The 144,179-nt window shown below is 34.3% G+C and overlaps 1 protein-coding gene and 1 non-coding gene across 25 annotated transcripts; both read right to left on the bottom strand.

Annotated features, from left to right (window-relative positions):
- Positions 1–30,909: 30,909 nt before the first annotated feature.
- On the bottom strand, positions 30,910–132,186 carry LOC125073727 (twitchin). Of its 24 annotated transcripts, none has more exons than XM_047684717.1 (153): positions 131,987–132,186; positions 128,148–128,391; positions 125,545–125,684; positions 123,272–123,293; positions 123,029–123,191; positions 121,895–122,036; positions 120,607–120,742; positions 120,321–120,524; positions 119,936–120,237; positions 119,162–119,788; positions 118,900–119,072; positions 118,638–118,811; positions 118,302–118,556; positions 118,066–118,179; positions 117,486–117,956; positions 117,130–117,237; positions 116,894–117,010; positions 116,609–116,773; positions 116,393–116,506; positions 116,164–116,265; positions 115,982–116,080; positions 115,808–115,903; positions 115,296–115,388; positions 115,066–115,146; positions 114,865–114,981; positions 114,647–114,742; positions 114,025–114,138; positions 113,882–113,947; positions 113,516–113,647; positions 112,944–113,051; positions 112,707–112,739; positions 112,351–112,389; positions 111,768–111,800; positions 108,568–108,627; positions 107,576–107,668; positions 106,686–106,784; positions 106,502–106,600; positions 106,322–106,429; positions 106,136–106,234; positions 105,760–105,909; positions 105,572–105,676; positions 105,378–105,503; positions 105,237–105,296; positions 105,095–105,163; positions 104,934–105,014; positions 104,761–104,853; positions 104,437–104,523; positions 103,523–103,699; positions 102,951–103,157; positions 102,324–102,368; positions 96,072–96,216; positions 95,656–95,892; positions 95,398–95,534; positions 91,927–92,052; positions 91,416–91,845; positions 91,230–91,335; positions 90,981–91,141; positions 90,420–90,558; positions 89,939–90,153; positions 89,259–89,590; positions 88,984–89,167; positions 88,779–88,903; positions 88,508–88,685; positions 88,278–88,402; positions 88,031–88,057; positions 86,954–87,113; positions 86,584–86,717; positions 86,310–86,481; positions 85,523–85,674; positions 84,692–84,842; positions 84,243–84,351; positions 82,398–82,594; positions 81,820–81,961; positions 81,292–81,440; positions 80,915–81,072; positions 80,168–80,309; positions 79,584–79,723; positions 78,567–78,801; positions 77,992–78,198; positions 77,530–77,693; positions 76,998–77,133; positions 76,359–76,483; positions 75,911–76,067; positions 75,258–75,455; positions 74,716–74,975; positions 74,300–74,450; positions 73,862–74,143; positions 73,332–73,472; positions 72,435–72,593; positions 72,025–72,163; positions 71,384–71,547; positions 70,976–71,289; positions 70,134–70,401; positions 69,664–69,824; positions 69,196–69,337; positions 68,928–69,036; positions 68,539–68,743; positions 68,047–68,314; positions 67,789–67,949; positions 67,502–67,646; positions 66,879–67,031; positions 66,443–66,571; positions 65,857–66,047; positions 65,347–65,461; positions 64,928–65,123; positions 64,374–64,592; positions 63,956–64,157; positions 63,669–63,813; positions 63,255–63,386; positions 62,772–62,985; positions 62,383–62,536; positions 61,908–62,144; positions 61,380–61,594; positions 60,934–61,153; positions 55,828–60,816; positions 55,560–55,727; positions 55,226–55,378; positions 54,858–55,007; positions 54,021–54,215; positions 53,569–53,773; positions 53,205–53,363; positions 52,769–52,973; positions 52,517–52,653; positions 52,128–52,337; positions 51,367–51,722; positions 51,126–51,246; positions 50,476–50,673; positions 50,090–50,209; positions 49,740–49,904; positions 49,247–49,417; positions 48,959–49,075; positions 48,642–48,807; positions 47,561–47,721; positions 46,597–46,755; positions 45,102–45,143; positions 44,085–44,292; positions 43,704–43,890; positions 43,246–43,400; positions 42,481–42,633; positions 42,072–42,201; positions 41,449–41,548; positions 40,604–40,769; positions 40,239–40,363; positions 36,164–36,359; positions 35,650–35,819; positions 35,056–35,174; positions 34,544–34,694; positions 34,106–34,272; positions 33,808–33,946; positions 32,908–33,013; positions 32,413–32,549; positions 31,615–31,784; positions 30,910–31,147 (listed from the first exon to the last, which is right to left on the bottom strand). In XM_047684717.1, the coding sequence occupies exons 2-153, from the start codon at positions 128,318–128,320 to the stop codon at positions 30,941–30,943; spliced, it is 28,986 nt and encodes a 9,661-aa protein (XP_047540673.1). In that variant the 5' UTR covers positions 128,321–128,391; positions 131,987–132,186; the 3' UTR covers positions 30,910–30,940. The 24 variants fall into 24 exon arrangements, with proteins under 24 accessions (XP_047540673.1, XP_047540675.1, XP_047540676.1 ...); XM_047684719.1 differs by lacking the exon at positions 102,324–102,368 and adding an exon at positions 101,599–101,640; XM_047684720.1 differs by lacking the exon at positions 102,324–102,368 and adding an exon at positions 100,672–100,704.
- On the bottom strand, positions 83,333–83,494 carry LOC125073833. Its single transcript, XR_007120070.1, has one exon. It is a non-coding gene; the product is annotated as a U1 spliceosomal RNA (small nuclear RNA).
- Positions 132,187–144,179: the final 11,993 nt, after the last annotated feature.

Here is a 144,179-nt window from a genome sequence, read left to right as displayed (position 1 = left end):
TTATTTTTCATAGAAAAATAAGTTAACTAAGAAATACATATGTGTATGAGTAAACTATATATTTGTAATAACATTTTTAATATCTATTAATTTTTTGTCTCCAGCTTCAAAGGGTTGGAATTATTTTGGAATAAAGTATTTTTTATCACAATAATAATTAAAGCTATAAAATTAGCTATTTACTAATTTTATAGCAATCATAACATAGAACTAATTTACATATTTGTCTTTTGTACAAGAAAGTTTCAAATCGTTTAACCAAATCACTTTTAAAATACATAATTAAATTATAGTCTACCTGTTTAAATTTAAAATAAAAAAAAAAATTGGATCTAATACATCGATACAAAATAAAACAGCTCAACCGTAATCATGAATGTGTGAGTTATTAAATACGTTGTTATCAACTAGTGTGTGTATCGTGTTGCATTTCTTTCTCGTATTGTAATTTATTGGTCTGTAACGAAGTTAATTATTGCGATTTTTGTATTAAACGTTGGAAATTATTTTTAGCCTCGACATATGGATGTGCTTTTTACTAAGAAATTGTTCCAATGTTTTTAATAATCGAACTCGACAATAAATTTGATTGTTCAAAACTTTATTAAAGAACGAGTCGAATTTATGAATTCAAATATGGAATGACGATTTTATGAAAATTAAATGTTTAATTAATGACAATTATTTTATTGTTGTTTATGATTTATATTAAAAAAGAGCTGCTTTAATAATGCTCTAATAAATTTATTATTATTTATTTTTGGAACGTTCGATTTTTAAAATCTTTTTGGGTCAGTAGCAAAAATAGTATATCGGTGAAAAATTTTATTTATGTATTAGTTATAGAAACGTTAATTAGTTGATTTAATTGTAAATTGTCATAGTATAGTTTAATCAAAAAAACTGTAATATGTATGTGTATGCAAATAAAAGATGTATTAATGTACGTATTGTACTGAGTTTTAAATGTTTTTGTGGTATATTAATGTTAAATAAATTTCTTGAACTGTTGGTGTTGGCAGGGTATTTGTAGTCTAGAATATATTTTGATTTAAAATAGTTAAACCGTGGATTTTAATTAAAGATCGTGAGGTCGAATTCTGCCAATACCTTTATTTTGGTTAATTTAGCCTAATTTATATCGTGGCCGATATCGTATGAGTATAGAAATACGTCGTGAGGAAACCCACTTGGTCGGATTTGTATCCAGCGACCCGCATTGGAGCAACATGGAACACTAAATTCCAAATCCTCGAGGAAGCCTTTGCCTCGTACTTTACTTTTACTTTTTTGACTTAAGTTAAGTTAAAAGTAAATATTTGCGAAAGCATACTTTATCAATTGATAAAGTATATTATCGCTCAATATTATTCGAAATATAATGTCATCATTATATACTTTTCATGTTTCATTAAATTTTTCTGTTGTTCGTCAGTATTTGTAAAAAAAAAATACCGTACATCGTTTTTAAACATTTTTAGTTTATACAATTTCATAATTTTAATACAAAAAAAAGTTAAGCCTATTTTATTAATATTTCTTTAAATTATGATTTTCAAACAACAATAAAAAAATTCGAATTTCACTATCATTCTCATTTGTGTTCTAAATTCGAAATTTGAAATGAATTTATCAAAACACGTACTCATAAAAAACAAACTCGATCAAGATAAATTAATCTCCAATAATTGAAACATTTACATAATAAATACATAATAAATGACTAATTAAGCACGATTAAAAAATAAAAATTCAGTAAATTTATTTTTTCATTAAAGACGATTCTGCAAACGTATTATTCGAATATGGAACTCTTAAATGGATATAAAAACTTGATTATCAACGTTTGAAATATTTTTCACAGTAAACAACAGAATACGTTCGAATATTAAATTTAAAGGCCTGTTTTTATCCTTGTATCACTTCAATTTTTCACATTTCATCCGCTCTATCCGTATAAAATGTTCATTGGCCTGTATTTTAATCATTTTGATACGATTTTCACCATCGTGTGGAGCGTGTCTGGAAGAAAAGGTGCTTTAATTTGAATTTAGAAGCCATAAAAAGAAAAAAAAAGTTAGCAACAATTTGACATATTATAATAAACTTTAATTTTAAATTATCGTTTTCCGTTAATGTTCTTATGTTATGAGAATTATTTTAACTATTAATCTTTTAACAATGAAACCTGATTGGCGCAAATTTATCATTTATTGTTAATACCTAATAATCAATTAAGTATTGCATTATAATTATACGATTACATAAATCGCGTCCGAGTGGAGTCGGTACACGACGCCTGTTTAAAACGCGATAAAAAGAAAACTGCAGAACTTGTTCCAGCTATTCGATATAATAGTAATTATGGCGGATTCTTGATAATCGATAATTGAATTCCGAACTTATACAATTGCAAAAAATAATCTATTTTAAACACTTTTACATCATAGAAGTTGATGCAAATTTGATCTTTACGTCGTTCAACAATAAAAGCTAGTTTGGAATAAATTGAGTATTATATAAAATAATTATCACATGCGGTATACAAGAATAATTATGTGAATAAAAATATATTACTTCAATGAATAACGTAGTACCCATAATATTTCAAGAAAAAGTGACTGTTAAGAAGTGGGATGAATTTTGTAGAACTGTGGTCCAATCTAGATCCATCTCAAATTATACGACGTTTGGTTTTCAAGATAACAATACTTAAATTAATGATATTTTTTTATACAATCTTAATATCTTTACTTAATACATTTATATTAAATATAACTATTTATAAAATCAACATTCATAATAAAGCATATATTTTTTAATAACGGCTTTCAGTTGCAAAAGGACGTATGATACATTCCGAGTCGGTAACGAGACAAGCAGGCTAACACCATCCACCACTTTTGCATTTATATTATTTACTAAGCAGTTTTTATATATTTAATATGATATAGAGGAAGGTATGTATTATATTTGAGTCTAATAACCCGTTTATTAAAAAGATCGACTGTCATTCCGACAGATGTTAGCTACAATGATTATTCTTAAATGTTATATGCTATGTGCACATATAGTAAACCACACTAGTTATCTCCTTATTTCCTAAATCACATAATCCGATTTGAAAGTGGGCTGAGTACTACTGAGAACTTCGGCTGGAAAACTCAACGTGAATCCAAACTAAGCCAATCATAAAAGTGGCGCGATTAGTAACCAGTTATTATTACGCAATATTTGTGAAATTAAATTAAGAATTAAAAAAAAAAAAAAACTATTTAAAAATATAATGTATATTATAATTATACTTTTCATTAATTGGCTCAATTTATATTTGGAATGATTAAAAAATGCATAATTAAAATTAAATCAATAATTACAACAGATAAGATAAGTAATTTCTCACGCGAATTTTTTAACTTAAATCGTTCGAAATATAAAAAAAAAAATATTACCGGATCGAATTTCAAAATACACGGGGTTAAGCTCAGTTCACAATGATCGACCTCATCAGGAAATGGGGTCACATAGTTCAGTTTTATCAGTTTTTTACGAAAAAAATAAAAAAAATGATAGCACTTTTAAACGTATTACGTTTAAAGTTCGTCGAGCGTAAGGAGATAACCCTAAAATTGGGGTGAATCGTGGGAAATGGTATCAATGGGGTGGCTGTGACCGCGGATTGAAAGGAAGATGCCAAGGTTAATCTACATTATTATTTTTTATATTTTTTAAATATCATTTTTAAAGACGTGTTCCAAATTTAAAAATTTCATTGTTTATAATTAAAACTTTTTTTTTTTATAACTTGTTCTAGAATTTATGTATGCAAATTAATTATTACAAAATTATGTGAACAGTGTCTCGGTTAAAAATTTCGTGATTATTTTAATATGATTATTAAAAAGACATATAATTCTGTTATATACCTTACATACATATATAATTATAATATATATATATAAAACATACTTTCCACAGTATGAGTTTTATGCCTTTATTTATATTAAATATATTTAGGAATTTGAGACATTTATAGAAAACTAGTTGTCGCCCGCGGCTTAGCTCACGCTTTAGGGGTTGGTCGACTGGTGTTATAAAAACAGAGCATCATTTTTATATAAAATTTCATCAAATTCGATTTAGTGGTTTGGCCGTTTGTGTTTCTATAAAATTATTAAGCAAAGTTTTAAAATGTGAAACCGATGTATTATTTCTTTCAATAAAATATAACAATATTGGCACTTAACCCTTTTCTTAACCTCCGGTCGAAGTGACCCGCGGTCGCACACATATCCTGTTACATTAAGAAATTCACATTTCTGGAATTTAACCCGTATTATTTGCGAAATCGAATTCAATTGTTGACCTCATTTTTTAATAAATACACCAAGAAATTCATTGTGCCCATACAATAGTGTTTCGTGTGACTTCTGACCCTGATGACCTTTTTTGCACCCTGACCGATCTGGTCAGGAAGGGGACGACAATAGTGCGCCGGACAATGGCTTCTGATTGAAGAAACGCAAAAAAAAACACAACAATGTCTTAAAATACGGTAAAAAAATGTAGACACGTGTTTCAAATAAGCTCGTTGTCCGGTATTTTTGAAATACGAAATAAAAAATAGTTCATTAAATATAATTAATGTTTTATTTAATCGAATCACAAATATTTTAAGACGTTCCTTTTTTGAAAAAAAAATCTATTATAAAATTACAAAATCAGGAAATGTTCTTTTTTTGAACAAATAAAATTAAATAGTCGCAAAAAAACTAATATGGCCGTTATTGATAACACAGAATCGTCTACAACGGTAAAATGTCTATAAAAATCTCGAATTACAGCAAACAGTTATAAATCAAGCGTCGAAAAGTGTTCGAAAAAAGTATCTCACGGCTCGTTCATCTGTTACTTCCTAAAAGGGGTGAATTGTGAATTCCTTTAAGAATCGCAACATCCACGAAACTCGAACGGTACCCTCGCGAATACCAACGGGATAAAAAACCGAGAATATATCATCTTTCGGGAAAAGGGCACAACTCTTTCCCATGGGTCTTAACCTTGGTGATTTTTTTTTAATAAATTTTGAGACACCTTTGCCATCTTTCCAGTTTTTTGTCAGTTTTTTGCAAACGATAGACATAAGAAGGGTCGAGCCCTTTGTCCTTGCCCTCCGCTTTGTGTCCGCGTTAAGATATCGCAGGTGGGTCATACGGGACCCCGCTGCCGTTTGAGGGATATATCGTGAATCGTGATTTTAATATTAAAATTGTTCTTAATAACATTTTATTGTTCAAGCTTTTTTAATGTTATTTAATGATTATAATATTATTCCATCATATCGAGATTATCTTTGTTATACATCGCCATCAGTAATCAAGTAAAAGATTTAGACATATGTCACGATAGTCGCCCTCAGTTCAATCGAAAAATAAAGAATTTTATTTGTGCTCGTTTCTAATTTTATGGTATATCTTATTTTTTATACTTCTTATCTCTAATTATAGCTTATATTTAATTTATATTTTTAATACATATTCTGCAATATGATAGTGCACGGTGAGACTGTAAGTAGTAGAACTTTTGCCTAGATAATTTTGAAATGTATTTTATTTTTTTTTATGTAATATTGTATCTACTGTTGGTTGTCTTAATGAAAATAAATTAATTAATTAAACGACTAATAATTATGAATAATTACTTCGATCCGTCTTCTCTTTATTGTTATATGTCTTTATGTTGTATGTCTTAGAATTATTTATATGTTGAGATAGAGTGTCGCACTACAGAAGAACTTAAACAAATGAGCCATTTTTTTTTAAATTGTGACTTTGTCTTGGTGGTAGGGCTTTGTGCAAGCCCGTCTGTGGTACCTACCCACCCAATCATCAGATATTCTACAGCAAAAGAGCAGTACTCATTATTATTGTATTCCGGTTTTAAGGGTGAGTGAGCCAGTGCAATTACAGGCACAAGGGACATAACGTCTTAGTTCCCAAGGTTGGTGGCGCATTATTTCTTACAGCGCCATTGTCTATGACCGATATTGACCACTTACCATCAGGTGGCCCATTTGCTCGTCCGCCAATCGAAATCATTATAAAAATTTGTGCCGAGATTATGTCGCCAATGTCACGTGCGATGGAGATTGATTGTACGATCGAGATTACAGGCTCAATTTAATTTTGGAGCCAACTTTATTATCATGATGCTAGTAGTAGCTGTCACGCAACGCTTGAAACTTGCCAAACGTCATATTATTTTAGTAGTGTGCGTTTGCTTAGTGGCCACTGTTGGCCACTGTTGGCCACTACTTTTTTCGATACGTTCTCTGTTTTGACAGACTCTCTAGACACATAAAAAACAATGCTAGTATTGGCCTTTGATATATATCTTTTAAATTCGTTTTTTATTTTATTTTAGTGTGCCTTTTGTTTAATTACCAGGCAACAGCACAATAAAGGCTTAGACTAAGTAGATGTAGAGTCATATCACATCAAAGAGAACTTAACTTGACTGAGTAATAATGATAACTTCACGATCGATGTTTCGTTTTATCCATGTCGAAAATGTATTTAAATATACGACTGAAATGATTACTACATCAACAATTGATATTATCGATGTGTTATGAAACTAATCGAACGAAACTACTGAGTCTAGATTGATGTAATATGGAGCAAAGTTTTCTTTTTTAAATGATAGAATTGAGAGGGTTAACTTTGTATGAAAGTCTTTGTGGTTTGAAGTTTGAAACGCGATAATTTCAATCCTTATTTTACGTATACGTTGTCGGAATAAGCAGCGAGCCATTTAATAAGCTAGCTAAAAGCCTTAAAGTAAATTAAGTATCAAATTTAATTTAATTACCAGTGATGGATTTAGAAGGCTAAGTAGAAATAAGTCGAAATGGGTATATTAAAGGGGTCAAATACAGGGTGTTTTTTATTAGAGACAAAACCGAACAAAAAAAAACTTTAAGATGGATTCCAAATGTCCAACGTATATGTCCATATAATATTTCTTTTCTTTTTTAGTTTCGAGATATAATATATACGAGAACATGAAATTGATGCTTCTCACGTAAATATTCTAAATTTAAAACCATTGAAATTACAAAACTCAGCTATTTATATGATATGACTTCGCTCGCGTTTCAATGTTTAGTTGTCAGGTACTAGGCAGACAAAGTACCTTATGTCCTTCTTTGTAGTCAAGTTTGCTTCATATCAAATTCTTCATACTTACTTGATATATCGGTATATTTTGCCCCATGTGATACTCCGATTTATAAGCTATATCATTGTAAAGTTCTATTAAAAATCGTTCAGGAGTTTTTGCGTAAAAGAGTAACAAACAAACTTTCGCCTTTGTAATATTAGAAGGACTAAATAAAATTACCTTACGAAACGCGCTTTGTCTTTTGGGATAAGATATTTTTTAGCATTAGCAGCCCGTAAATGTCCCACTGCTGGGATAAAGGCCTCCTCTCCCTTTGAGGAGAAGGTTTGGAGCATATTCCACCACGCTGCTCCAATGCGGGTTGGCGGAATACACATGTGGCAGAATTTCGTTGAAATTAGACACATGCAGGTTTCCTCACGATGTTTTCCTTCACCGCCGAGCACGAGATGAATTATAAACACAAATTAAGCACATGAAATTTCAGTGGTGCCTTCCTGGGTTTGAACCCGAAATCATCGGTTAAGATGCACGCGTTCTACCCACTGGGCCATCTCGGCTCAAATAAGATATGTGTATACTTTATTCCAACCATAAGAGGAAAAAAGCCAAATAAACAACATTTAACAGCAAATTGACGCGATATCATTGGTTGATTAGTTGAGCTTGATTAATCTATGATATTCACTGTGGATTTGCGAAACAAATATCGTTTTGAACGTCGACGTAACTGTTATCGGAATTTTGGAATTACAATTAAAGTGGATATACATACATAGTTAAGTCTAATAGTGTTGTTATTATAAATAAAGATATATTAATCATAAACTCTCAGTAGTGCACAATATAGCGAATCATATGAAATACGTAAATCTAAGGTTTGTTTATCTTGTCTCATACTTCCATTGGAATAGACTTTTTTTTTCGAACTGTTAGTTGCTGTTGGCCCTAATGGCCTCTGCAGCGTCACCGGACGGGAGGAATAGACTATATACATATAGTGGTTTAGTTTTTTTCAGTTAACATTTTCAGTTGCAATGTCAACTCTATTAAGCTGTGGGTTATGACAACTGTATGGTTACCCAGGCGGCAAAATATACATAGTCTTTTCTTGGAAGATGAGTAAAATCGCCAGTCAGTGTTAATTACATAAATATCCTAAACGATTTCGAGCTCGTCAACTTCTTAGCGCACTTTTAAAGTTTGCGTTTGTTTGACGAACGCTCTTCAAAGCATTCCAATTCGCTTCATTAATAAATAATTTTCGTAAGTGTTCGAGTGCAAGTACCGGCCATTTTCGCTTAACCGTTTAATTAAATCAATAAAAAGCCCTTAACGTCCTGAGTTTCAACTGTTTAGAGCAATCAAATCGTCAACGCGATTCACTAAAAATGAATACAATGATGCTAAGGCTCAAACCACACTAGCGATTTAATTGCGTCAAAATGTAACATTTTAATTAATTGTATGATATTCATATTATGTTTTGAATTGATTGCTTTATATTTGTTGATATACATTTTGTTTATTATTTCATTTCAAGAATAACACAAGTATTTCCATTAAAGCGTCATGCTGTCAATTCGATAAATCATTAATTCATTCTTCACAAACACTAACGAGACTTTAAATTGCTAATGTATGTTATTAGTCATGTAGATTATTAACATGCTTATTTTGCCACAGATAAGTGAAAACTACAATCCGATTTTAAGGATAACTAATTATATGTTAGAGGTTACCATTGTTGGAGCCTGATAAGCTAAGGTCAATAATTCTTACAGTGACATTTAACCGGAATTAACGTTGTTTGATCTAAAAAGTTATTTTGTCGATAGTATGTTTATGCCTTATATACGTGTAGAAAAAGTGGGCCATCGAAATAGGCATAATTACACTCAGCTTAGCGGGCGGCGCGCGAGCAGATTTTAAGAAAATTACGCAATGTAAAAACGTCGTATTTGGAAACGTCTCCTCAATGTGACGAGAAGAAAGACTACGTGCGAAATTGGTATTTTAATTCATCATATATCAAAGAGAAGATCGATAGATTTATATGTTTTTTTTTAATTTATTTTACTTTTTATACAATTTTAGGGTAATATACAAAGGTAGAAATTATACAGTCCACTAAATGATTATCAAAACTAAATAATAAAAGTTGATTTTAATTTTAATAATAAATTAATAAATATTCATCTACTCGCCAAAATTATAATTCATTGTTAATAATATTTTCATGTGTTTAACATTAATGTTTATCAAATCAGAAGACAACGCGCCGAAACCGAAGCGTTTTCAAAAATGGAACGCAAAAATGTTTGCCGCGCTTTTGCCGGCATAGTTCTCGAACGGAGAAATGTCAGTTTTGTTTAAATTTTGAAAATTAATAACGACCGGCCGCCGCCGCATTTTTGCGCGTCCTACCGTCGGTCCTTTAATTAGAAATATTTCATGATTTTGGCTTTTTCTGTCGAGCGAACGTTTTGATATTGAAGTATTTTTAATCTGCTGTCGGTGAAACATTGTGTTCGGAATAAAAAAAAATGTTTTCGGTGTATTGCTTAAATTATTTAAATATTCCTCACGATTGGAATTGTTTTTGTTTAATAACGACATCAGATAATCCAAAATTCTGTATTTCTAAAATGTTAAATGACACTTAACGGTTGTTCTAATTCTCGTATATTTCCAGACGGTTAGAGAAATTACGAAAAGTATAAAAAAATGAGGTTTTATACATTTTTTAACTTTGCAGCAGGCAGTAACATGACACTGCATTTTGTCAAAATATTACATTGTAGCGACACTTTTTTTTTAAATTACCCCTTTACGTAGTTTCCCTTACGGCAAGGGTTGGCGCGTATTATTACAAGCATCTTTTTTTTTGCGACGAGATATAAATCTAATGACACGGTTTAAAAATAAGAAACTACGATAGACTTAACTGTTGCCGTAAAAAATGTTTACGTATACTATAAGCAGCTGCAAAATTTCATTCTTAATTCAAATTCAAATAATTTTTTATTGTATTGTCTATAAAAATTTAAAAGATTTAAAACTATTAATAAGGTAATAATTTTTTTTGCAATCAATGTTTTAAGTCAAATTTCTGCTTATTTTAACGTCGATCAACAATAATAAATTGTTAACAAAAGTAGACTTAACCACAAAGCAAAGAATCCGTTATTTTCGTTAATCCATATTTCGAAGTTTTAAATGCGTCTTCCATTTTCGAACGGTTTCTTAATTCAAAAGAAACTAAATTCTCATTCCGGCTGCGTCGTGCTCTAAATATAAAAACTCTTTTTTTGTCAAATATGGAAGGGTTAAGTTAAAAACATTCTATTTTTGAATTGTTAAAAAGTCTACATTGTATGGAATACGTCAAAACTCCGTAGCTAATGTAGTCAATGTAAAAATTTCAGATGAAATCGGTTTACAAACAGTTTATCTTCAATGTAACCATTGATCTTTAAATCAGATTACGATTCTCGTAACCAAAGATCTTTTAAATTTAAGCGATTTAGATTATTTATTGTTCAAATAAATATAATATAAAAATCGATCAAATTCTTTCAATATAATTTAAGCTATTATTTATTATGACTAGTTTATAAGGTTATTAACTACTTTCTTCTCATTGAAGTAAAAAAATATATTTCATGCTACAGACACCAAATATTACCCGAATAATAAATTCATCTTTAAAATATACCTATACTATGAAAACATTATTCCTTTTTCAAATCATACGAAAGACACAGGAAGCGTGAGTTTTTTGTCACTTCCACATCTCACCCGAACTGATTTAATCAAACCATCCTGCTCACACCTTTATAAATAACATACACATGAGAGAGATAGAAAAGTTTATTCTATGTTCAGGTGTGTTGACAATAACAGATGTTCATAAGATGGCGGGCGCATATTACACAATTACAATTCTATTTAATTATTTTTCCTCGTTCGTTATTTAAGATTAGGTCGTGGGCGGTGTTACTCAGCTTCGTTGAAGACAATCGGAGTTTTTTTTATCACGTCATGTTTACTGAGTTCCGTTACTTTCCTAATTTTGTAATTAGATTGGCGTTTACTTTTTAAAACGTAGGTGTCGAAGGTATTATATTTGAATGCTTAGGCTTGTTATACACTAGTAAATTTAAATATATACAATTAATATCACCGTGTCACGGTTTTTTATGATTATTAAATTACATACATTGAATAGAAGTTTAATTTACTATTAACGTTAGTAATATAATAAAAAATATATTATTATAACTTTACTGATTTGAAAATAAATAACTCTGAAAATAATGAAGATGCTTTTTATAAGTTTTTCATTTAACTAGCGACACGCCCCGGCTTTGCTAGGTGACAATTTATTAATAAAGAAAATGATACTATATAAATATAATTTTTCCTCAATAGCACTCGGGAATTTTGTAACTTTTAACCAGTGAAACTTTTTTTAGGATTAACTCATTAGTTCTTGAGATTACCTTTTACGTACAAACGGATTAAAAAAAAAAAAAAAAATACATGAGAGCACCTAATATTAAAATGATCAACTGACAATCCTTCAGTATACAACTTTATAGCAAGTAATAAATTCGTTGAAAGTTATAGGTTAATAATAATCTCACTGCTGGGCTATCCCTCCTCTTCGTGAGGATGAGGTACTCTACACTCCTCTCTCTATGAGGAGATGCACCAATGCGGCTTGATACACATGTCACAGAATTTCATTGAAATTAGATTTTCTCACGACGTTTTCCTTCACCATCGAGTACCAGTTGAATTATAAACACAAATTTAGTATATGTTATTTGAACCTTATTATACGTAAGCGTTCAACAAATTATGCTAAAATGTAGTATTATTACAAACACAAAATTATCTGTAGAACGGCAAAACACGCGCGCTGAAGTTCAACAAAACAAAATTCAAATCTTCAAAACCAACAATAGTTAACAACAATATAGTCTCATTATTTAAAAAACGAATCAATGAGAAAATACGAGATTTGACCCAAAAAAACTCTACCCCCTTTCAAAGGGTTAACGAGCGAGATGGCACAATTTTCTATCGAGTCAGAAAGGGACGGCGCCATCGCTTAACCCTTTTACCGCACCTGGATAGTTTTTGTGTAGATTTAGTTGCGTTCAAATTTAAAAATTTGCAAAATTTCGCTTTGTTGCGGGTCAATATTTATTTTTTTCGGTTCGAATACGACGCGGGTACAATAGAAGTTCGTTATCTGGTAGTTTAAACGAGGCCATTACTCTTTGCGTCAAAGGTTAATGTCAATTTTGATGAAATAAAAAAAAAGTATTGGCATTACGTATTTACCCATTGTACTTAACACTAAATAATCTAATTCAGTTCCATTTTTGAAAAAAAAAAAAACAATGCTCGCCTCTAGGCCTATTCAAATGCAAAACTGCATTAAAAGTTTACAATAAGTCTCTTATTTGCTTTTGACGTTCTTTTACAGACCGTGCTGATATTTTTTTTATTACGTAGATAGGCGGACGAGTGATTACCACGTAATGGTAAGTGGTCACCCCTGCCCATTGATATTGGTTCCGTAAGAATTTTTTGCAGGTCCTTACATCGCCAATGCGCCACTATTCTTGGGTATAGGGTCCCTTGCGCCTGAATTTACAATTGCTCACTACAGTTCGAACCAGAATACAACAATATCAAGTGTTGCCGCTTGGTGGTAGGATATATATGAGTGGGTGATACCTACCCGAGCAACCGGCAACTGCAACCACCAAGAGAATGTTCGAAGCGACAATAGATTTTTGATTTTGATAAAATGTATGTTTGAATATTATTTAATAAAAAATATGTTAGATTTAAATAGTGCGAATGTATAATCATTATATGAAAACCTCATAAATTAATTAATACGCGGGCAACACCGCTAGCATTAATAAGAATTAAATAAAAAACCTCTGATATGTAAAGTTAGAAGTATTTTTTATTACGTTACAATAAATCTAATTAAAAAATAAAGGTATTATTTTAACAAAAGCAACATCGACGACAATACAAGAAACATTACACATTAAAACAATTGAATAAACATAAGGAATGAAAGCTGTAAAAAGAGCCTAAACCTTACCTTACCTTCGTTTAAATAATAAGGCGCTTTGAATATAATAATAGGTAATGAGTAAACACAATGGAAGTTTATCAACAAATATCTTCATAAATACACATATACACTAATATGCATAAATTAGTTACTGTTCATCTCATTTTGTACTTCTCTATAAACTTAGATCATCAGTGTGATTCTATTAGAATTAATTTCGAATCTCACTCGTGACAATGACTTACGATGATACGCCATTATGATAAGTTTGTCCCATGTATTTATAATTATTATAGTGAATGTCGCATACCACATTGTGACATTTGACGCTCGTTTTCTGCGGTGAGTTTCGATTTTCTTCTGACAGAATACCTCTACTACTCAGAATTGGTAACTGCTTTATTAGCACCGTATAATAAATTATTATTTTATCATCAAAGTTCTGTATACAAATAAATTTAAATATGTCAAGTTCGTGCAAAAGTCAAAGACCGACCGAGCTAACGTCGGCTATAAAAACACGAAACTAATTAAAATATAAAATATGAATTCCACAAAAGCATCCTAAAATATTTTTAATCAAATCGAAATGTAATCATTACCAATATAAAAATAATTGCCACGCTAAAAACTTCAACGGATAAAAATTGTATCATCCGAGGCACACAAAGGAAACCGAGCGGAGACGTCTGCGCGGGCGCAGGCGCGTCCCGTAAACGATAAAAATTATAAATTAAAACGTCTCAATGCGAGACGAACGAGCGAATAGCCGCGTAATGCAAAAACGACGAGCCCTTTAAGTAACATCTTGTAAAAAATAATCCAAAAGTAAGACAATCAAATGAGCGACGCACAAAAACGGGAATAAAAGGAGAGACAAAAAGCAATATGGCGGATTGTTTTTAATTATCGAGTATCGGCATAAATCGATGCACGTCGCCGCGGGCCCGCCGGCGAGCGGCGCGCGCGCACCCGTAGACCCGAACTATGCACGTACATTTCGTTTCATAGAAATAGAAAAAGTATATTATGACAAAAAAAAATATTTAATGCTTAATTATTTTACATTAAGATAACTTCATAATACTTACCAATAAGAAAATAAATATACACTATATGCCTTCCTATAAGAGGAAAACAAGAAGTTATATCTTTGGCCCTTGCAAAAACTATGTATCTAACCGATTTGAAATTCATACTTTGCAAACGTTATCAAATGGATGATTTGGAATTAAAATCGTAATAATCTAAAAGCTTTCGTCAATAGCATCTTCTCATTAACTATCACACTTTAAGAATTGTATCTGCTTTTGATAATTTTAATTTGCATATATATATTTTTTATCTAATCTCTTATCTTTTGATTTAATCTTAATCTTGAGAATAATCTCTTTTTAAACGTCATTATCAAAACATATGTTAGAGAATATTATAAAATATTTCAAATACACGAATTTTAAAATACCATCCCAAATATCCCAATTGGTTAATGCAAAATCGATGGTTCTTGATTCCAATTCACAGGAAATAAACCAATTAATTCCATTAAGAATTAATCCCAGTCATTCACTCATTCTTTATTATCATCAGCGAGATTTTATGTCACAAATATTATAAGCATTTATGTTTCTTAGGATGATTCCTTTGAAATTTCAAAGCGTGTGTTACTTGTATGTTGTCAGGTAAAAAAATAGCGTTAATAAACTTTTAAACTATTATTATCACAACAACACCAAACTTGTATAACCTCTAAAACCTACCTTCACGTCTCATCACGCCCAGAGGAGTTTCACTTTTGAAAGGAAATTTGACATAGAATTCGATCATATCCTGGAATAGCGTATAAAAATAAATACATATTACATATAAATATAAGCCAAACGAAACCAGCTGAGTTAGGATAACGTTTTTTTTTTTTTAATTAATTCGTAATTTTTTTAGCATCAATGACGACTCAATCCCATTCCATGTCTTCGATTCATAAAATTCATATGTATGGGTGAAGGCATCGCGATCGCGCTGTAGTACGATATATTTAACTTATAAATAAGGGAACATTGTTGTATAGTCGGTCCGTGCGTTTGTACCCCTTTGTCAATGCCCCGAGTATTTATAGATCGGGGCATTCTTAGCAAAATCGAAATGTGCTAATTTATCTACAACTGCCCCGGGGTTATCTCGAGGCTTTTGTATTGAATAGTTTTAATTAATACTATTTTATTGGTATTCGAATGCCTAATATTTGCTACGTAATAGAAACGCCAATGTGAATGTCACAATATACTGTTAAGTGACGTTTTCAATGTTCAAATAACTTCATTGATATTATTTGTTCGTACTAATATTATAAATGCGAAATTATCTCTGTCTGTCTGGCTGTTATTCTCTTACAGCCAAACCATTGAACCGAATTTGATAAAATTTACTATGAAGCAAGCTTGAATCTCAAGGAAGGACATAAGGTACTTTTTGATATACAAAATCTAACGACGAACCCCTACAATAGAAGCAAAGACGATGAACGATAACTAGTGACTCCTACAATAATAATGTCTGTTGGTGAGAGTGACAACTTACTATGAGATCCGATTTGGCCGACTTATTCATAATTAACCTAGATATATAATTATTATCTATAACAAGTTTTTTTTTAATTTGATAGTTTTTTAAATATTTATTTTAAAAAAATATCAATCTATCAGCAAGATAAACTATCAATCTATCATCTATCAACAAGACAATTTTATATAAAAATGAATGTTAGGAATATTAACCACATGTATTTGATCTTATATCTCGACTATTAGAATTTTGGAAATATACGTACATATATAGTTATAAAAATGATTGTGTAATATATTTAAATTATTTTCAAAGGTATTTAAGATTGTCATTCTTCAATCAAACTTGTAACATGGCGATTCAAAAGTGCTCTTATGATACAACATACTCGTATAAAGAATATGATTTTGATTAAACCTAACTGGATACAACCTAAAAAAATTATCTTTCTAGTTAAAACTAGTTTTAACTAGAAAACTTTATCAGTCATATGTAAAATGACTTTCGGCCTTCAAATCTTCTGTTAGCGTGTAAAGGTGAAACTTATTCGATGCACAGACGCATATACACACGATTTAATTAGAAACATAATTAAATGATATGTGTTTATTTCTTATTATACTTAATACTTAGCATTGTTTTGTTTCGGTTTGAAGCTCGACTGAGCCAGTAACACAAGGACATAACATCTTAGAAGCTTGTTAGCGCATCGCCTATATACGGAATGGTTCATATTACTTACCACCAAATTATAGCGATGTTGACACACTATCACGTCCTTTTAGTAGTCTAGTAGTGTTATTAATCGCAACGAAACATGACGAAGTCACTTCAATTTGCAAATTTTATAAGAATTTAAAACTAAACATTAAACTTTAAGTTCATGTTATTCGACTCTCAATTACTTTTTCTAAAAACGTATTATGTGTAAACATTCCGATATTACATTAAATATATCTGAAATAGAATGTCTATGTTATAATAAATAAATTATACACTAGCAGAGCTAAGAGCCGAGATGGCTCAGTAGTTAGAACACCTGCGTCTTAACCGATTATTGCGGGGTTCAAGCACCACTGAATTTCCTTTTTCCTTGCGTCCTTCTCCTTTATCTCGGTCTCTCACAGGGAGACGAGGCCTAAACCCAGCAGTGGGATGTTTATGGGATGTTACTTAACACTATCAAAACCCAGTAGATGTTTGTAGAGGATTAAAGTCGTCGTGTTGAAACGCCATCTATCGGCGAGTTATAAGAAATTGGATACAATGCTAAACTTTAAAAAAAAACTACTCGCTCTAACGTTGTAGTCAGTCAAACGGTATCAAAGTATATTACAATACAAATGATATAATAAGATCCATTTTTAAATATACAAATATATTTTTTTGTATGTTTAAACGAGATGGAATATTATATTGTGTTGGAAATCAAGACAAAACTAAGATCCGTATACCTTTACAGCTCATCTTAATTTAAGGGTCGGAATTTCTGTTTTTTAGAGAAATGATCAACGACAGCTCCACAATGACGGAACGGGGTGGTTTTTTTTACGTTTTTAAATACGCCCTTTTGTTAGAGACAATGGGGCGAGGGTCAGTGTCCTTGGGTTATGATTTGAAGGCTACGGAACCTTACATTAAGAGCGCGTGTGTTAGAACGGTGATGACGTTATGTGAAGCTTATGTTTATTGAGATATTCATGATAAATCCATATTCAAAAATAGAATTGAAGTAAAATGTGTTTTTTTTTTGTTAAGGCAAAGATATACTGAAATAAGTCCTAATAATTAATTGGTTATAAATGAAATAATCAATAAACAAATTCTCATCGACAGCCAATAGCGGGTTTCCGATTCACGTGCTTATGGTCCGGGCCTTGATTTGTCTTTAGTAGTATTGTATTGATATTCCATAGGAATATAAGACTGAGACAACAGGGAGTGCATCTGCGTACGCACACACGTGTACTATTATATCTGCTTTGAGCCCCGTTTAGAAATGCCGCCAAGACCGAAATTTGGAAAAAATAACGTACTAACATACAAACTATGTATAAGTAACATTTGTATGTTTGTTAGAGCTAATCTCCGGAAATTAAGATACAATTCTTCGATGACGACCTCCGTGGTCGAGTAGTGCGTACGGTTTTCATGGGTACGTAACTCCGAGGTCCCGGGTTCGATTCCCGGCCGAGTCGATGTTGAAAAAGTTCATTAGTTTACTATGTTGTCTTGGGTCTGGGTGTATGTGATCACGTCGTTACTTCTGATTTTCCATAACACAAGTGCTTTAGCTAATTACATTGGGATCAGAGTAATGTATGTGTTGTTGTTCGATATTTATTTATTTATTAAAAAAAAAGTATCTATCTGGTAGATAGATACATTATTCCTGAGTGCATATATTATATTTATAATAATATAGAATTATATTTATAGCATTTTTTTTGTTAATTATCTGAATACCAACTATATATATTCAGATAAACTGTATATGTACAGATAAATACAACATTAAGTTTCTGATGACATAAAGTATATCACGTCATCATCGGTACGATTTATGTTATTATTCAATTATAGTCTAAACATATATTTTTTTTAATTTTATAGTTTATACAAAACCAAAAAATCAAACATAATGAGGCAGATAATAATTAATTTAATCGCATGTCTGTCCCCTGCATGTCTTTCAAGTAAGTAACATTTATGCTCCCAAAAATCTTCTGGAGAACCTATACTATAGTCATGAAAAATTTACATAAAAATTGATGAAATATCACTGTTAATCAAATACTTTATTTAACATCTTTGTAATAAGACTTATAATCAAAATGGTTTCTATAAAAATCTTGATGTGACTAGTTCACACATCTGGTGGCCAAAGAATTTGAACTTAATACGAAGACTTCCAGTTTGATCGCTCATTGGTTACTTATGACGTCATAGGCTGCGATCGACCAATTACAGTTCAAAGTAAGATGGCTAATGAATTTGATAAGTGTTTCAGAAATACATTATTAAAGAGCCCATACCGCCAAATAAACCAGCGTCTTAGTCACAATGCCATATTAGAACTTCATGCAAAATAAGTTATAGATTCTTTTAAAATTGGTGGACTACGTACTGAGTTTCAATACCAACTACCTTTGAATCTACGAAATAAAGACGAAATCAATATATATATATATAAAAGCAAATAAAATTATTAATAATACACAGTGATTAATCACGAAATCTTATTTTTTTTTTTTTTATGGTAATTAGTTGGCGGACGAGCTTATGGGCCACCTGATGGTAAGTGGTCACCACCGCCCATAGACAAAGGCGCTGTAAGAAATATTAACCATTCCTTACATCACCTATGCGCCACCAACCTCGGGAACTAAGATGTTATGTCCCTTGTGCCTGTGATTACACTGGCCTACTCACCCTTCTAGCTGAAACGCAACATTACAGAGTACTGTTATTTGGCGGTAGAATATCTGATGAGTGGGTGGTACCTACCTAGACGGGCTTGCACAAAGCCCTACCACCAAGTGAAGTCTTAGAAACAATAACATCTAAGTTATAAGATATAATGCAGGTAGGTTCCTTTTAGGGTGAAGACCGCATCCGCTAACAACGAATTTTACGAAACTCTACCCCTAAGGGGGTAAAACGGGATTGGAAAATTCTACGTTTTTAAAGTATCTAAAGACATTCTGTAGTATATTTAGTACCTACCAGCATTGCACCCGTGTGAAGCCGAGGTGGGGGGGGGGGGGGGCACGCTAGTATTGAAATAAAAATCCCGTGTCATTCAAATATCAAATAAATGATGACAAGAATAAATATCAGTGTTTAAACTAAACACCCGCTAAGCAAGGTATCTTAGTAAAATTATAAATGCAAAATTTTGGATGGATGTTTGTGACTCAATCACGCCAGAACCGCTTAACGGATCTGAGTGAAATCTTGCACACAGATAGATTATAATATGGATTAACAAATAGGATATGTTTTGTCTCTATGTCCTGCGGAAAACAACCCCCAGCCCACAAGCCTCCCAACGCAGTCGAAGTCACGAGCGCAAATTAGTAAATTTGGTACCCAGTGAGTTTATACAATACAGTGTCAATTAATTAAAGTACCAAGTTACTTTAAGTAAGTAAATAAATAAGTTACATTTTAAAGTTATTATAAGTTAATATTTTACGTCAGCGGAACATTTGAATCAACACCGGGCGGTAACTTCGCAGATTTGATTCCCAGATAATATTAAAAGTTATATCGATATTTTTAAAGCAATTTATCGTCTTGATTGAATACACACCTTCATATTTTATATTTTGTGTAATTTATTTATAAATATTGTGTTTTTAGTTTATTAAGTTTTTTTTTTTAATATTAAGCGGACATTTTTTGCAAAGGTCAACACTTTGAGGTCGCGTCTTGTGTGGTTATTGGTTAGAATTATAATTACGAATATTTTACTACACAGATACAGTCATCTGTGTTTTTTCTCTCACCGTATTCCATTTTTTTTATTTTTATAATTCAATAGGTTCAGGTAAATTAATCTGTACGTCATCAATAATGTTTTTCATATATGAAAAGCAATTTTTATTTGTATAATACGTATTAATTATGATGTACTTCTGACCACAATTTAAAATACGACGGCCGTTCTATTTATTTATATAGTTCTTTAATTTGTTTCTTTCGCAGGTTATATCGTCGAAACCCTCACACACACTCAGGTAGCCTGTAAATTTCCCACTGCTGGGCTAAGGGCTCCTCTCCTTTGAGAGGAAGGATTGCAGCTTATTCCACGCTGCCCCAATGGGGTGGTGGATACACATGTGGCAGAGTTTCGTTGAAATTAGACACATGCTGGTTTCCTCACGATGATTTCCTTCACCGCCGAGCACGAGATGAAATATAAACACAAATAAAGCATGGTCAACCTGGTCCTGAACCTGTATGAATATTCGATGAATAATCTTCCTAAACATATCTGTATGTTAGTCTCAAATTATAATTCTAACAAATACGTATTAATTAAAAATGTAATCTACGAATATTGAATAGTCATTCCTGAGCCGTAATTGACCAATTAAAAATTAGTTCCGGTGTTTTTTTTCCACAAACAAGATCCGTCATGCCCAGTTAATTAACGACACAAGTCATACGCCATAACACGCACAGACCGAAATTACGACATTTTAAATCAATTATTGGTAGATGTGTAACACTCGCGCACCAATAGATTGCACTAATCAAGTAACTTGAGATTTTTTTAATAATCAAGGCTCTTAAACGACATATAAATCGTGGCGTTCGACAATATCCATAGACTAATCTAGAAGTTTCTGTTGTATAAAACCCATGGTTTAAACTTAGATTATTTATATGTTAGATAGAGTTACTAAAAAGAACTACGCACTACAAAAGAACTAAAACAAACGAGTCGCATTATCTTGGTGTGCGTGACAGTGACGCTTAACACACGCCAAACGTCATAGTACTTTACTAGTGTGCGTGAACTTAGTAACCAACCGTTAGCCAATATATTTTTCGACGCGTTCTCAGCTTTAACAGTCTATATAGAAATTTAATAAAGTGTACAAAAGCGTATTCAATTATTACGATATCATAATATTATTAACTTAATTTAAAGACACATTTAAATTAATTAAAGAAGTTACTAATCTTTATAATCTGTGTATCTTCCTTCGCTTAAACCTTTGCTGTCAAATTCATAATTTAAATCTTTAACATATTTTCCAAATGGTTTATCATAGCAAAGGGTACCAATAGATCAGCCTAAGCCTAGCTATAAAATACTAATTAAAATTTTGTATAAATGCAATCTCTTGTCATATTGTATGACAAGAGGAACATTAACATTATGTAAAGGACAATTTGTAATAAAATATTTATCTACGCCTCAAATATTAATACAAGTTTAATATAAGAATAAAAAATAAATGTATATAAAATTATAATCTATTCTGGTCTACAATCTAGTCTGCGCCAACCTTAATAGTGCCACTAAAATTAATCGTTCATAAAACGGTAGCGTAGACGGGGCCCAGCCATTAACTCGTGTTCGAAACGCCATTAAGGACGAGAAATTAAAAAGAATAAAAAGAAAACGAAACGTGAATAAAAAACATCACGTCTCCATTCCATATTTCAATATTTATCACAAGATCGTTCTTTTTCGAACAAAATTCGAAAAGGGTTTAAGTTTTTTTTCCCTGTCCGTTCGGTTTCTCTTATTATAAATGAGCGCGGCCGGTCGGATACATTTTTTTAAAAATCATTCCATTTTTGAATTTCTTACGTGATTCCGAGATTTGACGGTTCGCGGCGAGTGCAGATGGATAAGGCGGGAATTGTTTATTGTCGAGTCATCAAATAATCAGTATAAAGAAAATTAATATTGTATTATTTAATTTTGCGTTCTTCTTTGTGTGAACAGAATATTTTTATACAATCTTAGTTAATCTTTTTTGCGTAATGGTTGCGCAATAAGATGATGCTTTTTTCTAAAACTGAGGCATTTTGTATCGATTTTAGATAATTTATGAAACGGTATTCAGGGACCCGTTACACAAAAAAATCAATACATGGTCTAGATTCGCGGTCACAAAGTTTGAAAGACTGTAATTTCTCGACTTAAAAAAAAAAAAATAAATTATTTATAAATATATGTTTTTCTTATTTTTCTGATAAACCCCCATCAATTGGCCTATCGCCCATTGCCGACTTGACGTCGATTTCTGGGACACCTGTAGATTAAATATGGATATATTATACTATTATTGGTTATTAATAATAAATGCAAAAGTAACTCCGTCTGACACTCTGTCCGTCTGTTTCTTACACGGCTAAACCACTGAATTTGATCAAATTTAGTACGGAAGCGAGCTTGAATCTCAAGGAATGACATAAGGTACTTTATGATATCCAAATTCAGACGACGTACCCCTACAATGGAAGCAAATACGATGGACGATAGCTATTACTTCTGTTTTTTAATGTACGAGCGTAGTCGCGGGCGATATAGTATAAAATATTATGCTAAAATAAGTTATTTATCTCTTATCCTTATAACAGCAGCCTCTCAACTAGGACGAAGCTAATAGTCTTATTATAAGCTGTAAACATTTTCACCAAACAAGACTTGGAGTAAGATTTATCTGGATTAAACCAGTTCCCAAATTAAAATAAACGCATTAAAACACACACATACGCGTTGGAAGTTAATACTTTATTTTAGTTATAACAATTATATTTACTTAAAAATTGGGATTGTCTCCGTTAGACTGTCGTGTGATGACGTATTCAGACGCATACCTTCGTCTGAAATGTAATATCAACGATCTTTCAATATTAATTAATACTCTTGTTGTTGTACAGCGAAATAAAAACCCTTGAAAATATGTTGAACTAATTTGAAGGATTTTTTTAGTAAACTTCATTAAGATATACCATTACAACTACACGTATTTTTAATAAGTTCTTAATTAAATTGACAGTCGCTATATTGAGTCGGAATCGCCCGGTGGCTAGAACACGTCAATCTTTGCCGAAGAATTCGGGTCGAAACCGGATCATCATTATCGAATTTATATGTTAAGTACATTTAAATTTGATTTGTTTTTAACACGTGTAGGAAACATCATGACGTCACTTCGACTCATGCTACATGTGTCAAATGAAAATCTGCCATGAGTACTACCAAAACCGCATTTTTGCAGCTTGGTGGAATGACTTCGGGGCGTCACGGTAGTACACACAAACGATCCTGTGGTGCCCCCCTAAGATATGTATTGGGTATCGATGATTTTCTGTGGGTATTCCGGAGCGCACCAGGCATTCTTGGCACCGACTTCATATGAAGGGGACGCGTAAGAGCGTTTTTTCTGAAAAAAAAAGAAAAGTTTGATGTAATAAGTAATCATTCTACTCAATATGAGATGAACCCTATGTTATGGAACCTTACCTTTGGGTACATAACAAATATTGCAAGCGAAATCCTTTCCCACGTTCATTTCCGAATAGGTATTAGGAACGAATATATAAATGTCAAACTTTTAATCTTTTTTTTTATTTATTAAATCCTTGTAACAGCTAGATGTGACCAATGAACAGAGATCACTTTAATCGTATTAGCAGAAGTCAATCACTTATGATATTTATGTATCTATAAAATATTTCCAAAGATTCAATTCCAAGAGTTATTATTTGTTCATATTTTACATGGACTTTGGCCCGTGACATGGGCCCGATTTAGAGGAGAGCAACCGGGGTACTATCCTGGAGCCTCCACAAGAGAAGGGCCACAATAGAGGTGCCGACGAGTTAAGAATCAAAGACTAAATAAATTATATTACAAATTAAATCTAGACATCCAAATTCGGTCCTGCTTAAGACAATCAGTGCAGGAACTGTTGTAAGCGATGTAATATTCGGTATCTTTATATTATTATTATTATGTATAGCAACGAAATATATATCAAACGTACCAAAGATACACAATTAAGGCGTGGATACACGTGAAATAAACGTTACATTGATTCCATTTTCTTCAATAATTGTCACCATAAAAACATTATAAAAAATGTATGACTTTTGAACAGATAGTAGTAGCAGATAAGGTTTGACGGCTTATGAGTAGGTCATGGAGTCTGCCGTCGCGGCATACGAGTCTGTACCCCGAAGTTTGTTAGATGTATCACATCAAACAAACTTGTAACTTTTGACCCAGACATAAATAAAATATCAAGTACCTATACATATAAAAGTAAATCTCTATGAGATGTCATTACATTTTTTTTTCTAATACTGCGTAGAAGTTTCTGACGGAAAGAAAAACTCGTAGGAAATTTTCAGAAAATTTACCTGTAAATACTTAGTTCATTTAGTTATTAGCAGTTCACACAATTTTAGTCACTTTTTTATTTATTTCCAGTTCGAATTGAATATTCATAGGTAAGACTGGATGTCTGTCGGGTCAGAGAGTATATATATGTATACTAGTACAGCAACAGTAAAAGCTTCATAATTATATACGGAACAGTTGGTATCACGTCCGCAGTTACACTATGATTAGAGATGTTTAAATTGATATGTTATATGTCTAACAAGATTGAATGTATTCTGATTAATTCTTTGATTTATTTCAACTTCCTTATGTCTTCCCTATGTCGATCAAAATTCTGACGAATGTGTGCACATTGAAGCATCAGAATTTTTTTATTGATAGTCAAAGTAAAGACTAGCATCAGTTCGATAAATTAGACACCCAGTCTTCAGAATAATCAGCAATAAAATAAGCGGTTTTTGTTCATTTTCTAAATTGTTTATGATCTCCAATATAAGAAAGAAATAGACAAATGACAATCGTCACATAATTAGTGCTGTTAATTGTTCAAATTAGTTTAGTATACTTGGACTTGCCTCGTTCGTCAAAGCTAGCTCTGTACTGGGCCCGGTTTAGTATAGGGTTTGTACCAGGTTTACTCGTGGGAGGAGTAAATCGTACTGGTTTGTAAATTCGGACAATATCAATCCCTGCGAACAGTTCGACAGTACTCCATAAGACATTGGCGTGGACGTCCGTAGTCTTTTTTTAAGGGTATGTTCCAGAAGGAGGAATCAGAAAAGGGTCGATCTAAGAAGGGAATTTACGACGATGTATAATCAGGCCAGTTACCTTCGTGAATGGCCACCGATGGCCGAAGCTTAATTCGGCTATCACTGCCTAAAAGCAAAAAAAAGATAGATTGGTGGTTACTTACCAAAATATGGTTGGTAGTTGCTGCTACTGGAAAAGATTACAAAATGTCATAATGTTGCCTAATTCCCAATATACCTTTGTATTGCTGTGCCGGTGCAATAGTTTTATTGACATTAGACGGTAGAATCTCAGGATCACACAGAGAGTTGTTATATTCATTGTCAGAATTTTACCTATACTTAAATTGAATCGCCCTTCAAACCGTCACAGTCATACAATTTGGTGGTAGAATAACGATCATATTCTGGGTAGCCCTTTTTTTCTTTACCCACTAAACAACTAGCGGTACCAACTCTGTCGCTTTAAGGGCGCCTTGAGTCCGCTTGCGAGAGATCCTAGACGGGTTTGCAAAAACTTAAACTTAGGTCCACATTTCCGTTTTATCATACGTTTCAAAATGATTCAGCTATTACAAGAGAAGCCGGGAGCGTCAGCTTGTAAATAACACGATCCAATCCGCCGCGTCATTTCACTCGGCGTCGATTTGAAAAAATAAATAATAAAAGATGTAACTCGTTTCTTGAGGATTTCATATTTTAAAATAAGTGTTTGAATGCGGACTTACTGCTAAGTCACGTCCATGTGGAGTGCTTGATATTGTTAATGCTGCCCCGCGGCGTTGCTCGTCTCCGATCGGAATAATCTTGTAATTGTACCGCTTTTATATTATGTTTGTAATTGATTGTTTCTCACGGTTTATTACTGGTTGTAATTAAGTATCAAATATTTTTGTATAATAACTCAAATATGATGCTTTACTGGTTTCTGTATTCAAAGGAAACGGTGAGATTACGTCGTATTTCAATAGGTTTTTTTTAATTTAAAGCGCTGGACTGTTATCACACCTGATGGAAAGATGATACAGCCTAAGGTGGAGCGCGCTTACCTAGAAGATGCTTATTCACCCATATTGTATTGACCACCCATATATGTAGGTCGGAAGGGTATTCCAGATCTTAGCGGTGCGGTTAAGAAACGAGGAAACAAATCGTTTCGTATGTGCCTTAGGTTAGGTACTTAAATACTTAGGTTACGGGTGCAGATCTTTTTGATGCCTCGTAAAGGATATATATTTAGAATTTGAATGACTAGGCATTTTAAACGTGTAAAGGATATGGAATTCTGTGTCCGTTATTATACTCGCATTTGGCTAATTTTTATATAAGGATTTCAGAAAGGAGTTTTAATATTATTAAAGTCATTTTCTACTAATTATTATCAATTAAAATAATACACGCTGCAACCGAAATACTTCAGTGGCACTTGGATCGAAAACGAAGCCTACATTCAAACCCAGCCAAGCGCCACTGATTTCATGTGCTTAATTTGTGTTTATAATTCATTTCGTTCTCATTTCATTCCGTGAGGAAACCTGCATATAACAGATGAAAAACTGCCACACGGTTCTAGACATTAGCCCAATAGCGCGAACATTTAATATAACATTAAATTTTCAGTCAAATTATAGCGTTTCAATATAAGTGCAACGCCATCTATCGACCGTAAGATTAAACACATTTTATTTGCCGTCGTCTTGACTAACAAGCGACTTAAAAATCCGTAACATACATAATATTTGTAAGTGTGTTATGGACAAGAATTAATAAGAACGCAGTTAACTGGGCTTCTGTTGGTAAATCACCATCTCTCCCTTAAACATTCGTTCTGTAATATTCCGTATACTTTTAAAGCGCTGCCGGCTATGGGATCCCTTGCGCGTTACATAAAACCTTAGGTCCCAAGGTTGGTATTGAGAATGTAATGGATTTTGTGCTAATGTCACGGTAGTCACACACATTGATGCGTCACTATACCTGTCTGTTATAATATAATATGTAATAATTATTTGAAAAATACAACGTACACTGGCGCAAAAGTTTTGATATATTAAATTTTTTTTTTTACTTTATTAATTACATTTGAAATAGACAAATAGATTTGCAACCAGTGGCAGGTGATATTAATACGAAATTACATAGAATTTAATTTGGGTTGTCTGGAAGAGATGGCTAATTAGCCATAAGTCCGCCCATTGTACAACACTCGTAATCAACATTTATTTTTACGTTTTTTTATTTTACTAATTTTGTTTTACTTTTTTTTTCTGTGTGTTTCGTGTTGTTTGTAGTGTACAATAAAGTATATTTAATTCATTCATTCAATTTAATATATAATATAATATCAATAGTATAAAGTAATTCCCAGAGATAATATTAACTTCCTACGGAAGAGGAGACTCGATGGAAATGAAGTACGTAGGCGGACAGATTTGGACCTTAACGCACGTGGCTTGACGTAGTCGTTAAGCAAAATAGAGAGGCGTATTATATAGGTGCGTTATATCGATATCACTGGTGGGAGTTGGTTTATCGACATACTAAAGTGTCACGTGCCTTAAAATTCGGACATTCCAATTGTGTTCATTTAAAGTAAAACTACGCACTGTAGTTGTAGTGGATGCATTATAATTTTTAAAGAGGCATGTGTTTATTCTTTTCAACTTCCAACTAGATTAAGTAAACCTTTGAGGAGACCTTTTGTACAAGGAGTCCTTGCTTTTTACATAAGGTCCGACTAAAAATGTTAAATACACAATGATATATATTTCGTATAACTTAGATCGTATCGTGTATTTGAATAGTTATTTGGTGTATAAAATGGCTGATACGAATTTGTTTTTTTTTTTAATTTCTTTCACCACGGACTTCACCGCCTTTTTTGAGTTGTTTTTTATTATATACATATGTACAGATATTTTATGACTCCAGTACATTCTTATTAATTATTTACTTCTACCTAATTAGAACCTATCATAAAAAGGTATCACCACTCAATAGATATTCTACCGCCAAATAGTACTCAGTACGCCAAACATCTTAGTTCATGAGATTGGTGGGGCATTGGCGATGTAAGGAATTGGTTATATAATAGGGCCATTGCCTCTGGATGGCGATTACCATTTACCTTGTGGTGGCCCATTGGCCCATCCGCCTACCTATATCATAAGAAAAAGATTACCATTTGTCGACCGCGACTTCGCTCGCATTTTAGAGGTTGATCTTCAAGTGTTAGGTATAAAAAGTAGTTCATACTTGGGCTTAAAGCTTGCTTCGTACCAAAATTTTATCAAATTCGGTCCTGAAGTTTGTGAAAGAGCAACAGACAGACAGAGTTACTTTTGCATTTATAATATTAGTATAGAAGTATAGATATTTCTAAATCATCATCATCCTTCTGCCCTTATCCCAATTTATTTGGGGTCGGAGCAGCATGTCTTCCATACTTCTCTGTCGGACGTCATCTCACAAGTAACATTATTTCCAGCCATATCATCTTTCACACAATCCATCCATTTTTTCATTGGTCGTCCCCTTCCTCTATATCCCTCCACGTTCATGCTCAAGACCTTCCTCACAATATGTTCCTCATCCCTCATTATTAATTATTACAACACTTTTCCTTGTGCTAAGTAAAACCAAACACCGCGGTGTCTTTGCTTTGTCATCTATGTAAGAATAAGTAACATATAATGTATGTATCGATTGTAATGAAGATTCACGTCTTAAAAGACGATCATGGAAGTTCGGGGAGTTTATTTAAATTGATATTTAACAAAATAAATAATTACTCGTTTATAGGAAATATAATTTGGGTTAACTTTTAATTAAAAGTAAGTTATTTTAAAGATATCGTTGAACTCAATTGAACTATTTAGATTCAACGACACAAGATCCAGATTACGAAAAATTTATGTTAATTGTAAAACCTACTTATTTTTGAACTGTAACATTGAAATGAACTCCAATTTAATTTAAGTTTTTAAATTTATTTAATAATAATAAATTTCACGAAATTTAAATCAGATAATGAACACGCCATATGCTTAAAACAATATACTTTATTAAAGGTTATTAAAGGTTAGGTAAACCGGAATAAGTGTCTGCCATTAAATTTTTCTATATATTTTAAGATATTAAAACACTGCGATGACGTTTTGAAAGTAAATTCTCAAAGGAACCCTCGATGGGAATATTGAACCTCAATTTCACCAACGGCAGGTGAAACAGTATACCTGGAATTAATATGAGGTTTGCTACTATACTGTAACTCTGCGAACACTGGCTCTTAGACTATAATATGTACATATGTATCATTTGTAAAAGTATTTTAACATATATTTGGGGATAAATTCTGCCCCCCACCCTACTGCACTACCATTGAGAAATAATAATAAAACATAAATTAATAATTGTGCATTAAATAGAAGTTAACAATATGTAAGTGCTGCAGAATTTACTTGGTGGTAGGGCTTTGTGCAAGCCCGTCTGGGTAGGTACCACCCACCCATCAGATATTCTACTGCCAAATAACAGTACACTGTATTGTTGTGTTCCGGTTAGAAGAGTGAGTGAGCCAGTGTAATCACAGGCACAAGGGACATAACATCTTAGTTCCCAAGGTTGGTGGCGCATAGGTGATGTAAGGAATGGTTATTATTTCTAACAGCGCCTTTGTCTATGGGCGGTGTTAACACTTACCATCAAGTGGCCCATATGGGCCACCTGATGGTATGTGATGATGATGATGGTATGGCTCATCCGCCAACCAATACATAAAAAAAAACTACTTGAATAACGGAAAATGGATTTAAGATTTGTCTAAAAGTAAAACTGAACGAAAAAAAAACAATGTGATTATATTTTTAATATACATATTTATTCATAAATTACGCGGTCACATGATATAAATTATTTACAATTAAATAATACAGTTAAATTTATATAAAAAATAATATTAATGATCATGGTCGGCTCGCGGACGACCGTTCCGGAGGTAGTCTGTGGTGGCGGACAGGATACCCGGGGAATGGTCACCAACGTTTGTACCGGACCCCAATCTAAGCAACATTCATTAATTCCAAGCTTTAATATCCGGAAGCTGCAATAAATATGTTAGGTGTAGAAAATAAATAACCATAACAACTGAATAGATTATTAGAACATTTAAACTTTAAACGGTGACTAGAGAACGCCCGAGGACCGATACTCCGAGCTTCTCGTAAGCTTTCAATAGGGTGTAACACTTAAACAATACTTAATAAATTAATAAATAATCATTTATGTAAAAAAAACTCCTTTACACTAAGACTCCGAATCGTATAAAAATCGTTTTCCATTAATAATGTTCGCAAAATTGGTAAAAAAAAAAATCATTCGGGGTACCGCAAGGTTACATCTTGGGTCCCGAGTTAATATATCTGTCAGTCCATGAAATGAGATTTCTCGTGTTCCCCTCTAGTTATCGACTACGTTCAGGTAGAAGGCGGCGAGCGAGTCCCCCTTGGAGCCGACGGCGCGCGCCTGGTACTGGCCGCCGTCGTCGGGGTTGCACTTCACGATCTCGAGGCGGTACCGCGACGTGCCCTCCATTGTGAACTTGTATCGGTTCGATGTCTCGTCGATCGGTTTCCCGTCCTTCAGCCATTGGAGTTGGAGTGGTGGCTACGAACGTAATGCATTCATTATTATAAAAATAAAGTAACAACTTGTATTAGTCCCACTACTGGGTTAAGGTTTCCTCTCCGTTTGAGAAGAAGTTTGGAGCTTATTTCAACGCTAGTGGTGAATAGTTATGCGGAAGAATTTCATTGAAATAAGACACGTGTAGGTTTCTTTATGATGTTTTCCTGCACAATTTAAGCACATGAAAATTTAGTAGTACTTGGTCTTGGTCTGGGTTTGAACCCGCAATTCATGGGTTAAGGTGCACGTGTTTAAAAAATATATACGATATAGGTTACGGATAAGGATACGGCCACCACCGCTCATAGAATTTCAACCAATACTTAGATCGCCAATGCGCCACTATCCTTGGGAATTAAGATGTTATATCCCGTGTGCATGTAGTTACACTGGCTTACTCATCAAGCTATACGCACACAGATAGCAATTGATAACAATGTTATTACCTTATCCAGCTCCGCGCTGAACACGGCGGGTTCTCCACTAGTGACGGTGGTGGAGGCGGGGAAGTCGCGGTACTGCGGCGTGGCGGGCGTCTCTCCCGACACCGACACGACGAGCGTGCACGACGAGAACGACTCGCCGGCGTCGTTGAACGCCTCGCACGTGTATACACCTGAACATATGCACCGATTACTAAGCAGTCCAGTCCTCCAACTAGATCAATTATATCTATATATTTATGTCATATCAGATCAGATCAATCAGAAAAGCCGTATTCTAGAATAGGCTATTTGACAATACGAAAAATAAAGTGTCAATTATTGTAACCAGTATGTATTATTCATTTAAAAATAATAATTAATTTATTCAAAAATCCATAAATAAAAATGCATTTTTTTAAACGTTTGTCACGTGACACAAAACGCTCCCGATTGGTCGGGTTTATGATGACGTCACTTGCTTATTAACCTCGTTTGCCTACTTTACGTGGATTATATGTGCCACAGATTACAGTACAGGTGAGTGACGTCACCGACCCCATTGCAGCGCCATATTGTCAAAGTTTTCGCGCGCTATTTAAATATGGAATTTTTATTTTGGTATTTTTCAGAAAATATGTACTAGAATTAAAAAAAAACAACTTTTACTGGGTTCTTAACATCTACTAAATAATATAAAATGCATTTTAAAAACCGGTCAAATAGCCTAGTAAGTACAAGTAAACAGTTTGTTGTATATTAATGAATATAAATAAGCTACGAAGGTTTCTTTTAAATGCATGGAAATAAAATATATTGTACCGGCATCCTCGGGGAATATCTCAGCGATTTGCAGCTTGTGGATGTTCGCTTCGCACGAGTACTGGAAGTCCTTGGAAGGCTTGATCTCCTTGTTGTTGTGCAGCCAGACCACGTCGAAGCGCTCTGCGCCCGCGATTCTGTCCATATCATTTAGTATAAATATATGTGACGAGAACAGGGGTAAAATGCCTTTGAATAGTTTTAAAATGTTGTCATGTCAAAAATGACATTTAAAAATGATTTTAAACCCAAAAAATATGTTTTGTTCTGCGATGTAAATGTGCAAATGGACCGCCTGACAGTGTGCCCACCATCGCCCATACACACTTGCACCGTTAGAAATACAAATCTTTTTTTTAAAATATCAATGCGATGTTAACATCGTGTTCTAAGATGTTATGTATCTTCCGCCAACACACATGGGCAAAACCTCTCTCAAACCAAAACCCATAAATGCAAATCCATCTCAGCTGAGCTGCTGAGCTGCTGGGCTACCTGCAGGCCAGCGTGACGGGCTCCCCGTCGTGCACGTTCTGCGAGCGCGCGTGGTCCACGATGCGCGGCGGCCGGTCCTTGGGCGCGCCCGCCGCCGGCCCGTCCGCTGCGCGACACAACGCCCGTTAGCTCACATGCCATATCGAATCTTACACGATTTGTAATAAGTTCAATTATAAAAATAGGTAAATTAATCATTCACAGGAAAGAAGTGAAAACCACACCACCACAGTTAAATAATAACCACAGTTATTTTAATAACGGAACGTTAGTCCACAAACAATAATAACAGAAGAACTATTTCATCTTGCTTATATAATAAACTCGAAAGTATTCGGAAGTTTACTAGTCAAACGACCTCGAACGATTGGACGGACTCTTTTATTTTTATGTCATTACGGTATAATGGTTGGCGGACGAGCATATAGGCCACCTGATGGTAAGTGGTCACCACCGCCCATAGACAAAGGCGCTGTAAGAAATATTAACCATTCCTTACATCACCTATGCGCCACCAACCTTGGGAACTAAGATGTTATGTCCCTATGATTACACTGGCTCACTCACCCTTCTAACCGGAACAGAACAATACAGAGTACTGTTATTTGGCGGTAGAAAAGCTGATGAGTGGGTGGTATCAACCCAGACGGGCTTGCACAAAGCCCTACCACCAACTCTAATGCAATTGATTTTATATACGGTTTTTTTTTAAATAATTTTAATTTACCTTTAGCAAAGCGGACAACCTAACGACTAAGATTTCTTTAACACGAGAAATAAATTAAAAATTTCTGGAAACATACTATAGCACATAATTTGTCGGCGTTGTATTTAAATAGATAACTTCATTACACTTTAAAACTACAGCGAGATTTGCCTTTAGATATATGTAATGCTTACTTCTGACGGTCACGTTACACTTGGTCTCGACTTCTCCCTGGCTGTTGATCGCCTTCAGGGAGTAAACTCCCACGTCTTCAGGGAACACTTCGTTAATAACCAGCGACGCGACGCCGTTCTTGTATTTAAGGTCGACGACCTGGTGACAGTTTTATTTTATTTACAATGACGAAGGCAGATTGATAAGCTTTGGTATAATTTTATTGCTAATGTCATCAACCATGGGAATACCGCAATAATTTACGGAAACTAATTCAATTACAGAGATGTATTAATTGTTAAAATATAATATACTGACCTCAGAAGAATGCAAAGGTTTGCCATCCTTAAACCATTCGACCCTTGGGTCAGGGTCTCCTCTAACTGCACACGACAGTAGCAGAGGAGCACCATCTTTAGCGGCGAAGGTGTCTGGCAATGAGCGGGCGAAGGAAGGCTTGCACATTGATGAATCTGATGCTGGTACTGAAAGTAAAGGTAGATACATTAATAAAAAATTTTGGAAATCAAATACAAGTATATAGGATACCTTACATACGGTCTGGAATACATTAAATTCTTATGTATTATAAATAAAGAACTGTCACCTGACGACCTGTCGAATGACGTTTTAAATGTATACTATACAGAGAAATGAATATTAATAAAACGCGTCCAGCATAATTTAAATGCTAATGAAAACAAACATTAAAATGTTCGAATTTTACAGGAATCGATATTAAATCATGAGACTTACAGACTAGTTCCTTCGTCGCGCTCCTGGATCTCGAAGCTGCGTCAGAGTCCAGTTTAGCGCCGTATTTCTTCTGCTTGCTAGCCTCGACTGAGGTCTGAGGTGAGAACTTCGGACGCGGACCGGATGATTTCGCCGGTGGGTCGATTGTCACCTATGATTAATTTTATGTTATGAAATAATTGAACCAAGAAAACGCTTAAAAGCTTAACGTCTATTGTAAACGTCCTTCAGTTTGAAAAATTATTACGTCATTGATGCTATTAGAATGTTACACACCCGACATTTTGTGTATTTGATTGTCTCGAAGATTATATAGACTTTAATTAACTTTTTTATTGAAGTGGATTATCTATAACAAATAAAAATATTGACAAATAAGCCTACGATGCATAATCTGTCAATATATTTTTAAAAAAATGTACTCGATTAAGTTACTACAATTCTAAAAACCAAACAAGCTTCTTGTAAAAGTTTTACTTAAAATATATTCCTTAACGTTTGACAGAAGTTACCTTAGTCTTGGTGATTATCGGCGCAGGCGCAGGTTTGAGGGGTTTCTCGATGTAGCGTCTTTCGCCCGAGTACAGGAGGTTGTGTGCGAGCGTAGCTTGCTCCTCGCTTACTACTTCACCTGGAATTCAGTCACGGGTTTAGTTTACACGCTCATGAAACATTATATTAACTTTTGACGTCGAAAATAATAAAAGTAAAGTTTTTAGTTAAATAAGTTTAATTTAATGTCAAATATGACATCAAACGTTACTAATGCACCCTTTCACATATTATTCCCTACGCTGTCATTACCAATTATATGGATATTAATTTAGACATCCTAACAAGCAATTAAAGTACAGTTAACAAAATCATTACAAGTTAAATATTTAACACTTGTTTCGGGTTACCTTATGCACTGATAAGATATCAAAATATATTGACACTTTCAGTATTTATGGAATCAATCACGAGTTTTCACGAAGTTCTCTTAAAAGAATCAACAAATACGTAGAAGCCACATTTCTGGAATAGCACCTGTACCGTTTATAAATCGGATCACAATGACAAAATGACCATTACTAAACATTGTAAATCAGCGGACCCTCACTAACCTTCTACAATGACGACGCAAGAGGTCTCATCCGTTCCGTGCACGTTGGTGGCGACGCACGAGTACTTGCCGCTGTCCTCCGGCCGGCAGTCAATGATCTCCATGGTCACCACGCCGTCAGACTGCGTCATCGCGTAGTCGTATTTAGACAATTCGCGCTTATCCTTGTACCTGGAAATTATGTCATCGTTTGAGTGGACTTTTTTAATGTTTGAATGACATATTAATATCAGAGACGAAAAATAGCCATTGCAATCGATCCATTAGTGAGCAAATGGACTAAAAGTGCAAATACGTCCTGAGAAAGTTTGTGACTGTAATAACATTCACTAAACTGACAATCCAAAATACAGACATAAAAATGTTTTCAAGTTTGGCTTTAGTAAGACCTATGAATAGGTGTACCTTCTTAGATAATCTTGCACAAAGTCCTACTCTCAATAAAATAAAACTGTTAACAAATGTTCAAGTTAAACATATGTTGGGGTGTTTATCATGTTTATTTCCAAACTCACCATTTAACCGTGGGCGTGGGCTTGCCGCTCAGACAGCAGAGCAGCTTGCAAGTATCCCTCGCCTGCATCACACGCGGACGCAGCTGGAAGGTGAAGGAAGGTGCTGTCTCGCTCCATTCCTGCCAGAAGGTGTACGGCAGAGGTTCGCGACGACGAGGCTCTTCGGAAACGTGCTGTCTCTGCACTTTGGGAACCGCTGAGGACAGAAATGAGAAATTACTATAACGGTCCCCTTGACGCTGTAAATGTCCAAATATTTCTAGAATATTTATTTGTTTAAATATCTTTTTAATTACCTCACGTTCCGAATAGAGTACATTTCTCAATTAGTCATTAATCAGGTTAAATAAACAAATGCATAAATATGAAACAATCTATCAGAATATTCGATCCATATCAAATTCCTCTTAAACAATCAGATCCATGAGTTTATTTCATCAGATTGAAACAAGTTGAAAGTCAATCAGCTTATAACTCTCCGACTAGAACGAGATTTAATTGAATCCTAGACAATCTAAGAGCCAATGAACTAGGTTTAAGAATAGACACATTTGTGACCTAGATTTAGACGAATCAACTTTTTGCTTGTACAAACAAAAGTCTTACAACGGCAGTTAGATTTGACATGCACACATGAAAACTATACCAGTATATCGAATGCACACATGTAAAATAAAGTATTATTATTTATTATATAATGACTTGAATATTTATAAATTAGATTTAATTTATATGTTGTAAAATAAAGTTAATCTTCAATGCAATCCTGTGATGATTTTTTTTAATACGTAACTCGAGTTATGTTAGTAAGACATTTATATTGTCATGGTAATTACTTATATAGGTATATTTTTTACAAATAACAAACAACAAAGTTACAAAAGAAATAATTTAAATAGAACAAGAGAAGATATTATTCTTCTTTCGACAAATTAAGATAACCCTTAAGAATAATTGCAAACAATAAACTGAAGGTTAATCGAACTTGTTATACTATACGAAATAATAGCTTTACCGAACTTATTTGATACTTTAAAAAACATAATAGCTGATTTCAATATTATAATGATAGTCCCGACATAAGAAATATTACCAAAATTGAGTAAAATAGCAAGAAATAGCAACCCCAATATTATTAAAATTGATTTAGATTTAAGTGACACATTAAACTAGTTGTTCTCAACCCTAACATATTAGACGTGGCTCCGTATAAAAAATATTACAAATTAAATTACAATATTTTGGGGCCAATTTAAATTGCGATTCTATAAATAGATAGTATTCCACACAACATAATGTCAACGTATAGTGTTACCAGACTAAAAAAAAAACCGTTGACAACGCCTGCATTAAACAATAACAAGTATTAATCATTAAATCCAACACGCTCCCTATAAATCTCTCGTCAAGACACACACGCTATGACAGCGCGCTTCTTGATGAACGATCTTATGTTTAACACGACAAATTGTGGAGTCTTTTGAACTGGCATATTTATTAATTGGCATTTAACTAAGCGGACGAATTTAGGTTTAATTGTAAACGACGATTGTGAAACCGATGTTTAATGTCAGACGGGAATTTATTTATATAACAACTTAAATACGGATACGTTCTAAATGTTCGATTTGTGATTTACTAAAATTTGTATCCTTCGTTTAGTTTTGAAATGTATGTGTAATATTATAATTTAGATATGTCGGAAGGAATATTAGATAAAAGTGTAATCATTTAGATGAAAATTTTATGCTATTTGTAGGTGGAGGGGCAAACGGGCCACCTGATGGTAAATGGTCACCACCACATGTGAGAAATATTAACCAAACCTCCCATCACCAATACGCTACAAACCTAGGGGTCTAAGATTTTATGTCCCTTGTGCCTGCAGTTACACTGGCTCATTCCCCCTTCAAGCCGGAACACAACAATAGTAAGAATTGCTGTTTGGCGGTAAAATATATGATGATAATCAGTGGTGGTGTTACGGTTATAGCACAGCAACTGTTGCCATCAAATATTTGTTGCGGATTGACGTGACGCGACGTTACGCTTAGAATCCACAAGAAATATTTGATAGCTATAATTGTTTCGCTAAAACCGTAATAGCACCACAGGTACCTACCCAGAGGGGCTTGCACAAAACCCTACCAACAAGTAAAAAGTGAGAAATATTAAAATAATAAAGAGTAATATTATTATTAATAATCATTAAAAAAAACTAACAATCAAACATAAACGCTTTTTGTGTTTTATTTTAAATATATAAACTATTAATATTCGATTATTACTGAAATTTTAACTATTGAAACCTAAAGGTACAAATATAACGCAATTTTTTATTTTTATTTTGACATTTTGGGATATTATTACAACCCAGTCCAAATGGAATTTTATTAAAGAAGGAAATATCAAAATTACTAATGTATACTAATAAACATTTTATTATTTTTGTTCTGACAAAACAGTTCGTTTAGCTTGCGGACAGAACAATCGTTCAATAGATACATTAACTTTAACAGCCTATAAATATCCCACTGCTGGGCTAAGGCCTCCTCTGCCTTTGAGGAGAAGGTTTGGAGCATATTCCACAATGCTGCTGCAATGCGGAATACACATGTGGCAGAATTTCGTTGAAATTAGACACCTCAGTTGATTTCCATCACTACCGAGCACGAGATGAATTATAAACACAAATTAAGCACATGAAAATTCAGTGGTGCTTGCCTGGGTTTGAACCCGAAATCATCAGGTTAAGATGCACGCGTTCTAACCACTTATATACTAAGGCAAAGTACATACATAGTATTTAAGTTTAAACTAGTATTAATATTGCTGATTGTGCTGCTATCAAGCTGACATAAATTTATTTTAAGATGGTGGAAGAACGGTTGGATGAAAACGGTAAATTATTTTTAGAAATTATTTACCAAAAATAATAATTATATTTTTTGTAAATCTTTATCATAAAATCTAAGGTCTCTTTCACACGAGAATTATTATTTTTACTAGATGAGTATGAAATCCAAAATATAAATAAATAAATAATAAATATATATTGGACAACATCACATACATTACTCTGATCCAAATGTAAGTAGCTAAAGCACTTGTGTTTTGGAAATCAGACTTAACGACGGTACCACAAACACCCAGACCTAAGACAACATAGAAAACTAATGAAATTTTTCTACATCGACTCTGCCTGGGATCGAACCCGGGACCTCGGAGTGGCGTAGGTCTGTGTCTACGTATTGAACATTTTATTGAAGAGTATTTAATTTTTTAAATTTCAACTTATGGTAAATGATTAATTTGCCCATAGCATCTTACACTGATAAACGAGTTCAACATAAATGCTCCACCAACGACAGGATCTAATATATAACCATATATATGCTTGTGTAAAACCGCAAGACAGCCATAATTATTAGTACTTGTTTCATTAGAATAACCAGTCAACGGGTGGTACCCACTAAGGTTAACACCACGAAAGTTACGGTACTACAGTAATAGACCTATGCGAATGGTGAGACGTTTTTGTGATACCAAACTGGAAAAAAAATACTAAACGAATATATATTAAACTTATAACAAGAGATAGAGCACGTTTTGGAGAAGGTTTTATTGTATGATAGTTTTAAGACCGTGACGTCACAAGCATGAATCGAATGAATGTTCTTGTAGAATATATAAAAGAGATAATCATTTTTTGTTTCTTTAGCTATATATTGCTAAAGAATATCAATCTTTAGCTATATAAATATATATAAATATAAATCTTTAGCTATATATAATGGCCCATATTAATTTTAAGAATTACTAATATACCTATTTACCCCTCCTTTTAAGCTTATCAATTGTGTTAGGTTAGGTTAGGTGGGGACGAGAATAGCCCAAGTCGTCAGGATCGAACCTGCCACTTTTTACATCGCTAGATGGCCCGTAAACCATTGCGCTATTGACGCTTAAACTTTAGTATTATGCATATTAGTTTAGAGACATTTTATAACTTTCATTCGAGTGTATGGTTATGAAACATTTCTGCAATCCAGTCCAAGTGTAAAGCTTAACTTACGTTGTACATTCAAAAAGACGACTTCTTCTCTGAAGCCATAGTGATTCTCAGCCCTGATGATGTACTCGCCGCGATCCTCTAACTTCGCGCGGTTGATTATGAAATAGTAATCGTCGTTGGCGTATCTGTGTAGACATTTAATATAACATTATATACAGGCTGATTGTATATGTGACAATTTTTGAAATGGTTATAACATCACCTCCAGCTTCATATTTGACACTAAAAGAATGATAAACTAATCAGACCAGTCAAGCCAACAGTAAGGCGTTAATATCTATTGTGGCTGTGCACTGGCTCAGTTCACCTTAAAACCAGAACAGATCTGACTCAAACAGAGTAGAGGTCGAGTGGAGCGAGCGTACCTCTTCATGTACTTGACGGACTGGCGCAGCTCGCGGTTGTTGTGCGACCACGTGACGGTGGGCGCGGCCACGGCGATGATGCGGCAGTACAGCTTCACCGACTGCCCCTTGTAGCAGAACGCCGACTGCGGCTTGATCACGAACCGCGGCGCCGCTTGCCGCCGGTCTGCGCACACGTCGTGTTACGTATATTTACGGTCACATTGATATAACTTGTGATAATCATTATATGAACTGGAGAAGGATGAGGATTAGCTTATAACGCCAAATTTCCGCCTCCGCAAAGTCAATAAATCCTCCTTGGGGCGAAGTAATCGTAGATAGTAAAATTCCGCAGATATTTTAACTTTGACGATTGATATAGTCAAATCGTTTGTTAACAAATCATTATTAAATAAGGCTTATTATTCAACACTCTTGTGTTATATAGATAATTATGTATAATTGTATTTAGCTAATAAAACTCTTTCTATTTCAAATGTTCGAAAAGAGTAACTACTGAGTTTCTTGGCGGTTCCTCTAAGTAGATTCTATACTTCGAAGCGGTGGTAGCTTTACTTTTGCTCAAAAAATTTTCCATCACCACGAAGCACGACAAGTATTACAATTACAATTTTACCACAGGCAAAATCAGTGTTAGTTTGCGGGACTTGAACCCGCTTTCCTTGTTTATAACTGGGAAATTTAAGCTCATAAATTTAAAATAACAAAGAACTGCTGCATAAAAGCAGAAAAACATCAACCCAATTTTATATATATATTACGTACGAATTGTTTAGATTTATCAATACGTTTAGAGAATTTGAAATTCGATAATTTAAGATGGATTAAATAAAATTATTTACCGAATTGTCCGTCGTATATCTTCCATTTCTCGATGAGAAGTTTGCGCAGGGAACTGTACTCGCTGAGCCTTCCGATCGGCAGCACGAATGACGACCAGTTCTGTTGAATATCATGAGGTATTAGACACCTTATCATAGAATGAACGCTGTCTTAATGACGCAAAATTGTAACCAAAACTAACATTATAGAATAGAATTAAAATTAAAACAAATCATGATATTTTCGGGACACCACTTGTTTCTTAATCACTATTATTTTTTAATGAATTAGGCGGACGGGCAAATGTTCTACCTGATGTGAAATGGTAACCAAGAGTGCCGTAAGATATATTCACCATTTCTTACATCATCACCAACCTTGAGAACTAAGACATTACGTCTCTTGTACCTGTAGTGACAGTAACTCTCTGGTCCTTTAAATGGTACCCACCCAGACGGGCTCGCACAAAGCCCTACCCATCAACTAATAATATTTTATTTCCACTCAAAAATATCATAATATCTTCACTAACTGATTTGATACTACCAAAAATATACCTGTCCTTTTTAAGCAGTACACGCGAAAAGGAGATAGCAATATAGAAATACAATGTACATGAAATGAAGAGCAAGTTTCCACAAACCTCGTATCTTTCCCGCAGTCTGTTCCTCATCTGTTCATATCTCCTCGCCTGTATGGTGGCGGTGCGGGCGGCGGTCGCGTCTCCGGCCAGCCAGCGGTGAGCCAGGCACTCGTGGGCCGTCATACGCTTCCTGGGATTTGGAACGGGTCTTAGTCGTTGGTCACATGGATTGGGATGAGCAATATTTAAGAATGTGGTATATAAAAAAATCGACCTTGAAATCTTACTCCCGCAATGGGTGTGACACTGCATTAAGTTTATAAAGCCCCACCAACAAGTAAATAGAGTTCACAATGTCGATGATAACTAACACAAGTTACGGTTATTTCGTAGGTTGCTATGATTTTGACAGTCTTTATTCTATAGTCTTTAGTCTATGTGATATAACATGGATATCAATAATACTCACTCCTTGTTCTTAACAAGCAGCCTCCTGATGAAGTCCTTGGCGTCATCAGATACGTGCTGGAAGGCTTCTTCGTCGAACTCCCAGTCACACGCCTTAACGTTCTTCAGCGTTTCGATGTCGTTGTTACCAGCGAACGGAGAGAGACCAGATAATCTAAGAATAGAAATAATCGTGATTATTATAAATATAACAGTTTAGGGGGAAGGATTAGAGGAGTTAATCAAAAAATTGCTTATATATAATAATCTACGAAGGATTCCGCATCGATTGGTACTAGTCTCATACCGATAAGTTATCACGAGATGATGTTGTAATTGACGATTGATGCACACTAAAAACATTTCAGGGTTTCATTTATTACGACCTTGAATGAAGCGACCATTTGTCTATAACGACATTAAATCTATGTCTCTTGAATTTAAAGCATGCTTTACTATGTACAAAAATATGAAATCGCCAAAGACACAAAGAGATTTCTTATCATTTGTTTGTAAACCTTTCGATATGTCTTTACCTTTGTCTATAACGACTTCCGGATATAACTCCTAAATTACAGTGGTCCCTTCGTCGTCGTCATATCCGAAATCCACCGTATATAATAATATATACAAAGGTAGAAGATGTTTGTCTTCAAAATAGTAAATAAAAGCAAATAATAAGTGTATATCTGTATATTAAACTTATAATTTTCTATAAATTTATAATCCAGACCGTCGATCTTTGTATGAGGCCCGAATAGAACAGAAGTAATGGTGCGATACTCACAGCACGTACGAGAGCACGCCGACGGCCCACATGTCGGTGTAGAAGCCGACGGGCTCGCGCTCCACGATCTCCGGCGCCGCGAACTCGGCCGTGCCCGTCGATATCTTGACGACTTCGTTCGGATCTAACTTGGTCGCCAAGCCGAAGTCAATGATCTGGTGAAAAGGGTTTTAAGGTTTTGTATTGTTTAATATTCATTTTACGAGACTATATGAACATTAATCCGAAGCTATGACCGATTTTAAATGTAGATTTTATTGAGATTCGAGATTCAAACTTCATATGGACTCAATAAAATATAAGCTAACAATTATAACTCGTAAGTTTGAATTATTTCTGTATAATAAATCTTGTACATTTCTATTATAATAAACTATTAAAAATATTGAAATTTCGATAAATTCCAGATCGACGAGAATACTTTTTGACAAAGTTTTTCCTATATAAACATATTTTACCTTGACGTCAGTGCCGGTCCTGGTGGTGCACATGACGTTCTCCGGCTTGAGGTCCAGGTGTATGATGTTCTGCTCGTGCATGTGCCGCACTCCCTCGCACACTTGGCGCATGTAGTGCGCGGCCTCCGCCTCGCTCATGTTGTACCCGGGCTCCGTTATGCGCTCGAACAGCTCGCCTCCGGACATGCTGTGAGATTGAGTTTTAACGTGAGTTAAATGAAAGCATTCATTCGTTATTGTGTGAGGCAACTACATTTTAGAAACAATTTCCAACAGTCATAAAGAAACATTATTATCGTTAACGATAAAATGATTACAGTTCACGTTATGAAACGAATTCGAGCCGTTCATCAACATATCCATCATCGACAAAATACTCACAACTCGAATATCAGCACCATTTCATCATCGTCTTCGAAGGCATCATGCAAGTTGATGAGCTTGCGGTGATGCAGCTGGTTCATGATATCTATCTCCTTCTTGATGAGCTCCTTCTCCATGGCTCCGGCGACAGGTATAAACTTGGCAGCGAAGTAGTTCCCGGTGGCGCGCTCGCGGCAGCGGTGGACGACGCCGAACGCCCCTGTGCCTACGACAGTAGTGATCACATTGATTATAAGCTTTTGGATAATTAGGGAAACATTGGGAGCTTTCGAATCAAATTATTGGACAAGGGTCTGGACTTTTATCTACATACATTATTCTACAGCAGTATAAAGTATCACCTTTGTCAAGTAGAGACAGAAAAAAAAGTACTGACATTTAAAAAAATCCATCATACATAAAAATTACATGAAACGTTATCCCTATATCGAAATGGTTAATGACAAAATATTATATTTATCAAAATCATAAAACAACCTAATAGTTATACTTTCAATATTTTCAAAATGTTATTTGAACGTCTAACGATAAAAATTGTGCGGTAAATTTATATAGTAATAGTAATTATATAAAAAAATATATATATATATATTGTAACAGTATTAAAAGCGCACACCGTGCAGTAACTTTAGATCTAAAATAAATATAGTAATAAGCAATATTCAATACTAATATCCATGAATACTAAAATAAAATAAAGTGTCTAGTGTATTTTTTTTAAATCATAAAATCTTCTTTTTTTTAAATTTAATTTCGATAAATATTTTCTTTTTATTTTAATTCAATCAATATGAAAACTTATTGCTTATAATATATATTATAAACTGGTTATTCTTAATTAATTTTCAAATAATAAAATTTTTCATATCTGTGTTCGAACGTGCCTATAAGCGAGTGTAATTAAAAAAGTAATTAAAAAAAAATAAACTTATAACATTATAATATATAGTATGCGTGTGAGAGAGAGATGCAGATAGATAGAGATGCACTACATCGATCTATTCACACACAGACCTCCACGGGGTTTCCGTTTAGAAGAAGCTCTCACGAAGTCACCTGCGAAATTCGACATTGTTTTTATACCAGTAAGGTTCAAAATTGAACGACTACGTGTTAGTCATGTGTTAACAAAAAAAATCTATTTTCCCAAGCAACTTCGTGAGTTAAGTTTAGTTCTACGCTTTACTTTCATGCTTGTAGTCGATTTATCGTTGGTTTATTTATTTTATTAAAGTCTGCACTGACCAGCTTAATCTTAACAACAAAATTATTACTCAAAATCGTTGACCAAAAAGATTCGTTTATTTTTTTTTATATATATACTGTTTTGTCTGTGAAATCTATTCTCAAACCATAAACAACTTGTAGTTTTGGATTACATTCGAGATATATTTTAAAGCTACAGGTATTGTAAAGGGTTAATCAATTCAATCTAACTTACCCCTCCGTCTTTACTTGGTCCGAAGTAACAATTGTAGCATGCACAGAATCAATTATTTTTTTGTTGCGTCAACACTAAACATATCTTTTTAATCTCAAAGTACTACAAAATTATTTTAAAAATACATTAATTATCATCATAATTTAAAAATTAGCATTTTTATAAATAGTAAATTATTAATTACTCTAATTTACCACACATGGTTAAAAATTAAACTAATATTCAACTAGTAGCAACTAATTTGATGTGATTTTTTTTTTTTTAAATTATCTTAATTCTACGAGTTATTAATTTATTCTAGAACAACACACTTTATATGCTTGAGGATAATTATAATGTGATATTCGGTCGCAATGAAGTGAAAACGTGATCTGTGCCACGTGGCATACGTGGTACGATAACCGATATGCTTTAAGTCAAGTGTTCTGTGTTAAGTCATGTGTCATGTAGCTTGTGTCAGTGTTTGTGAGTAACGGAGTGTCACACTAGAAGCACACCTCGCAACGTGTGGTTCTAGTGTGTGCATTCAAACTGTCAAGTGCACTTATCTGCTGATGTGATGTGTAACGTAAAAGTATAAATTCCGTGTGTTTCTTACAATTTTCGAGTTGATTGTGTGTGTGTGTGTGTGTGTGTGTGTGTGTGTGTGTGTGTGTGTGTGTGTGTGTGTGTGTGTGTGTGTGCGCGTGTGTGCATGTGTATGTGTGTTTGCGTGTGTTGAGTGTGTTTGTGTGTGTTGAGTGTGTTTGCGTGTGTATGTATGTGTGAGACTTCTAAATGCCACGTGACATGTGACCACTGCTTTATGTGTGATGTGTAATGTGTCCTAGGTGTTACTTATCATAAAACCATGTAGTATTTGTTTTATGGTGTAAGTGTTATATGAGTCGTGAACTAGATCAGACTAGTTTCTCTGTTGAATAGTGCTTTTATAGTATGGATTTTGTATGAGAAGTCATATGATATAACAAAATAGATTTGAACCGTACTTATACGATATGGTATATGATTCAATAGGCTTATTTATATTGCAATGAACGCAATGAGTCGTTTCAGTTATAAACTTACCAATCTCCTCGAGGATATCGTATTTGTCGTACACAGAGCATGTGCGGATCTCGACGGGCTGCGGTACATATTTACTGTAGATATCGAATACGTAGCTGTCGTAGTCCTTGACCGGGCCGTGGTCTGCGTTTGTACGGATGCGTTTGCCAGTTTCGTCGACTGTTAATAAAAATAATAATTTTATAAAGTGTACTATTTGTGAGTGGTTTGGTGAAAAGGGACGGAAGTGTGTAACAGGAAGCTGAGGAAGCGCGCTATTTGATTTGACCAACAGCTAGAGTTGGTCGTTAGATAGTACCAACTCATTTTCCCAGAGGATGGAGGATATAATGAAAACGTTATTCATTGGCAATTTAAGATATAGGATATAATGTATATATGATCATGTGCGTATACTATGATAGTATGGCTCGTTTTAATACATACGTAATAGTATTTCTAAAGTGGAACATTTAACTACGTATTAAATTTTGTTAAAGTAAAAACAATCCCTAATCGTTCAACGTGTTACTCTGGTTAATAGAGGTTCTATTTTTAAAAGTCAGATCATAGACACTATTTAAAAACAATCTATCAATTTTTAGTGCTGCCAGCTGTGGGAACTAAAATGTTGTAATCCTTGTTTACCACGAGAATAGTTACGACTAGTGGTAACTCTCGTGTCGGTAATATTTATCAGGGTTACTATATTTATTAGCACACCTGTATCGTGTTTAGTTACATCCAAATGTCGAAAGAAGAATAGTTTGATCCACTGTTGTAGCACGACAAAAACATATACATATATTTATTTTTGAAATTGTGTATTATTATTTTAAATATTATATGTATTTTTGTCAAACGACATTCTACCTTTATGCTTAACAGTAATGCCTTTAGCGTGTGTACCAAAATATTATCTGTGGTCATTAAAGTTGCAATAAAATATTTGAACTTAAATAATCCTCGTTCTATCGTATTATACCAGGATATTCCATCTTCTTGAACTCCTTCTTGATAATGGACTTTGTCTGTATGAGCGACGTTGGTTCGCTCGGCTCCGAACGTCCGTATATGTTCTCAGCGTACACGCGGAACTCGTATTGCTTGCCTGATGCTAATCCAGTGATCGCCATTGTTGTGAATCTGTAGAAGTATAAAATAGAAGTGAATTCATTTAATTTAAACTAGCGTTGTATCGTCAATATCGAATTGGTTGCAATCGTTACGTCAGCTTACGTATTTTATTGTTTATGATATACTATTTTCATACTCATAGTAGTTGTTGATGTTTTTTTATGGTATATGTTGGCGAGTATATGGGCCACCCGATGCTAAGTGGCCACCATCACCCATAGACAATGGCGCTGTAAGAAATATTAACAATTCCTTACATCGCCAATGCGCCACCAACCTTGGGAACTAAGATGTCATTTCCTTTGCACTGTAGTTACACTAGCTCACTCGCCCTTCAAACCGGAACACATCAATACAGAGTACTGTTGTTTGGCGGTAGAATATCTGATGAGTGGGAGGTACCTACCCAGGTGGGCTTGCATAAAGCCCTACCACCAAGTTATTGATAAATTATTGTAACCTCTTTTGTATTAAACTGTATAGTACTTTATAGTAAGATGCATGCATTACAAGCTTATTAGGGATAGTACCCCATGTACTATCCCTAATAAGCTTTGGAATTTATTTACATACACTTCCTAATATAAGGAATAAATATTAGAAATTTGAATTTGTTTTGTTCTTATTATTTATTCATATTTTATCATCATTTCATACAATTCTAATCAAAATAGTACAATTTTTCACATATAGTATAATGACAAATTATTTAATTTTTTTAAATTACTTCTCAAAAAATATAATTCAGGTTCAAAAATAACTTTATTCAAGTAGGTTTTTACGAGCACTTTTGAATCGACATTTTACAAAACTGTATTAAATGTAGCTACCACTGATTCGGAATGTAGATTCTAACTAGAAGAACCGGCAAAAAAACTCAGTAGTAACTCTTTGATTGAGAGACGGATAATGTTCGAAAGAAGTCTTACCTTGTGTTTCCTACCCTTATCCAGCTGGACATGGGGTGTTCTCTCTTCTCAACCAAATAGTTGGTGATGTCTGAACCACCGTCCCAAACTGGCGCTTTCCATGATAGTGCCAGCGAGTCCACGCCGATGTTGTCCACGGATGGGAAGCGTGGTGGGTCGGGACGATCTGGAAATGGTGATCCAAAAATTAGCAAAGACTATAGGCATCTACTGTACAATAAAAGTAGTTAGTTAATAAACTTTGCTGGTCAAGACTGATAAAGTAGTAGAAACTCGAGTACTGAATTAGTTCCTTTCGTATTTAAAAATATGTTTACCGCTAATTTCGATGTTAATAATGGCCGAATCCTGTCCAAGTTCATTTTCAGCAGTGATTCTGTACGGTCCCGAATCCATCTTGCTGGCATCGCGGATCGTGAGAATAGCGTGACGTTCTGGAATTAATATTAAAAATAATTAAGGTTAGTTTTAATATTTAATTTAATTATTAACATGAAATAGGAATAATTAAACAAAATTTAGAAGTTTATAAGTATAATATCGGCATCTAACAAGCTCAAGAGATGGCTAGACAGTTGAAAATTGCGCACAAATCTATATCCTACCTTTTCTCTCTACATGGTAGTGCAGACCAGACTCAATAGTCTCTCCCTCTCGCACCCACGTGATCTTAGGCACCGGGTGGCCAGTGAATGGAACCTTGATGACCACATTCTCGCCCTTGTCGAAGTAGGCTGTGTCGCGGAATCTTGGTGGCACGTTGAGTTTTGGTGCGGCTGGAAAAAAATAACGTATATAGTTATCAAATGGCAAACTGAAATTCACTCTTAAACGACTATAGCTTGAGATTGACCACATGATGGTCACCACTGCCCTTACATATTTGAACCCTAAAAAATATTAATCATTTCTCATGCCAGTGTTATATCCCTCGTGCTTGTAGTTACACTGACTCACTATACCCTACAAACCGAAACAGAACAATACCAGGTATTACTGTTCATCAATACAATGCTTAACGAAATCACAGCGGCACTTAAGTAACTTAAATTATATTTATATATACTTAAATTATACAAGCGTGGGGATAAGACTCACTCATGATGAGCAGCTCGGCGCGCGTGCTCTTGACGCCGGCCTTGTTGACGGCGCGGCACACGTACTCGTCCGCGTCCTCGCCGAACACGTCCATCACGGTCAGGAAGTGGTTGTCGCCCTCGCTCCAGATGCGGTGGCGCGGCCCGTTGGTTATCTCGCGGGCACCTGACGGAGACGGATAACAAACGGAGGTTAGGTTCAGTGGGTCAGCTGTGAAACGTAACAGACGAAAATAATAAAACTTAAATAATTAAGATAAAGCGCAATGGCGTTTACCCCGATTTTATTCCTAAAGTTTTTGGTCTTGATTTATTTTTGTTATTAATATTAATTTGTGGTTTTTTACTTACCCTTGTACCATGTAATGGTGGGTTTGGGTGATCCGGTGATGGTGCACTGGAACTTGGCATTGTGGTACTGGATGCAGTTGGCATTCTTCAATGGTTTCACAATCTCCGGTGGTGTTGCAGCTGAAATATTTTTACACTCAGATTAGGGGCAACATTTTATTTTTTTTAATTAAAAAGTATAATATAATCTTAATAGAATAATAAATTGTTTTCAATTCGTTATGATCAATTCAATTATAATTTTATTTTTAATATTTAAATGGCGAAGAGACCTATGTGTATGTTTCCTTTGTAGATTTTTTAGTTACAATACCACAGTACGCCATGACCAAAATCAGCCAGGAGAATACTAATCAACACATATTTTCTAAAGTCGTACTACTTACCCTTCGGATCTACGACCTTGACTTGTTGGCTGTTGGTGCTGGGAGGCGAGAGACCAGCTTCGTTTTGTGCTATGACACGGAACTCGTACTGGCGACCCTCGATGAGGTTGGCGCAGTTGAGTTGATTCGCCACGCACAATGTCGCGTTCACACGCTGCCAGCTCATTGAGCCGACTTCGCGTTTGTCTACCCAATAGCCTAGAAAAGGAAGTATTTATTCTAATAAAAAAATACACTTAGGTTAAAATGTTTTTTAAATAAAACTATTTAAAAAACATTAATTTTTTAGTACGTTTTTCGTTGCTTACGGTTTTTTTTATTATAACAATAAATATATTGGGATATGTCAACGCATGCTGGATAAAAGTTGCATTGATTATATTATCAGAAAATTCCTATGAAAATCTGTGTTACCTATTAAAGAGATCGGGTTCAATTTAAAAAAAAATAATGCTCTTACTGAGGCAACTAAGAATAATATAAAATATTGATTTAGACCATTGAGAGATCAGTAATGTTAAGTTTTTCTTAAAATTGACAATTATCACTCCTAAATCCCGTGACTTCTAGTTCTCGTAGTCTCGTAGTTTTACTTCAATCTTGGAAGCATTCTACTTCTACGAGTTTTACTTTGTTATCGCTAATGTTACCTTGCACTCGCGATCCGCCATCGCTTTCGGGCTTGTCCCACTCGAGGTGCACGAAGTGTCCGCCCACAGACACGATACTGGGTACACCCGGAGCAGACGGAGGGTCGAAGGGCGCCTTGGCCTGAGAGGAGCAGAACAGACATTGGTTATTATTATACTTGTTAGTACTTTGATAATACAAATCAATTTATATAGATATTCTTTCACTGATTTAATGATATGTGAAACCAAAATACCTCACCTTGATCGGGTTAACACCCTCCAATCCAGGACCAATGCCATTATCGTTAGCGGCATGTATCCTGAAGTTGTACTCTTGACCTTCCGTCAGACCGTGTACGGTGAACCTCGTATCCCTGACCGAGGACGCTATGGTTATCCAGGTAGTGCCAGAGATATCTATCCTCTCGACCACGTAGTGGGTAATAGGCATGCCACCGTCATACGTGGGTGGTTTCCAGGCCAATGTGCATGTGTGCTTGTTAATGTCGGTAGTCTCCAGGGGTCCTTGTGGTGGTCCAGGTAATCCTGTGACGGTTACCGAGAACGAGTCTGATGTTTCGCCAGAGTTGTTCTTAATTGTGATTTTGTACGTTCCTGTAAGAGAAAAAAAAAGTTAATTAATTAATTATTATATTAAGTAAAGGAAGTCAGATATTTCTGCATAACATGCTTATTACGTTTTACTTTAACATTTAATTTGATAAATTTCGACCACAAGAGGAGTCAAGGCAAATAAAGAACTTTGACATTGAATTGCCTTATAACTGTTCGAAATGTTCGAAGTCTATGGTAATCATTATGGACTCGCGAAAAGATGGCGTTTTGAATGTCAGCGAATTTGTTATAGATTTTGGAAGTAAAATTAAAGTGGATATATTAATCAAAAACTGCGCATAATGTAGCAGAGCCAACCTCAACAATTGTACTAATAGTTGAAATATTTATTTTATACAAGATACTCATCTCTATATCTTTCTTTCAATGGAATAGGATACATACCCATGTCATCCTTAGTGATGTCCTTGATGAAAATAAGTATATAGTCATCGAAGACGGTATATTTAAGGTGAGGTGACTCGCTGAGCTTGTGTCCGTCCTTGCTGAGCGTGACGTCAGCGGGCTGGTCTCCCGTGTACAAGATCTTGATCTTCGTGTTGTCATGCTCCGGCAGATGCAGGTCACCCGGCATGCGAGTGATGCGTGGTGGGCCTAATGATATTGATTTTATAAGGACATGAGTATTGCTTAGATATAGGCACTAATTCGATTCCTTACAAGGTCAATTCACCACCAACTATTACAATTAAGTTTTTTCCCTCCTATCCAGTCATTACACTGAATAATATAAAAAAGATCCATAAGACTCAAAATATATACTGTATACTCACTTCCAATCTTAAGATGAGCGGTGCAGTAAATGTGTCCAATACTGTTGCTAGCTTCACACGTGTAGTCGCCCTCGTCAGCTTCCGTGGCCTCGAGGATGTTCAATTTGAGTGTACCTTCGCGGGACTCTGATATGAATCTGTTGAAGAGAATATCATTAACAAAAGTCGTTATTAGCATTCAAAATCGATAGGATTAATTTTCAAATAAGTAATTCGATTGAAATATCGTCCTGAACTTATGTGACTGCTAACCTGGCACCGAGCACGACCTCCCGGCCGTTCTTCAGCCAGCGGCCGACGGGCACGGGGCTGCCGGACGCGACGCACTCCAGCACGTAGGGCCGGCCCAGCGGGGCGCACATGTTGGGAGGCATCTGTTTCAGCCACTCGGGCTTCGCCCCACCGACCTCCTCGCCGGTGCGCACCGGGGTGGTGCAGCTCGAAGGTTCGGATTTGCCTGGATTGCAATTATTTGAATATATAACATGGATCATTTCACAGATATACATTAAAGCACACCCGTAAATTTGTACTTTCTTTTAACCAAGTATTTTATTTAAGTTCACACTGAGCGCTTTAATTTACTTAATCTTCTTAAGAATTTTATTTTATATTTCTTAAATTGTAGTTATAAATAAGGTAGGTTAGAACAATGAAGTTTTTCTACACATATTTGTTTCCAACTAACCGGCGTGGTTGACAGCGATGATCCTGAACTCGAAGTCTGCCTTCTCACTGAGGTTGAGCGCAGTGAAGGTCGTATCGAGCACGGTGTAGTCGTTACACTTGAGCCATACTGAGCTGCTGAGCTCACGACGCTCGATAATGTAGCCTGTTATACGGGAACCTGTGGACAATAGAAGATTGTAATTGTTTTTTGGAAAAATTAACCGTTTATGTTAATTTGTTCTAAAAAAATATACATTTTAAAACACATGAGGTAAGGAAACTACTGGGCTCCCTGAGGAATATGGTTTTTTTTTCAAAGTATTACAAAATAACTTCACTTAACATACTTAAAGAATTTATTACACAATTTTCAAACTACAAACCTCCGTCAGATGCCGGTGGATCCCAAGAGACATCAACATAGTTCCTTCCCACTCGGAGCACCCTCGGTGACCGAGGTGCTGAAGGCGGACCGGCCTTGCCGCGGACCTTGAAGGGCTGGGAGCTAGCCGAGTACTTGCTGAAACCGGCCGCGTTCTTGGCGCGGACGCGGAACTCGTACTCGTGACCCGGTTCCAGATTATATGCCTGGAATTATATTATTATAGTTTATCAGGAGAACGGTAGGTTTATATGGCGGGTGGTCTAAGACACATAATCAACTAAGAATAATAATTTAATTTGTTTAGTTTAATATCATTCCAATATATTATTACGAGTTGAAGTAGGCTGAATTCAAGTTACTTAATTTATAAAAGTTATTTAAATGAAGATATATAATGATACTTATATATAAAGATATATGTAAAAATATAGTTATTATAGCTTGCAGTACCTGGTAATTGCAATCCTTAACGAGGTAGTCAGCACTAGTCCATAATTTGTCCTGTACATCTCTAAATTCGATCTTGTATCCCTGGATACGAGCTCCGCCATCTGATCTTGGTCTATCCCAGACCACGTTGGCAGTGGAACCGTCCCAGTCCAATACGCGAGGCACGCCAGGCGGGTCGGGTATCGTGAATGGGAACTGTGGAGAATTAATAGAAGAGTTCATTAAATATCTTCTAAATATTATGAATACCAATGTTTACTATTGTTTCTAATTTCTAATATTATTTAGTCTTTGCCATGAACAAAGATCTTCTTAATTAATTTATTTATTTACTACTTTTTTTATGTCATTGATTGGCGGACGAGCATATGAGCCACTTAATGGTAAGTGGTCACCACCACCCATAGGCAAAGGCGCTGTAAGAAATATTAACCATTCCTTACATCACCTACGCGCCACCAACCTTGGGAACTAAGATGTTATGTCCCTTGTAAACAATAAAAACATTAATCACTCATCAGGTTTACTATTCTGATAAGTCATACATTTGGAGCGGTAGTGGGCCAAGTCTTATGTAGCAGAGAAAGTGAAAAGAAAGCATTTGAGTTGATATGGACATGTGACGCGCTGAGAGACGACCCATGTAACTAAAAGAGAGAAGAGCATTAGCGAAGTAAGAGGGAAAGAGAACGACCTAAGAAGCCATGGATGGAGAGATGGATGTGAATGGAAGGAAAAGACCCCAAATAGTTTGGGACAAAGGTAGGGAGAAAAGTCTCACGAGTAAAGGGTCTTATTAAGAAAGTTATTGAGTTTAAAAGAGGTTAGTTACAATACCTTGGCAGTGATATAGTCGTCCATTGTCAATGGCTCTGAAACACCGTATTGGTTCTCAGCGCGAACGCGGAACATGTATTTGCGGTTCGGTTCCAGGCCCATGACGTTGTAGTGGCAGTTGCGTACGAACGATGAGATCTTTGACCATACCTGTATATAAGAATAGAAACATATTATATTATTGCAATATTAATTGGTGACATTCATCAGAATACAGTACACAGTAAAACGAGAAATAAAAGTTTTATTTATAAGAAGAAGTCTCCGATAACACAAGTTTAAAAGACAACTTGAGATTTTGAGAAAAATCATATTATAATGGTGCTCTTTATTTCCTGTATGCTATAAATAATTTCTTAAATACTCACTCCAATATTATCCATTTTTTCAACGATGTAGTTAGTAATGGGTGAGCCACCGTCGTCTAGTGGTGGTTTCCATGACAACGTGCAAGTATCTGGCGTGATGTCAGACACGTCGAGTGGTCCCACTGGTGGGGATGGCCTGTCTACGACTAGAACCTGAAAAATTAATAGAACATAGAAATATTATATTGTACAAAACGCAGTAGTTAGCTCAAAAATGTATGTATTTTAACATACTTATTAAACAATACTTTTTTTATCATTAAAATAAAAACACTAACTTTCATGTGAATAGGTAATGTCCCTGTTAAAACTATAAAAATTGCAAATAGCTTACCCTGCAAGTACCACTATCAGATCCTTCGCTATTGGTCAACTGTACAGTGTACGAGCCCGTGTCTGATCGCTTAGCGCTTGAGTTGTGGAACACCGTGTCGATATCAGATGTAACGAATCGGATGCGGTGGTCGGGGAATACTTCGTCGTTGTTTATTATCCATGATACCTGAGGATTCAAAAATGTATTGCATATAAATCATGAATCAAATTATGACATATGACTATTTTTATTGAATAGGATGTGATTTAAAATATATTTAGCTAACCTTCGGTCTCGGATTTCCAGTGAAGGGGACGGTGATCTTGATTTCCTCTCCGGCGATGACGGTGATGTCCCGCAGGCTGAGGTCACTGGTGATGCGTGGCGCATTGGGTGGGGCGCAGGCGCGGATCGCGTCCGAGCTCTGCGACCACGGGCCTTGGCCAGCCGCGTTCACAGCGGACACGCGGAACTCATATTCATGGTTCTCGATCAACCCTATCACCTTGTAAGTCGTGTCTGGAATGTGTGCGTGGGCAGCTTTGGTCCATTTGTCTTCGGTTATTAGTCTCTTTTCGAGGATGTAGCCGGTAATGGGTGATCCTCCGTCATGACGCGGTTTCGTCCAGGTGACTGTGATCGAAGATTCTGTCGTTTCGACGGAACGAGGAGCACCGGGTGCACCAGGCGGGTCGAAGGGATGTCTCGCTCTGATCGGTTCCGTGGTTTGAGCCGGATCAGACTGGCCGTACTGATTCTCAGCCATGACTCTGAATTCGTAACTCTTTCCAACGGTTAAGTTCTTCACCCGTAGGAACGGTGTCGTGACGTAACCAGACACCTTTGTCCAGTTAGGCGTACGAGCTTCACGCTTCTCGACGACGTAGTTAGTAATCTCTCCGCCACCATTGTCTTTCGGTGGGTTCCAATACAATGTAAGAGCTTCACCCTCGAATTCATCCGCACGTAAGTTCTCCGGTTTCCCGGGTCTATCGAGTACGCGTACGTTGATTGTGGCAGTGTCGTAGCCAGATGGGTTACGTAATTGCAAACGGTATTGTCCACCATCTGATCTCTTTGCATTCTTAACAACAAGAGACGCAGATTCAGGTGTAATCTTCTGGAATATTCTTGAGTCACCTTCAACATCAAGTAACTTATCATCCGCAAACCATGATGCGGTTGGTTGCGGGAAGCCGGTGTATGGCACGTGAATGGAGAAGTCCTCACCAGCGCGCACAGTAATGTCACGCACGCCACCGAGGTCCATGCAAGGTTTGTTGGGCTGTTCAGCGATCGTAATATCACCTGTCTGTTTGCTCGGTTCAGATTTACCAACATCATTAACAGCGATGACCCTGAACTGGTACACTTCACCTTCCTTGAGGTTAGGTACAATGTGTACGAGGGTCGGTACAGGTACATCGTTTACGTCCTTCCAATCTTTGTCTCCCTTAGCCTTTTGTTGAACAATATAGCCCTTGATTTTAGCACCACCATCGCTCTTTGGTGGTCTCCAGGACAATGTGACAGAGTCTCTTGTGATTCTGTCTGCCTTGGGTGCTTCCGGTGGGCTCGGCTTAAGTCTCTGAGTTTGCGCGACAATAGGCTCAGTGGGTTTGCTAGGTTTACCGGGTCCTGCTTCGTTAACAGCAATAACACGGAATTCGTAGCGATTGCCTTCGCGTAGATCTTGAACCGTGTAGCAAGTGTTTGGTGTAGGGTAGTTGTTAACCTTAATCCATTCACCTCCACGTTCCCTCTTTTCAACATAATAACCAGTGATAGGTTTTCCACCGCAGTTTGCTGGTGGTTGCCATTCCAGTGAGCAACTATTAGCACTGTAGCCAGTGATTTTAGGTGTATCGGGTGCATCTGGTGGATCGAACGGTAATTTAGCCACAATAGGTTTGCTTTCCAATGGCTCGGATACACCATACAAGTTCTCTGCGCGAACTCTAAATACGTATTTTTTACCCTCAGTCAAGTTCTTAACAGTGAATGAACACTTTGGACAGAATCCTGCGACTGTTCGCCAATCGTTAACACCAAATTCGGCGACTTCAACGACGTAACCAGTGATTTCACTACCGCCATCATCAGTTGGTGGCTGCCATGATAAGCTCATTGATTCATGAGTTACTGGTGTGCAGCATAGCGGACCTTTAGGTATTCCAGGTTTATCGACAACGATGACTTCGATATCCGCAGAATCTTTGCCATGCTCATTATTTGCAATAATTGTATATTTACCTGCGTCTTCCCTAGTAGATTTTTCGATGCTGAGTTTTGTTTCATCAGCTTTAGTCTCGGCTGAGATCCTGTGAGAAGGCACGAGCGGAACAGTTCCCTTGTTCCATGTTATTCTAGGCGTTGGTGCACCAGAAATTGGAATGTTTATGTTTATAGGTTCACCAGCTCTAACCTTGATCTTGCGACCTATAAGGCCATCTAACCACAACTTAGGTTTCTCCTTCATTGGTTTGGCAATAAAAACGTTTGATGGATCTGAAGGCTGTCCTGCTCCAGCTGCATTAACAGCAGATACTCTATAATCGTATTGATGACCTTCTTGGACTCTTTCATCATTATATTCATTGAATCGAACTGGTTCCCTATTAACCTTAATCCATCTACCGGAAGCCTTGTCTCGTCTTTCAACGTCGTAGCCAATAATGTTTGATCCACCATTGGATATAGGAGAAGACCACCTGATTTTGATGTGATCTTTATCTGCAGATACGAGTTCTGGTTTGCCTGGTCTGCCAGGTACTGTATACTGATTTTTGGCTATGATTGGCTTGTCAGTAACTAAAGGTTCAGAACGTCCTTGCAAGTTCTCAGCAAATACTCTAAATTCGTACTTGGTGCCTTCATAAAGACGGGGTACGGTTGCGTGTGTGTTTTTGGGGTTGACGTAAGTAACAGCTGGTACCCAACCACCGCCATGAGTCAAATCACGTTTCTCGATAACATAACCAGTGATTTCACTGCCACCATTGTCTTTAGGTGGTTTCCATGACAAAGTTACAGATTGGGCAGTGATTTCTTCGTATACGAATGGTGGTTGTGGTGGTCCGGGCACATCCAAAACGATCACGTCGAAGCTTCCCTCATCAGAACCAGAATCGTTCTTCAGTGATAAATGATATTTTCCGGCATCTGATCTCTTGCAGTTTACAGTGTGGACGATTGTGTGGTGGCCTACAGAAGTAACAGTGGTCCTTTCGTTGGTTACAACTGGTTTATCGTCACACGTCCATTTGACTTCAGGTATAGGCTCTCCAATGAAGTCAATGTCACAGTGGAAGATGAGACCAGCCTTGATACGAATTTCTTTAAGTGGTGTAAGAATTTTAGGTGCAACAAATCTATCCTTGGCTGTGATAGTATCTGAAGGTTCACTGGGTTCTGATTGTCCAGCCTGGTTTATAGCAATTACCCGGAATTCGTAATCCTGGCCTTCGACCAGATCAGGTATAGTCGCTTTAGTTTTGCTAGGTGGTACATGAGCAGCATTTACCCAGTATGGGCTGCCCTTTTCTTTCTTTTGTACGATATAACCAGTGATGGGAGCTCCACCATCGGATTTGGGTGGATTCCATTGCAAGTCAACATGGCTCTTGCTCCAGTCAGTTGCTTCTGGTTTACCTGGAGCAGACGGTTCGTCGAACTCGTTCTTTGCAACTATAGCGCGATCTAATTCTAAAGGCTCTGATTGTCCAATAGCGTTAACTGCGCTTACTCTGAACAAGTATTCTTTCATGTGGATAAGCCTGGTGACTTGATGTGATAAGAAGGTGCTCATGCCGGCATCTGACCAGGTACCACGTGAGAGATCCATTTTCTCAATAACATAATGCAAAATCGGAGATCCACCATCATCCAGTGGTACTTTCCATGATAACGAGCAGGAGTCTTTTGTAACATCAGAAACAACCAAAGGTTTCTCTGGTCTCGAAGGTTTGTCCAACACAGTAACTGTAGCACTGGCTGAGCATACTCCTAGGTCGTTCTTTAAGGTCAGTTTATAAACGCCACCGTCAGAACGAACGGAAAATGGAATGTCTAGAATGACCCTATTGTGCGTAACCTGAATGTCGATTCTGTCCGATGGGTGTACAGCTTTGCCATTAATGTGCCATTCGACTGTTGGTTTAGGAGATGCCTCAACGGGAATATCATATTGTATCCTCTGGCCCGCTTTAACTGTCTTATCAGCAAGAAGCATTTTGTCAAATGTGGGAACACAGAACCTAGCTTTAGCCACTTGTGGTGTGGATGCGTCAGATGGTTCACCATTACCTGCCTTGTTAACGGCAATTACTCTGAATTCGTACTCCTCTCCTTCTTGAAGTCCTGGTACCGTTGCTGTTGTCTTGTTACCTGTTACCGTAGCGGCCACTTCCCAAGGACCGTACCTTTTCTTCGCTTCTATAATGTAACCAGTAATTGGTGAGCCACCATCCTTTTTCGGTGGGACCCATTCTAAGTCCATATGATCTTTGTCCCAGTCTTTAACAACTGGTGTTCCAGGCTTGTCTGGTGTACCGTATGGGTCCTTAGCAGTGATCGGTTCTTGGCCGACAAGTGGTTGCGATTCACCATGTTTGTTGACAGCACGAACTCTGAAATTGTAATCGTGACCTTCAATAAGATGGTCGATGCGAATATGGCAGCCTTGAACTTCACCAGCTGGAATCCAGCGAAGGTTTTCTTGGTCCATCTTTTCAACGACGTAGTGGGTAATCTCACTGCCGCCGTCATCTTTAGGTGGTCTCCACCTGAGCGAACATCCAGACCTTGTAATATCGTCTACACGTAATGGGCCTTCTGGTGGAAGAGGCACGTCCATCACTAATATTTTGACTGTAGCAGTATCTGTTCCGTTTATGTTCTTCGCTTTGAGGGTGTATGTACCAGTGTCAGAACGTTTAGCATCAATGACTCGAATTTTAGTATTATGCGTGTCATTGTAAATCTTAATTCTGTCAGTATTAAGTACAAGATTTTCTCCATGTAGCCATTCTTTAGTCGGTGTTGGTTCACCAGCGACGGGTACGTCAAGCTCGAAGTTCTGTCCGACCTTAACCTTGATGTCGAACATGAAGTTTCTGTCAATCTTTGGCGCCAGATTCTTAGGCCTAGCCAGATGCGGGGCAGTTCCGTCACTTGGGATGCCCTTACCCGCCTTGTTGACTGCGCGAACACGGAATTCGTAAGTATTGCCTTCGATTAGGTCAGGAACTTTACCGGATGTAACGTCACCTTCAATCTGTAACAGAAAATATTTGTCAATAAAAACTATTTCCGTTTTTATATAGTCATTTAATTGGTCAACGTTTTTTTTTCTAATTAAACTCTACAATTTTTTTAAATATAACTTTCTTACCTGTGCACATTCCTCCCAATCCGGTGCGAATCTATCCTTCTTTTCAATAACATAACCAGTGATTGGTGCTCCACCGTCTGTAGCTGGTCTGGTCCATTCCAACTCCACGAAATCTCGGTCAAAGTCTTTGATCTTAGGCGTACCAGGCTTTCCGGCAACGTCGAACGGATTCTTAGCCTCCGTGGCATGAGGTGTAGTGAGGGGTTCAGACTTTCCTTGTCTGGTAGGAAAAAAGAGAAGGAAAGTTTAGTAAACAGTAACAATTAAAATACTAAGAGTTGTCCTGAACTTAATATGTAGTGTACAAACAAAATGACCAAAAGAATATTATTACATGGCTAAGATTGTCTAGAAAGCTTTTCTCATTATCTAACCAAACTGATATGATAAATGCAAGTATATTTGTATTTCTATTGGTAAGACAATACATATGAAATAAAACTGACCTGTTAACAGCCCGCACCCTGAACTTGTACTTGTGGCCTGGCTGTAGTCCATCCACCTCGAGGTTGGTCACAGGTCCGTCAGTCTCTCCGGCATTTACCCATCTACCCGTGGCTTCGTCCATACGCTCTACGACGTATTTCTCGATTGGTTGACCACCATCGTCAGCTGGTGGGTTCCAGGATAATTTAGCACCGTTTGCGTGAACATCGGATACCTGAAAATATTATAATTGATATCATTAATAAGGTCAAAATAAAATATACAATATTATTTATGGATCATCTAAATATACTAAGTTATTTAAAAAAAAAGGGTTGATTCTTCGTAATGTTCCACAATTAGTAAATTAAACTTTTAAACTATATATATGAAATAAAGAGATAAAGTTAAATTAACTTGAGAAAGGAATACATTGATAACATAGTAAGCGTTAAAGCTTTTGATAATAAATAAATTATCGTTATAAACAATTGTATCTTTAATGTGATTTTAGAAATTTGTAAATTATTCAAACTATAGCCAGTTACCTTGAGAGGTCCACCCGGAGGGCTGGGCACGCTCAGCACGATGACCTCCACCTCAGCTACGTCCTTGCCGTTGCAGTTCTCAGCGGTGATGGTGTAACGCCCACTGTCGGAACGTGTGGCCGCCTTGCATTGCAACTTGGTGTTGTAATCTGAGTGCTGGACTTTCATTTCACCACCAGACTTCACCTCCCTCTTACCGAGGTACCATTTCGTTTCTGGCATAGGTTCACCGGTAACCTGTTGATGGTGGTGATGAGTATTATCAGTTAGACATTTGAACATATGAAATCGTTTAAAAATTATTCATCTAATTTTGAGTATCGATAACTTGGAAAACTTTATTAATATTTTATAGAACAAACCAAACAAAGTGTTTATAATAATTATAAATCCGACATTCGAAATAACTTTATTACGAAAATCGCTGGAAAATATCTATCAGTCAAACATATTTCATCAATAAAGTTATACACACCTTGACATCAAAGCCGAACTTCTGTCCGACCTTGATCTTGATATCGATAAGGTTAGTTCTGTCAATCTTCGGCGCCAAGTTCCTGGGCTTAGCGACTATCGGATGAGTGCTGTCGCTCGGCACACCCGGACCCGCCTTGTTCACTGCGCGGACGCTGGAAATATATTCACATGGTAAATATTTGGTTAGTATAAAGAACAACGTTGAAAATAAAGGTATGGATATGTAGGTTCCTTAATTTGACATGGGCACTTGGTTATTTCATCAAAAAAAAAGAGAAAACTTATTTTATTGTTTTAGAGCTTATTTTTAACTTGAGGAAACCTATTAAATATTTCCAACAGTCAAAGTTCATTTAAAAATAGTAGACAAATACAACACAATCTTACCGGAACTCATAAGTCTGTCCTTCGATCAAGTCAGGAACTGTGCAAGTGGTCTTATCAGCCGGAACTTCGAGTGCCTTCTCCCAGTTGCCGAACTTGTCCTTCTTCTCGATGATGTAGCCCTCGATGGGAGCACCACCATCTTCTTGAGGCGGGGCCCACTTGAGGTCCACGTGGTCCTTGTCCCAGTCCGTAACTGATGGTGTTCCTGGCGCACCTGGGGGTACGAGAATGCATTCCATTATATTACTCATGGTGGTTGGTTATGGATAAGCTAGTCGAAAAGAAGCATTCAATAAAATCGTAACAGAAAATCTTTACCAGACAATAATATTCAAAAAATCTTAGGTTTTAGCACCAATCTATAATCTAAGACACTTTGTTATCCCACACTACGTAACTACACTCAAATATAACATCGATGTTTGACTACTAAAATTTACCCAAATGGGCTTGCAAACATTTCTACCACCACTAGATACATACCAGGCTCGTCATAGGGATTCTTAGCAACGATCTTCTCCTCCGAAACGAGAGGTTCAGATTCTCCCTCCGAATTGACAGCGGATACGCGGAACTTGTATTCCTTTCCGGGCGTCAAGCCTGTTACTTCACAGCCTGAAAAATAATTTCGATGTAATTAAGTAATATTTGATAATGGCAATTATTTTAACATTTTGAAGTTTCATTTAAGGAGTTAAGCAAGTAAAAGAAAGACTATTTTTTAAAATATAGTTCGTCAGAATCATGTTTTTTTTTGTTTTGTTTTAAAAGAATAGTAGCAATGCGCCAAATTAATTATTTAGGCTCATTCATTCAGATTGTATTAGCAGAAGTATAATACTCTGTTATCATTCAAATCAAGAAATTTCAATCATGTAGACATGAAAATAAACTCACGAGGTTCTTCAGATCTGGCGCAGGGCACCCAGCAGCCAGTTTCTGTATCCAGTTTGTCCACTTGGTAGTACTCGATGGGCGCTCCGCCGTCGTCTTTCGGCCGCTTCCATTTAAGCGTACAGCCGTCCTTGTGGACGTCCGAAATCTGACGGAACGATTGATGTCATTATGTTTTATTTATTTCATTTAATAACAAATAATTATCTTAATGTTATCTCTTTTTGAAAGACATGATTATGACTATCTTAACAAAATTAAATAAGAAATACCTCATAGCAATAATTTACCTGTAATGGTCCCTCAGGCATGTTGGGCTTGTCGGTGACCAACACATTGATGGTGACGGTGTCCTTGCCACTCGAGTTGACAGCGGTGACGGTGTACTCTCCAGTATCGTCTCGCCGCACTGGTCTCACGACCAGTTTGGTGAAATATTCTGGACTGTCGATTGTGACCGCCTTGGATGATCTGAGCGGCATGTTCTGGTATCTGATGGTTTAAAGTATATTAAAGAATAATTGGGTCGCATTAGAAATATTCAACTATTATTAAGAAAAATTAACTAACTGATAGTTGTTATTGCAACTGAAACCAAAAGTATTGAGTAAAAATATTCTGCTTTAATAATAAAATCGATACATTAAAGGAAATTGTCTATCAGTTAAGCGAAGTAAGTATATGTTTTATATTTAAAACTGTACAAACCTCCATTCAACAGCTGGTGCGGGCTCTCCAGTAATGGCAGCCTCCAGCTTCAAAGTCGAACCAGCAGACAAAGTAACGTCCCGAAGGTGTCTCCTGTCGATCTTCGGTGCAAGGAACCTTGGCTTGGCAATAAAGGTCTTGCTGGCATCCGAGGGTTTGCTCTGGCCAGCCTTGTTGACGGCGATCACACGGAACTGGTATTCGTTTCCTTCGATTAAGCTGTAAAAACCATTAAATAATAAGGACAAGTAGAAAAGATTCAAATACAATAATTACGAATTAATAAAAAGGTAAAAACATGAATTATTAAACATTCTGTCATTGTATATTTTATATTCATTTAATATGTGTTCATTTACCAGTTAGAAATAATATATGTCACAAATGGAATCAAATCAAAACATACTTTATTGACATAATCAACGAGCACTTTGGAATCGTTAATTTAGAATATAAATACCGGTTTGGAATTTAGATTCTACAGGCAAGAATCGGCTGGCAATTGAGTATTTTCTCTTTACCAAGAAATAAATGACACAGGCAATAATAAGTACCCGTTGACGGTGGCGGCGGGGGTGGGCGAGTGCGTCTCGACCGCCTTCTCCCACAGCGGGCTGTACTTGTCCTTGCGCTCCACGATGTAGCCGATGACGGGCGAGCCGCCGTCGCTCGCGGGCGCCTCCCACTTGAGGTCGCAGTGCGTGGCCGACCAGTCGTCCGGCACCGGCGTGGACGGCGCGTCCGGAACGGCTGGGTAGTTACAGAATTATTGTAGTTGTTGCCACATTCATATTTAGAATTTAATGCATAAATTGAATAGAATAGTTCTGGCAAATTCTGCCACACGTATTATTCACTATTCTGCAGAGGAACGACTTGGCTACGCTGACAAAAGAGAAAGAGAAAAAGTTACTTTTAATACTGAGTTTAGTTTGAGTTTAGAAAATGGCGTATGATATTTGAATTCACTCACTGAAGGGATCCTTAGCGACGATGGAGCCGAAGGTCTCGAGTGGCTCCGACTCGCCCTCCTTGTTGACCGCCTTCACGCGGAACTTGTACTCGTGACCGGGGATCAAGCCGTCGACCTGATAGTGTTACATTTATATATATGAATACGAATACATCTGTTTTGCGCCATAGATGTGAGATGTGCCTAAAATAAAACTCTTTGACCATTATTAAAAACTCTAGTTTCGAACCCATGCAACAAACATGGTGTTCGCATCGATTAAAACTCACACAAATTTAATAAATGATAATTATAAATATGGAATTTTTGAGTCGTGTTTCAAAATGTAAACTAAAAATAATAGCTAAATAATAATAAAAGACTTATTGTATTTTGAATTAATGACGTTCAAGTAGAATTAGAGTGAGTAATGTAAATGATGATTGCCGTGTAAAATAAAAATACTTTTTTAATTTAAGTTATTTAACAATTGTTTAGAAACACAAAAATAAAACGAGAGCATATCCTGACCTCCATTTCAGGCACGTTGCCGAGGGTCTTGCCGACGGGCATCCAGGCCCCGGTCTCTGGGTCGTACTTCTCGACCACGTAACTCTCGATGGGTTCTCCACCGTCATCCTTGGGCCGCTTCCATTTCAGCGTGCAGCCATCTTTGTGTATGTCAGACACTTCCAGTGGTCCTTCGGGTTTGTCGGGTTTCGCTGGAAATAGATTAAAGTGGTATTTTAAAACATAATTGATAATATAATCTATACGTATATATAATAAAGTTGGAGTGTCTGTTTGTAATATTAACATTATCGCTTTTTACTAAATGCTTATGTATGTATACACGATACATATACCAAAATAACATTTTTTTCAATTTTTGTCGGTCTGTCTGTCTGTTTGTTGCAGCTAATCTCTGGAACGGCTGGACAGATTTTGACGGGACTTTCATTGGCAGATAGCTGATGTAATAAGAAGTAGCTTAGGCTACAACTATAACTTTTTTGTTAAATTAAAACACGCACGATGTCGCGGGCACAGCTAGTTAATACTGTAATAAATGTCGGTGGAAAGAAAATTATATAATAATAATAATTTTAAAACTTACAAGTGACGGTGATCTCGAGCTCCGCCGTGTCCTGCCCGTACTTGTTGACGGCTTGTATCTTGTATGTGCCCGAATCCTTGCGGCGCGGGCTCGAGTGCTGGTACTTGCTCAGGTAAGGCACGTTCACCACTAAAAGTTATTATATTCTTAATTTTATACATAATAAATTTAAAATACATACTCTTTTTATTTATTTAGAACATGCAGACGCTTTAACATTTCGAAATACCGTCGACATCAAAACATTTTGTATGTACCTCGGTTTTGTACCTAGGTGCATGTGGTGTCTATTAAGAATTAAAATGTAGGATTATTCGTTACTTAGAGAATTATTCATTTTTAAGGAAGTCTTTCAAACAAAAGAATTCAGTGAGGGAGAGATAGTTATTTCTTTTCCTTTTTCCCCACAATTTCGGAAATGAAAATGTCGACTTACATTTGAGTCCGTTTCCGCTGCTGACGGTCTTGCCGTTGAGCGTCCACGTGACGTCCGGCGCGGGCTCGCCCGACACCTTGACGTCGAGCGCGATGGGCTCGCCCTCGCGCACGTGGATCGCGCGCAGGTTGCGACGGTCGATCTTGGGAGCCACTGCGAACGGCATTAGTAAACAGAACCATACAGACACACTTTCATGTACATTCAAATACGAGAAAGAAAAAGCAACTAGCATACAGACATAAATTGAAATCTGAGAATTTTACTATTGAAGAGTAGTTCTAATTTTATTTACTTAGTAAATTCTCAAGTTTACCATTAACTTAATCCGTGTGAGACAAACGGTATTTATACATTTTTTTTTTAATTACATCAAGAGTAAATTAGGTGGACATAAAACAAATAGAGTGAAACAAATAGAATGAAAAATCTTTAAAAAAAAAAATACTGTCAATGACCTTGTATACCCCTAGTTGAGTTGGATTGAATTTATAATAATAAAAATAGACAATAAAATACATATTCGATCGATGGGAATCGAAGACGAGACCGACGAGATAATTCATCACTCCAGATCATCACATGTTATAGCGATAACATAATTATTATTGGTCGTCACTTACGCCTCCTTGGTTTGCATGTGACGGACTTGCTGGCGTCACTGGGCTCTCCGGGTCCGGCCTCGTTGACCGCCTTTACGCGGAACTCGTACTCCGTACCCTCGTCCAGGTTAGGAACTGTAGCCTTTTCGTTGTCATTTGGACCGACCTTTTGTTGGATAGATGTTTCGTGATTAATTAAGATAGTTTATTATATCATTCAAGAATTTATTTGGACAGATTACTAATGAACCAAGAGATAATGAGGAGATACCACATGAGAAGAAAGAGGTCTATACAATTTTACGTACCTCGCAGGCCTTCACCCATTTAGTCGATCCGACCTCTCTCTTCTCAATGATGTATCCAGTGATGGGAGCGCCGCCATCTTTAATGGGCTTGCTCCACTTGAGGTCCACATGGTCCTTGTCCCAGTCCAGTACCTCTGGTGTACCAGGTTTGCCGGGTTCATCTGTCGAATGAAACATAATTTAATCAGTTAATTTATTGACCCAATTACGGACTTATATTGGAAGTGTAATTTCTTTTTAAATAATAGAAGTACGCACCGAATGGATTCTTAGCGATGATGGACTGTTCGCCCTCAAGTGGCTCGGACACGCCCTCATTGTTAACAGCGGACACTCTGAACTTGTACTCGTGTCCAGGCACCAGGTTTTCTATCTCGGCCTTTGGATCCTTGGTCTTCATAGCTGGCATCCATCTGCCGGTTTCGGCGTCCAGTTTCTCTACCAAGTAGTGGTCGATAGGAGCGCCACCGTCGTCCAGTGGAGCGTTCCACTTCAAAGTGCAACCCTCTTTGTGAACGTCGGATATCTGGAAGTTGATTATTTTAATAAGTTATAAGCTTCAAAAGCATTAATTTTTCCTACGATTTTATTAATTACCAAATAAATAAAACAATAAAGAATATTTCGCATTTACACTGTTACACACATTTATACTTTTGAATGAAATAATTTACAAAAATAACTCCTACGCTGATTTTATTCTATTGAAGTAAATTAAACTATATGTGCTACGCATAAGGTCCACATTACCTTGAGTGGTCCCTCCGGCTTGGCGGGTACGTCCAGCACGAACACCTGTATGCTGGCCTCGTCCTTGCCGCTGCTGTTCTCCGCCTTCAGTACGTACGTGCCGCTGTGCTTGCGTGTGGCGACCAGCACCGAGAGCTTCGTCCTGTAGTCCTCTACATCTACGGTGAGGTCATCACGAGTGGACAGACGCTCCTTGTTGTGGAACCTGAGAGTATTCAGATGAATAATTAGTATCGAGCCTATTTATTTATATAACTTTATACTTGTATTTATTAAAATATAATATGTAAATGTAAACACATTCGAAGTTTTTAAATTGAGTATAAAGCTTATGTTAAGAGGGGGCAATTATTATATTTTTTCGTATTTAATTGAATACAATATCTCACCAGGTCTTGGTCGGTGGAGGTTCACCGGTGACCTTGACGTCCAGCCTGATGATCTGTCCAGCCTTCAGTGTCAGGTCACGCATATTTGTGCGGTCGATCTTCGGTGGTGCTGTTATATAACATAAAAGATTTTAAAATATCGGCTATTTAAAAAACATATCATGTAATATTCAAAGTCTATGTACCTTATATAGCCCTTGATGTACCCATAATACTTTATTTTACGAATTATTTTTTTATCGCTAGGGTTATAAAAGTCTTAACTTACCAAATCTGTCTTTAGCGAGGAGGCTCTCGGAGGCCGCGGAAGGTTTACCCGGACCGGCCTTGTTCACTGCCTTCACACGGAACTGGTACGTTTTACCCTCGATTAGATCGGGGATACGAGCTTCCGTCTTTGTGCCAGGAACCTAGGGGATATTAAGAATTCATACAATAAACGCTCATATTTACTTTCTTTATATAAGAACATTTTGTATAACTTCAGAACGATGGCAACATCTGACTTAAATGTCATTCTCCTGGACGTAGGTCTTTCCTCCAGAAGAATGTTTGGAGTTTATGCCACCACGCTGCTCTAATACAAGTACCTGATCTCGTGGTTTGCACAATTTGATGAATTATAAACACAGTGGGGCTTCCCCGGTTTTGAATCTTCGTTTAAGAGTAATGTGCTCTAGCAACTGACCCTTTTCGGCCATTATATATTATTGATATAATACAGATTGTATCTCACCTCAGCGGCCTTGACCCATTTGCCAGTATCTCTGTCCTTCCTCTCCACGATGTAGGCGGTGATGGGTGCTCCACCATCGCTGGGTGGCTTCTCCCACTTGAGGTCCACGTGATCGGCACTCCAGTCCTTGAACTCGGGCTTGCCCGGTGGGTCTGGTTCGCCTGTTGGTAAAAACGTCAAGTGTTTAAGTCATTGATGTAAATTATTGACTCATATTGTATAAAGAGTTTGCCTTTATTATTGTATCACGTATACGTATATAAATATTAAGGTTTTTAGCAGTAGCAGCAGTCGGCTATTAAGCCAATTGAAGGTGTTTTCTTCATTATAATCTTAAATGAGTAATTAGCGTATCCTCTTCATATAAATTTACCAAACTTTAGTATAAGTTAATATCTTATTTAATTAAATTTATATGTAATGAAAACTATAAGGTTAACAAACTTGAATTCATTTTCAAAAAAACTCACCATAAGGATTTTTGGCTGTAGTGGCGGTTTCCGTGACTAGCGGCTCGCTCTCACCCTCGGGGTTCACAGCCTTCACTCTGAACATGTAGTCCTTGCCCTCATTGAGGCCAGTGACATCAGCCTCTGGAGTCTTAGTGGTGCATACCGGCACCCAGCGACCAGAGTCAGTGTCCATACGTTCAACGACGTAGCTCTCCACTGGTTCACCACCGTCATCTTCTGGTGGCTCCCATTTAAGTTTGCAACCATCTGCTACAACGTCTGATACCTAATTTTGCAAAGAAAAACACAAAAAACAATGATTTTATTACTTTATAATGAGAAACAGCTCGTATTAGTTATTTGGTCAGTTGGTGCCCAATTACGGTCATAGAACATAACGGTACATAAAATTCAATGTCAGTAATTTTCTCTTTTAACCATTCCTAATAAATTACATCTGACGAATATATAATAACCTCTTGTATATCTATTTGATATTAATAGTGACCGACACGTCTTGATCGATTACCTCAAATGTTGGCAAATAAATGTATTTTTTTTATGGATATATACCGTTCAACCTATCCCGATAACTATTCGTCACATATACTGGCAAGACAAGGTCTTTCACCATATGAATAAAAGATGAGCTTATGAAGGCATGGCATCAGAAAAAGTTTAAGCTTTACTTTTTCTGAGGCCATGCCTTCACGCATTGTTCATCCAATTGAGTAGGAGCGTTACAATAGTTGACGTGCGACTCATATCAGATAAATGTTTACCCAATTAATAAAACATAAGCTATTACAAAGTTTACGACAATTCTAGTTTAAATACAAAAAATATAATTCAATACAAACCTTCAAAGGTCCTTTAGGCTTAGCGGGCTTACTGACCACTGAGATGTCAATCTCAACAGTATCAGTGCCAGTTTCGTTCTTCGCCGTCACCACGTACTTTCCACTATCTTCCCTTGTCACCTTTTGCAGCACGAAAGATGTGTGGTAGTCCGCATTCTCGATCTTCAGCCTCTCGGTGCTCTTGAGAGTTTGGTCCTTGAAGGTCCAGGTGATAGTAGGTTCAGGTTCGCCCTTGACGTCCGCCTCCAGTTTGAGCACTTGACCAACCTTAACCTTGCGGCTTTGGAGGAATTTGCGATCGATTTTGGGTGCCACTGAGATAAATACAAGAAAATTAGTTTTTGACTTCAGATTTTATAACACAGTTGTGGACAAAATGTTTATATATGTATGTATATATATACTCACGGAATCTAGGCTTGGCAGTGACAGACTTGCTGGGCTCGGAGGGCTCGGACTGCCCCGCCTTGTTGAGCGCGATGACGCGGAACTGGTACTCGTGGCCCTCCTCCACGTCCGTGACGCGCCCCGTGGGCCGCTCGCCCGACGTGCGCAGGCAGTCGGACCACGACCTGCGCGGGGGAACGCCATTAATTCTGCGTCTTGGGTTAATTCCCAGTTCTGGCACATACTAGTAATACCGATTGTGTATGTCTCGTGTCACTTGAATTACTTCAGAACCTCAAGTCACGATAATAAAATAAGTTTATATTCTTAATAAATCCTAATTCAAAATTTCATCCCGTATAATCATTTAATAAAAAAAAAAATAACAGCCCATAAACGACCTACTTGTAGCTAAAGACCTCATTGTTCTTAATATATGAAGGTCGAGAAGGTTTAAATGCTATTTCATCAAGCTGGTCCATTGCCGTTAAATAAATATATGAATTATATCCAAAACACATATATACATTAATACATTACTTTAAACACGAGGAAATTCAGTAATACCTACCCAAATTTCTATCAACTAAGCCTATATGGGTTCCCATATTTCACAGAACATTAATTTCTACTAATAATAGTAAAACAAATATTTCTATTACCTTCCTCCCTTCTCTCTCTTCTGTACGATGTATCCAGTGATAGGAGCACCACCGTCGTCTTTGGGAGCGCTCCATTCCAACTCCACGAAGTCCTTGTCCCAGTTACGTGGTTCTGGACGACCGGGCTTACCGGGCTCATCTGGAGAAATGTTATTTTGTGATATAGATTATCAAGAGTTACTCATTTAATTTAAAAAATTAAGATAAGTTCGTAAAAAGAATTTGTAAATTTCGGGAAACCGACATGTTTGAGAAAAACAAATTCCTAATATTTAATATAATGCATCCATTGAAAGAATTTTATATTTACCAACTAACTCCTTGATAATTAACTTCAATGAACCTTAATCAAGTATCTATTTTAACGTCGTTATTCCTAGTTTCGTCTATTAGGTAATTTAACTACTCACCGAATGGATTCTTAGCGATGATCGGTTTCTCGGTCTCCAATTCCTCAGATTCGCCCTCCTTGTTAACGGCCTTCACACGGAACTTGTAAGGCTTGCCTTCTTGCAAGCCGGTAACGTTAGCCTTCGTGTCCTTGGCTGTTCCGCACGGTATCCATTGTCCTGGAAACGATTTTATATTTTATATAAATTATTGTTTCGGTTACAGAACGTAAACCCTTGCTGTGATAAAGTCTTTTTATACATTTAAAGTTAATGTATAATTATAAATTTAATTGTGGTAGGGCTTACCCTACCACACTTAAATTTATCCCCAAGCTCCTCTGGGTAGATTCATCCACTCATCATATATTCTACCGCCAAACAGCAATACTTTGTATTGTTATGTGAGGGTATGGAGGTTAAGTAAACCAATGTAACTACAGGCATAATTGACATAAAAACTTAGTTCCTATGGTTGGTGGTGCAATGAGGAATGATTGTCATTTTTTATAGTACCAACCCCGTGGCCCTTTTGCCAGTCTGCCTATCTGACTTAAAAAATAGCAGTTATTCCACGATACATCACTGCGATACCATATCAATGTGGCAAAATTAGGTTAATCAAATATAGATTTCCTCACGATCTTATATCCTTCAACACAGACCATGATAATTTTATTTGAATTTGATTTGAACCCGTAAGTCAGTTCAAACGTGTTCTATTTACTGGGCTAATTCTTTTACAGATTATAATTGTCCATATTTTTAATTTGATAAATATTTATAATAATCATAGTTCAGAATTATTTTATATTAGAAAAATAAATATCACTTCACATGATCAAACGTAAATAACGACAAAAATAATGTTAAATAAAAAAAAAATCTAAGATTATTTATTTAAAAAAAAGAACTCACCAGTTAGCGGATCAAGTTTTTCAATCTCGTAATATTCGATGGGCGATCCACCGTCGTCTTCCGGTTTCTTCCATGACAGAGTACAGCCATTCTTTGTGACATCTGCCACTTCTAATGGTCCCTGCGGTTTGGTTGGCTTTCCTGAGGAAAAAAAATGTGTTAACTAATGGAAATTCTGAGGAATTCATCATTTATTTAGGATAATTAGGGTCTGCCTATCGCTAATAGCCTCTACGAATGCCAACGGTTTGAGAGGGGGTGATCCTATTTTACTCTACTATATCAAAGTAATATTTATCAGATGCACTTGCACGCCTTTTCAAAGGGGTAATAAGGTAATATACACCGTTTAGATTGAGAATAAACAAAAAAAGAAAATTTATTGGTTTTTTCAGCTAGGAAAGTTGAAATTCTCGGTTTTTCTCCTCTATGGTAAGCATTTTTTATAATATAAATCTTACTCTTAAGTCACTCTGTTTTAGAAGATAATCGAATTAAAATCCGATGCTATTTATTTATCAAAAACTCACCAAGAACAGTGATCTCAACTTCTGCCTCATCTTCACCAACTTCGTTCTTGGCTTTGATGATATATTTGCCGCTATTCGCTCTCTTACTCTTGGTCATCAAGAATTTCGTGTTATAATCAACGTTGATGATCTCAAGATTCTCCCTGTTCGACAGCTCCTGGCCCTGGAAGTGCCAGGTGACAGTTGCCGGTGGTTCTCCGAAGACCTTAATGTCAAGGGACACTGGCAGACCAGCCTTGACGTTGATCGGGTTGAGATTTGTGCGATCGATCCTTGGTTTCACTGTAAAATAAAATTATCGATACTTATGAAATCAATTTTTTTCGTAACAGTATTACTAAGAAAAACTAACATAAACTAAGAATTTTAAAGTTAATTTATTAAAGACTACAAAAAACAACAAATATATAATAGTTCTAGTAAAAGAAATATACTTACAGAACCGTGGCTTAGCAGTGTGCCAGGGGGTGTTCTCCGAGGGTTCGGACTGACCCGCTTTGTTGAGCGCTCGCACACGGAACTGATATTGATTGCCTTCTTCGAGCTTTGGTACCGTTCCTTGACATACGTTGCCGTGAACTTCAGCGGCCTGAAATATTAATAATACATTTTGTTATTGACAGACATTGAAAATAAATGAGGGATCATTATACACTGGTCAATATTTCGTCTATATAGTAGTCATGTTTTGGTAACCCAAAGTTTATATGAAAGTACTACAATTAAAAAAAAAATTACCTATCATCACGTGGACCATTCTCGTTTGCTACTAATTTTTTTACTACGACATTAATTCAATAAAAAATAAATGATTACAGTTAAATTAAATTTTAGTTCTATAGCTTTAAACTAACCTTGACGAATTCTCCTCTATCTCTGTCCATAACTTCGATGATATATCCTGTAATTGGCGCTCCATTATCTCTTATCGGAGGCTCCCATTTAAGTTTGACCGACTTTTCGTCCCAGTCCACGATGTCTGGCAGGCCAGGTGGCGCTGGTACATCGTAGGGGTTCTTGGCGAGGATGCCATGGTCGGTCTCAAGTGGTTCAGATTCTCCCTCCTCGTTCAAGGCCTTGACCCTGAATTGGTATGTGTGACCGGCTTCAAGCCCTATGGAAAATTATTTACTTTAGTCCATGTACTATTGAAATGTTGCATTTTAAATATTAAATTTTTAGATTAGAAAAGATACAATATGATATATTATTATTATGTTTTATATTTTATTATTATATTTTAAAAACATATATATCATATAAGTTTATCGAAATTATGTTGATTTATATGTTAAATAAATGAATCTACGGCTTTAATCTAAATCGGTCCAGCGTTATTTTCGCATTTACAATATTAGTACAGAAGAACAGATTGTACAAATTTCCAAGAACTAACCGGTAACCGTGGCCTCGGTGACGTCGGGGTCGATGGTGCCGGCCGGGCTCCACTTGCCGGTCACGGTGTCCATCTTCTCCACCACGTAGGCGCTGAGCGGCAGGCCGCCCGTGTGCTTGGGCTTGTTCCACGACAGCTTCACGTGGTCGGCGTGCACGTCCGACACCTCCAGGGGTCCCTCGGGCTTGCCTGGCTTGTCTGCGAATGGGTGGATGAGGAATTAAGGATATTGTATAGAAAACTATTTTCCGAGATATCTCATATCGAGGATCTCAATACTCTCTCAGTCTATCGTAAAAAAAGCTGTCTGATAGAAAAATAAAATATGGAAGTCCATTTGTAATATAGTTAAGTTTGCCCGCGGCTTCGCTTGGTAGGGGTTGATGTTCAGGTGTTGCACATAAAAATTCAGTTCAGTGGTTCGGTCGTGAAAGAGCAACAGACAGACAGGGTTATTTTTACATTTATAATATTAGTATATAAGTATAGATTTGTATTTAATTTAAGTAATGTAACTATCCAATTTAAAATCATCTAAGTCGCTTAGGAAGCTAGTTGACTGAGTTACAAAACTTACACTTAAGACAAGATATTTTAAAATTAATAGTAATTTTCATTTCTTAGGACTAGTGTTAAATGTGTATAGCACTCACCTAGCACAGTGATCTCGACCGTAGCCTCATCGACTCCTGAATCGTTTTCAGCTTTAAGCGTGTAAATACCGGAGTTCTTCCACGAGGTTTCGAAGATCTGAAGCTTCGTGTTGTAGTCCTCGTTCTCGAGTTTGATTCCAGGTCCGTTCTCGACGACCTTCACAATAGTTTTAATCATCATTATTATTATTATATTACTGGTTATAATTCGGGACTGTCTTTTAAATAACATTAAAGCCTTTAATGGCACGTGTACTCTTAATCAAAACTAATTCCCTGAATAAAATCTATTTTATGTAAATCTTACAACAGCTCTAATATTTAATTTAAAATAGAATGTTTTATTAGTTTACAAAACATAGGCAGATGATATTAAACCTAACTATGTATACGGTTTTAGTATATAGCATTTCGTAGTTTCACCTGCTTTAAATTAACAGTACAGTACCTTGTTAGCGAAGGTCCATGTCTTGGTCGGTGGAGGTTCACCCTTAATGTCAACGTCTAACTTGATAGTAGTACCAGCACGCACACGTACAGCCACCATCTTGTCGCGGTTGATGTGAGGTTTCACTGGAGAACAAAATGATATACGACTTCATAATTAAGTCTTTTATAAATAAAGGAATTGGCAAACTGGTCAATGGACCACTCAATGGTAAGTGGTCACCATCGCCCATAGACATTGGGCCGTAAAAAATATTAACCATTCCTTAAAACACCAAACTTGGGTACTAAGATATGATGTCCCTAGTGGCTTTAGTTACACTGGCTCATTCACCCTTCAAACCAAAATATAACAATGCTGATTGCTGTTTGATAGTACAATATCTGTAGAGTTTAAAAAAAGTCTCCAATGATTTCAACTAAAAAACAAAACACTCTTGTTTTTCTAAAAGTTTTTATCATTAGTTCAGACACTAGCAAGAGAGTGGTTATCCCAAGTGAGCAATAATTTTAAAATTAAAAATAAAATAAAATCTGTAGCTCAATTTGTGACCATCTGCCATCAGATGATCTCCTTATTCTACATCTCGCCTATTGACTACTATCGTGGCATCAGCCATAGCAAAAGATATGGACTCACGGAATCTGGCCTTAGCGACATGCGGTTGCGTGGGTTCGCCGGGCTCGCCGGGCCCCGCCTTGTTGACGGCTCGCACGCGGAACTGGTACGTGTTGCCCTCCTTCAAATCGGGAACACGAGCCTTGCATTCTGGCGTCTGCGTACAGAAAAAAAAACATACTCAAACACGTATACCACTTTAAATATGGTATACTATATTTTTACAATAATTTACTAATAAATAAATATAAAGGTCATGTTATTCGACATGATTATATTTGTAATTGAAGAATATGGAGTTTTCCGTTGAATTAAAAACAAGATATGAAAATGAGAAGCTATTGATGTGTATCCTGGTTCTTCTCGTCATTCTCCATTATATATATATATATATATATAGTTTTTATCGGTGTAGTGGAATAGGCGTTTCTCTTCCATCTCACCTGATGGAAAGTGTAGATGAAGACGAAGGTGGTACACGCCCATCCAAAAGAAACCTGTTCACTCTACTCTTAAAGGCTCCAGATGGTATGGTACTTATTTCTAAACCTACCGTAGTAACAAGCGCCTCCTGCCAGTGCCCGTACTTCTCTTTCTTCTCGATTATGTAACCAGTAATTGGTGCACCACCGTTGTTCTTGGGCGCCTCCCATTTGAGGTCCACGTGGTCCACGTCCCAATCCTCCAAAGTGGGGACGGACGGCTTGCCGGGAATATCTGAGAAGGATATCATTATCAAAACTCAAGCGATAATTAATGAACATACCATAAAAAAAAAAATTCAACCTAAGCCGAGATGGTCCAGTGTAGAATAGAACAAAAGAACCTTAGTTCATGAGTTCAAATCTGGGCTAGCACTATTAAGTGAGATAACTCATAAAGAAATATGTTTTGAATGAATTATGCCCCTTGTACAGCCAATAAACAGTCTATTAGCTTCTTAGAACTATGACATTCTCTTTATCAGCAGAGGTGACTAATTTAGCTGAATATAATATGGTTTAAATCAACTTACCGTAAGGATTCTTAGCAATGATCGAGTGGTCGGTCTTCAATGGTTCAGACTCTCCCTCATCGTTCAGAGCCTTGACCCTGAACTCGTACTCCTCGCCTTCTTGCAGACCCTTGATCTCCATTTCAGTGTCATCGGTTTTACCAACGGGCACCCAGCGGCCGGTTGCCTTGTTGAGTTTCTCAACCACATAGCCGGTTACAGGTTTGCCTGAAAAAGTTTTAAAAATACTTTCTAATTATCAAGAATGATTATTTTGTAATATATTTGTATTTTTTTTTTTTTTATCTTCACAGATGTGTTGTCTTTGCCTTTGGCGTATCATTAATTTGTATGTTTATCTTTTTACATCAATGTACCTATATATTTTAATATTTATAATAAATAAGACTGCAGAAATAAGACATATATAAGAAATAAGACTATCTGCAATTAACAACACATTAAGAAGAGCCATCTTTAAATTTATTTAAGAGGGACAAAATACAATAATTAAGAGAGCATGAGCCATATAATGTTATTAAAATTTATTATTTTAATTTATTAAGTAAACTAAAATATTTTAATAGTGCACTTACCACCATCGTCTTCTGGCTTCTTCCAGGCCAATTTGCATCCATTCTTGGTGACATCGGCAACCTTCAACGGACCGCCAGGCTTGCCCGGAGCTGAGAGGACGGTGATCTCAACTTCCGCCTCGTCTTTGCCGTGCTCGTTGGTGGCCAAGATGCGGTAAGTACCGGTCATGGCCCGAACAGCTTCTTTGATGTCCAGTTTCGTGTTATAGTCCACGTTGATTACATTTTCGGTAACCTGGGAGAGATTTTTAGTTTTTTATGTATACTTGTACGAAACGTGAAGCGTTTTATAAGTGCTCATAGCTAAAGGTCAAATTTCACATACAAAGGAGCGCCAATTTTTGCTTGAAACTTATCTAGTCTCTGGCGTTGAAAGAAACGCCGCGATTCATAATGAAATCTGTCACATATATATTCACCAATCTGCCGTGTAGTGGCGTGATGCAATAAGCTATGAATCTTTACTGGTAAAAATACCTTTACGGGGCAGTGGAATAGGTACGTACGTCCTTTGTGTTTGGGCACTAATCTCAATGTTTTTTTTATTTATATTTTTTTATGACATCGGTAAGCGGACGAGCAAATGGGCCACCTAAGGGTAAGTGGTCACCACCGCCCATAGACAATGGTGTTGTAAGTAATATTAACCATTCCTTACATCACCAACGCGCCACCTACCTTGGGAACTAAGATTTTACGTCCCTTGTGCCTGTAGTTACACTGGCTCACTCACCCGTCAAACCGGAACACAACAATACTGATTACTGCTGTTTGGCGGTAGAATATCTGAGGAGTGGGTGGTACCTACCCAGACGGGCTTGCACAAAGCCCTACCACCAAGTAAATTTTTATATAATAATTACGTGTGTTTGATTCAATGAGAACAAGCACCTGAAAGTCCGCGCCTGTATCTCAAATGCTAGTCTCTCCGAATGACGTTATACGTTTAAAATCATAAACTATACTTTTGTTTCGTAATTTGTAATACTATGTATTTACTAGTTTTCTATAATTTACCTCCTTCTCTTCGTTCTTCCATTTCTGGAACCACTGCACCTTCGGCGCAGGTTCACCGCGAACGTTCACATCGAAGAAGATCGACTTGCCGGCTCTCACGGCGAGCGCCTTGAGGTTGGTACGGTCGATACGAGGTTTCACTGAAGGAAAATAAAATGAAATTTTATAGCGGAAAAGAATATTAATCGACAGGTTCCCAAGCATCAGATGGTGAAATATTTACTATAGATTATAGTTGTTCGAAAAATAAACTTAAATTGAGTAAGTAATTTCACTACAGTAAGAAATTGCAGTAAGTTCAACTTGTTCGTGAAAGTAGGCTCATAAAGCAAATCATTTTTGAATCGTCATGTGTGAAAGAACAGAGTTAAATTAAATGTAAATCTTCCACCGTTTCGTAAAGTCTATTCTACCGAGAAGAATTGGCAAGAAACTCAGTAAATACTCTTTTCCAGCATTTTAACTACAGAGTATGTCATTAAAGTCTAATTAATTTATATACATTAATTCGTATGTGTCTAAAAGACACTGGTTCATTTGCTTTATATCAAATTTCATTCATAAACAATATATTGAAAACTCACAGGCTTTGTGTCTGATTGTGGTCATCTTTGTGGGCTCAGAGGCCTCAGATGGACCAGCCTTGTTGACGGCGATCACGCGGAACTCGTATTCACTGCCTTCAGGCAGGCCTTCTACCTTTCCGGACGTCGCTGTTCCGGGTACCTGGATTATAATTAACATTAAATATATATGAAGAAAAACTAAACATAAGATATTATTTTATACTTATATACTTTCTTTGATAAAAATGTCAATAAAAAAGTCTCTAACCTGACTTTGTTGTCAATATATTTTAAATATTCATAATTTTGGTATAGTAATAATATTGATGGAGACACATAGATATTGTTGCCGCAAATTATTATTAAAGATTGTAATAATTAATAAAATATACATAACTCATACTAATATATAAGTTATTATACATTTATATAAGAATATATACAAAATAAAAAAAATAAAAAGACTTTATGTTGTATTTACATCCAGTAGTAAACGTCAATTTTTTTTCTGTTATAAAATATTGCCATTCGAAATAATAAGACAAAACATTGCATAAATACAACCTTTATGGAAAATTTATGAATTACTAATTACTGCCCGCGGCGTTGCACGGAAAGGGTTTGCAGATAGGGACAAAAACTAATCTATGTGCTATTCCAGACTATAATGTACCTCTATGCCAAATGCTCCAAACATCCATACAAACTTCACACTTATTGGTAAGATACAATTATTATTGAAAGGTCCAAGGGTCTGAATATTACCTCAGCAGCATTCTCCCAGTCACCACCCTTCGGTCTCTTCTGGATGATGTACTTCTGTATGGGTGCTCCACCGTCGGACTTCGGAGGCTCCCATTTGATCTCCGCGCTTTGATTGTCATGGTCTGCGACCTCGACGTTTCCGGGCTTATCGGCGACGTCTGGACATGGAGAATTTTGTTATTATACTGAGTCACTAATTCACTGCGTTGGTATTTTTATCCGCAGCATAGCAATACCGATAATTGAATTAAGGCAGTGGAGTAACTGATAAGTTGGAACCCACCTTAAAGGGCTTGAACCAAATTCTAATAATAAATTATATAAATAAATCAGCTACATTGCTAGTTTTAATTTTTGGAGATTTAGAAAAAACTCACCAAACGGATTCTTAGCGAGAACCGCCTTCTCTGTCTCCAAGGGTTCAGAGTCACCCTCGTCATTGACTGCCGTCACCCTGAACTTGTACTGATGACCAGGTTCCAATCCGGTCACCTCCATTTCCAATGGCTTTTTGTCGCCGGCAACTCTATATAACCGGAAATAATTATTATTTTGATTGAAAAACAAGACTATATCTTAGAAAAGAACTTCAAATTAAATCGAAATACTAAAATTATAAATTATTTCAATAACGCAAAGTAACAATCAGTTAATATCGCACAGCTGGGCAAAGATATCCTCCTCTCCTCCTCCTCTAATCTTCAGAAGAATGTTTAAAGCTACGGTATTACGTTGCTCTATGTTGGTGGATAAACATTTGGTATTTTCCTTCCTCACCTATAACTTAAGCCCACACCTTCGGATATAATTCACACGTTCCAGCCAATGGGCCATCAGTTTACATTGTAATACAAGGCCAAACAAAATTTCTCCTGCCACTTTTTTCCAGTTGATCAAATTCTCACCTGCCCACACGGACCCATTTGCCAGTAGCGACGTCCATCTTCTCAAGCTCGTATTCCTTAACGGGAGAGCCACCATCGTCCTCCGGCTTCTCCCATTTAACTTTGCAGCCCTCTGCATGGACATCTGTCACTACCAATGGTCCTGAAAATAAATGCCATTGCTTTAAATAGTGTTTAAAATATATTTTCATATAGTTTGGGATATGACTAATGTTAATAAATATTAGACAACATCACATACATTACTCTGATCCCAATGTAAGTAGGTAAATCACTTGTGTTATGGAAAATCAGAAGTAACGACGGTACCACAAATACCCAGACCCAAGACAACATAGAAAAGTAATAAACTTTTTCTACATCGACTCAGCCCGGAATCGAACCCGAGACCTCGGAGTGGCGTACCCATGAAAACCGGTGTACACACTACTCGACCACGGAGGTCGTCGTTTTTTGCTTCACTGTTAAATCATCACAATCTAGCTTTCATGTGTAAGGTGTGTCATGTGTCAATTAAACGATTGATATCTTCATATTGATGTAGCGCTTTAAAGCCGCTAATAAAATTATGAACTCACCCTTTGGAGCAGTAGGCTTACTGAGAACAGTAAGTTCAACGGTCTCCTCGTCGAAACCATTGCAGTTCTCAGCTCTGAGCGTGTATTTGCCGGTGTCGCGACGCACCGCGTTCACGATAGTGAAATCTGTGTGGTAGTCCACATTCTCGATCTTGATGCGCTCTGTATTTACTAGTTTTATATTCTCGCGCCATGACCTGGAGAAAACAATTTCAATGATTTTATTTGATATATTATATAATAGCTGAGCAATATGCAATATTAATTACTTTTAAAATTACATATTTCATTCGATATATTTTTATTACCTCTACTTTTAATTTTGGTGAAGAGAAAATGGTGTATAGGATGTAGGATAACTTTTTATATATATTATTAAAGTTCTTTCCAGTAAAAAAAGATTTAATGCAATTTTAATGAAACAATGTCTACGCCTTAATATAATTGTAATGCGTATCAATATAATAATAATATTTCCTTTATGCACTCCTCTATGTAAAATTTTACTAACCAATTGACGTAAATGATATAAAGTTTTCGGTTCATGGCTTAAATTTAATTAATAGCTAATATATAAAATTCGTTAAAGAACGATAAGGTATTGATTCATAGTATTATTATAAATATTCATCTTATATCACTACTTTGAACTAGTATTGCATATCGATAGACATCGATAGTTAAGGTGTTAGCGATAGTACCAATAGTCTATCGAATCTATCGATAGTATTGCAAAAACCATTACTTTTAACCAAAGCTATCGAGTCTAAAACTATCGATATTATAGAGTGTATCAATAGTATTGCTTACAGAGAGCTAGCGATACTATCGGTAGTATCCATAGTATTGCTCACGGAGAGCTCGAATATCGATAGTAAGCAACGCTGGGTCAAACCATCGATAGTTGTACAACGCTTGTACCATTATAATTCCGGAGGGGACGGCGCGTACGCAGTCCCCACTACCAAAAATTACGCGTCCGAGTTATCCGCATTAGGGATAATCGCAGAGGTCAACCCCACCGCAGTGCAATGGTGGGGCCTCGCTCTGGGGGAACCGCCTTCATGATCACGGTGTCCCCTACGCCAGGTAAGTATGCTTTCTTGGGCTCAGATCCGGGGTAGTCAATCTTTGCGTGAAAATCTAGCCAGCGCGATGTAGAATGAGCTATTTCAAGCACAGCGACATCTAGCGAAGCTTGTTAATAATTTGTTTTAATGTAAAATAACATTTGTTCGATTTGTATATGATTGGAACGATTTAAAAATAATCATAACTTATTTAAATTATTAAAATTTTCATTTATGAGACGATCTTTATTTTTCAACTAGTTATTCAAGAGAAATACCAATTTTACAATATAACGCCATCTAGCTTAACCTAACATAACTTACAATTAAGTTTTAATAATAATTCAAAGAGGGCGCTGTTGCGAAAGAAACACCTAAGCAACTCGAGATTAAACTTCATAGTTCTCACGTAGATATGTATATCAAGTTATTAATAATAAACTTATGTACTTTAAACACATTCATTTATTAAGGTAGGTAAACATATTTAAAGAGAATATTACGGCATCAACATTAAATTATTCATTAGTTAGCTTTTTGACAGTTATCTTCATAGAAATTTAGTTAAACTTCAATTATATTCTTATAAAAACTTAACCTACGATCAAAAAATTTGTTAATTCAATAATTTTCAAATTATACTTCTTTAATAAATCGGGTGGATAATATATTTATGATAAAAATAAAATGTAGCCCTATTATATTTAATTGTTTGTTTAGTAGCAATGTTTGTGTTCATGGACCTAACAAATATATTATTTTTTTTTATAATTACCATGTGGTCTCCGGTGGTGGTTCACCAATGACATCCACAGACCATTTGTGAGTGCGACCAGCCTTGATAATCACCGATTTGAAGGTGCTGCGCTCAATACGTGGCTTCACTGTTAACAGATTACAAGAAATATTATATTTTCTAAATTTAATCCCTCTAAACAATGGACTGTCGTTAAAGTAATTTAATAAAATATTTGCCATTAACATAAACTTCAAGAAAAATATATTAATATACAAATTAACCCAGAACTTATTTTGACAACAATTTTAATAATTTACACATATGTTTTTTGTCAAAGACGTTCCACTTATTCTGTGTATATAATTTTCTTTAAAAGTTGTTGTGCTTAAAAATTAGGATTAAACATAATAGATTAATAACCCTTAAATGTTTTCATTAAAAGTTTAAGAGCATAGAAGGTGAAGAATTTAGAACAGTATACTTACAGTTCCTGTGTTTGCAAAGATGGTTTTCGGTGGGCTCTGACGCGTCACCAACACCAGCCTTGTTGTAGGCCTTCACACGGAACTGATAGATCATTTTCTCCTTCAGACCTTCCACTTTAGCCTCTGTTTTCACATCTTGAGTTTTTTGCACCTATACAGTAAACAAACAATTTTATTATTCTTTCTTCATCCTCTTATTAAAGATCTGAAATAGCCATGTGGTTAGAACATGTGAAAAAATTGTGGGTTCAAATCCGGCATGCATGAGTAATTGTTCATGTGCATTATCTATTATATTCAGATATTCATATTGTGGTGGTTAAGAACAATATTGTGAGAAAACTGTATGTGATTGATCAAATTCTATCACAAGTGTTTACAACAACACCACTGGAATGGACGTTAACAGACTGTTCCTTTACTTTATTATACTTTTCGTTTCAATATTATTAAATTAATACATAAATTAATGCATTTAATTTAGTACTCCATATTCATTACTAGTTCCTGCCTCTAGGGGGGCACTTAACACATACCCTATGTGCAATTCTGAATGTCTGAATTGTGTATCAGAAATATATGCAAAATTTCATTTTTAGTCAAAATGTAATTTGGGTAAATATTTTAGTACCTCTGCAAAAATACTTGCAGAGATTTTTCAAGTGTTATTTAATAATAAGTTTATTTTTTAATTAACTTTGTAATGTATCATGTTTGATTCACAAATTCATCAGCAATAAGTGCGTATTAACTTTTATTTTTTTATTAATTGATTATAATTAAATGATTACTATAAAAATAAGATAAACTAGATATGTTACTTGTTCTTACCTCAACCCAGGTAGCAGTAAACTTGTCTTTCATCTCAATAACATATCCAAGGACAGGTCGACCACCATTGTCAGTAGGGGGCTCCCATTGCAGTGTGACTGACATGTTGTCATAGTCAATAATATTAGGCTTGCCTGGTGCCTTGGGCGGATCTAAAGAAATTAAAAAAACTATATGAGGACTCAGGTCGCCTACTTCTGTGTCAAATTTCCAGATACCATTCCAGATGCTATAAGTTAAGTGTTATACAAAAAGGAATCAATTAAAAAAAAATACAATTCGAATAGAGTCACGAGGAATGTTTACTTTTTTTTTATAAACTTTAAAATGTTTAATACTGTTTTGACATTGTTTAAGCTTTAATTTTCAATAATTTGTATAGAAGATACTATATTAGATCGATTTTAATTGTTATATAGGTCAGAAATAATTTTATGAAATTTATATGATTAAAATCTATTGGCCAATATTTATAAAATAAATATTATTATTAGATGTAACATAAGTATTAATAATGCAGTCGTAGTTAACAACAAGTATTTACCATTGTCATTTTGCAATATTAAAAAAATACAGTTTTTTTTTTTAATTGTAGTTTGTTTCTTAAAACTTGTTTGTAAACAAACTAGGTGTAGACGGCAAAAATTTTATATAGATGACATTGACAATGACAATAAGGTAACGAAACGTTCCTTTCTATCCCTATCAATGATTATATAAATAACATTCGATCGCAATAATTTAATATAAAGATTAAACAATCGATTGACGATATGTCTAAACTTACCATAAGGATTTTTAGCCACAATAAATCCATCAGTCTCTAAAGGCTCAGATTCGCCTTCCTTATTTACGGCTCGAACTCTGAACTTGTACTTGTGGTTTGGCGTTAGACCTTTGACAGTGAATTCTGTTGGCTCAGCGCCACATTCACCGCATGGTACCCAGTTGCCGGTATCCTAAGAAAATATTTTACTCTCAAAATAATGGACTCAATAATTACAAATAAAGTTCTAAGAAATATTATGGTGAATAAAAAATGACTTAATTATTCCACTCACCATGTCCATTTTTTCAAGAGTGTATCCAGTGATATCAGATCCCTTCCAATCATCAGGCTTTTGCCATTTAACGGTCGCCTTCTCGGCACGGATATCTGTGATTTCGATGGGACCATTTGGACGGTTTGGTTTGTCTGAAAATAAGAGTTAATGTTAGTAAATATATTGCAAATATGTTGTTACTAAAATAGTAGCATGAATTAAATTTGCCATTGAATTACGAAGAATACAATTAAAGATTGCTATAAGTCTACAGACACATGAAATTACTTCATATAATAAATACAAACGAATAATATTTTATAAGATGTCTTGGATTATTATTAGTGATTTAAGCTACTTTATTAAACGTTGGCTTTTTGATTCTTACCAAGTACAACAACATCAGCGATACTCTCGCATGTACCAGATGAATTGGTCAGGACCAGCTTATATTTTCCACTGTCGATTCTCGTGGTTCTTCGCACCGTCAACACAGTGTTTCTTTCATATTTGTCAATGGTGATACGGTCACCATCGTCGTGAATTTCCTATTTAATCGTAATATATTAGTGATTGCTTGTAATGTTTTTATGAAATATTTAAATTTTGATGGAAATTATCGTAAATAAACTCTCTAATCAATTTATTTAGCACCAGAAATTTATAATAGCTTTTTGATTTTCAAATTCAATTTCCGCTGAGAGTTACGAGTAGATAATATTAATGATAGATTCCATCAAAAATAAAACAAAATGTCACAACATCAATTGTTTAGTGATAGTGCATACATCAAGTTGTGTTAGTGTATTTGTATACAATTTAGGAAAATGTCCTGCCATAGTGTTAAACACAGTAAATATTTCACGGTTCTCCGAAATTTGAAACCATGTGTGCTCCGCTAGATTCAAAGTGATTAACATTTTGTGAACTGTGAGACGGTGCACATATATTTCATTTGAGTTGCATTCGAACGAGTAAACATATAGGTATAATGTGACATGTACATGTAACATATATTCTTGAGATTGTAAATGACATGCGTGTGTTTAGGAGAATAATGCAAAAAGTGTTGTAATGTTCATATCTCGCCTTAATGCATCCCTTTTAAGTATTTGAAGATATAAAAAAAGACATCGAAAGCTTTTACATTGTAACAACAATATAAATCATCGCATCCACTGCGATCAGATTAATTACATGTTTTACAGAACTATTGGCATGAACCATAATTATATTTAATGAAAATTAATCTCGAGGTTGTCTTTGATGTAGGAAGAATTTATGTTCCATTCTTACTACACCAAAATATATTTGCAAAATGCTAATATCTTCTGTAAAACATGACAAGGCGGCAATATATATTTTTGTGTAGTCATGTTAGCACATAATAGAAGTGTAGAAGAGAGTAAATTGTATGAGTAATTATTTAGAACAATGTGGCAACATTTATTTTCACCCATCTGACCTTCTCGGTGTACGCCTTTCCACGTTTCTTTTTTGGACAAAATAAAAAAGGTATTAATATCTGATCTTGATCACGGCTTTAAAATTAGTTGAACACTCGAGACATACTCTTAAATTTTCTTAATATATAAAATATATTCTATGAAAATCTTCTTAGGGTCATTACGGTAGCTTCTCAATATGAAAAGTGTGTTGATAGCTGTATAAAAGTTTTGAATTAAATCAATATGACTAGAGAATCGAATTACCTCTTCTCCTTGAAGCCATTTGACTTCCGGCTCAGGTTCACCTCCATATTTGATGTCAAAGGATATAACCTGACCCTTTTTGATGATCATACCCTGAAGACCTTCACCAATGATGTAGGGTTTAACTGTAAACAACATTAAAAAAATAGTATTACGATTGCATTTAAAAATGGCTTACAACAACACAACACAGGTATGTCACCAAAGTTACGAGGTCTAATTTTTCTTACCAAATCTGCATTTAGCAACAATAGGCTTAGTGCTGTCACTAGGTTCTCCAGGGCCTGCCTTATTAATAGCGCGTACCCTAAACTCGTAAGTGCAACCTTCTTTAAGCCCATCTTGTGTGGCAGATAATGCGTCTCCGGGTACTTCTACACCTTTTACCCAGTCTTTGCCGAATTTCTCCTGTAATATTTGAATACGTTGAGTAAATAATTGAATTATTTATTTGGGTATAATTAATACGACACTCTGTGATATTTCCTCATAAAGTCATACCTTGTACTCAATAATATATCCAGTGATAGGTGCACCGCCATCATTATCTGGCTTTAGCCATTTTATATCTGCATGATCTTTGTCCCAGTCAGTAATCTCCACGCCTCTGGGTTTCGATGGTTCGTCTAGGAATATATATTTATACATATAGCTTACATTTTAGACAAACTTCTCTAAAGCTTTATGTAAAAAAAAAAGTACTCACCCCATGGATCTTTAGCCAGAACAGGCTTAGCGAAAAGACCAGGTTCACTAGCACCGATCTTATTAACAGCTCGGATTCTGAATTTGTAAGTCTTCTTTGGTATAAGATCCTCGACCTTATATGTAGTTTGCTCACCGTGTGCAACTTCCGCAACACTATCCCAAGCAGCTTTGAGAGATAGATCCTAATTTAAAATAAATAAAATTATTACATACCCATTAATAAATATACTGAAATTATTTTAATATAATGTTTCACATTAGTTTCTTATTTACCTGTCTCTCAATAAGGTATTTGATGATTGGAGAACCACCATCGTCTTGAGGTGCCTTCCACGTAACAACGCATGAGGTCTGGAATACTTCCTTGACTTCAACGTCTCTAGGTGGTGTAGGCGCTGTCTGCATGATGATATTAACATCTTTGGAGTCTTCGCCTTGGGCATTTGAAAGCCTAATCTGATATTTTCCAGAACCTTCTCTGGTTGGTCTCTTAATCTTGAAGAGAATTTTCTCTTGTTCAACGACTGCTTCAACTTCCTTGTTAGGCAATGGTTTTCCATCTTTAAGTAATTTCGCCTCAATTGGTGTTTGACGAGTGCCAGAAACTATAAGAAAATAATTTGTTTAAAAATTTCATAACATGAAATGTATCGAAAGGCAGTAATATTAAAACATTAGCGGTGTCAGAAAAAATGGGGCCGAGCGCTTTTGATGCGAACATTGCGAAAAATGTAACAGATACTAAAATTGTCTTTAAAAAATTCTGTACGGGCAGATCTCGCTTCATTAGATACGTATAATATAATATATCATTAGTTGTAGTCGTATGAAGTTGTATATCTAGTGTATTATAAATTTAGATATATATAAATATATTTTGACAAAAAAATATAGACATAACGTGAAAAAAAAATATGGTCTTTAAAGTAAATTTAGGTAAAAGGTAAGCTTACTTTTATAAGGCACTTCGATGACAAATTGATTTCCAGCTGGCCCGTTGAACTCATCGGGACATTCAATTTGAGGTTTGGATTCGCCTTGTTTGACGGACAGTTTACAAGATGAGCTAAGTTTACCGGATTCACAAAGGATTTCACCATCATCCTCCATCTCTATCTTGTTGAAAATAAGCTGGTGTTTACCACCACCCAGGTTCTTGATTTCTATCCTGTTAAAAATAATATGATTTATTAATGAATGCCGTCCTCTAGATTTTGGCTACTGTGGCTACTGCCATATACTATCTCCGTGGGAAATAACATATATAAAACTCAAGCGTGTGAGTAAACATAGGTTCACAGTTGGTTCAAATTGGTATTTATAAAAGTTATATAATATAATGAAAACAATAAAAGCCATCATATGTATATTGAACATTAAAATTAAGAATTATATTAATCTTTTTTAAAGCATCAGACTACTGAAATAGCTTACCTTTCATTAGGCACAATGGGGGTTCCATTGAATGACCATACAGCTTCAGCGGTTTGATCTTGTAATTCCACTTCAAGAACTACCTTATCCCTCTCAATTGCTTCTGTGTCCTTCAACTTTTTGTTGAAGCGATTAGAGTCTACAAAATGTTAAAGTGACCAGGTAATTTTTAAGAAATAACAAAATATATTTTATATATATTTTTAACGGAAGAAACAACGAAAACAAAGATTTAATTTACATAGGTAGTAAGCCTATTGATCACTTCAATAGTAAATCTATGAATGATCGTTCAAGTTCAGAAATGCATTTTTGCAGTCTGGGTCTATTAACCTCAAACAATAGGCAATAATCCCATCCCAATCAGTTTTCTTAGAATTCAATAATTAGGTCATTTGTTTCATACCAAAGATGAATTAATTTTTAAAACTTATCATCTCAACGAAAAGTCCTAACAAATTCAAATTTAGAAAATACGTGTAATTCAGTGTGGCAAACGTCAAGTACGTTTTCAACTCGTAAATAAGAAGAGAGAAGGCTATAAGGTGCCTATTTACTCACAATTGACGATCAATTCGCAGGCAGTCTCATCGGCGTTACTGACACACTTGAAGTTTCCGGCGTCAGTAACCTTCGCATCCTTGATAACCACCTTTCGCTTGCGACCCTCCTTTACTATTGTGATACGCTTATCTACCTTAAGAGGCTGGTCGTCCTTGTACCTATGATCAAATTTATTATAAGTTGTCGTAAAATGACACCAATTATTGTCATTTGTTTTTTTTTTGGTTATTGTACGTTGAAACTTACCATTTCACATCACCCGCAGCGTCGTCCAATTCACAAAGTAATGTGATGGTATCTTTTTCAATAGCTTGTTGAGATTTGAGTACCTTGGTGAATTTATATGGGTATTCTATAAAAGAAGAGAAAATATTATATTTTTTTATATATATTAAAACAATTGTCCTGGTAAGGCTTGCACAAATTACTTACCAATAATTTTAAGTTCACATTCGGTTTTATCGGCTTGTTTCTCAATTCTACAAGAATATTTGCCAGCATCTTCTAGTTTAGCCTTCTTAATTATCAATTTACATTGACCAGATAAATCTTTAGATATTTGGAAATCTTCTCCATCTTCGATTTTCGTTTCTCCTTTCCACCAAGAGACGATTGCTAAACTGTTGGAAACGGTACATTCAAGTACAGTTTCATGTTTTGTGTATCCGGTAAGTGTTTTCTTCAGATGCTTTGTGAAATTGTAAGTTGGATCAGGTTCTTCGACTTGTAAGAAAGCAGTGCTAGTGATGCCACCAATTTCAATTGTAATTTTTCCTGTATCATCGACTTTAGGATTCATTATAATGAGTTTGTATGAATCTTGTTCGTTCGTCATCTTATACTTAGATCCAGGGAATAATTCCTAAAATAAAATATATCATAATTGAACCTATCTATCCCACAAGAACGTTGTAATATTGGTACTTATATTGCAGTAACTTACATCTTTTCGGAAGAACCACTTCGGCTTTGCATTCGGTTTCGTGAAAATCGCTTCGAAGGTTACCTTCTTATCCTTACCTTCCTTTGCAAATTGATCTACGAGGGGCTTCAAGAATGACTCTTGTTTCTGAAATGATTTTGTGCATAATTAATATACCTTATTTAATATAAAATTCAATCGGTGCAATAACAAAAAGTGCTCGTCAGACAAAAAGCTATGTGCTGATCACCCGTAACCTCGACTTCACATTTGAACACTTTGAACGATCATACAATATCAGAAGTGACACAGTAATACAAATATGCGTGAAAGTGAATGGAACACTTGAAATTTATGATGAGATAATCGAAGTGTTAAATTCATCAGCCATCCTTTCATCATCAATCATAATTTCAAACACCATGCGTCTGTACAGAAATTGGAATTTTCCTTGATATTGAAGAAATGTGCAAAAGTGGGCGTATCCGAAGACTTGTGGACAGTGTACACAACGATCACTCAAAAATAATGAATCAATTTTCAATTTTATGTCAGTCTTATATAATATAGAGCATCTACGCTATATTCATTATTTTTGAATGAATTACGAAAATACTTTAAAACATCGATGTCACTATACAATTCCCGGTGCGAAGTGCTGCTATTAGAAATATCGTAGAGTGCAGTAGAGCCTGAGAGGGAGAGAGAAGAAAATAGATGGTACAATAGATGTGCTCTTTTTACACTATTTAAGGTGAATTAGGTTCTTGCTAAGATTTCGAAGTAATATAGTGCTTGCACTGATAACTAAGATGGCTCGTCCTGTTGAACCATGAAATAAGTGTCGTGAAAGCAAAAAAAAAATATTCCTAAAGTCAAACTAAAAAAACTAAGTTAAAGTTTGGAATGTTGAAAAATAGATATGAAATGCTGAAAATAAAAATTGTCCTCGTATCCGATTTAACTTTTATTGAAATACTCTTAACACGAACCGAATAGCGATCGCATTTACTGTAACGATTAATATATCGTCTGTTACACGGCCGACGTTATCAGATGTAAATCTAAATTCTTTGTAGGTCACTCGTTTATATAATTAATTTTAGATATCAGTGCAAGACGATCATTTCTAATCTTGCTGGACAGATTTATGCTCAAGTGTGGACGTGAAATATATTATTGTGCGACAAATTGCATTTAGTGGTACAATTCAAGATGCACTGTGTCATCTAACGACGGACAAACGCGGTGTCAAACCTCGTTTCTTTTGAACGAGTGCAGCACCGGCCAATCTGGAATCAGTTCCGCTAGAGACGGTCTTCTATTTTGGGATCTCTATAAAATATCCACAAATCCTTAGTGAACTCAATAAGACAATTTCTTAAAAACGAAATTGGACTTTAAGAACGAACGCATATTGTCGTTATTAACCGATCGATTCTGTTTTTATGTGGTATGTAATATATTTGTGTACATTAAGTATCTAGTTTTATAGAGTATATAAAATATTTTTAACGAATAGACGGTTAATTTCTATATTTTTTTTTTTGACAGCACTTTTGTATGTACACGAATAATTTTAACAAAATTCCAAAATCTGCATACACCGAATGCATCAACTGAAATTAATTATGAATCGAATGATATTTTAACACAAAATGACAAAAGCTCCTCAAACCGACGTCACAGAAACCTGAAATCAAATTTATTTAACAACAATCCAAGATAAAGTGAATGATCATCAATGTCATTCCACTTACATTCCCTGAAAAATGTTAAGAAGAAAATAGTGAAGTGGTGATACAAAAACTTTGTGCTAGTTATTTAAAATCCATCGTTTATGCATTGTTTTTTAAATCGCTCGTAAATTACCATTATCAACTTTATGCAATTTCTTCATGATACTTAAAATTTACAACAATAAACATAATTTCAATAATAGCACACACGTAACGTAACATCGATAATAATAATTTTTGAGGATAGTTTTAGTTACTTTATTTATCATTTTATTACATTCCATTATTTAAAATAAACCTCCGATCGTATTGAAAATTTATCATCGATCACATTTGTGATGTCATCTAATTCTAACAATTCTCCTTTTCATTTTTCCAATAAGAACGGAAGTTTATTGTGTTTTAGGTTTACTTTTATTCCTCCATTTTATCGAACCTTTATTTTGACAGTCTCCATCAAAGCGGGCCAATCGGGTATTAGTTCGGGTAGAGACATACGTCTCCTTATTTGATATATGCCCTAGAATCGACAGCAGAACTTATAGATTTGTCTTTTGTGTTGTGTAAACAATGGTGAAAAGCTACGTTAATAGTAAGCAATGTCCAAAAAATATTCATGAAAATATATTTAGTCGAAAAAGTAGCGACCATACTATATTTATTGGAGAATATTAAGTTATTTTGTTACTTACTTTTATTCCTAAAATACTAACGCGAAAAATGTCTATTATTTTTCTTATGAACCACCCGGCCATTATTTATTTCTTATTAATTAATCTTTCATACAAAAACGTCGTGCCACTGCGAAGTATGATAGATTGACATATTCATTGCGAAAATCTGACAAGTATTTTTTTTATATTAGATTAAACACTAAAGAGTTATTATTTAAAATAAAACAAATACATATGGCGTCCCATTAATCATATGTATATAATTAAAACTACTGTAAGTTGAAGAGAAATATAAGATTGGAATGAAAGATGATACTGTCAGGAATATTGAGGACCTTGAACCAAGACCAATTTGAGGAGTTTCTGCGCCTGTCGGACGGGAATCTAAACATCTCGACACCTTCCGATACGACCACAATGTGATCTTCGTCTTCGAAATATCCAGTCTCTAATCCCTAAGAACCAAATTTTATGATGCAGACGATGTTTTACAGTTTTGTAATCTTAGTTCCTTGCAACAAATTAAAATATTTGTACAATGTATATTGTTTGACTATACAAATATTTTGATAGCGCAAGTCAGTGTTTCGACTACTATTTTGTGATGGTAATTTTACTACACGTAAATTGTGTATACAACTTTTGTATTCAGCAATGTTTTCAGTGCCGTCAGTATGTAAGTGTAATATGGCGAAGTTCTACACATTTACTCTTCGAATATGCTCTGTCATTTAAATATACCTTAAAATTACATTTTTGAACGAACTAAAGTGAACTTTGACAATCAACATTCAACAAATAGTTCAATAAATATTTTACCTGATGGAGCTGTCATTAAAATGTTTTAAACAGAGAATTAGTGATAAAATTATTAAAAAAACTGCTATGCTATAAATGAGCAGTGCAGATTTAGGTAATAGTTTTACCATTAAATCTCTTTAAATTATAAGTTTAAATATTTCATTTTATTTTTCGTTTAGCTTTAATACATTTTATATCACCACCTTGTTAGTATTTTTCTTCTTTTCATTGAGTATGTTATTATTACTATTCTCTCAACACTAGTACATCTACCTTACCTTTTCGACTTTTTTTAGAGGTGGAATTGGCTTTTCGGTTTCCTTCAAGTCACCCCAATCAGGATCATCCTTCTTTTCACCCCACTTAGCGTATTTCCTTTTCTTGAGTAGAGCACGGAAGTCCATACCACTGGCATCTACATATAACATAGTAACATTATCTTCAGATATTGTACAAGTATAAATATAACGCATTTGGTTTTAGTTAATTTTATTTGTTTCTTCTGTAGCTTATTTTAGTACAAAATTTTCACTTACCGGACACATAAAGTTGCATTTCAGCTGAGTCTTCGCCATGAATGTTACTAACAACGACTTTGTATTTGCCTTCATCGTTAGGTTTTACTTTCCTCATACAGAGTGTGATAAGACCATTTTCGCCATCAGTAACGAACTTAAAACGGCCACCTTCAATGATTTCTGTGACACCTTTGTAAAATTTGAAGGTCGGTGCTGGGTTACCCTCGACTTGAATAGTGAGGTATCCAGTTTGATCTGTGTGTGAAATAATTGTTTAGAGTATTCATTTTTTTAGATAAAACCAAAATATAAATTAAGGTTTCCGTTTTATTTGTTTCAGAGACATCCTTAATTCCCTTTCGAAAATTGTTTCAGTATAAAACAAATAACTTTATCTTTTTTATGCTTTTACTTTAATTTTGACGGAGTCTTACCTTCAACAGCAGAGTTGCTTTCTTGCACATCAACAATCTGTGGAGGTCCCTCATTACCATGCGGCTTCAATGGTATAGAGGGCTTATTAATTAAGTCTTCTAGGTCTTGGATTGATGGTCTTCTCGTGTCACCAGATTTTCTTCGCTATATTTATCAAACGAGCATTAATATCTCAACACATATCACACATTCGGTTGTTAATCACGTGTAAACCAACATAGACGTAACAAATGCGCTCTTAATTTAAATAAAATGTTTTATGGAATAAACAAAATCAAATGTTAGCAAATAAATTATAAAGTATAATCAGATAATTATGAAACATAAAAGCGACAAATAATGATTAAACATTTTTAATCAGTTTTGTAATTAAGAACATTTATTTATTGGGTGTTTTTATATTCGAAAATGGAACATTGTATGTTGTCATTAATTAAATAGTAATTAGATTGAAGTATTTATAATCTTAAACTTGAAACTTTGTCAACCAGTTAAAAGTCATCGAGATACCTTTGAAACGATTTGGTACTGATTAAATTTAGATTGAAAAATTATACCGTAACTAAATACAAGACACATTAGTTGTGTTATGACAGATGCTGTGCATCATGTGCGTTAGCCAAATGACCCGACAATGAAGATCTGGACTTCCTGATGAATGTAGCGCAAGTGTTGAAGGCAGCACTTGGAAATAATTACAAGTGTGAATTATAGTTGTACTTTTCAATGACGTCATTGATTATATTTTTATAATAAAAGAAAAATCTTTAGCATATAATGATGGTACTAGATACGAACTATTACGAATACGAATTGAATGTGAGATTGAGTTATCAAAACTGTTATCGCTTTAAGAAGTTACTAGATTACGATATACTTTTCTAAAATTTACTTTTGGATCGTTTATATTTTGTATATAGATTAAGTGTTTAATATTTGAAATCATAATCAATTGCACCAGTAACTAAAAAATATACTTCTAAAAATACCTAAACTTAAACTACTAAGTGCTTGATACAACATGAACACGAAACAAAAATAAGTCTTTGAAAACTTGTTTTTTTTTAAACTTAGTTTGAACTTTTTAAAGTCAGCTGGTATTAAACGAAATCTATAATTGTTTTATGCAATCAATATTTTCAAATGATAACTTTTTTTTAAAATAACTGCTTTAATGAAATTAAGTATTTATAATATTTATTTATTTTAGTATTATAAAAAATAATACAATTATTTTGTAAAATAATATATAAACTGTTTTACAATTTTACTAAAAAGTACCTCAATTGTTTCAAAACTATTTCGATGTATCAAATTGAATGTTGACCTAATGTATTATGGATTCATGCGTACTTACCCCTGTATCTTTTGGTACAGCTAAAGAAGCTGGTTTTTTAGCAACAGCCGCCATTATTTTAAGTACATTTGATAATTAAGATGCCACAATACAATAGAAAATATATCAATTACCACAGTTTATTATTACACGATTTCATGACACTTGCATATCCATCACATAATGTCTACTAAAAAAACTCAACAATTATTTTAACTAGAACGTATATTATCAAATTCATTTTATTTACAAATTCACACATATTCACTATGAAATTCAGATAAAATTAAATTCTGAGTTAATTATTTGGAATCACGAAGAGATTTTCGATTGGGGACAGTTCGATAAATGTCGTTCCATGTAAAATGGGCGCGAATCTGAAAAGACTGAAGGGGTCGCGCGCGCCTAGTTGCCTGATTATGGAACGGGTATTGGAGGGGGAGGAGGGTATCTATTTGTGCACAGCACAAATCAGCAGACCAATTCAATTAATTATCAGATTAAGGTGAACATCCGTGTGTACTTGGACGATGCTGTTAACATATGTGTGAAGTTGTCGTCAAAAGATATCTGCCGTAATTTATCCGATATATTTGGACATAAGGAAGCGTATTTGCGACAGATACAGTTGTATTGCTTAATCATTGTCGCAAACTCTCTCAGTCATTCCAAGATTCAAGTGTTAACATTTAATATCGTGCATTAATTACTTCGTCGCATGAATTTATCATTCATGAATATTTATTTAATCGAGAAATTCGGAATTAGTGTTTACTTTTAGGGCAAGATCAAAATAAGCAAGTTTGCTTCACTTTTCTTTGAATGCAATCATGATACAATAAGTAACCATCAATAATCCTAAACGAATTGCGAACCAAATTAACGAGTTTGTAATTTGAAATTTAGTGTACTGAAATATCGTTTACATTTTTTTTTTATTAATTTGCTGAATCTTTTTTTTTCGTTAGAACGTTTTTTCATATCTAGTGAAGTTTTAGTGACGAATGTAAAATTTAAACGTAATTCAATTTTACTTCTTATTTTACATATTAAGTTACGATGTATTTTGGCGTTTTTGTGCATTGAATGGTAAGTAAGATAATTTTCTAAAACTATTATTCATAAAATACTAACTATATCATCAGTAAAAACATCTAGTACTTTCTTTCTCAGATCATTGCACGATTTACATTTCCATGCACAGAAATTGTCGTTTCGAATTTTATATTTTATTCAGCCAATATAATTTAAACCATCTTATGTAACCAAAAAATATTTTTATTATTTATTGCTCTTTCAAGAAAAACACCTGTCAATAAAGTTATTGATATACTAGACAGGCCAATACTTTTAAGAACTGCATCTATGCCAAGTTTCAAGATATGATATCGTCCCACGACTGAGACGATCCGCCCACGCGAGTTGACTTAGGTAAGAAGCATCTCTATATCTAACCGTCAATCACATTTAAATCTATTCTTGTCTATTTGTAGCTTGTCCTTGTCTTTAATAATAGTATTGTCTAATTATGTGACGATATGGAATGCACGCCTTTTTATCTGTTTATATTTAATCATGTTTTTATATTCTTTATAATTAACTTTTTCACTTAGTTGCTTTTTGATTTTGAGAAGTCAAGTTAAAAGTTTATTCGTTGTTTAAATAATTTACTTGAATCAACAAAATTAGAATAACTTCGATAATTTTTTGCCAAAGTTATCTGATGTAGGTAAATTTTGAGGACGATTTAAAAAATATAAATTCAAGGGATGGCTTTAATGAAACAACACCAAACCAATAATTCCTACGCACTTTGAGATACGGATAAGCCTAATAAACTATTCTTATAGTGTGTTAAAGTTGTTCATTATTCCAAATTATCTAAAAAATTTTATAGTCGTAAAATGTTGCGTTTATGCAAACAATTACAATTATTTAAAAAAGTTATTTGGCTTAATATTAAGTTGTTCAACTCCATTCTATTCTATAATCTATAAAATATCTGTGATTGGTTTAATTATTCCTTTAATAATATGATACTGATTCAATAAGTCATTAGTTTTGGCAACTTCTGATAATAAAAGCGACTGATCAAAGTTGGTCTTCACCTTGGCCTAGCTTCTAGCTTTTATTATAAGAGTAACTATCAATCATTGGAATTCGGCAGAGAGCTGGCATGGCTGGTCAGTGTCCATCTTCTTGATGTATTTTACTGGTCATGGTCCTGATTTTAGTCACAGCTCGAAAATAACTACTCCATTATCACCGACGTTCTAAACTCTTTAGCTTTTCAAATTCTCTAACAATAATTTACAAATTTACACCGCTTTAAGGCGGATTGTATTTTTTTTAAATCGATATTGCATTATTTGGTTCAGCATTATCAAAATTATCGTTAAGTAAATATTTATTTTTATACTTATACACTTGCGTCGTCGATACAAGTTTGGCTCAAAACTAAATTCATTAGTTGTTAATTATAGATCTTTGTTTAGCTTCCGCTTCTAAATTCAATACATTTGATTTATAAATTAGATACGACATAATTAGACACGACATTGTTTTGGAATGCAACTGATATGTTGACGATCAATATGTTTTGTGGCACCTTTTAACGTTAATAACTTGTGGATAATTACTTCAAGCTTACTAATTCAGTGAAGTTAATACCACTACGTAATGGTAAATTAATTACACAAATATATCAATACACTTACAATCGTGTTCTCATTGCATGGCAAAGCAGTAAATTTTATTACGGTAAGCGTGGGTTGATGTTATCTCCATTACAGTAAATTAATGGGACGAATGGATTCAGTCGTAATTCATCGATTATATATATATATAATTACGATGACAATAAAATCCATACGTCCAGTTTAATATAAAGTTAAAGCGGCATGCGTGTCGTGCAATTTATTTTTAATATTTCGGATTTTTTGCGCTAGTCGGTTAAGGTTGAAAGTTTTAAGAGATAATAATAATATTAAAACGATAAAGTGTTAGTTGCACTATTGACTATTATCGGAAACGACGATAAAGTTACGTTACATAATTTATTTAAACCTTTCTCGTATATTCTTTAAATTGAGAAACAAATTATATTACGGATCATGTTTTATAATATGTTATCTCAACGATAATCATTTATTTATGACATATATAATTAATCACTGAAAAAAAAAGTCTATGTTAGCCACGAATCTAATAGATCTCTTTTCTATAACATTGAATTCTAAACATATATTTCCACACATATATACCTCGCCTGATAGTTCACCCGGCCTGCCGCGTTTCTTTTTTGGAAAAAAAATAAATGTTTTAGTATAACATTCCTTGTTAATATTGTGCATAAATTAATATATTTTGTAACAATGCGTAAGTTTGTGAATGTGTGCAATGTTCTATCCGTATTTAGTTTGTGTTAGTGTTTTCTGTTATTGTGTATGCGTTTTTTTTTTATAATGTCTGTACAATTTTAACGTTATTTCAATGATCATAACTAGTGCTCTTGCTGTTTAATGAAGAAATAAGAATATTCAACTACGTTATTATTAGAAGAATTTAGCATAAGAAAATTATTAAAAAGGTTAAATTTAGTTTTTGTAATTAAGCCATTCTAGTATTTTTCTAAAGCTTCAGTCGTTAAGGAATCATAATATGAAATGTCAGATAATTTTTAAAGAAAATTGACAATAATTTATGGAATCAATCTTCTATTATGCTCCCTTAATAGCGATATATCAAAACTAACTAATTTGCTGAACTGCCAATTGCCATAAAAGTTATAACCCCGCCAGTCAAAACAGCGGCGTTTTATTGTCATGTAGTAAATTTAAAAAGTCTAAGTCTAAGTGAACTAGAAGGAGTGTATTCTATAAGGAATTAATTAATGAACTATTCGTTATAAGTAAAAAAAGAGGAAAAGAGGGATGTTTTAAACAGCAATAATAAAATTGAAGTGAAAACTAATTTTGTGTGATACATTTTTTTTTTTAATTCACATTGGACTGTTGTGGCAAATAAAAGTGTAAAGGTGTAAAAATTAAAATATGCTCAATAAAGTAAAAATACTGTCCGTAAAGTCGTGTGCGGTATAAAATAGAAAAAAAAATAAATAAAAATTGAACAAAATGCTTTGCAAAGCGAGCAGCGTCCACCTAAAATTGACCAGACCCAAACGATCTCACCTTTTTCTCGTCTAAAACTTCTCCAGGACGTAATTTGGTGACCTGTTGTTAAAAAATAGTGATAATAACCCTGCCAAATCATACAACTCGCCTATCTGTGCCGCCGAACCTGAGAACCCTACAGCCCTATCCTCATAGAGAAACTGTAAAAGTAATGTTGACCGTGTCAGTATTGCAGCGTTATTACATTATATGTTTCACGATATGTTATTGTTGTTAGTTTTCGTTTCGAGCCCATGTGTAAGAAATGTTTTCTTACGACAATCGCATTATTATTGTCCGTATTTTAAATAACCAATCATTTTAACCGTTATTTGTGTGCATACGTGCGTACAAGCTGTGCAGTTTACTTGTGTGCTTATGTGTCACAAAAAATGTGCAATAGCTCGGTGCGTTGTACGAGAACATGTCGTCAAGACAAGTGCTGGATAATCACATGTAAATAGTAATCAATGAAGAATACTCGCTCGACTTAAATTAAAATTTCGCCAATGAATTTCATTCATGACACACCTCTGCCAAAAACAGATGTTTGCTCTTTTTATTCCACGTTTATTAAAAATATTGCATGTGATTATCCAGATGGCTTCCCTTTGTGCTTTAAACCGCGTCAGCTGCAAATGCATTAACATAATTTCTTTGACAGAATTACAGTTAAACTTTTTTCACGGCAACATCATAACGGATAGCATTCAACGTAATATTCGTAGCAATTTTGCTGTTACCTTCTTCTCTTCGATCACCTCACCAGGTCTTAGTTTTCTATTTTCCTGTGGATTACGTGTTTTACCGTCTTAATATCTACATTGATTATTGTCAAACGTTTTGTTTCTGATACGACCTATTGTGTGAATACTAAATTCTAAAAAGCCAGGAGTAAGGGAATCTAAGCTTCATATCAACCAATTAAGTCAACTAATCATCTTCGTTACTCAAGCACGCGGCTCACTTAAGCATCATCATAATGTTGACGATTATTAGCGTAATTCAAAGGAGGTATATTTAGGGTGTTTTATTGTTACGGGTTCGGCTTGACAGAATAGGGGGTCTACAGGGTTCAAAAATACAATTATAACCACGCACCTATTTGATTTGTTTTGTAAAATGTGTTTCAGTTTTGTGTAAATAAAATCATTACGATGTATGTATATATATTTAAAATAAGTGCGTGCTCGATACCATAATTATAGGTATTCCTATTGTATAATTCTATACTACAATCAGACATCACAATAAATAGGTGAATCTAAGGGATTTCTCATACCTTTACAGTTGATAAAAAAATTCAAATTCAATATGTTTTTATCAATTTTGTATGCTGTTGTGTTACTATGAACATAAATTTTACATACCTCGTCGCTGATGAGTAATGACGGGCGTCGTCCCATTTCCTCTGGTGGAGGAATGAGCGACCCTCTTCTTGCTGGAGGAGCTGGTGACAATGATGGTTTTCTCGGTGCCTCCGGTTTCGGAGATTTTTCATGCACAACCTCAATTTTAGGTGCCACTGGTTTTTCTTCTGGTGCCTTAATTTCTGGGACCTTCGGCTTTTCAGCCGGCTGTTTAAATTAATTGACTTTTAAGCCCTTATTTTACGTAAAATAAATCTTATAGTGGCTGAAGCCACAGGTTGGTCGTAAACATTTTTTACATCGTCAATGCTTTGGTAAACCTTGGGAGCAAAGATGTTACTTCCCTGGTACATGAAGTTACACTGGCTCACTGACCCTTCAAACCGGAACATAACAATACTAAGTATTGCTGTTTGACGCAAGAATATCTAATGAGTGGTTGGTACCTACTCAGACGGTCTTTCACAAAGCCCGTATACCAAGTAAACATGTACAATTCTCGTACACTTGTATAAGAGAATTCTACGCATTTGTAAATGTCATTTTAAACATGGATCAGAAATATATTTTACCTTGTCTTTCTCTGGTTTTTCTCTAGTTGTAGGTGTCGGTGAAATCTTTTCATATTTCTCAAGATCAGGCCTTTCATAGTCGGGGATTTCAGGTAAATCTTCTGCCTTCTTCTTAACAGTTTTAAGTTTGGCTTTTTTGGCTTCTTCATCTACTGTTTCTTTTTTAACCTCAACCTTCTGAAAATTGACTCATGTTTTAGTAATTGCTTGAAAAAGGAATTATTTCTGACATAAAATTAGCGCCTTGTCTTCAAAATGCTTCCATTGTTGATGATGTCATCTGGATTTTCTTAAGTTAAAAATAAAAAACAGATACAATGTAATACTTACCTTGTATTTACAAAAAATGACAACATATAGAAATATCACGTAACAATAAAATTATGTTAGTAAGCATGAAGCAAAGCAAGGAAAATAAGTCTACAAAAAAAAGAGAAGATCAATGCAGTTAACATCCAACGCAACGTAACCACAGACAAACAGCTCATTTGTATTTACATTATGTACAAGATTTAGTTCTATTTAAATTTTATCTTAATCATGCAATTTATTTGTAATTATCAAGACCATTTTCATTTTTATATTTATACCATAAGGTAACTACTATAAATTTAATTACCATAAGGTAATTGTCATCTTTATTAAAGACTTACTCCTACTTATAGAATTAAAGGTCATCGAAGTCATACTGTTTTGTTGTCAACGTATGACAGGACAATATATTGTGTATGTTTTTTCTGTGGTTTTTGCGATAAAAAATATTTGTGTAAGAAGTGACTACTTCAATGTTTTGTGCTTATTTACTAACTAGGTGCAAGTGCATTGTGCAGGCGTCGAATAAAAATGTTGTGAAAAAAGTTTGTGCATTGTGCCAAATTTCGGTGTTGTTATTGATCTATTGCCAATTTTTCTACCTCGTCAGGTGGAGGTCTGCTGCTTATAGCGGCTTGTGGAATTTCTAAAGAAGCTGGTTTTTTCTCGTTTGTGCCCTCTGATTCAGCCTATGTATAAATTTAATTAAGTTATTGGCGACCGTACGAATACAGTGTTTTTTATAAAAAAAAGTAATACTTTTTTCTTATATCATTACGAAAATAATATTACCTTTTTTGATATTTTAATGCGACGAAAAATAATATATGTATGTATGTTAAAATCTGTCATGTGTTTCTGATAGTGTAAGTATAGGGTGCATAATTTGTGTGTGCATGTAAATTTGTGTTTGTTAAAGTGTATACCTGGGGAGAACGAGACCTTCTCCAAGGTACTGTGTCTTGTGTTTCACGTAATGTTGGCTTAAAGCTATCCTCTAATTCCGGTGTTTGTTCAGCCTGATCGAAAGTATAATTATTAATATTTAATTTGCATGTCAGTTTATTTAATTTTTAATTTCAATTAACGTTTATTATACCTGTGGTATTTCAGGGATAGCTTGCCACGAGAAAGGTACTTCATTGTCTTTCTCTGGCTCTGGTGTAATGAGAATCGGAACCTGACAAATGGTTTATATGTTATACATATTTTTATACCTTAAATATTTATTGTTTGTTTAAAGTGCAAATTTGTGTATACCTCTTTATGTTTCCTCCAAGGATAAAGTGTTTGTGTTTTAGATGCGTCTGTTGTATCATTATCGGGTACCTATTAAATATGTTAAATTAGAAAAATATTTTTTTTAATTTAAAAACAATTTTATTTTTTTTATTTTTTTTACCTTATCTTTTTTTATTTGATTATTCGGTTCACTTAGAGTATCCTTAAGTACCTCAGGTTCCTATAATATATAACAAAAAGACGTTTTAAGAAAATGCTAAATTTATTTTCAAATAAAATTATAAAATAAAAAGAAAACTACCTCTTTCGGTCTACTTGGACGACGCCAGGGATATATTGGTTCTAAAGGTTGTTCAATTTCTGTATTTTTATTTTTATTACTTTCCACGTTCGTATCCTTTTTATCGACTGTGTCTAAGTGTGTATCCTATACAAATAAGCGGTATTAAAATTTGATCAAAATCAAGTATTTAATCATTATCTATTAAAATGTACCTTTACAGTGGTAGGCTTATCACGATCAGATTTATCTAATTTATCGACAGGTTCGATTTTATTATTAGTTCGTTTGGTCTTTGTTTCTGACACCTTAGTACTTTCCTGTTATAATAAAGATTCATATTGTTTAGTTTATCAGTTACGTAAAAAAGTTATGAGAATTATATCGCTATGAGATTATGTACCTCAGGAACTCGGGGTGCAGTTTTGATTGTTTCGTCTGCTTCCTTATTAGTTACTAGTTTATCAACATTACGCTTAGCTACATCTTTATCTTTAATATTAGTTTGCAAATCAGGTTTAGCTTTCATTTCATCTGTTGTCTTTTCCTTGTCCTTTAGTTGAATAAAAATATGATACAAATTATTTTGATATTTGGAAAAATTAATTATATTCATTTAAGAAAAATTTAATTTCAAAAAGGTAATAATTTTAAATACTGGAAATTGAACTACGCCCAGCCTTTATTGGCTTAAACTTTATAATAGTTTTTACTTTTATAAAGTTACGATTTTCTTTTACAAAACAATAATATTTAAGGGTAACTTTAAAAAGGTTTACCTCTTTTGGTTTTGTAGTAAGATAATCAGGTTTGGTAGACAAAGTTTCAAATTTGTCAACAGGTTCAGATTCATTAATTTCTTCTGAGCTTTCGTCGTCCTAGCATTAAAAGTCATTATATTAATAAAAATCTAACCCGCATTCATTATTGAAACAATCGTATATTATGAAACTACTTTGTTTTACCTCATTAGTTATATTTGGTCGCCAAGGATAAGTGGGTTCTGTAGGACGATCAATAGAAACTTTTCGTTTTGACTTATCGATTCTTTCAGATTCTATTTCCTCAATATCCTATTTAAAAATATTATTATTAATTAAATTAGATCATAGAATTGCATCTCCAAAGATTGAATAAAATTATACCTCAGTTTTGCTGTAACGCCGCGTAGGTTTTTTGTCGTCTTTTGGTTTTGGCTGATCCAAACTTAAGCTACGTTTTGGTTGCATTTTTTGGGTAGCATCCTAATTGCAAAGTGAATTAAATGTAAGGAACATGTATTGTTTTAATTGTATTGTGTAAATGTGTGTGAGTAATGTGTATGTGTACCTGTGTGTCTGTTTTCGTAGGTCGCCATGGATATACATTCTCTTTGAGTGTATCGTCTAGTTTTTGTGTTACCTTATCTTCAATAGCTTTAGTGTCATCCTATTTAAAAAATATATTTGATGTATAATCTTACCAAATTTAGTTAACTTTAACGGATATCATTTTTCTATTTAAAGAAAAATGTAGACATATACAAACAAAATTTTCACATTAACATAACATACAACATAAAATAATCCGAACAATGTAGACGTTCTTACAAAAGCACATATAGTATACATGAGATGTGTCCTGTACTCCATTTTTTTTTTTATATTTACATATTATACAAGCATGCAGGGCGGCCTAGAAGCGAACTTACCTTCAATAATTGCTTAATTTGCGCTAACTCATTCACTACTTCCGGTTGCTTTGGGGGAATTTTTTTTTTCTAAAATCAATATATTAATAAATAAGCTATTAAATCTATATTTACTCAAATAAAAATGTCCGTTTCGGTTATGCCTTATTCTGAAAGCACTAAAGACGATATTGCAGAGATACAAAATTTAAGCATTCAAATTTAAGCATATTTACCAATTTATTTTAAATCATTTTAATAAGACATTAAGGAAACAGAGTCATCACTCTTCGGGGATAGGCTTGGCTTTAAGCTGAAAATACTTTGATTAGTAAAATTTGCGAAGCGAGAATTTGGTGTCTTGTACCAAAATATAGGCGAAATCATTTTGTAATAAAACTCTAGGTCTACTTTTAAAAACTAGGATTTGCTTTGTGGGGTTCGCGTAGCCATAATAACATAAATCATTACTTAAAATTGAAATTAATCGCGTTTCGATATTTTGTATGTTATCCGATTTCGGTTGGATATATTTGTAATAATTCCTTACCTTAAGTCCAGTCTTTTTAATTTGTGAAACCTGTTCTTGCTCAGATATCGATGAAACCGATGATTTTCGGCTTTCAGAAGTTTCTTTTGTGAACTGTAAAAAAATATTGATGACATTTGTATTAAGACGTGAATTCATTAAATGATTTCATCATAGAATAAATTATATTCTAAAGTTAAATCGGTTATATTTGAATCATGCAAATTCTGGCACGTCCTCTGTTTGGTAACGATACAAAAACATCTACTAAAGTTTTGAGATTTGTTTACACAATAAGAACTCGTAAATAGTACCGATGTTTTTATAGTTCAGTGTGACATTTTCGTCTTTACCTAAATACATTTTGTATAAGGGGTGATTAATTAAGCAATTCTATTTTCGTTTCTTTCAAATGTCAGATCAATGATGAAAAGGACAAATCAAATGTCTTAAGCTAATCTAATAGAATTTGTTTAAGATTATTTAAAAATATTTTATAATGATTTTAGTTTCGACCTTAATCTTAAATCAGCTGTTTATAAATACGATAATAATTACACCGTGTGGACAATGTCGCAAGGAAAGTAAGTTATTATTGTAGCTAACGATATAGCAGCTACAATTTGCACATATCGTCTCGCGATGCGGCCCTCGCGAGTGGCAAGCGGCCAGCTCGCGTTTTTTTTAGGAGTCACAGGTGTACGGGACAATTTAAAAGCTTTGGATAATTTTTCACTTTCCTCTAATCGTTAACACAATCATGACGGTGTTTAACTGTTATTATGTCATAATTAAGTGGACGGACAGGAACTGTTCGTAGTCTTCCTCTACGCCGTGAAGTGGTGTACAAAAATGCCAGTTATATACCAATATTTTTTTTTCTTACAGTTAAGGAATCAAGAACTGCTTTCTTTTAAATATGTTGGTTGTCGATAAAAATATTTTCCTAATTTCCACGTACTTTAAATCGTTAAGTTGGTAAATTAAATGTTTGACTTGATATTTTAACTCACCTTAAGCTGTTTGTTTTCGATGATAGAGCTACGTCGGCTCTCTGTTTTGACTTCTTGGACCTAAAGAGAAGAGTTATTATTCAAAAAAATATTACTTTATATTTATTAAATTGTTAGTTAATTAGCAAACAACTAGTAAATTTTTCTTTAAAAAAAGACATATTTGGTAAATATGTAATTGATTATTTTATTTTCTTAATGTCATTGTGTAGTAGACGTTATAAAAATATTGCAAAATATTTTGTTTCTTATAGATCGTTTGATCGTTTTCTTCACGAAGCAACGATTTATACGCCAAAATTATAAATTTATTTCTACTGTAAATATTTTATGAATAAAAACTGAAGTACATTAAAGTTACACCGACTCATTTATAACCAAAAGCTATCAGGTAAATTTTTAAAAAGTATATTTTTCACAAAAAACTTTTTTAAAAACCTTTTTGATCGACTAATGTTAATTAAAAAGATGAACTTGCTAAACAAATGTGTACAAAACTGCAGCTCAATCGTCTGGATGAAACTGGTTCAAATGTCAATTCCAAAAAAAAAATTATCTACAAAAAGTGAACTTGAATAAAAGCTTTAAAAGTTAACTTTAAAAGCCTTTCAAGTTTGCAAAATTCCGCAAATATTAACAAGATACTAAGTGAGGAGTGAGAAGATTCACGATACATAGAGCACCGATCCTCGCAAAGAACACGATGGTAGCACAATCCACCACCACGGCCAACACTACCACTACACATCACAGAGCACTAACCACACTCTCGACGTAGGTTTCACTCTCGACGTAGGTTTCACTCGTCCGATATCGAAGCATTATAGAACTTTAGACTCCACGGCGGACAATCGCAAAGTGGTCACTCTTGCCAAAATTTATAACTTTTATAGACTCCGTTCGAGGCAAAATTTTTCCCGCCTCCCACGTATTACCCTCGAATGCTGATGTGAGATTACAATGAACTTCATTTCAGTTTATAAATTCAGCAATGCGATTACAATGTATGATATCTAAACCTTCAAACGGTTTTGGAAATTGTGTCAACAATTTCTGGTATCCATATTAGCTCCGGAATGTTTATAAAATTGCAAAGTATTTGAATCGAAGCATGTATTATGTTACTCACCAGACAAAGGGCATTCCTTTTTTTGGTAGACTAATATATTTGCAATAATATAAATTTGAAATAAAATAGATTTGATTTATCAAAATTATGCAGCTATAACATCTACTACAGGTTTATCATAAAATTTACAAATAATGAAATATTTAAAGATTCGTGATAGTTCATAATAAAAAACGCATACCAAACCACAGATTTGAAGTAGGGTACCATAAGCTGCCTGTCTAATTTTTATATAATGAATATAAGTAAAATGGAACCAGTCTTTAAATTTTCTAACGCCGTTTCCCCTATGAAGAAAGATCGAAGATCATTTCAGTATGAGTCACATACTCTTTTGCCGTATAGCTATTACAGAGCTTTTCTATAAGGACGTGAGATTTAGAAAACCGACACACGGTGCAAAACTTGGATGCATATGCGTATCTTTGAATGTTATTATTATATATAAGTTTCTAAAATTTCGCGATCGTGTTCTGCGGTGATTTTCGAGTTTATCATTACAGAATAATGAGAGCCGAGATGGTTAGAATGCGTGCATCTTAACCGATGATTGCGGGATCAAACCCAGGCAAGCATCACTGAATAATTTGTGTTTATAATTCACCTCGTGCTCGGCGGTCAAAAATACATCTTGAGGAAACCTGCATGTGTCAAATTTCAACGAAATTCTGCCCCATGTGTATCGACAAACCCGCATTTGAGCAGCTTGGCGAAATATGCTTCGAACCTTCTCTTCAAAGCGAGACTTCGCTCAGTAGTGGGAAATTTACAGGCTGATAGTTTAATGCTAAATAAATTTTGTTCCGTAGAAATATCATCAAATCTCACTCGTGAAATGTTGAAAAATCGACTCACATTCAAATGTTATAATTAGGAGTCAATGTCGCGTGTCGCTCTTCATTCATTTCACAACCGTGCCGTGTTCTGATGTCAGTGAAATTCAATTTTGTTATTACCCACAGAGAAGCTCTTTAGAAAAGAAAAGGTACCACTTGAAATTTGAAATGCTAAGTTGACCCATTATCATTAAAAACTCTTCGATCTTCTTTCTCTATCTCTTCGATTTTTACTTAATTCGTTGTGATATTCCCTCGGCCTAAGATAAACTCAACCACCTGTTGCACCTCATGTAACTTTTGTCCAAATGTTATATTTAGTTTAAGTATTTTTGTGCAATAAAGAATACATTAAGAAATTCGTGTTTAATAATAATAATAATAAATATATTATCGAAATCGACAGACGTGGTCCTATCTGTGTATATTTACTTCTATGTATATATAAATAGATGATCTTTATTGGCGAGTAACAACAGAACGTATAGCGCTAAAATATTCTCCGCACTGAAAGCATTGTGATGACGTTCGGTCAAATGGTGTCGAAGTCTATTAATCTCTAACAGATAGTTATATTAATCAACATCAATCTTTATAGCTTCGGTTTGGCCGCTTCTGTTTCGTCAAGCGTTTTGATTTTTGCAAACAAACAAACGCAAAACGACGGTAACAACGTGATATTCATAATAATTTATATACAAATAATGATACCGATGACGTGACTAAAATATATGTATATTTACCACCGGATAGCAAATGGTCACCACAGCCCGTAAGCATTGGCGCTGTAAGAATTTAATCATTCCCTACATCACAGTAACAAGTCACTCACTTTGGGAGTTAAGATGTTATGCCTGCAATCATAATGAGTTAATCACCCTTCAAACCAAAATCATCAATACTGACTATTGCGGTTTGGGGGTAGAATATCTATTGAGCAAACTGATATACAAAGTTTAAGTAATATTATATATTATTTATAATTATATATATAATACTATCACCGGAAAAAAATACAGCATAAACCCTACTTCAAATCTGTGCATACAATACTTTTAAACCTCACCTTATTTCAATAATAAAAATATAACTGAAACTATAAATCAAATAATAAAAATATAACTGAAATAATAAAACCATAATAAAATTGTTAAAGTTAAACGTAATAATATATATATTTTAAATTTCCTCTAAAATAATAGAAAATAAAATAAAAAAAAATATAATATACTAACCTCGTTTTGTATAGACGTTCTCCGGCTTTCGGTCTGAAAAACAATTATTAACATATAACGTTGGTAACGCATTTTTTTTTTATCTCATTATAAAAAAAACATAGCAATTTATGACATCAATATGTGACAATTAAATATATACAAATGGGAAATAAGTCGAAATAAAGCTCGATGGGAAGATTTCATAAAGATACGTCGTTTAAAATAAGAGGTTTAAGCAAAAAAGAAGCTATTATTTGGCGCTACATTTAATCTAACGTAAAAAAGAGCCAGCGATAGATTGTCAAAATCAGCTCATTAACCAATAATTTTGTACATGAGAATAATATACACACAAATGGTGCATTATCTCTTTTAAAGCAGGTAAATAAAAGCGATTTGTGTCCTGAAATCATCCAAAACGAAAATGTTCTCCTCCTTTTAATGTGACATTGATTGATTTACAAATACTTAATTGCTTTTTTATTCGGTTTGAATGTTTTCTTCGACCTTATTACAAGAATATCATGTTCGTTTTGGAATTACAAAATTCGTGAATGACCTATTTACAATTTATGTTAAAACGCCCAACAAAACGCAGTACCTTCACAGAGAGATGCTGGTGCTGTTGTTCTACATGCATCTGTTTTATTATAATTAGGTTAATAAGTTTTAAGATAATTTTAATATATTCCTATTGCACGTATAATTTTTAATATTTTTATTTTGTTTTAATTTTGTAGTTAGTGATAGATAAAGATAAGAATTTGAATTGATTAATTAAAGAATTTTAATTAGATTTTTTTCTTTTTCTTTTCAGAAGGTTAAATATTATAAAGATAGATGGACAGATTGAAGCCAATTAAGATACTTAAGTTTGTAGAGAGTTATGTTTCAATTTATAAGTATTTTATCTTCAATTTTATTATTTTTTAATAATTTTAATACAAAATTACTAACCTCGCTTTGAACTGACGTTCTTCTGCTTTCAACCTAGAAATAAAATAACAATAATTAATTATTATAACCTAACCTCAGTCTTTAACTACATTTAAATGCCACAATTTAAACTATGATACTTTTACATCTATTTATTTTTTTAGCAGTGTAAACGAACATATTATCACCTATATACGTGTAGTGATCTCTGTTATTGGATAACTATCCAGTGTAACATTGTTTGGTTATGTCTCTCACCTTAGCCACCTCCTTTTCTTTCTTTTCCTTAACAAGTGGAGTTGGCGATATTTTTTCATATTTCTCAAGAACGGGCCTTTCGTAATCGTCGACGAAATCCAATTCGAACTGTAAATTTTAAGAGATTTATTTAATCAGTAAATTTTAAAATTATATATTATGATTCCATAAATTGTTATTTTCCTTTTAGAAGGCAATTTGTGAGATACCTACCAGGTGTTCCTGTAAAACATATAACAAGTATACAAGCAACATGCGACTGTCGAACCCATTGACTATAACGACGAAGATCGAAGATCCAATCAAGCTAGTAATCAATGGTAACCCGATGATCAAACAACAAATGAATATTAATTGTGTTTATATTGTAGGTGTGTGTGTGTGTAAAACTTATGTATATGTGAAATGTGCAACATTGAGTGTAAGAGAAAATACGAAAAATAATATGTGTCATGTGTAAGTGTAAAAAACAGTGTAGAGAATAAGGCGTGTGAGATAATAAGAGAAGTCCATAGGAAACGCAAAAAGAAAGGGGACGTCACGATAACATTTCAGTATTGTAAAATGTTTACCCCATCGTTAGAATATTCTTTATCAGTGGTAACAGTATCAGATGTAGCTTTTTTAGGTTTTTCAGGTGTCTTCTTGACAATTTTCTTTAGTGGTGGCACTTCAAATTTACCACCTCTGACCATCAGTGGTTCCTAAAGATGCATTATAAGTTAAACTAATTGGATTTTCTACATTATTAAAGCGTTTTTGTCTAGTGCAGGTGGCTCTATAATGTTAGTATGTTTTGTGCTTTATTTCTATCCAAAAAATTGTGCAATTAATAAAGTTATACTCAAACCCAACGTATTAGACTATTTTCTAACTATCTCAGCTCTGATATTACTTTTTAATTTCTTTATAATAAACATGTTTATGTAATTTTCTACCTCATTCTTGTCTTTCTTGATAACAGCGGGCTTTTTGACTTTAAGCTCTGCAGCCTCTGAACCCTCCTATGAAATATTATTTAATACTATTAATATAAAATAATTGATTTCAATAGCTGAGATAATTTGAAAATTTATAGTACCGTTTGTTTTTTCTGAGCAGGTTTCTTTTGTGTCAGTGATGCCTCTTCTGGGGCAGTTGTGCTAGTCTTAGTTCTTGGCTTGGTGAGGCTGATAGATTCCTCAGTATCCTCGCCCTAAGTCCGCGAATTTTCGCGAGTGATAGAAAAAGAGGTGTGAAAAACAAAAACAAAGTGATTAAGAAAAAATAACTAAAGCACTTCAGCGTTCAACTATAAAAAAGTGAAACAAGAGAAAGAACTATTTATTAAAAAAACATTTCCATAATGTTTTTGCTAAAGAGTGCAAATACTGTGAGAGTTAGAAATTGTAAAAATAAGTGTGTAGAAGAAATAGCTGCTTGTGATTGTGTTTTCTATTTTTTATCTAGTACAAATATATATTTTTTGATAATTCTAACTGATGTCTATGTCTACGCACTACTCGATGCTCACGTGCCTTATAAAATGTTACCTTCACAAGAACTATTCTCTCTAATATATGCGGTATTGATAGAGGTAATATATTATTGGATCTGATTTCTGTCTGTGAATAATTTTAAATTGTTTAAATTATCTTTTGTATATAAGTCGCCAATTTTATTAAGTTCTATCCTTTTCATATCCCAAACATTTTCAACCATACCTTTTGATCCTTATCTTTCGGAGTAGGTCGTTTAATAGTTTTATCTTCAACGATTTCTGGTTTCTGAATTTTGAGTTTAGCTTCAGCTTCACCCTCCTAAATAAGATTTAAAATCGTGTTATGTTTTATTACTTGTACCTATATACTGTGATCTATTTGTACTAACAAATAATGATAGTGTTTTAAGAATAAAGTTTTGTTTTGACTAAAATACAAACCGTAGGTTTAATTTCGGCGGGTGTTTTGTGTGTAAGTGAAACATCTTCGGGTTCTTGTCCCGGTTTAACTGGACCTTTAGGCTTTGTAACGCTCACAGTTTCATCGACCTCCATAGGCTATTAAAACATAATGTATTTAGTTTATTTTTTGTCTAATTATAATAAAATATATAAAATAATTCTTTTTATATTTAAATCTACCTCAGGCTTATCTTTGTCTTTTACGGAACGACGCCTTTGCGCAGTTACAGAAGGAGTTGCTTCTTCTGGCTTTTTATCCTCCTGATTGAATGTAAAAAATGTATTATTGTAACGTAATAAGTCGATTATTACTCGAGCTCTAGTTAATGTTATTTAAAAAGTTTTCGCTTAATATCTTGGAATGAACAAATGCGTAAAAAGGTTGTTATTTTTTTTTTATTAATGTCTACCTTTTTCTTTTTCTCGATAGGTGTTGGACTGATTTTCTCGTATTTTTCGAGAACTGGTCTCTCGTAGTCGTCGATAAATTCTTCTTCCTCAACCTTCAAAATTGTTGATAAATAAATTACTACTATCGTAATTTAATAATGAAGCCAACGTAAGTTAAGCAAGATTTAATATTTTGTTTTGAAGATTATTATATTGAAAATGTATACACTTCTTTACCATAGCCGTGCTGCTGAATATTATATTTATTTAAATTATATCAAAAGCGTATCTTTTTAATTTCCGTCATGCAGTAAGCTCAGTTATCTTTGAAATATTTTTTTAAGTGTTATGTAAAAATAGGTGTGCGTTATTATAAAGAATTTTTATTTTGTTGAAAATAATTAATAAGGTGAATTAAAAGTAGGAAGATATATAAAAATCGCGAAGAAGTAGTTATGCCTCATTATTCCAAAACATAAATTATTCTTGTGTTATTTTGTAATGTGTTAGATTGCTTAGAATTTGTTTGTACCTCCTTTTCTTTGAGAGAAGGACGTTTTTTAGGTTTTGTCTCATCTTTTTTAATAGATTTTGGTTTTGGTTTCTCGTCGGGTTTTTTCTCCTCTTCCTAAATAACATAATAATTTTATTTTATACAATACAATTTAAAAGTTGTTACATTTGCGAGATTGATTTTGATTACTACCTTATCTTTTGCAATAGATCGTTTTCGTAGAGTTGGCATTTCTGGTTCGTCTTCTTTTTGTTTAGGTTTAATTTTACCCTTCATCATGTCAACTTCATCCTTTAAAGAGTTGATTTATTTTTTTAATATCGTTAGTTTTTTGTTTAATTTTATTCCGAATTTAAAAATTAATTTTAAGATACCTGTGTGTCACTAGGACGTCGTTTATCTTTTGGTGTAGGTGAGATTTTTCCATATTTTTCAAGTTGTGGCCTTTCATAATCGTCTATAAACTCAGATGATTCCTAAAAAATGTTACTCTAATTTTAATTTTCTGCTAAATAATTTTGAAAGTATCACGTCGAATGTTATGATACCAAGCATACAATTACACGTGTTAAGAAAGATATAAATACTAATATTCAATTATACCTCACTAACTCCATTCTGCTTCTTTGTCTTATCAGACGGCGTAGGAGTGATTTTATCATATTTTTCTAGATCTGGCCTTTCGTAATCATCCACGTACTCTTTTTGCTCATCAGGCTAAAGTAAAAGTTAAAATTTAAGATTTATGTTTACCGGAAATTTTAAATACTGATTTATATAATTAGTCGAGCGCGAATGCTTTGTAAAATTAAGGTCTACCTTTTTAATTGTTTTATTTGTCTTTGCTACTTGTGGTTCTTCAGGTGCTTCCGTTACCGGTTTTGTGGGAGCCTTAGACAATTTAACTTGACCTAATTCGTCAACGGGTTCCTCAGGCTTAAGTACACTTTTTTTAATGCTTGAACGCCTAGTTTCTTCTTGAACCTATTTTAATAAAAGAATACATAGTACTTTTGGTTCTTACGTAAAATGTTTTAAGTTATGTAGTGTCAAACGCCTAAGTAATCGAAAGATAGAAGTTGAAATAGCATTTTTGTCGTATACCTTCTCTTTGGTTTCTACTTTTGTTTTTTTCTCCGGTGTCGGAGTGGCCATTGAAGGTTCCTCGTCACTTTCCTCCGGTTGACTTTCAACACTCTCAGTTATGGATGCGCGTTTTGTCTATATGCATATAACAAATTATTTAATTTTTTTCTTTAAATAACCTAGAGTATACTAGAATAATTATTTATATTCATAAATGGTGTGGTAAAGTGGAGTGCATGTTGTCAAGTGATTACCTTTAGTGTGTCATTAACTTTTGGTCTCTTTTCGAGAGGTGTTGGTGTAATTTTTTCATATTTCTCCAGTACAGGGCGCTCGTAATCGTCAACGAACTCCATCACATCCTAAATTAAATAATGTTTTAGCACGTCTAATGTTATCACAACACACAACAAACAATTTGTTATCACTTACGTAGTAAATACAATAATACACCGAGATGTAACCTGATATTTGCAGTAACATGAACACGTATAACTCGTAATTACAATTTTTATATTAAAAAAATATAAGTTTTGATGTCATCTTTAATCTTTTTAATTTTTTTACCTTCGTTTTTTGCTATTGTATAAATTAACAAGTATATACTTACGTCTGCCTCCTTCTTTTTAGTAACAACCTTCTTCTTAACAACTTTCTTTTTCTCTTCGGTCTTTTTAGTATCTTTCTTTTCTTCTTGTGGCTTAGGCTCTTCCTTAGGTTTAACAGGTTTTAGTTTCGGAATGCCTTCTATTTTAGGTTCAGCTTCAGGTACTTTTTCTACTTTCTTTTTCTCAATTTTCTCTAGAAGGGCCTTCTTTTCTTCTTCTGTTTTAGCTGTTTTCTTTTCCAATATTTTTTTAGCCTCTTCTATTTCTACTTCAGCTTTTTTCTGTTCTTGCGCTTTAGATTCTACTTTCTTTGCTTCGACTTTAGTTTCAGTTTTCTTTGCCTCAATTTGAACTTCTTCCTTTTTAGCTTCCACCTTTACTTCTTCTTTCTTTGATACCTTTTTAGCTGCTGTTTTCTTTTGTTCAATAATAGTCTGTTCCTCCTCTTCTTCTTGTTTTTTCTCTTCTTTCTGCTTTATGAAAAGTATAGAGAGTAAGAAATACGATTATATATATAATAATATGAGTTCTAAATTAAAAAACTATTGGAAAGTTTTCACTTTTTAATAATCCAATAATTACCCTTTTTTCTTCGACATGATTTTCTTCGATTATAGATTTTTCTTCTACAATCGACATTTCCTCTTCAGACTCCTCTATTACAGTAGTTTCTTCTTCTTCTTCCTTTTTCTTTTTCTAAAATGAAACATATATGTAAATAAATTAAAACATGGATTTATATGTAAACACATCAAATTTTATTTATTTCTTTAATTATATCTCATAATATAGGATACAAGGTTTCACAACTATTTTACCTTTTCTTCAGTGAGTGTTAAATCTGCACTTGATTCATCTTCACCAAATTCGTTTTTGATAACTACTCTGTAGTTAGCAACATATTTTGATGATACTTTTCTGATAATCAAACGTGCATTAGTACCATCAAATGACGTGTTTACTTCTGAGGACTCTCTAATCACTGTTGAATTTTTGTACCAAGTACATCTACAGGATTGATCTGACGTTTTAAGAACTGCTACGAACTCAGCTTCCTCATTTTCTTTCCTGGCCTAAAAATAAAAAACATAATTAAGTATATTTTTTGACAAAAGTACATGACGATCATTATTAAACGCGTGTAAAGTACTTACCAAACTTCGGAGATGTTTGATGATTTGTGGTTTTTCTCCTTTCTCTTCAATAATTTCAGTGATTTCGACTTGTTGTGAAGTCGCTTCTCCCTTTTCATTCTTTGCAACAAGCTTGTATGATCCTTTATCTTGTTGTGATACGTTAGAGATTTCTAATTTGACTGCGAATTCACCCTTAAATATCACAAAACATTTTGTTACACGGTGTTTGATAATATTTATACATTGTAAATCAAAATTTAATTTAAATACGTATACTTACTTCTCTGACAGGTTCAATTAGCACCGTGTGTCTAGAATCTTCTTTAACAGCACTGGCTTCCTTAAACCATGTGCAAGAAGGTGCAAATTTACTTAATACTTTACATTCAACAATCACAGTCTTCTTTTTAACTATCTTAATGATCTTTGGTTTTTCTTTTATAACTGGAATGACTGTAAACAAAAATAATAAAAACATTCAAGGTATTTTATTGAAAGTAATAAAATCATAATCATCAATTATATGATATGAAGAAACGTACTTTCAATATTGAGCGTTAGATTAGCATTGAGCTCTCCAAGTTCATTTTTGATATTGCATTTATACAATCCGGAGTCTTCCATACCAGGGTCTACAAGTTCCAAAATGATAGTGTAAATATCTTCTTTAACTTCGACCCTGGTTTTTATTTTCGACGAGTCCCTGATTTCTTTACCCTCGTGGTACCATATGATCGTTGGTCTCGGGCTAGCTTTTACCTTACATCCCATTACTACGAGTTTTCCGTTTTCTCTAGACTGAATGGTAGGTTTCTCAACAAACGTTGGTCCCTCTCCTTCAGGTTCTGGTTCAGCCTCAATATTTAAGTTGAGGTTAGCATTGCTTTCACCAAATTCATTTTGGACGTGACAGCGATAAGCGCCACCATCTGCTGCCGTCGGATTTGATATCAGCAATACCAACTCGTAAACGTCCTCGCTTATTACAGATGATTTAATTTGTATTTTGCTGCTAGCCTTGATAACGGTCGTGCCTCGGTACCACGTTACTTCAGCCGCCGGCTTGGCTTTACAGACACAACGCATTGTAATGAGTGTGCCATCTTCGTTGGGAATGATTCGTGGTTTTTCTATGAATGATGGTGCAAAACCATTTTCGTCATCCCCACCTAAATAATGAAAGAGCATTAATATCGTTATACTTACCGTCGCTAATGAGTTTCATGCAGCTCAAAAGCTTCAAGCTTGTCATGCATTGCTACTGTATGCGTACTTTATTTATTATTTAATTTTGTTTTACGTCAACCTCTTATTACCTTGGAAGTTTAGAGCAATATTGGCGTTGCTCTCACCAAACACATTGAAAGCGTTACATCTATAATTTCCACCATCTTCCTTAGTAGGACCTAAAATTTCTAAGGTAAGGTTAAATGTATCTTTCCCAATGGCTTTTCTAGACATCTTCATTTTAGCACCGTCCCTTATTTCTTTATCACCGTGGTACCATGTAATATCTGGTACGGGGTATGCTTCAAGTATACATTCCATAATTAAAATATCCCCTTCCTGTCTAATTGTAGGTTTTTTGGGAAATCTAGGTGCTTTGCCATCTGGGATTCTGTTCAAGAGAGATAAAAAATCTTAATAAAGATCCCAAAATTTATTTCTTATTTAAAACTTTTTATAGTAAATTACGCTTACTTTGGTTTATCCCCACCCTGGAAATTTAAGTTTATTTTAGCTACGCCTTCACCGTGTTTATTTTTAGCCACAGCCCTGTATTCTCCCTTGTCTGAATTCTCTACGCCTACAATTTCTAGTCGCGCCATATGATATAATGTTTGATCCTCTTCTAATGATATTTTGTATCGACTGCTTTCTTTAATTAATTTCTTTCCATGGTACCTGTTTATTTACGTCCTCACGTTAGTTTCAAATAAAAGGACATATATTTATTTGTAATTATTTTCTATGAGATTGTCCTTACCATGTAATGGTTGGTTTCGGTTTGCCAACACATCGACATTCGAAAGTGATTTTGGTACCATCTTCCGATTGCCTGATGACAGGTCTCTCCGTAAATGTCGGTTTGATAAAGTCTTCAGGCACGGGCGCTTCGTCGCCTATATCAGTTTTATATTAGTGAACCCTAACTTTCGTTATAAATTTTCACGAAGATTTGCAGCTTTATCATTCAGACTGATTGGTAATATATTTAAGATGTTTTCTTATGACTCGTGTATGTATTAATAACATCGCCAGGTATATAAGAGTTAATCGAGGGATAGAATATAGTTAAGATTATCAAATAGATACATATACATACATAATAAAATTGTTTGTTTTTAAACTATCTTTAAACTAAGATATCTCAAAATCAGTACGCATTACAGTGGCTTTTGTTACAAATATTCATATCGTACTAGTGCGTACGCTAAAGCAAAGAACTTTAAAACATTTAACACAATGTCATATGCTTAGGGGTAAGAGGTTAGTAAAGCAATCAGCGAGACATATACTAAATGAGATTTTAAATACATAAAGATAATAATTTATTAGTGAAATGCAAAAAAATACGTAAATGTTTAAGTGCTTTTGAGTGTGTGTATTTAAAAAAAAAAAATGTTCATAAAAGTATTTCTCATATACTTCTATTTAACTTTAACTTTGTATGTAAAAAATTGTCTTTCAGAGAAAACATCTTAAAATATAAGCTGAAAGATAAAATCGAGTGTATTTTTGACTCGGGGAATTAGTTGATGAAAAAAATAAGCTGTGCTGCAAATACTACGTTTAAAATAATGAGTATTCATTATAACACTTACTGGATTAGAACCACACAAATACAATGAAGCATAACACCGTAAGCAGAATTGAAATGACTCTTAAAATTGGACGGCTAATTTCGAAAATTAAATAACTTTGTTTGTGTGCATGTGTTGGTGTCGATGGAGTGTGTGTGTTGAAACTGATACTCTACAATAGAGTGCGGAGTACAACAATGTAATTATCATGCGTTACGTGTTTTTTTTTTTATATATTTTATTGAATACGTATTTAAGGTCTTTTATTTATTTATAATATAACTTGGCTGTATATTTTTGATTATAGGTTATTTATTTGAAAATAGAATTTTCATATATTTTAGAATCAAAATCTATACAGTGACATGTATTGTCTTTTTATCTTTTTTTTTAACTTAAGATATATTCTTTATTTAAAATGTAATCATTTATTTACTTTACTCGCAAAATACTATTTATTAGCGAACTCACTGTCGAAGTTTAAGCTGATCGTCGCATTACTTTCTCCAAGTTCGTTCTTGGCCGTCACGCGGTACTTGCCCGCATCTTCCACAGTCACGTTGTTGATTTCCAATGATGCATAATATGATTTGCCGTCTTTGCTTACTGTTAACTATAAGGAAATATAATAAGCAATGTTAATTTATCAATAAGAATTTAAAATATACATTAGGAAAACTTCTTCATTTATTATTGTTATCTGTCGTTATGAAACTGAATTGATTTTTTTGGAAAATCAATTGAGCTAAGTCAATTCTATCCTTGTCTTAGTAATGATTCATTAAATAAGGTAACTTAAGCTTAAATACGCTATTATTTAAGATTATACATATGCTATCTTCTCTCAATCATAATAAATGATTGTTTAAAGTTACTATTTACTATTTAATTTTGGTTATTAGGTAATTGAAACCTGGATACATTGATGTCCTAGTGAATTATCGTACGTAATAAAATTGGCTGAGATTGTATCAGCTACAATAAATATATAGTTTGCAAAATATCTATTAATTTGTAACAAAATCCAAATTTATTTCGTGCAGTTTTTTTTTGGATCTAAATAATTTCAGACAAAATCAATTACTGATATATAATTAGAATCTTAGTTAACTAATAAAAATGCTGCGACACTTGTAATTATTTAACTAATGTTTTTATTGTCGTATAAAAGTTTCATCGATTTTTCCAGAATATTACGAATAAAAGACATTTGCCACTCTTTGATATAATAAATCAAATATAATCACGCGTATTTAAAAAAAATAGTAGATATTCTGGGAGTTGTAAAGTATACTATAATTTCATGAACAGGTTAACCATTAATATACCCAATATAAATTTAGGTCAGTTTATCAGCTAAGTCCTATCTTTCAAACAAACTATATGGGTCAAGGTCATCTTTATTATTGTATTGTTGTTTATATAAAAATTTATTTGTTTTTTATTTTAATATCATAACTAGATATTAATAATATATTTTTATATGATATAAATTTAAAAACAAAATGAAATTTTATATTTAATTTTTTTTTTTAATATGATTAAGATTCATATTAATTAATAATATTAATTCATAATATTCTCCTGTATCTTTCTAAGGCTTACCTTGTGTCTTGGTCCTGGTGAGACCTCCGCTGTATTGTGGAACCAGGCAACACTGGGCACCGGCTCGGCCTCGATACGGCACTCGAATATAAGTCGCTTGCCATCGTCCTCTTGTCGAATGGCTGGCTTGCGCGCGAACGTTGGCGCTTTACCGTCTACTTGTCTGTAAAATTATTTATATCACTTAGAACTTGTATAACATGCATATATATGCCTTGTTAGTAAAAACCTGAAAGTACTTACTTCTGTTTGTCTTCGTCAGCGGCTGAAAATAAAAATGTTTCATTTAAATTTACAACAAATATATATTCTTACATCTAGTGAAATTGAAGCTGAGAGGGCCCAGTAAACTAAGAAAGAAAATTGGACCAAAGATTGCGAATTCGAAATCGGGCAAGGGTTAGCTGATTTTTATGGACTTAGTTTGTGCTTAGATTAAATAAATGAATAGAAACGTGGATTTCGTATGAAATTATGCCAAGAAGCCTTGGAACCGGAAAAATAAGCTCCAAAACTTCTACTCATGAGGTCATTTATTGGCTGTTACACTTTTATAACTAGGTTCATTTAAAATTGGGATTTATACCACGTAAAAAGTTTTGAATGCATTTATATAAACCGCTATTTCTATGTGAAAATGATTTACTACGTTTCGTTTAAATAGGTATATTAGATTCATGAAATAGCACTTTAACAGCCCGTTCGTTTGAAAGTTTACTTTGAATAACATCAAACAGATATAAACATTTGAAATCGCAATAGGCATGATCTCAGAATGTATCCAGGTGCTTGGTATTTCCATCGACCTCTGATTAGTACAGTCAGTACATCTTATTGGTGCTGTTATTCAATTTATACGGCTTAGTACAATCTTCTTAAAGGGTTGATTAGTTGAAACAATATCGAAATGCCTCGGCTTTGCACGGGTGCAACTATTTATAATTGTAAATAGTGCTCTTTATTTTATATGGTATATTTTCGTATTATAGTTTTCATCCGTGGTAAAATCATTACATAGTATAAAACAAAGTCGCTTACCGCTGTCTGTCCCTATGTATGATTAGATCTTTAAAATTACACAACGGATATTGATGCGACTTTTTTTTAACAGATAGATTGATTCAAGAGGAAGGTTTATATTTATAATACATGCACAATATAGTATAGAAATACTGATAATTTAGAGGTTTCGGAAATTATGTCGTAAATAAAAACATTTTTTGCGTAAGCGCAAACCCTGGTTGAATCCTACGTGATAGATCCAAATAATGTACTACAGGATTGTACATCTTAAAAAGGTCTTCAAAAAAGTCCACAATGGTATATGTCTATCTCTTATGAATAGCTCACACCAACCATTTTTTATCCTCTACTTTTTATGAGAAATAATGGCTTATTTTCGGAGGAATTTTAAGCAATATAGCATTAATTCTTATCCAATTAAATTTAGATTAATATGGCCCTATACAACATGTAATTTAAATGAATATTTTAGAAGATTTAAAACGCACAACATAGCGGTTTGTATTATGTAACGACTGACAGACTGTGAACGATGTAAGACATTCTGTAGTATATTTACTATCAGCATTGCACCCGTGCGAAGCTGGGGCGGCTAGTATTTCTTAAAATTGAATTTAAAACCATTGGTTGCGAATGTAGATTATATTCAGAATAACTGGTAAGAAAGTAGTATCGTTTTCGACAAACATTTAGATACACGTAACAGCCATTCATTTCAAAGCATTTTACAATAATTGCAAAAAGGTTGCATCGAAGATATTTGTCTCGACTTTTCTAGTAAAAAAACAGTCATTAGAATTTTAGTTAATTCTATTCTAAGAAACAGTAAATAAGGATGCAAGACGTACATGAATGTGTCAAATATTCTTAACGATACCGTCTCAAGTATTCGTCACGAATATGTCATCGTGTTTAGTTATATCTTGCCAATGCTTGGCTAAGATCAGCGCGGCGGATTTTTTGTTAATATATTTTTATCTCTGACTAATGCTTTTATTTTTGTATTTTTATTGACACCAGTGTTGAATTACGTTGTGTGTTTTACAATATACAGTTATTTTATTACGATATATGTATAAATAGATTTTAACTAACACCTGTATCGTATATAATTCTTTTAAAAATAAAAGCCATAAGTTCTTCTGTCTATAAAGCGTTATTAATAAATTTAATCAAAATCAAACTTTAATCAATTTTCAATAAAATATTGAGCAGAAATATTGTTTGCGAATTATATTTATATATAACTTAGATGATCATTTTGAAGTTGTTAGTATCTACGTATTACTAACACCAAATTTACAAATATAGTACTGTAAGACGCTTAAATTTCCTCCAATTAGTCCATTCAAAATGTATTTTTTACTCATACCAGAACAAAAAAAGGTAACTTAAGTTTTTAAAGATTGACACACACGTCGCGCATAAAATGCTCATATACGTATAACAGGCAAAGTTACACTGGTTATTGATATTATTGTACTGATACTCACGGCTGAAGTTAAGGTTGATGGAGGCGGCCACCTCGCCCATCTTATTTTTAGCCTTAACTTTGTAGAGCCCCGCATCTGTCTCGATCACATCGTCCAGCTCCAGCACCACCAGAAACTTGTTGTTGGCGATGCTCTGGATCCTGTAGAAATTTATTATATAAAATATATTATAATGTTCCGTACCTTCAATTCAAAATAATTACTGATGTCTTAAAAAACCAATAATAATAATAATAAACGGTGGTAGTGCTTAATTTGACTATCAATAAATATGTGTAATGCTTTTATATTGAATAAAGAAGTTTGAGTTTGAATTTTGGTAATATCTCATGACAGAAAAAAAAAAATCAATTCTGTGTATATTATGTGTAACATAGTGCACAAGTGTGCACGCACACTTACACACATAAGCAATGTTGCCTCACTATCACCAGAATCGAAAAATCAGTTTCAGGACTAATAGCTTTCTGATCATCCAATAGCTTTTACGTTTTTATTCCGAACCCTAATGATCACAGATCCTAATGATTGACAGCCAAACAAGCTAACCATTTTTATTAAATTAAATTAGTGCTAATTAATTTACACTTATTACTACTTAGAGACGTCTCAGAAATGTCAACAGGAAACAGGTTAAGATTTTATAAAAATGTCCTATCAGTAAATTTACTATCTAAGATCATACTTGTATGTTATCTAGAATAAGAACTATCAGGTAAATTATAATATAGGCCAATGCTACGAAAGTCGAGAAAAAGTTTTGGATTCCAATCCAGTTCTTACAATTTGTGTATCGAGCAATAGCGATCGACTAAGATGGAAAAATTCGTATATCTTTTAAGGATTTTAAAGTTCGACAATCGGCTTAACAGCTCGATAGTCAAAATTTCAAAATCGTCTCATTAAAAAATCATAACTGAAATCTAAAAACTTCAATTTAAGTTATATTTTAAAGATTTATATAAATTGTTGGCAAATAAAGTTCTTAAGAAATAGCAATATTTTTTTATCTTCACAGTTAAATGGACAACGTACATTTTTAACCCATAAACTAACATATAGTATTTGCGCACACTTTTGTTATATTACAATTTTTATTTATAAACTAGATCAAAACCCGGCTTCGCTCGGGTAAAAGAAATAAAACTAAACAAATACTTATCCTAGGTAGTCAGGTTTATCCTTTACTTTTTATACAAAATATAACCTTTTCGTAAACATTGATCTATTGTGGATAAGTTTCCATCGAGTCTACTGTACCTCTGCGCGAAATAATTATTTGGAACACACTTTCTGAACGCACCCATAAACGTCAAAAATGGACGCCCGTTGAACTGTAATTGCATTTTATATATTAAATATCGAAATATCTCGATTACACGAATTTTGAGAATATATGTTATGGACTAAAATTTTTTTTTCTTTGAAAAAGCACTATATTATAGCTTCCCTTGGGATCGACTACGTGGTAGTAATCGGCCATAACGACATCATCATCATTAGCACCGTACGATTAACTCATACTGATTTCATCAGTACTGGAAAACGGTACTGATGAAAGCAGGGTCAGCAAAACACAAGGTCCGAAAAATCGCAGCGTTTTCAATAATTGCCGCGAAAATGAAAACACAAGGGCACTTTTAAATTTAAAAAGCGCCTTAATTTAAGTACCATATTAAGCCAAACTAAGGTACCGACGAATTTTATGGTAACATTAACGGAGGCGACAAGTCGAGCACAAATTGTAAGTAATTAAAATTGTTGCCGTATACAAAATTTTCTTTTATCTAAGTATACGAAGATTCATAACACAGTAGGTAATGCAGTAGTTAAAACAGTCACAATATTTGTACAATTACTTAATGACTCAAATATATCGATTCAATTTTGTCCTTTTTATTTGTCTCGAGACGGTCGGCCGTGCCAAATGTGTCAAACTTTCGATTGTCTTGGCTTATATTAGTATCAAAAGAAACATTAAGAAGATATCGTCAATTGGTCAGGCGAGCGTGTCGTTGACCCTAATGCTATAAATTAATCGGTCTACGTTGTAAAAGCAAAGAGAAAACCAAAGGTCTTTTAGTCTGTTACGAGAATACGCTATACAACGCTGTCAACATGAATTTAACGCGGTGCATTGAAGTGAAAGATACAAATCTCTAGACATATATAAAAGCGAAATACCACTCCTGATTAATCACGAAATCTCAGACACTATAACACTTTCAAACTTTAAATTTGGCATGTAGGTTCCTTATAGAGTGTAGACATTTGCTAAGAACAGATTTTACGAAACTCCACCCGCAAAGGGTTAAACGGGAGTTGGATGTTTGTGTTTTATAAATTTCGCGCTGGTAAAGGAGCAGGTTCAGCTAGTTTATAAATAAAAATACTGATATTTGAATTATAAAGATCTTTCATCCGTTTAAAAAAATGACAAATACAAAATTCAACTCATAAATATGAAAAATGTCTTCTGTCATTTAGATTATTGTATTCATATCATTTACATTTTTTTCTACAACACTATGAACAACTGTCATATTAAATCGATTAAAAAAATGTTTACTAAAATAAAAAAATAAAAAGACGAAAAGACTTACTTAAATTGTGTCCTAGTATCCTCTTTGAGCAGTTCATCACTGCGGTACCAGCTGATCTCTGGCTTCGGCGAAGCCAGAAGTTGGCACTCGAAGATGAGCTTATTGCCATCATCCTCTTGGCGCAGCTGCGGCTTCTGGGTGAAGCTCGGGGCAAAATCGTCGGTCACCCCCATATTGCTAGCTGTTTGTCATCACTGGTTGAAAAATTGAAGCTTCTTCTTTGGAAAACGGACGAGCTAGCGACCTGGTGGAATAGAGATTGGTATTATACGGATTTGTTGATTAAGATGTACACTTTTTTATGAAATAGATAGGCTGACGGGCAAATGGGCCATCTGATGGTAAGTAGACACTACCGCCACTAGATATTGGTGCCGTAAGAATTTTTAATAGTCACATCTGCAATGTGATACCAACTTTGGAAATTAAGTCATTATGACCCTTGTGCCTCTTGTTACACTGACCCATTCAATCCGGAACACAACAATAAAAAGTATTGCTGCGTGTCGGTAGAATATATGATAAGTTGGTGGTCCACACAGATGGACTTAATTCTCATTTCAATATAAAGATTAGGAGATTTAATAATTTGATTTCGGCTGTCTGTATTATTATTACTAATTAGCACAGATTAATAAAATTCCAATTCATAAAGTATATTAACAGATTATTTGAATGCATCCGATCCATAGAGAATTAGTTTAGTTAATTTTTATTTAGGATAAACAAAAACAATATTGTAAGATAGGTTCACGATCAATAAAAAGAACTACTTATCTTGTCGATTTATCTCAGTAAGATCTATAGTATTAAGCATTTTGATCAAATGCGTCGAGTAACCTGATCTTAGTACCAAGAGTGCTTTAAACCAACTTTGAACCGAAGTCTTGGTATTTACTTCTTAGTATTAGTTAGCGACACGATTATGACAAGTCCACTACAATGTGAGTGGAACTTGAAAACTGCTAAAATTTAATGCAAATTCTACATCACTTTAGTTCATGCTACGCTACGGACCACGTGGGCGAAGCAGTGGTCTTTCATGCTGGCTATAACGCGCGGAGAAGCTATATTTGATACTTACGGTGAATAGATTCATTGTCATTCTATTGCACTCGAATTCGATTCTCGACTTGACTTTACAAATTCTAACTAAATTTCCTGGACAAAGATATAGTCCGTTTTGTTGTGAAATTACATATAGTATACATTGTTATATTTATGTTTAATTACAACATATACATAATTATATTCATAGCTAAGCCAGTGAATAGTTAGTGAAGTTATTTTTTTAAGCTACATGTAGTTTTATTTTAATTAAAGATTAGTAAAGATAAAGGTCATTTCAAATAATCTAGATACTTAATCTATGCACTTTTGGCCTAATGGATATATTCCATGTTGTATGGTATGGAATATACGCTGCCTCGCACTTAAATTTTTTTATCAAATTAAGTCTTTCGAATATCTGTTTCAGAATGCGATAAATAGACATGTCAACAAAGATTTATATTTAGGTAAGAATAGATTATTTTACAATATAAAATAAAAAAAACTTTTTTTATACCTTTATAAATATTTGAAAATAATGTTTTATTCATTATTAATCTCAATGTTTATTTTAAATTATCTGATAATAATTTTAATACATTACTTAAAGTATGAATAATTGTGAGACGGTAAAAAGTATAAATATTTTCTTTCAAAATTTATTTTGAACTGTTAACTGAAGACTGCGTTTTCAAACCCGGACCAGCAACACCCGATTTTTTTATGTATTTATATTTCTATTAGTACTCGGCGGTGAAAACTTGCATAAGTCGAATGATTTTCTGTAAGAAGTGTTATTTTCTTAACTTGAGTTAAGTATATGTATATCGAGCCGAGATACCCCAGTGTTTAGCAGACTTGAATCTTCATCAAATATTGCGGGTCTAAGTAACATTGAATTGTGTTTATCATTAATCTGAAGGAGGTGAAGGAAAACAGCATGGGATCTGCGTCTTTTAGATGAAGGTCTTCCACATGTATATCCACCAAACTGCATTGGAGCAGCGGGTTCTAACTTAATGCTACGAATCCTCAAAAGAAGAGGAAGCCCAGAATTTTGACATTTACAGGTCGCTACTTAACGTTTTTATTTTTGAATATAGGTTTTTTATCCTATTGTTAAATATTCATGCCTTAGTACACTTTGTACTAAGAACGTCATTCTTATTTTGATTTATACGCACGGGAGACATACCCTTTATATGTGATAGTGACATTGTTTTTTTATTTAGTTAATATAAAAATTGAGATCTCATATACATATATTTCTGATATAATTTAGAAGTCGTCATCGTATAATTAAAATGAAAAATTGTCTTAATGGCTATAAGGATAGTGTGCAAAAGGCCTTCGTTAAACTGTTATCTATAATCATCGGCATGCGCATTCCTTATTCCAGTATTGCTAATCATGATTACGGCCATTGAAAGCATGCATTAGCATTAGCAGCCCGTAAATGTCCCACTGCTGGGATAAAGGCCTCCTCTCCCTTTGAGGAGAAGGTTTGGAGCATATTCCACCACGCTACTCCAATGCGGGTTGGCGGAATACACATGTGGCAGAATTTAGACACATGCAGGTTTCCTCACGATGTTTTCCTTCACCGCCGAGCACGGGATGAATTATAAACACAAATTAAGCACATGAAATTTCAGTGGGATTAGAACCAGAAATCATCGGTTAAGATGCACGCGTTCGAACCACTGGGCCATCTCGGCTCGAAAGCATGGCAATGGCTCAAGTTATTGGAAAAATTATAATTAATATATCTATATTATATATTTTTGTATGTATTGAATGGTGTGTAGTGTGATCGTCAAAAAACAAGTACGAACATTTATTTATCTTTAGTTTGAAGTTGAATAAGTAAAACTGTTAACTTGAGATGATCTTCGTGGCGGTAAAGAAAGAGTGTACGTAGAAGATACTGTTGAAGTAGATTTCGAAACGAAGACCAACGTTATAATCGTTAGATGCGCTAGTGCTGTCATAGCATTAGTATAGTAGACAGTGCCTGTCGTGGTAATCAAGTTTAATATAAGGTAAAATATTTTATTACTAAAAGTGTGAAGGTGAAACGAACCATACAAAATAGATTCTACTGTAATTGCGAATTAGTCAACGAGGGGACAGATAAAGAAATAATTTAAGAGACAAACATTAAAAGCAAAAAAAATTCAAAGGTCAATAATCCCGTATCTTTATTCTAGATTAACAGATTTGACAGTTTTATTTTAATCTACACAGACTTTATAGTCAGATAAATTGTGAGAAGCTACAATATCATTTAAATATACTAGACCGTCTAATCTCTTCCAAAGACTAAATCAATGATCTCAGTACAGAATAACGTACGTAGTGTGGCTAGGGAAGATTAGTCTCAAAGCTCTGATATGAGTCATTTTCTTAGCGGTCAGCGCCATCTACCAACAAGGTGAAGTGTGAGTGTGTGGGTGTCCAGTGTTAGAATTTCAGAAGTATAAATGAAACGTCGCATCTATTTCTGTAATCGTTGAAGGCCTCGGAGAACTTTTTAGTTTCTTGTAACTTCCGATGATTACCTAATGCTTCTTTCATTTTATTACATTTTACTAAATATCCATATTAAAACCTTATATTTGGACATTTCTTAAAGTTTGTAAGTTCTCAATATAACCATTTATATCAAAATGATTTTAAAATTTTATCATTGAATTTTTTATCTGGATTTAATTCAGTATATTGTAATAAGCTATAGATTTTATCCTTTTTTTTAATTTATAGAAATAGATAAATAAATTTAAACGTACCGTTTGATGACCGATCAAGTAATCCAAATTCACAGATAGTCAATACACAATCAAAACACACACACAATTAGTCAAATAGTTAAACGACGATGTTCGAGAAATTGACAAAGATAAAGCGAAAAAAAATTCGAGAAATAGGGTTGTCGCCGGCGGCGGGACGCGTCGGGTCGTTTTCGAAATCGTAACTAAACTATGAAAAGTTGGCGAACCGCCGAGGTGGTGTGGGAATTCGCGTGGGACGTTGCAGCCGGTTGGATAACGAATCGTGACGTTCCCAATGCAGAGGTGTTTTCCGTCGAAGATAGAATATGATCTAATGGATCTTAAGGGTTGGATGAAGTCGAATTCTTTCAGCACTGACTGATAGCTTCAGATATTATAATATTACCAATTTCACGTTATCATAATATGGTTTCGAAACAAAAGTTGATGATAATTTTCCTTAGAATAAAGTTGATGAGTACAAATGAATGTTAAGCGATCTTCAATCAGAGTATTTTGCGTTTTTTCTCTCGTTTGTAACTAAATAGATAATAAAAAAATTAAACTGTATTGCCACAAACCCTATTACGATGACAGAAACCAAGGTAAAGCTGTTAAACAGCAGACGAAGTTACAGGAAACAATTAGTTGAATATGTTAAGACAAAAGTTCCAGTTACTATGAACATAATAACAAAGACACCATGCTTAGAGACGTACATAAACAATATAAAACACTCAACAGAAGACGCTTGGCTTATGATGGAAATACATTCTCAATAAACATCAGGTAACGCTCGTGGGAATTTTTAACAATATTAAATAAAAAGCAACCTTTTAAGTCCTTTGTAATAATTATAAAATTTTTAATTGAATTGAAATCAATTGAAAATGTAAGATTCCAAAACAATTAATTTACATTATCTTTATGTTTACTAAATAAGTTTTAAATATTTTCATAGATTAGGTCTCTGGTTAACAATTTTATTTTCGTTAGCGAGTTCATCACCCGTTTAATAGGTCTTGTTGTGTAATTCAGATTGTAAATGTCAGATAGGTTAACCTTTTTGTTAAAATCCTATATAAGTATATTTAAAATAGTATTAGCGAGTTCATATAGTTTGTTTTTAGTTGACCAATATCTGTTGCAGATAGAAATTGAAACGTTAATTGAACAAAAGTCAACAAAAACCGACGATATGACAAAAAAATGTCCAAATTATTTTCGTTGCTTAAATTTAAATTGAAGGATGTTTACGAGATTTAAATCGCTTTCAAGCAGCTAACCGAAAAATCGACTAGTGTACCACTTAAATTTTATGTAAAAAAAATGTAATTAGCTCATCCTTTTATTTTCTTTGCACTTGACTTATTTACAAACTACGTTACTTCACGTAACATTGAATTTACTGCTTCTACACCATCTGCGTCAACGTGAAAGTTAATGTAAATGTCCAACTGTGCTATAAAAATATCTGCGGGTACATTAAGATATTACGCCATTAAGGTTCTATTAAATTTAGCAATTGAATTCAGTAAGCAGTAGCTAGTTTAAAAACATAAAAATAAAAATGAAGAAGTTTTTATAGCAAGCGAAAAGCTATATAAAATTTAAATAAATCGTTATCATAAGCCTCTGAACCGATCGTAATGAAATTTTATACCGAGGAAGTCTAGGACCTAGATAAGGAAAGAAAATTAACGGCATACGGGAACACAAATTAAACCAAGAAAAGTCACTGTTTGCCAGAACAAATTTTCTAAACTTAAATCTATGTTTCTTGCCCACTGGGTCATCTGGGTTTTTCACATGTTTTAGTAATATGTATACTAAGATACATACTGATAGTTTTAGTACTGACAGATGAACTAAATACTCTTCTAATTTTATTTGGAGATAGTTGTAAAAAATCTACAATATCTCACACGATCAGTGTTACTTTGACTCCCAATTATAAACTACACTTCATCACACAAGCGAATAAGTCCAGTATTATTAGGTCCATTAATCTTACTATATTTTTCATTTTCTTCATTAAATTGCTTCTTGGCAACGCAGATGGTCAGGTGACGAATAAATTCACAGGTAAGTAGCTTTAAATTCGTCATTATTCAGTCAATGAGACTTACCAAAATATATTTACGTTATGTAAACTGTGTTGAGAGTTGATTTCAATTCGTATGCTTGTGATTTATTTGAATATTTATGACTGCAATAATTTAGGTCTCCATAGCTATACGAATAAGATTGAGAAATATGTCTTTAAAGAGTTCGTTGATTTCCGCTTAGAATATAATATCCTAAGTCGACTGTGTATTTAATTCAAAAAGAGTAACTTAATATTTTCAGATTGGGTCTTATTCATTACAATCTAAATTCCAAAACAGCAAAAATGAATCCTGTACCAGGACAACCAGTGTAATCACATGCACAAGGGACATAACATATTAATTCCCAAAGTTGGTGGCGCATAGGTGATGTAAGGAATGGTTAATATTTCTTACAGCGCTTACCATCAGGTGGCCCATATGCCCGTCCGCCAACCAAACCATAAAAAAAATTATTATACAATGTATAATTTACTAAAAAGTTGTAATAAATTAAGAACATGATGATATGTATAGATTATCTCCCGTATATATCACAACAATTTAAACGCAGATACGAATAATGTCCACATTGCAAATGTAATTAGTATTCAGAAAGAAGATATTATTCGGTGATTGGTATTTTTAAAAGTCTGTCTGGGTATGCGCCACCCACATTTCACACAAGCTTTAGTCAAAACATTGTAATTAAATACACAAGGACTATAACAGCTTTTTATGTAATTAAAGGATTATATTATATTTTTTAAAGCGTCTATCACTAGTGCGAGATTGTTTCACATTAGTACGATCGTAGAAAGAGAAAACTCTATCTAGTCTCTCTCTCTAGTACTCTCAATCTAGTCTAATTGAAGCATAAAATGACAAAATGGTGTTAATATTAATCTTACATAAGCTCAGACGAACTTAATCTCAATCGTTTATATCTTAATGTAATATATATGAGCCAATTTATATTCTTCAGTCTCACCGTTGAATATACAAATGATTGAATCAGGGGCTATGTCCCGATCATCGAAAATATCTGCTGCGTGGGTCGTTTGTATGTTTTTCTTGTCTACTATTGTTTGAATTAAATTTCCTGCTGGTCTTGCTATTTGTTATTACATTGTATTTGTTATTATTTATAGATTTTTATGATTCTTCATTACGATTTGTAAATGCTCACCTTTATGTATAATGTGTCACGCAAGCCCAGTTATCTAACAATATTTTATGTATTGTAAATATTTAAGCTATGACAAGGTAGCGAGTTTATCTATGTAGTTTATTTATGTTTGGATAGAAACTATAAGTCTAAAAACGACACAGTCAGACACAATCTAGAAAAACATGCGATGAATGCATATTTTAAATATAGCGAGAGTGTAGTAATTCAATTGAAAATATATAAATAATTTCAACCCAAAAATCGCCAAATAAAAGCTATGAGATCTGCCACGCTATTTCAACAAATGATCAATTACATACGTCTCGTGATTTGGCCGACTCACTAAACACGCGCTAAGTGATTAATTCGCCTGAAAATACTTTAAGATGAAATTTCTGATACCTCTTAAAAGGCACGTACACAATTATAGTGACAGACATGCTTAATTAGGAGAAGCATCATTTAGAAAGATTTATTAAATACCGGAGTATTCCAATGACTTTATCATTGATGAAAGTTTAAATAAAAGATTCTGAATGGAATTGTGACGAATATATCATAAAATTAAACAAAAAGCTAAGACTTTATACATTTTATTTTTAATTTAGAAAATCAGACTATCTAGTAGTGTACTCACACTACTACTAGTGTACTCACAGTACTACTGTCACTGCAAAAAGTATAAAAACAAGTACATATACTACACTAGTATCTTCGACTTCAAACATAGTTATTTTCGAGTAAGTAACGGACCATTGAAAATGGAATAAAATTTTGTAAAAGAATATCGCGTAACCACAGAACCATGTCACAGAGTACGATAGAAATTACTTAATAATAGAAAGCCGACGAGTTTTTCCTTTCTTCCAGAAGCTACTGATTATGGATTATATCGAATTGTTTAATGAAACATGTGATTACATCCTTGTCACTTGAACTAGGACTTTAACATAATAAGATAAAATGGGTAAAAAACGTTAAAGCCATTAGAAATGCTGTTTTTTTATAAATAGGTATTTATTATACAATAAAAAAACAAAGTAAGTCGATTGACAGTTCTGTTTCTTCTCTTCGGTCATATTTTCAGGAATCTTTAACCAAACATTTGCTAAAAATCAACCTGAATCTGTCTAATTATTTTAGCGCCACTAGTTTAATAATAAACAGACTGTAAATAATCTTGATATGTTCTAAATCCAAAATTTATTTATAATTCAAATCGAACAACTCTTCTTAAGATAATTATTCGTACATTAATGTAACTGTTTTTTTTTTTCTTATTTTTCTCCGTTAGTAGATTCCACTCCATCAACGTCTCTATTTGGCTGAAGTATATTAATTATTGTATCGTATTTTTTTTTTGTTTATTTAGAACGTTTTCTATTTTTGAAAAAAAAATTAAAAGTCAGACGAAATCAAAACTAAAAAATTCGTAAAATTTTCATCGATTTCGAAATAAGTATCCAGAACCAGAATTTTCTTAAAGTACACATGCTATTTTTAGTTCATAATGAGTATCTAAAATGACCAGTTAATTTCTATCAACTAACGCGTGGGCTGTTTTCTCGCACCTTCTCATTGTTTTCGAAGTGCGTGAGTTCTTAAAATAAATAATGATAAATCTTTAAGCCAAATTATTTCGGTGAAATTTTCGTATTTATGCAAAGTTGTGAATTGGAGTTAAATTCAAAATGACTTTAGAATATTATCTGTTGATGGGTTAGTATTTTACACAGATTGTTTGGCTTAACATTTTATTCTTACCGATTATTTTTAAAACTTAATCACTATGCAAGAAAGTCTAAGAATTGCGATTAACTTGGTGGTAGGACTTGGTGGTAGGACTAGGTACCACCCAAATCATCAGAATCTGATATTCTGCCGCCAGGCAGCAATACTTGGTATTGTTGCGTTTCGGTTTGAAGGGTGATTGAGCTAGTGTAACTACTGGCACAAGGGAAATAACGTCTTATGTCCCAAGGTTGGTGGCGCATTGGCGAAGCAAGGGATGGTGGTGACTACTTAGCATCACGTGGCTCTATTGCAGGTTTGCCTACCTACAATATTAAGAAAAAAAAAATACATTCGATTCAAGTAATACTACAAAATGTCTACGTCTCTGAAGTGAGTGTTAAGTATTTATGATGTTAATTTGTACGACTAGACACAACTGTAAACTCGCTAAGCATTTCTTATGACGTCTGTAGGCGTTCGCAGTACCAAAAAGTGTTATGTTGTTTTTTATCTTAAACGCTCATATACAAAATATAAAAGTAGACAGTTAATATCGCACTGCTGGGTAAATGTTATCTTCTTAAAGAGAATGTTTTTAATTATTTTATCGAGCTGCTGACACACATTCATGTGAAACCGGTATTATCAGGTGTTTTCCTTAACGTTGAGCACGAGATGAATATTATAAAGATATATTAAGCACATGAAAAATTAACAGAGTTTTACTGATATTTGTCGCAATTTTTGACTAGGTTTCTTGGGATCATCTAGTCTACATTACAAGACATGGATATAATAAGAGTACCTAATATTTAAGAGTAGGATTAGAACGTTCGATCTTTAATTGAAATTCATGTGATCTATCCGCTAAGCCATATCAGTGTGACAAAAAATGTCTTATATGTAAAGGCCACAACTTATAACTCAACACGTTTCAGCGAAGCCCACGCAAAATTGCGTAGGCGCATGCATTGTTTGCGTCCAAGTATTTCAGAAGTGCAGTATCGTTCTAAAATTATTCATCTGATTCACATTTTAGAACTATTTATTCTTCAATTGATAACCTTTCTGGCCTTATATAGATATATTTTTAGATCAATATCGAATAAAATATTTGGACGCTATATGTCTATAATATATATGACGACCGCAGGAAACGTTATATGGTGTTATTACGGTATACTATTATTACGATAGTTGGACAAAATATTTCTCTTGGAAAAAAAATCATTCACTTTTATATGTTTGTATTTTATTTCGATAACATTTGGTTTTTAGTTAAGTCACTAAATGTGCAATATTGTATACAATATAATAAAGACTAACTAACTTAATAATATATACTTGACCCACGTTGGGCGCCACAATACTTAAGCCCAATCATTTTTTGTATGTTTTATCAATGTCCAGTATAATAATATCATTTTTATGAGTGTAAAGATAGACTTGTAAGTTAATTTATGTGGTTAAGTATATTTACGATTATTTAATTATTACTACTAACTATTTTCCTTTAAGTCATTAATTATGTCCTTATTATTGCTACTTAAAGGAAAATTATTTTCGTTCGCTCATTAATATTATTTAAGTACAAACATTATCATCGTGAATATATGTATCATTCCATATTGCGTGTAAATTCACATGAGTTGTGATTATAACATCTTACATCAAAGAACAGATGTTTTTGATAATATGACTCATATGTATGCTTTATACGAATCATATATCGGTATAAATATATCCATATCTATACTATGTTATTTCAATATGTAGGTCAAGTTCGAGGGGTTTAAATGATAGATGTTTTGCAACCGTATCTTTTTTTGCTATGACTTTAAGGGACTGGGACTTTTTAGAGACCTTATTTCGTAAGTCGGTGTATATGCAAATATCTAAAAAAAATCGTAAAACAACAAATAGTCTGTAAAAACTACAGTGTCAGAGAAGGTTTGCAACTTAATCCAATACTTTTTTCAATGAGGGATATACTACATGGGACAGACTTTCTTTGAAAGCTTGCAGGCTTGCTCGTGATATTTTCTTCCCTCGGGGTGCTTGCTCTCTAGTAGGATTTAAAAATTATTATATTATACTATCCATTACTCACAGTCAACATGGGTCGGATTTGCGTTCGCAGAACAAAGTGACGGCCATATCAAAATAGTCCAGAAAAGTCTCACACGATTCGGCAATTCCTTTCTCTTTGTACAGTTTTTTTTTTGTTACCTAATAAAAATCTATAAAGTTGTGTTGTACAGACATATACAGAGTATAAATATGCGTGTACCATTGATTCTTAATGCGATAAAGTTGTTTATTGTTAATATATATAATATGTATTTGTTTTAAGTTTCCTCACGATTTGTAACTATTTCACACGATTTTCGATAAAGATTTATGTAGTCTAAAAATTGAACCATAGGTTATTACAGAATAAGTTTGTACATATAAACCCTTGAACCCAAACAAATAAACCTTTAAAGTGACAAATTATGCCATTAGGCTTATGAAAGTACTTTTAATCTTTCCTTTTCTCAAATATCTTAAGCTCTTTCATATTAGCCTTTACTGTTTCATAAATTCCAATCTTTTAAATTAAAATTGATGAATTTAGTATCAATGTTTCGAATTCCTAAATGTATACAACATAATATCTAGATATAAAATTTCATTGTTGATCTTTTCATCCTCCGTTACTCACAGCTCAGTTGACCTCTGAAACATTGTTGGAACTTGTGCCAAAATTCTCAAAGAAACTGCATTATTCTCTAATTGATATGTCGTGATGATTATGCACTTATTATTTATAGGAGTAGGCGTGCCAACAATTATTCTAAATAACAATTCTAACCTTAAACTATAACATTATATTCGTTTTCTAATAACCACCAAGGATATTATGTGACGTGGAGAACCGAAATGGGACTACGAAGGTGCATAAATATAGACCAATTCGACTGTTGAAATAGATTCTACAACTGAAAGTGGTTGAAAAGCTTTACGCTTCCAAACAATACATTAATTTACTTGTAAAAATATTATTCGTCGTCTAAATTGAAATAAATTATCGATTGGATTTGTATTTATAGATTGGAATTATTTTTTGGAATGTCTTCAATTTATCAACTGACTCAAAATATCGTCATTTATTTTATACGCTAAACGTGGTTTGATTTTACCTGCATTAAGCATTACTACTCAGTCCCCGCCGGTCTTAGAGTGATGTTTTATACCTAGTCCATGGCGATTGTTTGAATAGTCCGGAAGTTAATGTGCTGTAGCAATATTTAGCGGCGGAATATTTAAATATTTACAACCAAGTGGATAGCGTACTAACCTCCGTGAAAATAATCATGTATATATGTGTCAAAATTCATGGTGATTGGTCAAGCTATGTCCATTAATCTCCGACAGATATACGAACATACATAAAATGCATTTCTTAATAAATGGAAATTCTCAATGACTATGTAACGCAAAAATATTTTGTCAAATTGGACTATTATACTAGAATCTGATGTTATCGCGGCCATAACGGTTCAAACATATGCTTATGATTTTAATTTATGCTAGATTTACGAAAAGGTTTTAAGATGCCTATTCACTCTTGCCTGCGTAAAACGCTACCAATGGTTTAATCATCCTCCTGCCCTTATCCCAATTTTACTTGGGGTCGACGCAGCATGTCTTCTTCTTCCACACTTCTCTGTCGGACGTCATGTCACAAGTAACATTCTTTCTAACCATATCGTCTTTCACACAATCCATACATAGTTTCTTTGGTCATCCCCTACTTCTATATCTATCCATATACCTAAGAAAAGGAAGAAATCCATAAAGGAGTTAGGAATTTAAAGAAGCTGAGCATTACGGAATTGTTTTACCTAAATAAGTGAGAAGAGAAACCGTACTTCCAACAAGTCTTGACTTGAGATGCTTTACAACAGCGATGCGATTCGTCAAATATGTTTTTTTTTCACGATTATTATACATAAAAAACATTGTTAAAAATAATGACAATCTAGAACGATTTTTAAGTTCTAATCCTTTTAAGGATTTCTTTACTAGTTAAGAATAAAAGAATTGAAAAATACGCGATATAGTTATATTATCATCGGCTTACAAATCTCCTAGTGTCTTTAAAATATAACGATTTGTTTTCCAATGTAAATATCTCTACAAATATTTATAAGCCTCAAAGATAAAGTCTAAACAAAACTAATTCTGATAAAATCGATATAATTATGAAAACGTAAGTGCAACTTTATTAAAATCAGTTTTCATAATTAGATTGTATATTTCGTAACATGTCGGTTTGGCAACAAGCCAGTAAGTAGTGAGACAGAGATGGTTTTTCGCATGAGTGGAAGCAGGACAGGTGATAATCTTGTGTGAAAAATATTTATGCTAAGGCCTTCTGTTGCTATGAATTCAACTATGAATAGACGGACGGACGGTTATTTCTGAGACGCGCTATGAAGGTTAACTGAATTTCGTTTCGGAAATTTCTGGTTAGCCGTTGATTTTATCGTGAAAAATTTAAATATTGACAGCGGCATTATAAATTGAAAAATTGGGCTGATATTGGTAGGCTGAGATTTCATGTAGATATTTAAGTTATTATTTCAGCCAGACTTTGTCCACGAGTAATTTATCCGTGCAAATACCAAGGATCTTTTTTCAAATCAAATTTTAGGATTTACATAGTAAAAAGTGATCATGTATTTGTACTGGACAAAAAAATCTATGTGACAATGCATTTAGAATTTATATATATATGATAAACTCGGAGATCCCTTTCATTGATCAATCACAGAGTTTATTTTCTATTTAAAAGTACTTATAAATAATATAAAGATAAGGAAACGCTTAACGAAACACAAAAACCTACAATTAATGACTTTACAGAGTGTATCGTCATGTAGTACATTGATTCCTGATAAAATACTTACTGAAAGAAATATAGTTCAATTTAAAAATAATCACCCTATAAATCTCGCGAAGTATGATGGCGGGAATGTTAGTGACTTGGAATTCCGATTCTCTGGCCAAAAACAGTGCCCACCTGTCACCAATGTAGCTAATAACAGGGGATATTGTTATCTTCTTACAAAAACAAAACCGATATTTTAGAAGGACGATTCTTATGTTTCATAAAAATATTGGCACTCCTCTAAAATGTTTTGACATTTATAAATCTTTTAGAAACCTAAAAATAAAGATGTTTCAAAGATATAAATAGCAAATTTGTCAATAATAAAAATTAAGTGGGATCTGTAGTTCGCTAGTGGTATATTCAATTTTATTATTGGGACGCTAAATCAAATTCGGTGATTGGCAAATCTATTGATTGGCATTTATCTAAATTACTATAAGACTAAACGCTATAATTATAGCGTTAAACACATCTCGTAAATCGAAGAAAAAAATAGTTATGAATAAAGAAATGAAAAAAAAAAAAATGTTCCGTTCAAATAGAATGAGATTCTCGTCAAAATATTTTTGTCAGCATCTGAGCCAGATCTGATAAACAATTTGCCATTAGATAGTATCTTAGTACGCTTCAGTTGTCAAACAATAAACTCTAATGACGCAATTAGTACAATTAAAATTATCTAAAATAACAGAGTGACTCAAATGTTACGTCCAAGATTTTTGTGAGATTTATCATTCGAGCTGGAATATATTAATGAATTATTGCAAGCAGTCTGTTTGCAATAATTCATTTATATGATTTAAGTTTATTTCTACTGGCTGACCACACAAACGTCTATGCTTTTGATATTTTTGTTAGTACAGTGGGTTTTGAAGTACATAGCAGGACAAAAGAATTACCAATATTTTGGGATTAAAATATACATGATATAATTTTTTTTTTTGTGGTTACAACGCGTGCATCTTAACCGATGATTTCGGGTTCAGACCCAGGCAAGCACCACTGAATTTTCATATGCTTAATTTGTGTTTATAATACATCTCGTGCTCGGCGGTGAAGAAAAACATCGTGAGGAAACCTGCATGTGTCTAATTTCAACGAAATTCTGCCACATGTGTTTTTCCACCAACCCGCATTGGGGCAGCATGGTGGAATATATTTTCTATACCTTCTCCTCAAATGGAGAGGAGGCCTTAGCCCAGCAGTGGGAAATTTACAGGCTGTTAATAAAATTATTTTAAATGAGCAGCAGTTAAAACAAATTAACTTATTATGATTAGTTGCAGTGGCGTAGCTATCGTAGGGCCAGGTGGTGCAGTGCACCAGGGCCCCGGAGCTCAGGGGGGCCCTCTAACCTAAGCTTTGAATAGAGATGACATATGGATTTAGCCTACTTATGATAAGTTCGTCTCAATGTATCTTGTATCCTATTCTTATTGCTATCTATAGTTTTGAAGGGCAATAAGTTGAAGAGGGGATGAGGGCCCGTTTCTTTTTCTATGCACCGGGGCCCTTGTCCACCTAGCTACGCCACTGATTAGTTGCTTTAACTATTGTTAGAGTACTTTTTATGAATTCTCGTTACCAAATAAAACGTCATATAACGATGATTTAGTATTTGGAGTTATATATAATGTTAGTCATCAATACCTATATACCCGTTTAATGGCAGATGTTTCAGAATAAGAATAAAAGGAAAACAATATTGTACCACATCCTAATTTTATATTTAGATGAGCTGTATGTGTAAAACGTTGTTGATTGGATTGTCTAGTTGATATAAAGCCACACATCTCGAGGTTTTAGCTTTAAACCCCATTAAATTTTAGGGCATCCTATAAAAAAATATTATGTTTTTATACAACAAAATACTCAGTAACAGCCAGAAGTCGGGAAGTTGGAATAGCCTCAGGAAATCCGTAAAGCCGTTGGTGCTGTGCCTGAATCATTTCCGGTCGTGCCGTCCCGTCGGGTTTTGAGAGTGACAGAACAGAGAGGGCATCTATCAATGTTGTTTACACCTCTAAAGACTTATCACCATATGTTACCCACATCGGTTATTAATTTTAAGTGATTAGTGATAAGTTGATGGTGTAACTTTTTTAATCAATAAATAAATAAATCTATGTTTGCGCACAGACTTGTCCACTATAATATGGCCTAAAGTACGGCGCCCGCCGTGACTGAAATCGGTCAGGATATAATGTTTAAAACGAGTAATTGTTAGATGCGTTATGTTATTAATACCAGCTTATCAAACATTGACTAAAATAACAAAAA

The sequence above is a fragment of the Vanessa atalanta genome, chromosome 25 (genome assembly GCF_905147765.1).
Source record: "Vanessa atalanta chromosome 25, ilVanAtal1.2, whole genome shotgun sequence".
NCBI classification, from domain to species: domain Eukaryota; kingdom Metazoa; phylum Arthropoda; class Insecta; order Lepidoptera; family Nymphalidae; genus Vanessa; species Vanessa atalanta.
Note: the sequence above shows the minus strand (reverse complement) of the source record. Positions and strands in the feature narration are given on the sequence as shown.

Excerpts from the sequence above, each read along its gene's own strand:
- LOC125073727 (XM_047684717.1), bottom strand. The coding sequence starts at position 128,320 with ATGGGGGTGACCGACGATTTTGCCCCGAGCTTCACCCAGAAGCCGCAG. Across the intron at positions 112,740-112,943 it reads AAGAAAAGGAGGTGGCTAAG|GTTGAAAGCAGAAGAACGTC; the intron begins GTGAGAGACATA and ends TTTTATTTCTAG. Across the intron at positions 41,549-42,071 it reads GACTGCGGGAAAGATACGAG|AACTGGTCGTCATTCGTGCT; the intron begins GTTTGTGGAAAC and ends GATATTCAACAG.